The 108,274-nt window shown below is 39.7% G+C and overlaps 2 protein-coding genes, 1 long non-coding RNA gene and 1 other non-coding gene across 6 annotated transcripts; all 4 read left to right on the top strand.

Moving 5' to 3' along the window:
• The first annotated feature begins 14,178 nt into the window (after positions 1 to 14,178).
• FMO2 (flavin containing dimethylaniline monoxygenase 2) lies at positions 14,179 to 64,139 on the top strand. Its single transcript, XM_055419653.2, has 9 exons — positions 14,179 to 14,334; positions 16,077 to 16,214; positions 30,405 to 30,593; positions 33,942 to 34,104; positions 39,547 to 39,689; positions 53,755 to 53,954; positions 55,344 to 55,696; positions 59,173 to 59,245; positions 60,256 to 64,139. Exons 2-9 carry the CDS (start codon positions 16,083 to 16,085, stop codon positions 60,599 to 60,601), a joined length of 1,599 nt encoding a protein of 532 aa, XP_055275628.2. The 5' UTR covers positions 14,179 to 14,334; positions 16,077 to 16,082; the 3' UTR covers positions 60,602 to 64,139.
• Positions 64,140 to 69,380: 5,241 nt separating this feature from the next.
• LOC148775161 (uncharacterized) lies at positions 69,381 to 72,366 on the top strand. The gene is made up of 2 exons (XR_016039630.1): positions 69,381 to 69,443; positions 69,626 to 72,366. It is a non-coding gene; the product is annotated as an uncharacterized LOC148775161 (long non-coding RNA).
• A 1,522-nt stretch (positions 72,367 to 73,888) lies between these two features.
• On the top strand, positions 73,889 to 107,676 carry FMO1 (flavin containing dimethylaniline monoxygenase 1). 3 transcript variants are annotated; one of them, XM_088845474.1, is made up of 9 exons: positions 73,889 to 74,012; positions 81,338 to 81,475; positions 92,909 to 93,097; positions 94,748 to 94,910; positions 98,485 to 98,627; positions 101,787 to 101,986; positions 103,748 to 104,103; positions 104,770 to 104,842; positions 106,913 to 107,676. In XM_088845474.1, the coding sequence occupies exons 1-9, from the start codon at positions 73,950 to 73,952 to the stop codon at positions 107,253 to 107,255; spliced, it is 1,668 nt and encodes a 555-aa protein (XP_088701600.1). In that variant the 5' UTR covers positions 73,889 to 73,949; the 3' UTR covers positions 107,256 to 107,676. The 3 variants fall into 3 exon arrangements, with proteins under 3 accessions (XP_088701600.1, XP_088701601.1, XP_088701602.1); XM_088845475.1 differs by having other exon boundaries at positions 73,935 to 74,076; XM_088845476.1 differs by lacking the exons at positions 73,889 to 74,012; positions 81,338 to 81,475 and adding an exon at positions 92,640 to 92,658.
• LOC129551823 (small nucleolar RNA U13) lies at positions 96,269 to 96,373 on the top strand. Its single transcript, XR_008685140.1, has one exon. It is a non-coding gene; the product is annotated as a small nucleolar RNA U13 (small nucleolar RNA).
• Positions 107,677 to 108,274: the final 598 nt, after the last annotated feature.

Raw genomic sequence — 108,274 nt, 5'->3', positions numbered from 1 at the left:
CCACCTAATTAGAACTGAATCAAATGCGTTCTTTTTTATAGCTGAGTAATAGTTCATTGTGTATATGGACCACAGCTTCCTTGTCCATTCATCTGCCAATGTACATCTAGGTTGCTTCCATGTCCTAGCTAGCGTAAACAGTGATGCAATGAACTTTTGGGTACATATGTCTCTTCCAATTCTGGTTTCCTCAGTGTGAAAGCCCAGCAGTGGGACTGCTGGGTCATATGGCAGTTCTATTTCCAGTTTTTTAAGGAATCTCCACACTGTTCTCCACAGTGTCTGTACTAGGTTGCATTCCCACCAACAGTGTAAGAGGGTTCCCTTTTCTTCACACCATCTCCAGCATTTATTGTTTGTAGACTTTTTGATAGCAGCCATTCTGACCAGCGTGAGATGGTATCTCACTGCGGTTTTGATTTGCATTTCTCTGATAATGAGTGATCAATCACTTCCTCAGTGATCAATGCAAAAAATAGAGGAAAACAATAGAATGGGAAAGACTAGAGATCTCGTCAAGAAAATTAGAGATACCAAAGGAACATTTCATGCAAAGATGAGCACAATAAAGGACAGAAATGGTATGGACCTAACAGAAGAAGAAGATATTAAGAAGAGGTGGCAGGAATATACAGAAGAACTGTACAAAAGAGATCGTCACGACCCAGATAATCACGATGGTGTGATCACTCACCTAGAGCCAGACATCCTCGAACAGGAAGTCAAGTGGGCCTTAGGAAGCATCACTACGAACAAAGCTAGCGGAGGTGATGGAATTCCAGTTGAGCTATTTCAAATCCTAAAAGAAGATGCTGTGAAAGTGCTGCACTCAATATGCCAGCAAATTTGGAAAACTCAGCAGTGGCCACAGGACTGAAAAGGGTCAGTTTTCATTCCAATCCCAAAGAAAGGCAATGCCAAAGAAACCTCAAACTACTGCACAATAGCACTCATCTCACACACTAGTAAAGTAAAGCTCAAAATTCTCCAACCCAGGCTTCAACATTATGTGAACTGTGAGCTTCCAGATGTTCAAGCTGAATTTAGAAAAGGCAGAGGAACCAGAAATCAAATTGCCAACATCCGCTGAATCACAGAAAAAGCAAGAGAGTTCCAGAAAAACATCTACTTCTCCTTTATCGACTATGCCAAAGCCTTTACAAACTGTGTAAAATTCTTGAAGAGATGGGAATACCAGGCCATCTGACCTGCCTCCTGAGATATCTGTATGCAGGTCAGGAAGTAACACTTAGAACTGGACATGGAACAACAGACTGGTTCCAAATAGGAAAAGGAGTACATCAAGGCTGTATATTGTCACCCTGCTTATTTAACATATATGCAGAGTACATCATGAGAAACACTGGGCTGGAAGAAGCACAAGCTGGCATCAAGATTGCTGGGAGAAATATCAATAACCTCAGATATGCAGATGACACCACCCTTATGGCAGAAAGTGAAGAAGAACTAAAGAGCCTCTTGATGAAAGTGAAAGAGGAAAGTGAAAAGGCTGGCTTAAAACTCAACATTCAGAAAACTAAGATCATGACATCTGGTCCCATCACTTCATGGCAAATAGATGGGGAAACAATTGAAACAGTGACAGACTTTATTTTGGGGGCTCCAAAATCACTGCACATGGTGACTGCAGCCATAAAATTAAAAGACGCTTGCTCCTTGGAAGAAAAGCTATGACCAACCTAGACAGCATATTAAGAAGCAGAGACATTACTTTGCCAACAAATGTGCATTTAGTCAAAGCTATGGTTTTTCCAGTAGTTATGTATGGATGTGAGAGTTGGACTATAAAGAAAGCTGACCGCTGAAGAATTGATGCTTTTGGACTGTGGCATTAAAGAAGACTCTTGAGAGTCCCTTGAACTGCACGGAGATCCAACCAGTCCATCCTAAAGGAAATCAGTCCTGAATATTCATTGGAAGGACTTATACCTAATCTGAAACTCCAATACTTTGGCCACATGATGCAAAGAACTGACTCTTAAAAAGACCCTGATGCTGGGCAAGATTGAAGGCAGGAGGAGAAGAGGATTACAGAGGATGAGATGGTTGGATGGCATCACCAACTCAATGGACATGAGTTTGAGTAAACTCTGGGAGTTGGTATGGACAGGGAGGCCTGGTGTGCTGCAGTCCATGGGGTCACAAAGAGTCAGACACGACTGAGCGACTGAACTTAACTGATAATGAGTGATGTTGAGCATCTTTTCATGTGTTTGTTAGCCATGTATGTCTTCTTTGGAGAAATATCTGTTTAGTTCTTTGGCCCATTTTTTGATTGGGCTGTTTATTTTTCTGGTATTGAGCTGCATGAGCTGCTTGTATATTTTTGAGATTAATTCTTTGTGAGTTGCTTCGTTTGCTATTATTTTCTCCCAAGGTGTCTATCTTTCCACCTTGCTTATAGTTTCCTTTGTTGTACAAAAGCTTTTAAGTTTAATTAGGTCCCATTTGCTTATTTTTAAATGTTTTTATTTCCATTACTCTGGTAGGTGGGTCATAGAGGATCTTGCTGTGATTTATGTCACAGAGTGTTCTGCCTATGTTTTCCTCTAAGAGTTTTATAGTTTCAGGTCTTACATTTAGGTCTTTAATCCATTTTGAGTTTATCTTTGTGTCTGTTGTTAGAAAATGTTCTAGTGTCATTCTTTTACACGTGGTTCACCAGTTTCCCCAGCACCACTTGTCAAAGAGAATATATTTTCTCCATTGTATATTTTTGTCTCCTTCGTCAAAGATGAGGTATCCATAGGTGCATGGATTTATCTCTGGGATTTCTAATTTGTTCCATTGATCTATGTTTCTGTCTTTGTGCCAGTACTATACTGTCTTGTGACTGTAATTTTGTAGTATAGGCTGAAGTCAGGCAGGTTGATTCTTCCAGTTCTATTCTTCTTTCTGAAGATTACTTTGGCTGTTCGAGTTTTTTTGTGTTTCCACACAAATTATGAAATTACTTGTTCTAGTTCTGTGAAGAATACCATTGGTAGCTTGATAGGGAGTGTATTGAATCTATAGATTGCTTTGGGTAGTATACTCATTTTCACTATATCAATTCTCCCAATCCATGGTCTTTTGTTTCTTTAGGTAAATTTATTCCTAAGTATATTATTCTTTTCATCACAATGGTGAATGGGATTGTTTCCTTAACATCTTTTTCTGTTTTTTCATTGTTATTGTACAACAATACAAGGGATTTCTGCATATTAATTTGATATCTTGCAATTTTACTATATTCATTGATTAGCTCTAGTAATTTTCTGGTGGTATCTTCAGGTTTTCTATGCAGAGGATCATGTCATCTGCAAAAATGAGAGTTTTACTTCTTCTTTTCCAATCTGGATTCCTTTTATTTATTTTTCTCCTCTGATTGCTGTGGCTAGGACTTACAAAACTATGTTGAACAGTACTGGTGAGAGTAGGCACCCTTGTCTTGTTCCTGACTTTAGAGGAAATGCGTCAATTTTTTGCCACTGATGGTAATGTTTCCTGTGGGTTTGTCATATACGGCTTTTATTATGTTGAGGTATGTTCCTTCTATTTCTACTTTCTGGAGAGTTTTGATCATAAATGGTTGTTTAATTTTGTCAAGGACTTTCTCTGCATCTATTGAGATAATCATATGGTTTTTGTCTTTCAATTTGTTAATATGGTATATCTCATTGATTGATTTGTGAATATTGAAGAATCATTGCATCCTTGGAATAAAGCTCATTTGGTCATGTATGATCTTTTTAGTATGTTGTTGGAGTCTATTTGTTAGAATTTTATTGAGGATTTTTGCATTTATGTTCTTTTTTTGTGGCATCTTTAAGGTAGGTGCAATTTGAAAGGATAAACTACATATAAAGAAATAGTCTTTGAAATACATAGCTCTGAGAGAGAAAAAAGACAAAAGAAAGGACAATGTGCCCTTTTAAAATTTGGTGGTGATGTGAGAAAGAAGAAAGGGGGGGGGAATCTAGGAACTTGCAAGACAAAAAAAAAAAAAGAACCTCAAGATGAGAGGACTCATAACCCTTCCACCACCATTTAAACAAAAGAAAAATTTGAAATACCAGAATTTTTCTGTTCTTCAGAAGGAATGAATTATTAAATAAGGAATCTAATAAAACATCCCAATATCATAAAAATAAATAAAGAAGATGAAGACTCAGTTCAGTACAGTTCAGTCACTCAGTTGTGTCCGACTCTTTGTGACCCCATGGACCGCAGCATGCCAGGCCTCCCTGTCCATCACCAACTCCTGGAGTTTACTCAAACTTGTCTCCATGGAGTTGGTGATGCCATCCAACCATCTCATCCTCTGTCGTCCCCTTCTCCTCCTGCCCTCAATGTTTCTCAGCATCAGGGTCTTTTCAAATGAGCCAGCTCTTTGCATCAGGTGGCCAAAGTATTGGAGTTTCAACTTCAACATCAGTCCTTCCAAAGAACACTCAGGACTGATCTCCTCTAGAATGGACTGGGTGGATGTCCTTGCAGTCCAAGGGACTCTCAAGAGTCTTCTCCAACACCGCAGTTCAAAAGATGAAGACTATGCTACATCTAAATGGATAGGGGAAGGAGAAAGAAAGAGGGAAGAATATGGGAAGAAGATAACAGAGGGGGAAAAGGAAGGAGGAGGAGTGAGGAGACGTGAGGAAGGGGAGAAGAAGGGTGAAAACAGAGGAAGGAAGAGAGACGGAGGGAAAGAGGGGGAATAAAAGGAGGGAAAGAATGATGGGAGGAGGAAAGGGAAGGAGATCAAATACTTCCCAGAAATCCACTGGAAGCGTTCTGTGTATGTCTCATCGTCAAAATTTAAATTGCATGGTGACTTCCAAGTGGAAGGGCATCTGTAACAATGAAAATCTTTTCCAGCCTATAGTGCAAAGGGAAAACAAACTTGGAAGCTTTTGAAGAGCCAATAAACAGTCTCTGATATATCTTTCCTCATAAACTTAATTAGTAAATATTTCAGTTGGATATAAAACTATAAGCTGAAAATTTTATTTCCTTAGAGTTTTAAGTCATTGCCCCACTGTCTTTTAGCTTCAGTATTATTGTTAAAAGTCCATTGCTATGTCTATTGTCTTTTCGTCTCACACAAAATGTATTTCTTCTTCTGGAAGGTTATGGAAACTTCTTTTTACCCCTGCAATTTTTGTCATAATGAAGCGCCTTGTTTTGGGGTCTTTTTACATCTTCAGGTCTAGATCTTCACCAGTTCAATTTCTATAAAGATCAAACTTTCAGTTCCCTTCCAAGATGGATGAAGGCCAGCCTCATGGTTAAGCCATATGTGAGGGAGAAATATCTGTCCCTTAAACAAATTTTCAACCAATCTTATTGCTTCCTTACCAACATCTTTGCAGTTCCTGATGCCTTCAATGCCTAAGCCATCCTGACATCATCTGGTTTCATTCACCGTTTTTGTGTTACCATTCCTCTTGGAAATACACATGTTAACTTTCTCATTTCTGATGAATCAATTCCCATCTTCAAAAAAAATGTGTTGACACGTCTTCTCTACTGTAATCTCCTCTCCTATTCTGTGTATACTTTGAATTTATGCTTTTTGGAGGGTATTCTTATTAATATTTTCATGGGATTTCAAGGGCAACAGAAGAGAAACATGTGTTCAGTTAACCATACTTAGCCTGAAGTTCTCTTAATTACACCTGTAGTCTAATGAATAAATCTGGGGGTGGGGAGGAGTGGTTAAGGTAGAGGGAAATGATGGGCTAATACTGGGAGTCAGGAGACAATCAGACTTTCAGTAAGAAAGGACAACCATCTGAACTTTGATAGTAGCAGGCATAATGGAGATAAGAGGCCAAATTTCAGACAAGTAGATAGAAACAACTGCAGTTGGTTATTGGTTGTAAAGAAGTCTAATAGACACATTATATGAGAGAAACTTGCTGCTGCTGCTGCTGCTGCTGCTGCTAAGTCACTTCAGTCATGTCCGACTCTGTGTGACCCCATAGATGGAAGCCCACCAGGCTCCCCCATCCCTGGGATTCTCCAGGCAAGAACACTGGAGTGGGTTGCCATTTCCTTCTCCAATGTGTGAAAGTGAAGTCGCTCAGTCGCGTTCAACCCTTAGCGACCCCATGGACTGCAGCCCACCAGGCTCCTCCATCCATGGGATTCTCCAAGCAAGAGTACTGGAGTGGCTTGCCATTGCCTTCTCCCTTGAGCAGGTTACAATTCAATAGTAGCAATGTAAGTTCTAATTTCTGTGTGGGTTGATCAGGAAAGACCCCAAAGATGGGTAAGAGTTTGATAGATGGAGATGGAGGCAGGGTATTATGATTAATCATTACAGTTTATTTGTAACAAGTTCTACAAAGACTAGGATTTAGATGTTTTTGAAAGTGATAAAACTCCTATTTCATCAGATACAGTTAGTTTCTGCCTTCCTGAATGGGGACTGTCATTCACCTCTTTAGGTAGATCCTCCCTTTGTTCCTTAGTTCATTGCTCCATTATTTCAGTAGGGACCATATAAGGCAAGCATCAAGCACTTTCCTTCGGTGAACCCAGGATTCAGTGAATTTATCCAAATGCAGAGGCTTTTTTGATGGCCTAAACAGTAACAATTGTGCTTGTTTTAATAGTTATATATTTTCATTGTTCAAAAAACTTAATAAAAAAATGAAAAACCTTACATACACTCCTGGCCTCTAGCTACCAAGGTCTCATCTCCCTTCTTTTCAGTTCCCATTCTCTGATCCCCTTGAGTATTCACTTTTATTAACTCCCTGAATAGTTTTTCAGTTTATTTATGCAAATATGAGAAAATTAAAATGCATTTTCTTTTTATTCTTTTGGTTTTACACAAAGTATACCATGGTACATATACTGCTCTGTACCTTTCTTTTTTTCATTTAATAACATATCTTGCCAAGCAGTTTCTTGGCAATAACATATCTTGGCAAGAGAAGTTTCTCACTCTTTTCAAGGCTGCATATTATTTGACTGTATGGAAGGACTGTAATTCATTGAACCCAGTCTCCCATTGATGAACACTTTGTTTGTTTCCAATGTTTTGCTATTTCCTTCCATTATAATCTTGTAGGATCAAATATTTTGTTTAGAAATAAAAACTGCATGTTTTAGCAAAGCCATGATCATTCAGATTTAGTAAAATGTTTGGCATTATTTTTGGTTTTGATTTTTCATAAATCTGGAGCTAAACCAATCTATGCTTAAAACCATCCATTGAATGATATATGTAAGCTTGTGTTTGCTTCTAATTTGCCTTCCAGGATGCAAAAGTAGAAATGAGAATACCAAAAGTAGTAATGAGAATATAGGATAAAGGAACATTTGGGCAATCTTTCCCTGAGAGATAAAAAACTGAATAGAAAGATATTGGTCTGGCAGCACAACATGCCCCAATTAGGGGGTCACTCACATAGTGTTGAGGCCTCATAACTGCAACTTTGGGATGTCTTGACTGGAGCTTCCAAGGGGGCACTAGTGGTAAAGAACCAGCTTGCCAATACAGGTAGAAAAGAGACATGGGTTCTATCCCTGGGTTGGGAAGATCCCCTGGAGAGGGAAATGGCAACCCACTCCAGTATTCTTACATGGAGAATCCCATGGACAGAGAAGCCTGGCAGGCTATAGTCCATAGGGTCACAAAGAGTCAGATGCGACTTAGCACACATGTACTGTAATTCTATTACACTCTTTTTTTTGTTTGTTTTTGCTTTTTTTTTTATTCCCAGTTTTTATATATATATATATTTTTTTTAAATTGGAGGCTAATTACTTTACAATAATATATTGGTTGGTTTTGCCATATATTGACATGAATCCGCCCTGGGTGTACATGTGTTCCCCTTCTTGAACCCCCCCCACCTCCCTCCTCCCCATATCCTCCCTCCAGGTCATCCCTGTGCACCAGCCCCGAGCATCCTGTATCATCTTATTCTATTATTATGGTTTGTCCAGATCATAGTAACATGTCTTTCTTTATAGGCATGTATTTTTACCGGAGAGTATGAAGTTCTTATTGTCATTTGTACTGAGTATGGGATTATTCCCAAGAAGCAAACAAGGCAGACTAGGGTGACTGTGCTTTCTGGGCTTTAGAGGTGGTCAGGCCTGGGCTTTAAGGTTTATCTCTACTATCAGTGAAGTCAACCTGGTGAGGGATTCTGAGGTTTGATTCGGGCATATAGATTTTAAGAGAAGACACATCAAGTATCAACTATAACTTACTCTTTAAATTGTACTATTATTACCAAACCTTTGTTAATTCATAGCACTCAGTAATCCATAAAAAGTTAAAAATATGATGAAATATCATTTCACATCTTTAATATTAGTTTAAAAGAACCTCTGAAAATGCCAAGTACCAGACAAAATGAGGATCAAAGAGAATTAGTCATTGTTGGAGGGAGTATAAATTGGTACATACATTTTGGAGGACAATTTATCAATATCTAGCAAAGCTGAAAATATGAATATGCTATAATCAAGTGATTCCGCAGTGAGGCAGGTACCCTGGAGAAACTACTGCACAGGTGCTCAAGTAAACAAAAATAAGAATATATTATTTACATAGAAAAAATATAAATAACCTTTCATTAAATGGAGAACTAAAATATATTTATATCAAGGAATTTGCCACATGATAAAAATAAATGAAATAAAGTTGCATAATTTAGAAAACTTGGATCTCATAAATATAACACTGAGCAAAAAAGCACACAAAAATGTATATGGTGTGATATATTTTTATGACACTATAATGTTTTATTCATTGCATGTAGTAAAAGTATAAAGAAGTGCACAAAAAAATATAAGCAGACTGTTTACCTTTGGCAAGCATAGAAAAGAATAAAATCAGGAAGGATACAAAGAGCGCTTCAGCTGGATAGTGAGTACATGACTATGAGTTATACCTTTGTAACTTTGTAATACATTCATAAATGTTAAAAATAAAATTACATCTTTATCTTTATAGTGCAATAGTGATTTAGGGGGAAGCTGTCTTCATAATAGCCAAAAGGTAGAAACAACCCAAACATTCATCAACTGACGAGTGGATAAATAAATAAAACATGGTTTCCATACAATGGAATATTATTCAACAATAAAAAGGAATGAAATATTTATATTTTCTACAACATGAGTGACCCTTTAAAAATTACTGCTAAGTGAAAGAAGCCATTCACATAAAAGATCATATGATTCCAATTATAGGACATTTCAGAATCAGCAAATCTATAACAATAGAAAGTAAGTAAGTGGTTGCATAGGACTCAGGGTGGGGCTATGTGCAGAGAAATTAGGATGTGATTGCTATTCTGTACAGGAGTTTTTGGAGGGTGATGAGAATATTCTAAAACTGATTGTGGTGATGGTCACACAACTCTGTGAATATACTAAAATCCATTACATTACATGGCTGAATGGCTAAACTATTTAAATAAATGAATTATGTAGCATATGAATTATATCCCAATAAAAGTTTTAAAAATTTGGTCCAAAGAGCATTTCCTTTGCTCAGACCTGTCCTGCATCGATTCCTTCATATTACTTTCCTCCCACTTCAAAGAGATTTTGGGAATGTTTCTCTTGGTTCAAAAACTAAGGAGGATTATTTTAAAAGAGAACTGCCCCAGAAAATATAGAGCACATGGAAATGATGAGACTATATACATCACATAGGAGATATAGATGAGTTCATCCAAACAATAAAACTGGGTCATAGTCAAAGGATACTGAGACTAGTTTGACTTGTCATTTACCTAATGGTCTAAAGCAATGTAATGAGAAAACCTGTCCTTCTGGTTCTGCGCTTCCTGTTCTCAGGGAGTGATGCACGTTTTTAAGTTATCTGTTGAAATATATAATTAAAAGTAAAAATGGAAATAGAAAGATATCAGGGCTGAAATATACACTGTTCTCTTGAGAGCAGCCATAATTAAGAGAGCTTAGAACCTTCCAAGAAAAGCTCAGGAGGTGACTCCAGGACCCCAGCCATGAGAATGGCTAGTGCCAATAACCTCTCAGTCCTTGACAGTAACCAGCATATTTTCCAGTCCAAAGTCTTCTCAGTAACTTTGTGCCTATTTTAGAACTACAATTGATAGTGACAGAATCTAGGATCTAAAATCTTGCAGTTAGGATAACTTTACTTCACTATCGCACCCCGCCTCAATAACCTCTACTGTCCACTAACAAGTGGTTTTCCAACCTCTGTTTTAATAAAGTAACAGGGAATTCATTACCTCACCAAACAGCTCATTGCATTCTTGTACAGCATTGTTAGCCAAAAAGTTCTTCCTTATATTGAAGCAAACAGCTTTTCTGTAACATTCACAAATTTGATCCTGAATAGACTTTTGTGTCTATTCAAAATAGGCTTAAATGACCTTTTCCATATAACAGCTTTTTTGAAGACAAGTACCATATACTTTTCAATATATATCCTCTGGGCTAAACATTAAAAGCTTTTTCAGGGACTCCTTATGATAAGGTTTCCAGAAGCTCATTACCATCTTGGTTATTCTTAAACTTCCTTGTAGCCAAGTTAAGCTCATTTCATACCCATAAAACAAGGATAGGTAAAGATGCCTATGGGCTTCCCAGGTGGCTCAATTGGTAAAGAATCAGTCTACCAATGCAGGAGATGCAAGAGACGCAGGTTTGATCTCTGGTTCAGGAAGATCACTGGAGTAGGAAATGGTAAGCCACTCTAGCATTCTTGCCTGGGAAATACCACATAACAGGGAGCCTGGTAGGCTACAGTCCATGGGTCTCAGAGTCAGACACGACCTGATCACACACACACACAAACACAGTAACGCCTATGGTCTGAATTAACCAGATGAATTAATGTATATAAAAGTACTTTTACACCTTAAAATACTTTGTAAACATAAAATACTATTAGAAAGTATCTGCTTCCCAGAAGACAACTTCTCAAAACATAGTAGAAACTTGCAATACACAATGTGATCTGAGGGTCGGTGGCATTGGAATCACCTGGAATCATGCTAGAAATGAAGAATCTCAGACCCATTCCATATCTATTAAATCCACATCTGCAGTCCCAGGTGGTTCAGTGGTAAAGAATCTGCCCGGCAATGCAGGAGACATGAGAGACGCAAGTTCAATCCCTGGGTCAGGAAGATTCCCTGGAGAAAGGAATGGCAACCCACTCCAGTATTCTTGCCTGGAGAATTCCATGGACAGAGGAGCCTGGTGAGCTACAGTCCATAGGGTCACAAAAATTCAGACATGACTGAGCGACTAACACACACACACAAGTATTTTATACATTAAAGTTTGAGGAACACTGTAGACTTTCAAATGGGCATACACTTAGCAATTTCTCTTTTAGATTTTTATCCTGAGAATATGATGTGGTAAGTGTGGAAGAGAGTCTCATAAATAAAATTCATGACAGCTTTTTCATAATAGCAAAAACTTATAAGGAATCCAAAGGTACACTAATAGAAAATTGGACAGGTAATTGATGGTTCATTTGCAATATACCCATTCTCCCCAGGAGGCCTTGTTGGCCCTTGGCATACCTAATTGCCAGCTAGGGTTATCTGTTGAGCAAGCTTCTCAGTTTGTGCTAATAGCAAGAAGATGCCTTCTCCCAAGCTGATGGCTGATGCCGTGAACATAGCTATATGCTCATTTGAACACAAAAGGGTATTAATATCTCCAGACAGATTATCTACCCGGGTAGAATCAGACCATTTGCCCAAGAGTTCAATCTCCCAAGGGTTCAATCAGTTTTAAAATACTGCTAGCGGCATATCCGGATGTTTTCTCAACTACAATTATTACAGGACTTTTACTGAGATCATAATTAACTAGAAGATATAACTGGAGAACCGCTCACAGGCTACTTAAAAAAATTGTGACCCAATGTCAGTAAAAAGACTTTTTCCCTCTTTAATTGAGAAACATGTTCAGCCTTTCTGTTTCTTAGTTTTGACCATTGCCTTTGAAGTTTCTTTTACTCTTGTTACAGAGTTACTTTACTTATTAGACAGAGAAAAACCTTCCACTGTGACCAAACAGTTTGGGAAATTTTAGGAAAACGATGTTTCCTGAATACCTTATTTTAAAATATCAAACTACACTTCTCCACTTCAAGAGCTTATTTCTCTGCTTTATTTTTCTCCATGGCACCCATCATCAACAACTCTACTTGTTTATTGTTTTATTGATTGCTTGTCTGGCTCCCTCCACTAGAAGGCAAGCTCTATAAAGGAAAGAGGTGTTGCCTCTTTTGTTCATTGCTGTGTGTACAGCACTTAGGAAGTGTCTGACACCTAGGAGGTGTTCAACAAGTGTTTGTTGAATGAATCTGCATTAAAAAAAATTTCAGTATCCTTAGGTCAACTGATTTTGTTAGCTGGAGAACAAAGTCCTTCATTATTTAGACTATATCCAAGGTATACTATGGAGTAGGAAATGGTAACCCACTCTAATATTCTTGCCTGGAAAATTCCATGGACAGGGGAGCCTTGGAGGGCTGCAGTCCATGGGATCACAGAGTCAGACACAACTGAGCACAGCAAGGTACACAAAGACTTTATAGCCTCTTGATTTAGTCTTCCTAATTAACGGTAGTGCTAGCAATTGAGATTGTAAGCAAAGGTAAGTTATCCAGTTCTATATCAAGGCAAAAAGACAGCAATGGACAGGAAGATATTAGAAATCTTACTAGATTCATCCAAGCCAGCAGATATCCAAGCAGAGACATATGACGATATATTGCTTTGGGGAGGGTAAGCAATCTAGGAACAGGTAAGTTAGGATCCAGAACTCATCAAGTCTAAGAAGGCCAGGCCAAAACAAGAATGTAAACTCCAGAATATATGTTTGTGTGTTAGCCACTCAGTCATGTCCGACTCTTTGCAACCCCATGGACTATAGCCTGCCAGGCTCCTCTGTCCATGAAATTCTCCAGGCAAGAGTACTGGAGTGGGTAGCCATTCTCTTCTCCAGGGGATCTTCCCAACAAAGGGATTGAACCCAGGGCTCTGCATTGCAGGCAGATTCTTTACCATCTGATCCAACAGGGAAGCCTGTGTGTGTGTGTATGTGTGTGTGTGCGTGTATTTTAAAAGATTTTTAAAAGAATGTAAATTCCATGAGATCATTTTGTTAAATGGAAAATTAATCCATCAACAAAACAGAATTCATGGAGCCATTTTAAAAATGCTGCTATAACTGGGACGACCCTGAGGGATGGGATGGGGAGGGAGGTGGTGGGGGGGGATTCAGGATGGCAGACACATGTATACCCATGGCTGATTCATGTCAATGTATGGCAAAAACCACTACAATATTGCAAAGTAATTAGCTTTCAATTAAAATAAATAAATTTTTAAAAATAAATAAAAAATAAAAATGCTGCTCTAAGTTTGAGACTGTGTGAAATTTGTAGGTTAATTTTGTTATACTGCCTTCTCATTCATAAGTGTGAATTCTCTGTGTCTTTGCTTAAATCATAAAAAAATTAAAATTTAGTTCTTTTGCACTGTTCTCATTATGACTAACAGTATTTTGGAATGTTTTGAATAACTATGATTTTTTTGCATTATGTCTTCTAATGTATATGTATGACCTATGGAAATCTATTGAATTTTTTTTAGTATTGTTATATTGGGTTTTGCTATTTCCTTTTTTATTCATCCACTTTGCTAAACCTGTGCCATTTTTAAACATTTTATGTGCTTCTGTATTACATTAACCAATTAATGGTTGTTGTTAAGGTGTACTTGGGAGTTATTATTTTAAAAAAATAAATACACGTGTTCAGTATTTTATTTAAAAAATGCTGCTATAGATATAAAGGTATTGCTATATTGTAGAGTGAAAAATCAAGTTGTAAATTATATGTAGAGTGCGATTCCATTTTTGTTTGTGTGTATGTATTATCTACATAGATAGATACGAAAGATAAACAAAAATGTCATAGTGGGTAAAGGGATAATTTGGACTTCTTTTTATTGGTCCATATTTGCTAACTTGTTAATGAGCATTGGTTATATCCATTATATCAATAAAGAGGATTTTTAAGCTCTCTGTATATGGATACCTGTACGATGTTGTTACCGTAACCTTTACCCTGGGTCTCAGGATATAAGCCTCTTGCTTCATTTCAGGACTGCCGACAAAGACCTTGGCGTTTCAGCTGGCAGAATGCAAGAGGGAGGAGGAGGAGGACTGCAAGCTCCTCCCATTCCCACAGGTTCCTCTGACTCTTAAAACGCTTCAGATTACCTCCCAGCACACAATCTACACAGAAAACTACTGTCAGCGCGCTCAAAGGCAAAAACAGAGGTAAGGATGAGAGCTGGGGAAAGAGACTCAAAAGCAAAAGCTGGGCACTTTGAAGAACTTAACTGAACGGGAGGCGGGGAGCCGGCCCAGCGTAGCCGCGTGGGACTTAGGTCTCCTGGTTGTGCAGGAAGCTATTTCTCGCTCACGTTCTAACAGGGCGAGGAGGGGGCGCCTTTATCAGAGGCCTCCGCTTCCCGCGCTCCCGCCCTCCCGCCCGGCCGCATTATCTCGCCCAGCACCTTTCCTTCCCTCTTGGTTATGGCTTAACGAACCCTTAAGGACTCGTCGGCCAACGCTGTGGCACATTCTGGAGGAGGAAGAGGACTCTTTACTCTAGGGGAGTTAAGACAGTACTTGGAGGATGACTACGGGTCTAGTCATCCTTGCGCAAGGAAAGCCTTCTGCGCGCTTTGGGGACTCTAAATGTTGGGACTCCTCAGGCACTGAAGTACTGAAGTCTAGCTTATTCTCAGTCTCTTGAAAGCTGTGTTCACTGTTTGACAGTACAGGCACAGGTGAGAAAGACTGCAGGTTCATTTCCAGACCCTCCAAATAACGTGTCACACATATTCTTTTCTTTCCCAATGTTAGGTTTATATTATACTGCACTCTATTTAAAGTGTGCAATACCATCATGTCTCGGGCTTCCCTGATACCTCAGTTGGTTAAGAATCTGCCCGCAATGTGGGAGACCTGGGTTCGATCCCTTGGTTGGGAAAATCCCCTGGAGAAGGGAAAGGTCACCCACCCTAGTATTCTGGCTTGGAGAATTCTATGGATAGTCCGTGGGTTCTCAAAGAGTTGGACATGACTGAGCCACTTTCACTTTCACCATTATGTCTAAGAAAGGCATAGTCTTTAATTAAAAAATACTTTATTGGAAAAAGTGCTAACTCTCATTTGAGGCTTCAACAAGTCCTAGTAGTAACATCAGAGATCACCATACAAAACAGACTAATAACGATCAAGTTTGAAATATTCTAAGAATTACCAAAATGTGACAGAGGATCGCAAAGGAATCAAATGCCGTTGGGAAAATGGTGCTGACAGACTCGCTCCATGCAGGGTTGCCACAAACTTTTGATTTGTGTTTAAAGAAAAGCTGGATCTGTAAAGGACGATAAACTGAAATACAAAAAAAAAAAAAAAGGAGATATGGCTGTAATTCCTTCACTTTGTGCTAGTTATGTTATTATGTTAAACTGTTTTACTTTTTAAATTCTTTTCCTGTATCTTGCTTGTTCTTCTGGTGGCTCTTCCATCAAAGAACCACTAAGTCAGAGGAGTGTGAATTGCTGTAGGGGTGTCCCCTGGGCATGGGACAAAGGAGGACATTTCTTGAAGCCTCATTTTCTCTTTAACTATATGACTCTTTGCATATCTTTATTTAGGGGAAAGTGGTAGTCTCTCACGCAAAAAGAAAAAAGAAACATTGAATAAACTTATTTCAAAAAAAAAGAACTCAACTGAAGACTGGTTCATATCCCTGGTACCATGTTATTGAACCAGTTGGTTTTGTTAAATAGGTTGCTTTTAAACATTAAACCAAGACATGACACAACTTGGCTTCTTTCAAGGGGAAGAGGAGACTGGGATTTGACTGGTGAGGCATTTTATTCAAATAGTGCTGCTTATTAAATGACCACTGCTACAGCATTTAAAGCCAGTTACTGTCCACACCATAAAGACTGTCTTACCTGTTGCCTCAGTGAAGCAGCATTAATTGATCAACTCCTTGACAGGATACCATGGCAAAGAAGGTGGCAGTGATTGGAGCTGGGGTCAGCGGCCTGATCTCTCTCAAGTGCTGTGTGGATGAGGGACTTGAACCCACTTGCTTTGAGAGGACTGAAGATATTGGAGGACTGTGGAGGTTCAAAGTAAGTGAGAACTTCTTGTTTCTTGAACAGGTTGTGCTGCTATTGTAGGAAGATTCATACTACTGATCCACCTTGGCTTTTCCTTAGCAGTTTTGATAAGATTTACTTCAAGCAGGAACTAAAGAAATAGGCTGGTGCCCAGGTGGCCAACCCGGCCTGTAAAAGAATCTTTTCCTCTGGATGCAACGGTTGTCTTGCAGCCCACATTTTTGTTATTCTCAAAGCAATATAATGATATTAGAGAACATTTTACAAAATAGAAGTGACAGGCATTCTGTTCAAGACATGACTTATATTCTAACCATTGAGCACTTGCTTTTTCAAAGAGGAAGCTCTTATTACTGCTGACTTTTTTCTGACAGTAAAATAAACAATGTTTGCTCAGCTTTTGTATAACACTCTAGTGTAACTATGGGCACTCTTTAAGTATCTATTTTTATTGTTCAGTTGCTCAGTCGTCTCCAACTCTGCAACCCCATGGACTGTAGCACACAAGGCTTCCCTATCCTTTAAGTATACTGTACTTATTATAAAAGTATATATTTTTATACTTTTATATGTATCCGTTCGGTTCCGTCGCTCAGTCGTGTCCGACTCTTTGCGACCCCGTGGACTGTAGCCTACAAGGCTTCTCCGTCCATGGGATTCTCCAGGCAAGAATACTGGAGTGGGTTACCATTTCCTTCTCCAGGGGATCTTCCCGACCCAGGGATCTAACCCGGGTCTCCTGCATTGGAGGCAGACACTTTAACCTCTGAACCACCAGGGAAGCCCTTTATATGTATAAAAGTATATATTTTTATACTTTTATATGTATAAAAGTATGCTTATAAAAGTATATACTTTTATACTATACTATACTTTTTAACTATATTTTACTCATTAAATTTATTCCATTAGCCAAACTCAAATACTAGTAATACTAGCTGTCCCTCAGAGTTTGTATAAAAATTAAAGATAGATACAAAGATAGATAGCTATAAAGATTTATAATTATTTCTTCCCATAATTTTTTAAGTAAATAATTAGCTGACCATCTACTAGGTGTGAGACCTTGGGCGAGTTATTTACATTCCTGTGTCTTAGTTTTCTCAGCTATATAATGAGCTATATAATGAGGAACAACAGAAAAGTATGATTATCTCAGAGTGCTGTTTTAAAGATAAAGGGAGATAAATTATGCAAAGAACTTCAAATATGGCAAACATTAGCTATGATACCTATATTCATATTTTATAGACAAGCAAACAGAAGCTGAGGGAGGTTAAATGATTGGTCACTCAGCTGTAGGAACCAACATTCAAACCTTAGTCTCTATGATACCTAAGCAGGAGCCCCTACTTATAACCATAATTTGCGTTCCTGCTCAGAAAGGTTAAACAAACTTTTATCTCAGAACTCTCCAAGACAGGCTTCAGCAATGCGTGAACCAAGAAATTCCAGATGTTCAAGCTGGTTTTAGAAAAGGCAGAGGAACCAGAGATCAAATTGCCAACATCCACTGGATCATCAAAAAAACAAGAGAGTTCCAGAAAAATATCTATTTCTGCTTTATTGACTGTGCCAAAGCCTTTGACTGTGTGGATCACAATAAACTGTGGAAAATTCTGAAGGAGATGGGAATACCAGACCACTGACCTGCCTCTTGAGAAACCTGTATGCGGGTCAAGAAGCAACAGTTAGAGCTGGACATGGAACAACAGACTGGTTCCAAATAGGAAAAGGAGTACATCAAGGCTGTATATTGTCACCCTGCTTATTTAACTTATATGCAGAGTACATCATGAGAAACACTGTGCTGGATGAAACACAAACTGGAATCAAAATTGCGGACGAAATATCAATAACCTCAGATATGCAGATGACACCACCCTTATGGCAGAAAACAAAGAAGAACTAAAAAGCCTCTTGATGAAAGTGAAAGAGGAGCGTGAAAAAGTTGGCTTAAAGCTCAACATTCAGAAAACTAAGATCATGGCATCTGGTCCCATCACTTCACAGCAAATAGATGGGGAAACAATGGAAACAGTGACAGACTTTACTTTTTTGGGCTCCAAAATCACTGTAGATGGTGACTGCAGCCGTCAAATTAAAAGACGGTTTCTCCTTGGAAGAAAAGTTATGACCTACCAGAAAGCATGTTAAAAAGCAGCGATATTACCTTGCCAACAAATATCTGTCTAGTCAAAGCTTTGATTTTTCCAGTAGTCATGTATGGATGTAAGAGCTGGATTCTAAAGAAAGCTGAGTGCCGAAGAATTGATGCTTTTGAACTGTGGTGTTGGAGAAGACTCTTGAGAGTCCCTTGGACAGCAAGGAGATCCAACCAGTCTATCCTAAAGGAAATCAGTCCTGAATGTCCATCAGAAGGACTGATGTTGAAGCTGAAACTCCAATACTTTGGCCACCTGATGCAAGGAACTGACTCATTTGAAAAGACCCTGATGCTGCGAAAGATTGAAGGTGGGAGGAGAAGGGGACAACAGAAGATGAGATGGTTGGATAACATCACCGACTCGATGGACATTAGTTTGTATAAGCTCTGGGAGTTGGTGATGGACAAGGAAGCCTGGCGTACTGCAATCCACGGGTGGCAAAGAGTCGGACATGACTGAGTGACTGAACTGAACTGATAAAAAGATCCTGAATAGTGAAAGCAATCTTGAGAAAGAAGAGCAAAGCTGGAGGCATCACACTCTCTTGATTTCAAACTATTACAAAGCTTTAGTAGTCAAGAAATAGTATTGTACTCTCATTAAAAAAAAATAGCATATAAGTCAATGGAAATGAATAGAGAGTCCAGAAATAAAGCCACATATATAGGGTCAATTAATTTACAACTCAAGGATACACATGGGGGAAGAATAGTCTTTCCAATAAATAGTGTGGGGAAAACTGAATAGCCACTGTGAAAGAATGAAACTGGATCGCTATCTTACACAACACACAAAACTGACTCAGGATGGATCAAAGACTTAAACATAAGATCAGAAACCATAAAACTCCTAGAAGAAAATGGAAGCAGTAAGCTTCTTGACATCAGTCTTGGTAATGATCTTTTTACATCTGACTTGAAAACAATTGCAACAAAAGCAAAAATGAACAAATGGGACTCCATCAAACTAAATAGCTTCTGCACAATAAAGGAAATCGTTAGCAAAATAAAAGCACAACCTACTGAATGAGATAAGATATTTGAAAATCATATATCTTACAAGGTGTTAATATTCAAAATATATAAACACTCCTATAACTCAATAATAAAAACAAACAATCCAGTTATAAAATGGGCAGAGAATCTGAATAGACAGTTTTCCAAAGAAGACACACAGATGGACAATAGGTATATGAAAATATGCTTTACATCACTAATCATCAGGGAAATGCAAACTAAAAACACAACAAGAAATCACCTCCCATGGGTCAGAATGGCTATTATCAAAAGGACAATAAATAACAAGTGTTGGTGAGGATGCTGAGAAAAGAAAATCCTTGTGCATTACCAGTGGAAATGTAAAATGGTGCAGTCACTATGGAAAACAGTATGGAGGTTCCTCAAAATATTAAAAATAGAACTACCAATAATAATCAAGGAATTCTAGTTCTGAGTATTTATCTGAAGAAAACAAAAACACTAATTGGAAATGATATAATGCACCCCTGTATTCACTGCAGCATTATTTACAACAGCCAAGATAGGGGAAAAACCTAAGTGTCCATCAATAGATAAATGGATATGGTATACATTGGAATACTATTCAGCCATAAAAAAGAATGCAATGTTGCAATTTGCAACATTATGAATAGACCTTGGGTATTATGCTAAGTAAAAATAATTAAGACAGAGAAAGACAAATACCATATCATTTCACTTATATGTGGAATCTAAAACGTAAGCAAAATGAAACTCACAAATACAGAGAACATATTGGTTGCCAGAGGGTAGGGGACTGGGGAATGGGTGAACAAGATCAAGAGGTACAAAATCCCATTTATAAAATAAGTGTCATGCATATATAGCATAGGAACTATAGTTCAAAATATTGTATTACAAATTTAAAAGTTGCTAAGAGGACTTCCCTGGTAGTCTAGTGGCATGGGTTCAATCCCTGGTAGGAGAACTAAGATCTCACATGTCATGAGATGTGGCCAAAAATAAATAAATAAAGATTGCTAAGAAAGTAAATCTTAGAAGTTCTCAAGGAAAAAAAACTCCATAACTTTTTATCTTGACAAATGAGAAATAAGACTTACTGTGGTGATCATTTCACAATGCATACAAATGTCAACCATTATGTCCTACATCTGAAACTAATACGATTTTGTATGCCAATTATGCTTCAATTTATATATATATATGATTTGATTAATTCCAGGAAGATGCTTTCTGCCCCCAAAATATTTCTCCTGCTATCACATTCCTGATGTCTAAAATTTCAGAATTAGAGATATCATCCTGTGGGATAGAAGAGTTAGGTTAAAATTTGAATTAATTCAGTTCAGTTCAGTCACTCAGTTGTATCCAACTCTTTGCAACCCCATGGACTGAAGTATGACAAGCTTTCCTGTCCATCACCAACTCCCAGAGTTTACTCAAACTCATGTCCATCAAGTCAGTGATGCCATCCAACCATCTCATCTTTTGTTGTCCCCTTCTCCTCCCACCTTCAATCTTTCACTGCATCAGGGTCTTTGCAAATGAATCAGTTCTTCGCATCAGGTGGCCAAAGTATTGGAGTATCAGATTCAGCATCAGTCCTTCCAGTGAATATTCAGGATCGATTTCCTTTAGGATGGACCAGCTGGATCTCCTTGCTGTCCAAGGGACTCTCAAGGGTCTTCTCCAGCACCACAGTTCAAAAGCATCAGTTCTTCGGCACTCAGCTTTATAGTCCAAGCCTTATTAGATATAAAATGGTTAAGTATATAGCTCCCTGGCACTTGCAACAATATCACATTTCAAACCTCCCTTAAAACTATATCCAAGAGATAAATATAAACAATTTCTCTACCCAAAGAAGACAAAGTCTTCACTGAAGAGTGAAACATACAATAAGCAAAATTTCACAGGCCTCTAATTGGACCATGTGAGGGTCTGGATTTCCAGGAGACAGTAGTTCCAAGGAAGGAGCTGCTGAAAATGCTGCTGGGAGCCTCCACACCCACTTCCATTAAAATTTGCCTCTCCACAACTCTACCAATCAGAATCAGTGTTAAAATATGTTACTCTTTAACGTCTATATTTACACACAATTCTTCTAAGATCACTTAATACATTTAGTGGTGACAAGTTAAAACAAAATTTTAAAATTCCTGCCCCATGCCCAACTCAGATGGTGCTGAATTCTTCCAAAAGATTCTCCAGCACTTCCTAGTGGCCATTTTGGAACATGGGAAAGGTGGGTAATTAACATATATTTTAGCACTTCTCTCCAGCAACAGGAAGCATTTGCCATGCACCATCTCATTTTTCTTCACAGTACTCCTAGGACATAGGTGTTATGATTATCCTCACTTAACATATGAAGAGTTTAGGATAAATAACTTCCCCAAGGGAATATAGGTAGTGGGAAAATAATAAAAATGAAAGTCTGAATGAATCAGATAAAAATCATTCCCCTCAAAAAATTTACGGTCAATTCATTTTACACTTTCCAACTATAGCTTGTGCTTCACTAGGTTTGAATTCTGCACCTCTACTAAAGGTTTAATGTGCACAAGCTTTTTCAGTATTTGCAAAGCTAATGCTATCATTTATATAATTATTTGTATATGAATTATCTCATTCTATACTCACAATACTCCCCTACGTTAGTTTTTATTAATTCCAACTTAAAAGTGAGAAAGCCAAAGTAGGTGATTTGCCTAGAGTAACTAATAAGTGGTAGATAATAACATAATAAGATGCCTTAGAACCAGCCATGATATTTAGATTATATATGTTTACCCTCATGCTTCATCTCACATAATTCTAAAGATGAATACTAAACTTAGGATCAATTAAAACCCCTGTGTGTTTTTCATCTCAATTATTGATGACTTGGGTCACTATTATCCTATCTTTGTAAAAACTCATTTTTTAATCCAAATTACAGGATTTCACATTTTTGCATGTTAGACTTCATTTAGTTGGTTTTAAAGAGTGTTTATATGAAATTTCAACTTCTGTTAAGTTTTCTATGTTGAATAATATTAGAATATTTACTCACATCATATAAAAAATTAAACTCAAAATGGATTAAAGACCTAAATATAAGACCTGAAACCATAAAACTCCTAATAAAGAACATAGGCAGACACTCTTTGATATAAATTACAGCATAGTTTTTGTCTAAGGCAAAGAAAACAAAAGCAAAAATAAACAAATGAGACCTAATAAAACTTAAAAGCTTTTGCACAGCAAAGGAAACCACCAGCAAAATGAAAAGACGACCTACTGAATGGGAGAAAATACTTGCAAATTATATGGCTGATAAGGGGTTAATCTTCAAAATATATAAACAGCTCATACAACTCAGTATCAAAAAAAGAAGCAACCCAATTTAAAAATGGGCATAAGACTTGAATAAATATTTCTCTAAAGAAGACACACAAATGGCCAACAGGCATGTGAAAAGATGTTTAACATTGCTAATCAGAGAAATGCAAATTAAAACCATAATGAGATATTACCTCACATCAGGGTGGCTATTATCAAAAAGACCACAAATAAGAAATGTTGGCAAGAATGTAGAACAAAGCTAACTCTTGTATACTGTTGGGGGGAATGTGTATTAGTACAATCACTATGGAAAACAGTATGGAATTTCCTCAAAAAATTAAAAATAGAATTACTGTGCAATGCAGTAATTTCACTGCTGCGTATATATCCAAAAACAAAAATTCAGAAAGATACATGCACCCCAGTGTTTATAACTTCCAAAATATGGAAGCAAACTAAATGTCCATGAACAGATGAATGGATAAAATGTGGCAGTATACATAATGGAATACTACTCAGGCATAGAAAAGAATGAAATTCTGGCACTTGCAACAACCTGGATGAACCTAGATAGTATTAAGCTTAGTGAAACAAGTCAGAGAAGGACAAATACTCTGTTACTGGTTATGTGTATAACCTGAAAAATAAGACAAATGAATGTATATAACAAAACAGAAATAGACAAGGATATAGAGAACAAACTAATGGTCACCAGCCGGGAGAGGGAAGAGAGGAGGGTCAAGTTAGGAGTATGGGACTAAGATACAAGCTTCCATGTATAAAATAAATAAGCTAAGCAACAAGGATCTATTGTATAGCACTGGGAAATATAGCCATTATTTTGTAGTAAGTTCTAATGGAGTACAATCTACAAAAATATTGAATCACTATCTGTACACCTGAAAGTGATATAATATTGTAAATCACCTATACCTCACTTTCTTAAGTGTTTATTTGAAGTTTCAATCCTCTGTCAAGTTTCTATGCCTCCATACTTTGGGTATATACAAATTTGATCATCGGTATTTGTCTCCATCAAATTTGCTAATTTAAAAGTTGATAATAGATGAGATTGTGAAGTAGACACCTGCTGCTGCTGCTGCTGCTGCTAAGTCACTTCAGTCGTGTCCGACTCTGTGTGACCCCATAGACGGAAGCCCACCAGGTTCCCCCATCCCTGGGATTCTCCAGGCAAGAACACTGGAATGGGTTGCCATTTCCTTCTCCAATGTGTGAAAGTGAAAGTGAAGTCGCTCAGTCGTGTCCGACCCTTAGCGACCCCACGGACTGCAGCCTACCAGGCTCCTCCATCCATGGGATTTTCTAGGCAAGAGTACTGGAGTGGCTTGCCATTGCCTTCTCCGAGTAGACAGCTGGGATATCACCAAATGGAATTTCCCATATGGTGCCGTTTTCACACTGACCAAAACATGTACTTTCTTTATTCCATGCCTCACAGCCTCCCTTCTGTTTCAATTGGCATGTTTTTGTTTTGTTTTTTCTAACAGCACATTATGTTCAGTTTAACATTAGACAGAACTAGCTTAGAACAAAGAGCCATTTCCTTCCCTGAAAAGATAACCTTTGTTTTACTTTCGGAAGGTCTCTGTGATGAATGTATCACAGCATGATTCAATATGTTTTTGCACACTGTTGTCCATTTAATAGAACCAAATTTAACATGTTAGATATTTGTAATTCTCCAGGAAAGCAAATATAAAATACTGTGGTTCTTAAGCCTCTTTACCAGCAGTTTCAGATATATTTCAATTGGTGGTTTAGTCGCTGAGTCCAGTCCGGCTCCTGTGACCTCATGGACTGTAGCCTGCCAGGTTCCTCTGTCTGTGGGATTCTCCAGGCAAGAATATTGGAGTGGGTTGCCATTTGCTTCTCCAGGGGATCTTCCCGACCCAGGAATCAAACCCAGGTCTCCTGCACTGCAGGCAGATTCTTTACCAATTGAGCTACGGAGGAAAGTCCTAATTTTGGTTAGTTTTCCATAATTTTTTTTAAAGAAGTAATGTTTACATGTATAGAATAGAATAAAGTTTGTAACATAATATTAGCAAAATCATAACATTTGCATGCATAAAACAAAACAAAGTTTATAGCATAATATCAGCAAAACCATTTACTTATTCCCATTATGCTACTATTTTAATGTATCATTTAGTAGTATCTTAGTATCATTAAGCCCTATTTACAATGAGGGGAAAATGCTTCTGGTTAACATTACTTCTTTCACTCATTCAACAAACATATTTCCTGGTTGCATAATATGCACCAGGCATATACTAGGTACTAAAAAGACACAATTGTACAGTCCCTGCCATCAAAGGGCTTATTTTTTGGGAGGGGGGTGTGGTGGGAACTAAAGAAAATCCAGAGTACAGATTTATAAGAGCTGAAACACTGAGTGTTATGGAAAACACAGAATCTCACTCAGCAGAAGGGTATGATACGTTTGTCTTGACAATAAGCAGAGATCAGATGTGTGAAAATCCATCTAGGCCGAGCAAATGGCACGTGCAAAGGTGTGGAGGTTTGTGAAACTTGATACACTTAGAGAATAGAAAGTCATGTAATGTGGCTGGAAAGAAGGATGCAGGTGGCTGAGAGATAACTGATGAGGCTAGAGAAAAGAGCCAGGGTCTCACCATGAGGACCTTGTGTCCCATGCCAACCAGTGTACCATTTACCCTGAAATCAGTGAAGACCGTGGGCAATATCTGAGTCAACGAGTTTAATTAGGGGGCTCTTTCAGTGATCAGGGGCAGAAATTAGGGAAGTACTAGCCCAAAGGAGAGAGGGCAGAATGCAATGATACTCTAATAAAGGGTGTGTCTCCCAGTGTTCATTGTGCATAAGAGTCAGCTGGGGAGAACTTCTAAAATACAGACGTCTGGGCCCAAACCAGACCTACTCACACTTTTTATACTTTTCAAAGCTCCCTGAATTCTTGCACTGGAACTAGCCCATGGAGTAGCATTTGAGAATGACAGTTTTGCCTCTAACTGTAGGACAAGGACCAACATGAGAAAATAATCTAAAAAAAGAGTAGATATAAGTATAACTGATTCACTTTGCTGTACAGGAGAAACTAACACAACATTGTAAATCAACTATACGCCAATAAAAAAATAAAAATTTTTTAGATAAAAATAAGATGCTAAAATAATTAAAACGCTAAAATAATTAAAATAAAAATATTCTAATTGGTAAGAATTTAAAGTTTCAATTATACTTATTACAAGTAACAGAGCAGATAAAATCCACCTTTTGAAAGAGTTAAAATATGGAATGTTAGGATATTTTCAAAGAAATAAATTTTATTTCCAAACTGCTTAGAATAACTAGCCATGAGAATAAACTATTGATTGTTAGAGATCAATATAATTATATTTCATGATAAAAAACAATTTATAAGATTTTGTATTTACATTTGTAATAAGTGAATCTATTTTTGGTTTGTAAGCTTGTTCCTTCTAGTAGATTAAATTTTAGCTTTATAATCTTTCTTAAACTTAATTTAATTTTTATATCCTTTTTATCTTTAAGGAGTCAAAGATAAACTTCAGTCCAGCCTATAATAAAAGATCATAAATTTTAAATTTTTGTCTGAACTAACTTGGTTTTGCTACATAATCTTCTGACTTGCAAAAAAATTTATATTAAGAAAAATGCTTACCATATGATCATTATCTTAAACAAGTAAATTGTCACTAATTCTATTTGTTAGGAAATTCAGGCTATTAATCTGTATTTGTGCTTAGCTCATTTTTAGGCAGTGCTTGTATTTTAAGTAAATATATGAGTTAAATTTATCTGTTTTGAAAGTCATGTCGCCTGTCCTTGCCTTGGTTGAGAGCAAAGCCTCACATCTTATTCTTTCTCTACTTTCCATCCCCAAAGCCCAAACTGATTTTAATTCAATGTGATAGTAAGCTCCATGAAGACAGAAAACTGTGTGTCCTGGTTACACTTTACCCCTAACTCCAAGCTCAGGGCCTATACAGGAGATATAGTTGATATACATTTATTTATTTACTTACTTATTAATAAGAATCATCTTCCTTTTATAATGCCAGAAAAACTCAATTTTACCCAGATTTATCTAAACGTATAGAAATCTACTTCAGGCAATATAGGAAGAAGCACACATGGACAGAAACCATTTTTTAATAGTTGTCTACCAATCAACCTAAGTATAAAGATTATTAGTTGATGTTCAGTAAAAGAATTTTGAGGTCATCATCAGTTGTGTCAAATTACACAAGTAAAACCCTCAAAGGAGAGCCTTGCCCTGGCTCTGAAACTACTATAGGGGCTCAGACACCAGAACCAGTTCTCATCACTCAAAATTCCCTTAAAATGACCTGAGAGAGGAGCCAACCACATGTTAAAGCCAATTTAAAGCACTTGTAAAAACTAACATGTTAGCTCTACTGTAACAGTCCATTTTATTCTGTCTCAAAACTATGACTGGTTCAGTAAGACTAACTCTAATGGCCGGTAGTAATTGCAAGAGAGGCAAACGTGGATGGAGCACTTATTTAGAGTCAGGCATTGTGCTAATCATTTTATCTAATCTCATCAAAGCCTCATGACACCTGTCTAACAAACAACTGATGAACTCCATTTTATAGGAGAAGAGGAGGAATCTGACTTCCATAACTTGTGTATACTCTGTGCATATACTACACCATTTTATATAATGGACTCGAGTATCTTTGGATGTGGGTATCCACAGAGGGTCCTGGAACTAATCCCCTACGAATACTAAGGGATGACTGTATTATTCAATTTGAAGCTAGTGTTTGAAAAGAAAAATACCATGACTTATTCATCCAAAATTCAGATTATATCCTTGTATATGAGACAGAAAGCACTTCGTATTTGAATACAAACTCCCTTTGCCCTCTGTACATACATACAGTTAATAAGACCACACCAAATTAAATCACCTGGAAAGCTGACATACCCTAACATGACTAGTTTTTACCAAGCCACTTAATACTGTAACACAGCTATCAACTGCACCTCGATTACGGACTAGGAAAGATAAACCATCTGCTCATGGGAAAAAAGGCATCCTGGCCTATGGTAGGCATGAGTGAAAGAATGAATGGGGAAGAGAGTCCAGTGTATGAGGGAGGAGGATCGTTACAAATTCGGACTTTTTATTGGTCTTAAACAGCATGATCTGAGAGCAAACATTGCTTTAGCCTTGGAAAGTCATCTTAGTACTGATAATCTCTGAAATTTGGACACAGTGAAGACCAACACATATAAAGTGCTTTGCTGATGAAAGAGGAAAGATCCCACAGTTTAATCTTTAACTCTGAAATCAAGTATAGCCTCTTGTAAAGGAAATGTCAGAAAATTCAGATGTGATAGATGATAGTGAGTATGTTTGTATCAGTTCCTGTGATGTCAGAGCAGCTGTCTGGATACCTCTGTGGTGAACAGTGAGGTGTCACTGACAACTTTGCTGAAGCTTATAGCTTCCTCTGTAACAACAGACAATAACAATACTATTGAGCATCTAGCACATCCCTAGTTTACAAATGACAGGACCAAAGCTCAGAGGCATTGACTGGTCCAGGCTCACACAGCCTGAAAGAGATGAACTCAAACCTGTGTCTAACTCAAAGCCCAGGTTCCTTCTGCTAGTTCAGGCTGCCTCTTTCCGTGTTCCAAAAATCTAAAGAGGCTTGATCTAAAGATCTGGCAGGAAAGTAATAATTTTCTATAAGTAATGGTAAGAAAGCAACATATACAACTGATTTATTACAATGGTGGAATTAGAGTTGGATATTTACTGTCCTTTATATACTATTCTGTAGAGATTATAATGCCATTTATATAAGATGAGGTAATTTATTACAATTAATTCATGAGTTCCTATAATCTTTCTTTTTTTTTTTTACACCCCATGCTGGTGCTGAGTCATAATAGCAACTGCTATATGCTGGATTTTACTTAGTCTCTGCCTGTGCAGAAGCATCTGTTAAGGAGTTCTTGGGTGGCATTATTTACATTTTCTTATAAAGCCTGTTTGATAATATGCTGACTTCACAAACACTGAATTGCCATACTTAGCTCTTGCATGATTTAATGTTAAGTCATTACGCAGAGCACTTCTTGTAGAGGAAATTATAAACTCAGCCACAGTGTGTGCTATCTCCTGAATTATCAAAGCATATTCAGCAACACTCAGAATCAAACTTAAGGTTTGATTGGGGAATCTAAAAAAAAATGATACAAATGAACTTACTTATAAAAGAGACTCACAAACTTAGAGAACAAACTTATGGTTGCCAGGGGCCAGTGGGGAAAGGATAGTTAGGGAGTTTGGGATGGTCATGTACACACTTAAAATGAATAACCAACAAGGATTGATAGTGTAGCACATGGAACTCAATGGTATGTGGCAGACTGGATGGGAGGGGGCTTTAAGGGAGAATGGGTACTTTTGTATGTATGACTGAGCCCCTGCACTGTTCACCTGAAACTACCACAACATGGTTAATCAGCTATACCCCAATACAAAATAAAAAGTTCAAAAGGAAAAAAATATACTTGATTAGCATTAATACTACTTACTTGGGACTTCCCTGGTGGTCTAGGGGTTAAGAATCCACCTTCCAATGCAGGGGATGTAGGTCGATCCCAGTGGGGGAACTAAGATCCCACATGCTACAGGGCAACTAAGCCCCCAACACAACTAGAGAAAGCCCAAACACTACAACAAAACCCCGTGCAGCCAGAAAAAAAAAGTACTACTTACTATTATCACTTGAGGAAGGTTGATTCACATAAAGCCTAAGATAAAGGCGGGGGGATTCAAATTAAGATGTGAAAACTTCCTGCTCCCCAAAGTACTCATTTTAACTGAAATTCTCCATTATAGTCTCTGACCAGTAACACAGAGTTTATTGGTTCCTAAAGATGTGGAAGACAGGTATAGCCTCCCCAGGGAAAAGTTTGGAAGGGGGCTGATTGTCACAATCAGTTCAGTTCAGTTCAGTCCCTCAGTCGTGTCTGACTCTTTGCGACCCCATGGACTGCAGCACACCAGGCCTCCCTGTCCATTGCCAACTCCCGAAGTTTACTCAAAGTCATGTCCATCAAGTCGGTGATGCCATCCAATCATCTCATCCTCCATCATCCCCTTCTCCTCCTGCCTTTCCCAGCATCAGGGTCTTTTCCAGTGAGTCAGTTCTTCACATAAGGTGGCCAAAGTATTGGAGTTTCAGCTTCAGCATCAGTTATCACAGTGATTGACACTAAACAGGTAGAGATCTGGGAAGCTAATTATTGATGCATTCTTTAGCAACGTAAGAATGGCAAATACACAGCTCCTCATCCACCAGACATTTCAGTCATACTGCAGCAATGAAAGGGGCTTCCCAGTTGGCTCCGTGGTAAAGAATCCACCTGCCAAGTAGGAGAGGTAGGTTCAATCCCTGGGTTGTGAAGGTCCCCTGAAGAAGAAAATGGCAACCATTCCAGTGTTCTCGCCTGGGAAATCCCATAGACAGAGGAGCCTCGCTGGTTACAGTCCATGGGGTCACAAAAGAGTTGAACATGACTAAACAACAGCAACAATGAAAGAGCTTCACATCACGCATGGGTTAGATGTGGAAGGTGAGTAGGAAATCAACGCATTTCTTTAATACCTTATTACCACTCCTTTATTTCATTAGGAAAACGTTGAAGATGGCCGAGCAAGTATCTATCAATCTGTCATCTCCAACACCAGCAAAGAAATGTCCTGTTTCAGTGACTTTCCAATGCCTGAAGACTTTCCAAACTTCCTGCACAATGCTAAAGTCCTGGAATATTTCAGAATCTTTGCCAAGAAGTTTGATCTACTAAAGTATATTCAGTTCCAGGTATTGTATTTTGGGTAGGGGGGAGGGAAACAGCATGACAGAAAACTCAAAAAGTAATGTCATTACCTGTGATATTATATGCTATATGCATAAACAGAAGAAAAACATTTGTCAAAATTAAGGCTTGAATGATATTGACAGTGAAACTGTATTTAAATTAGTATCTATAACCACTGAAGACTACTAGCCTCATTTGCTTTGAAAGGGTATATGAAAACAAAATTATGTTGTTTTATTTTCTTACCTTCTCCATAGAAATGGATTATCTTAGAAAATGGATTAGGTAAACCCACAGCTCCCCATTTATCTCAGAACCCTATAGAAACCATTTTTGTTAATTTTTGATGCATTCTTTAGCAAATAAGAATAGCTAGATAATTCTGAAATGCAGTTATAACTACCTTTCCCTTATTTCCTCAAAAACAAATAATCAACAAGAAAAAAAAATCCTCATTAAACATCCTAAATTTGTATCAATAACCTTCACTCTGAAAACTAGTAACTGTGTCTAGAAATAAATTATAGCTCTAAATAAATATTGGTAGAACTTATTTTTTAACACATTTCATTTTCTCAGTAATTTTTGTTTCACTATAGATTTGTATTACATTAATTTGTAATAATTGATTTGGAGGACATAAACATATGCAAATGCCATGAAAATGTTTCGGTCTATCTAATATAGAGTTCTCCCAGTTGCTTCTTCTCTTGTTTATCTTTTTACTGATGTTATTTTCTGGAGGCTGGAGAAGGGTTAAGAAAACTCACTCCCATTTATTGGTCTCTGAATTGGTATAAGCCATAAGATGCAAGAACTCAATTCAAACTATAAAAGGATATGTCCAGACTAAGTGACCTCCCAGGAATGGGAAACCATCAGGTTGCCTAAGGAGGAGTGAACTGGCTCAGGTCAGTTACATTTCTAATAACATCCCCAGTGACAGTGAAGATTGGTCCTCGAACCACATTTTGAATAGCCAAGAATCTGGAGTACTTTAGTGAATATACTATGCTTAACTTCAAATTAGAAATCTTTCAACTGAAAATACCCAGACATTTTGTAGCCTTTTCACAACATTCCACATACATTTTTTAAAACTGTAAAAGCTTCAAAATTACCAACACAGCATTTTGAAAAATATCTGAAATTTTGTGTTTTTTTAGCTTTTTTTTTTTTTGGAGGCTAATTATTTTACAATATTTTATTGGTTGGTATTGCCATACATTGACATGAATCCGCCCCGGGTGCACATGAGTTCCCCCTCCTGAACCCCCCTCCCACCTCCCTCCTCCCCTTATCCTCCCTCTGGGTCATCCCCTCACACCAGCCCTGAGCATCCTGTAACATGCATTGACCCTGAACTGGCGATTCGTTTCACATATGATAATATTCATGTTTCAATGCCATTCTCCCAAACCATCCCACCCTCACCCTCTCCCACAGAGTCCCAAAGACTGTTTTATATATCTGTGTCTCTTTTGCTGTCTCGTATACAGGGTTATCATTTGCATCTTTCTAAATTCCATATATATGCATTAGTATATTGTATTGGTGTTTTTCTTTCTGGCTTACTTCACTCTGTATAATAGGCTCTAGTTTCATCCACCTCATTAGAACTGGTTCAAATGCATTCTTTTTAATGGCTGAGTAATACTCCATTGTGTCTATGTACCAAAGCTTTCTTATCCATTAGTCTGCAGATGGACATCTAGGTTGCTTCCATGTCCTGGCTATTATAAACAGTGCTGCCATGAACATTGGAGTACATGTGTCTCTTTCAATTCTGGTTTCCTTGGTGTGTATGCCCAGGAGTGCAATTGCTGGATCATATGGCAGTTCTATTTCCAGTTTTTTAAGGAATCTCCACACTCTTCTCCATATAAACTGTACTAGTTTGCATTCCCACCAACAGTGTAAGAGGGTTCCCTTCTCTCCACACCCTCTCCAGCATTTATTGCATGTAGACTTTTGGATAGCAGCCATTCTGACTGGTGTGAAAGGGTACCTCATTGTGGTTTTGATTTGCATTTCTCTGATTATGAGGGATGTTGAGCATTTTTTCATGTGTTTGTTAGCCATCTTTATGTCTTCTTTGGAAAGCATGTATATGGGGCTCAAACACTTGCCAGCAAGAGGGATGCATGCCATTCATCTGGGAGAAACTCTTCATTTCCTTTGACATTGCTTCTTAAATACAGCAAACACAACATTTATGTACACTTTTAAAAATTCATAAACCTCCACACAGCAAACAACATTTACAAAAAATCAATAAACCAGTAAATTATTTAATCCAAATGAGAGTATGAAATGTATTGCTAGCAAGACATTTTAAAAATAATAAATATGACAAGCCACAACTACTGAGTCCACGCTCCTAGAGCCTGTGGTCTGCAAGAGAAGTCCACACACTACATCTTAAAAAAAAAAAAATGAGTGGATATGAACAGACAAGTCACAAAGCAAGAAATGTTGCGCAAACGTAACAATAAATATTACCAAAAAAATATTCGCACTCACTAGTAAAAAACAATATGCAAAACAAAGGATATGATGCAGACTTCCTTGGTGGCACGGTGGATAAGAATCCCACTGCCAATGCAGGGACACAGGTTTGATCCCTGGTCTGAGATGATTCCATATGCCACGGAGTAACTAAGCCTATCCACCACAATTACTGAGCCTGTGTGCCGCAACTACTGAAGCTCTCATGCCCTAGAGACCATCCTCAGCAACAAGAGAAGCCACCTCAGCATGAAGCCCCTGCACTGCAAAAAAGAGTAACCCCCACTCTCTGCAATGAGAGAAAGCCCGCAAGTAGCAATGAAGACCCAGCACAACCAAACATAATTTAAAAAAAAAAAAAGCACATGATGCCTTTAATAAAATAAATAGGAACAACTCACCATTCATGGAGTGCTGTCATTGTGCCAGGTGCTATGCATGGAATATCTTCTCTAACACAGAGCCTGCACAGAGGTCAACACAAAAGTTTTGTGATAAATGCTAATTGTGTGATCACTTGAATGATGAAGACATATTTTGTATCTTGCTCAGAGTTTTGCCTTGATTTTCTAGGTCTCTCTTCTTATTCAGTCCTTAACGCTGGTTCCCACTGCTGAGTCAGGCCTCTCACACAAAGCAGTACATCCGTGGTAGCATGTGCCAAGGAAGAAGCAGCAGGGCGCACTTAGCAGTCTTTGCCTTAAGTGGCTTGAAATGGCTTCAGATGGAATCTCAATGGAGCCAGACATTGCACTCTACCCTTACCCACTCCCAGGCACAGGACAAGGCCCCTTTTATGCCAGAGTAATTCTCAATGATGCCTTCTCTGTGTTTGATTCCAGACAACCGTCCTCAGTGTGAAAAAACACCCGGATTTTGCATCCTCTGGCCAGTGGGTGGTTGTTACCGAGAACAACGGCAAGGAGCAAAGCGCTGTCTTTGACGGAGTCTTGGTCTGCACTGGCCATCACATCGTTCCTAATCTCCCACTGGAGTCATTTCCAGGTGAGGCCTGTGCAGAGCCCCAGCTTTTGGGAGTAGGTGTCCAGGTACTTAAAGTTCAGGCTGGATTGACAGCAAAACTGATTAGCTACTGCAACTCAGCATAATGTTAAAATCAGGATAGAGCCAGAAAGATGAAAGACTCCAAATACCATCTTTGTTTCTTTTGAGCCCTCCGGGTCTTCATTATCAGAGTTCAGCCAAAGTTCAGCCTCCCCCAAAGTGACTAAATGTTACTCAGAATTTCAGAGAATTTTCACCCAGGTTGGTTTTCTGTTGGAGAGATCCTTTCAGTCATGTACCTTACCTTACAACAGGGAAGCCTGGCATGCTGCAGTCCATGGGGTTGCAAAGAGTCGGACAGGACTGAGACACTGAACAATAACAAAAGTTTACCCTGACCTTTTTCTCTCCTACCAAACACTTGTGACTTTGTTTCATTTTGGAGACTTCCACAGAGCCATGCCCACAGCCAGGGTTCCTGGGGGTAGTTTCTGGACATCAGTGCTCCTATACAATAGTGATGGATGCCGGGAGTGCAGGGTAAGATGGTCCCTCCCTAAGAGAGCACACTTCCTTCCCAAGGCCTTTCAGTTCAGTTCAGTTCAGTCAGTCAGTTGTGTCCGACTCTGAGACCCCATGAATCACAGCATGCCAGGCCTCCCTGTCCATCACCAACTCCTGGAGTTCACTCAAACTCATGTCCATTGAGTTGGTGATGCCATCCAGCCATCTCATTCTCTGTCGTCCCCTTCTCCTCCCGCCCCCAATCCCTCCCAGCATCAGAGTCTTTTCCAGTGAGTCAACTCGTCCCATGAGGTGGCCAAAGTATTGGAGTTTCAGCTTTAGCATCAGTCCTTCCAATGAACACCCAGGACTGATCTCCTTTAGAATGGACTGGTTGGATCTCCTTGCAGTCCAAGGGACTCTCAAGAGTCTTCTCCAAGGCATTTAGGAAAACATTTAATAGGGTGGTTCAGTCCAAGCCCCACAGTATTCAAACCACCTGAGGAGCTTTTAAAGTTCAAATGACCTTCAAAGTTTTAATTGGTCTAGGGTAGGCCTAGGTCCGGAGAAGGCAATGGCACCCCACTCCAGTACTCTTGCCTGGAAAATCCCATGAATGGAGGAGCCTGGTAGGCTGCAGTCCGTGGGGTCGCTAAGAGTCGGACACGACTGAGCGACTTCACTTTCACTTTTCCCTTTCATGCATTGGAGAAGGAAATGGCAACCCACTCCAGTGTTCTTGCCTGGAGAATCCCAGGGATGGCAGAGCATGGTGGGCTGCCATCTATGGGGTCGCACAGAGTCGGACACGACTGAAGTGACTTAGCAGCAGCAGCAGGCCTAGGTCCGGAGAAGGCAATGGCAACCCACTCCAGTACTCTTGCCTGGAAAATCCCATGGACAGAGGAGCCTGGTAGGCCACAGTCCATGGGGTCGCTAGGAGACTGAGTGACTTCACTTTCACTTTTCACTTTCATGCATTGGAGAAGGAAATGGCAACCCACTCCAGTGTTCTTGCCTGGAGAATCCCTGGGACGGGGGAGCCTGGTGGGCTGCCGTCTACGGGGTCACACAGAGTCGGACACAACTGAAGCGACACAGCAGCAGCAACAGCAACAGGCCTAGGTCAATTACTTATTCAAGTGATTTCAATATGCAACTTGGACTGAGGCTTCCTGATCTGAAGCAATGGAACTTTCCAACAGAATCACCTGGAGGACTTTTGAAACCACAACTTTCTAGGCTCCACCCCTGGCATTTCCAGCTTTGTAAATCTAGGCTGAAAATCTGCATCTCTAACAAGTTCTCCGGTGATGCTAATACTGCTGGCCAAGGGACCAACACTGAGAACTCATATGATCTCAAGGAGAAGGAAATAGCAAACACTCCAGTATTCTTACCTGGAAAATTCCATGGACAGAGGAGACTGGCAGACTACAGTCCATGGAGCTGCAAAGAGTCATATGTGACTGAAGCAACTGAGCACATGATCTAAAGGCTCTTTCAAGCAACCCATCATCAAACACAAATACTTTCATAAGGTCATGTTTTCCTGGGAAAAGACACAGATGTTTATCTTCAAAAAGGCCTGTCCATGGAAGCAATCTAGATGTCCATCGACAGATGAATGGATAAAGAAGCTGTGGCACATTCATACGATGGAATATTACTCAGCCATAAACATGAACACATTTGAGTCGGTTCTAATGAGGTGGATGAACTTAGAGCCTATTATACAGAGTGAAGTCAGAAAGAGAAAAACATATAGTGTATTAATACATATGCATGGAATCTAGAAAGATGGTACTGATGAACTCTATTTTCAGGGCAGCAGTGGAGACATAGACATAGAGAACAGACTTGTTGATATGGGTTAGGGTGGGGGAAGGAGAGGGTGGAACGAATGGAGAGAGGAACATGGAAGCATATATGCTACCATATGTAAAATAGATAGCCAGTGGGAATTTACTGTATGACTCAGGGAACTCACACTGGGGCTCTGTGACAACCTAGAGGGGTGAAATTGGGTGGGAGATAGGAGGGAGGTTCAAGAGAGAGAGAACAAATGTATATCTATGGCTGATTCATATTGATGTATGGAAGAAATCAACACAATATTGCAAAGCAATTATCCTGCTGCTGCTGCTGCTAAGTTGCTTCAGTAGTGTCCAACTCTGTACAACCCCATAGACGGCAGCCCACCAGGCTCGCCCATCCCTGGGATTTTCCAGGCAAGAGTACTGGAGTGGGTTGTCATTGCCTTCTCTGAATTATCCTCCAGTTAAAAACAAATAAAATTTTTTTAAAGGCTCTCCAAAGAAGTTATACAGATGGCTAACAAACACATGAAAGTATGCTCAACATCACTCATTATTAGAGAAATGCAAATCAAAACCACAATGAGATATCACCTCACACTGTTCAGAATCAGTTCAGTTCAGTCGCTCAGTCATGTCCAACTCTTTGTAACCCGATGAATCCCAGCACACCAGGCCTCCCTGTCCATCACCAACTCCCGGAGTTTACTCAGACTCATGTCGATCAAGTCAGCGATGCCATCCAGCTATCTCATTCTCTGTCGTCCCCTTCTCCTCCTGCCCCCTAACCCCTCCCAGCATCAGAGTCTTTTCCAATAAGTCAACTCTTTGCATGAGGTGGCCAAAGTATTGGAGTTTCAGCTTTAACATCTGTCCTTCCAATGAACACACAGGACTGATCTCCTTTAGAATGGACTGGTTGGATCTCTTTGCAGTCCAAGGGATTCGCAAGAATCTCCAACACCACAGTTCAAAAGCATCAATTCTTCGGTGCTCAGCTTTCTTCACAGTCCAACTCTTACTTCCATACATGACCACTGGAAAAACCATAGCCTTGACTAGACGGACCTTGGTTGGCAAAGTAATGTCTCTGCTTTTTAATATGCTATCTAGGTTGGTCATAACTTTCCTTCCAAGGAGTTCAGTTCAGTTCAGTCGCTCAGTCTTGTCCGACTCTCCGCGACCCCATGAATCACAGCACGCCAGGCCTCCCTGTCCATCACCAACTCCCAGAGTTCACCCAAGGAGTAAGCGTCTTTTAATGTCATGGCTTCAATCACCATCTGCAGTGATTTTGGAGCCCAAAAAAGTAAAGTCTGACACTGTTTCCACTGTTTCCCCATCTATTTCCCATGAAGTGATGGGACCAGATGCCATGATCTTAGTTTTCTGAATGTTGAGCTTTAAGCCAACTCTTTCACTCTCCTCTTTCACTTTCATCAAGAGGCTTTTTAGTTCCTCTTCACTTTCTGCCATAAGGGTGGTGTCATCTACATATCTGAGGTTATTGATATTTCTCCCGGCAATCTTGATTCTAGCTTGTGCTTCTTCCAGCCCAGCATTCCTCATGATGTACTCTGCATATAAGTTAAATGGCTATCATCAAAAAGTCTACAACAAATGCTGGAGAGGGTGTGAAGAAAATGAAATGGTCTTGCACTGTTTGTTGGAGGGAATATAAATTGATACAGCCAGTATGGAAGACAGTACGGAGATTCCTTAAAAAACTAGGAATTAAATCACCCTATACCCAGCAATCCCACTCCTAGGCAAACACCCTGAGGAAACCAGGGTTGAAAAATACAAATGTATCCTATTGTTCATTGCAGCACTATTTACAACAGCTAGAACATGGAAGCAACCTAGATGCCCATCAACAGATGAATGGACAAAGAAATTGTGGTACATATACACAATGGAATGTTACTCAGCCATAAAAAGGAATGCATTTGAATCAGTTCTGATGAGGTGGATGAACCTAGAACCTATTATATACAGAGTGAAGTGAGTCGGAAAGAGAAAAAGAAATATCGTATTCTAACGCACATATATGGAATCTAGAAAAATGCCTTTGAAGAATTCATTTACAGGGCAGGAATGGAGAAACAGACATAGAGAATAGACTTATGGACATGGGGAGAGGGGAGGAGAGGGTGAGATGTAAGGAAACAGTAACGTGGAAACTTACATTACCATACGTAAAATAGGTAGCCAATGGGAATTTGCTGTATGGCTCAGGAAACTCAAACAGGGGCTCTGTGTCAACCTAGAGGGGTGAGATGGGGAGGGAGATGGGAAGGAGGTTCAAAAGGAAGAGGATATATGTATACTTGTGGCTGATTCATGTTGAGGTTTGACAGAAAACAAAATTCTGTAATCCTTCGATAAAAAAATTTAAAAAAAAGGCTCATCCAGTAAGTTGCTGACTTACTACAATGTGGAAACTATCCTTTACCTTAAATGTGCCTTGTTTTTAGTCTATTTTAGCTTTTATTTGCTTTTTCAAAATAAGAAAGATGAATGTTATTCTAATTATTACACAATTACGAGAAACATTTAAAAGAATATATGCTATGTGATATTGAAGTATCATTGTATAGTCCAAAACAGGATAATGGATGGCTGAAAATCAATACCTGACTCTTCTCTATTTATCAGATCCATCTGTCCTCTAGTAAATACCTAGGCTGCAACCTCTGAAATGAACTTTTTTGGTGCTGAACTATAGACTTGAGCTTCCCTGGTGGTTCAGATGGTAAAGAATCCACCTGCAACACGAGAGACCTGGGTTCAATCCCTGGGTTGGGAAGATCCCTTGGAGAAGGAAATGGCTACCTACTCCAGTATTCTGACCTGGAGAATTCCATGGACTGTATAGTCCAGAGGTCGCAAAGAGCCGGACATGACTGAGCGACTTTCACTTCACTTCACCATATGCTTAACCTAACATTTCTTACATGCTTCATACTTTGAGTTTGCCAGTTGACCTTAATATTGTAACTTCCCTAAGAGGGGAAATAACAAAACAAATGATTGATCCCAGAAAGGAAAAGCTGACAGTACAGTTTTATTGAAATTAACTTGACATAGTTCATGGATTTCTCTTTTCTTCACCCCAAAGGTATCCAGAAGTTCAAAGGCCAGTATTTCCATAGCCGCCAATACAAGCACCCAGAGGGATTTGAAAAGAAACGCATTTTGGTGATTGGAATAGGAAACTCAGCCTCAGATATTGCAGTCGAGTTGTGTAAGAAGGCTGCTCAGGTAATTTGCTCCCTGATTACCTTGTCTGCTGGCTGGGGGCGGGGGAGGAGAGGAAAAGGGAGGGGCATAGTAGAAAATCACAGCCATATAGCCAAGGCTCCATTACTTAATAACTGGTTGATTAGTTGGTTGGTTGCCCAGTGTGGTATCATAGGAAATCTAGAAATCAGGAAGCCAGTCTATCTCCCAGCTTTGCCATTAATCAGCTGTATAACCTAGAGCAAGTCATTTTACTTCTCTGGACTTTTTCCTCACTTAAGTTTGGATCAGACAACATTCAGCACAGGAGGCCTTGTTTCTACCCAGGGGCCTCTATGAGTTGACCTGCTCATCTTTGGAGGAGTGTCTTTTAGATATTTAAATTATATTTAAATTTAGATATTTAAATTATATTTAAATTCTATTTGAAATGTAAACAATCCATAGTTCCCAAGAATCATTTTTTAAAAAGAGAGATTAAATAGACAGATGGAGGCCTGGCATGCTGTGATTCATGGGGTCGCAAAGAGTCGGACACGACTGAGCAACTGAACTGAACTGAACTGAAGACTCCCAAACAAGATCATAAATATTTAGGTGCTTCCTGAGGCCTTCTGACTACTGTTATCTTTGCACCTGTTCAGAAATGACACAGCTTAGCTGCCAGTGTCAAACATTATAAGATGCAAATGATGCTGACAGAGATGGTTGGGAATGGCAGAAACTAAATCCCTTTTAGAAGGACAGGCCTAGGCAAAGACGGGAAAATAGCTTAGGTTCCTCTCCCCACAGAAAGCCATTTCAACACGGTCTGGATCCAGGGTCTCTATAACTCTTACACTGGACTCCTTAGCCTGGCATCTTCTGGCTACTCAGGACTTACTATGGCCATGTCTACCACTGCCAAAAGTGCCCTGTCCTAAGACCCACACTGTCAGGACTCAGATGTTGTTGTTGTTCTTGGGTCGCTCAGTCGTATTCGACTCTGTGACCCCACGGACTGTAGTCCTCCAGGCTCCTCTGTCCATGGGATTTCCCAGGCAAGAATACTGGAGTGGGTTGCCATTTCCTTATCCAGGGGATCTGACTGGACCAGGAATCTAACATGCATCTCCTGCACTGGCAGGCACTGGTTCATACCATTGAGCCACCAAGGAAGCCCCAAGGCCCAGTAGCAAATGTGATAAACATACATGGTGCTTCCCCAGCAGGTTAATGAAGGGGTTCTACTGGGACCTGTCAGAGTTACCACCCTGAGGACAGAGCAGGTCACTAACACCAGAAAGAGTTGTACTAGACACAGGAGGTCCTCACCTTATTTATAAAAAGAAACCACTTTTCATTTTTCAAAGTTTTAAGGCCTTCATGGGAAGAACAAGTGAAGAAGCAGTAACTGTAAAGGCTCGGAGAAGAGCTAGCTCAGGTTGGGGAGGTGCCAAGTTCAGTCCACTTACTGTTTGGAAAACCTGACGAGCTTGAGGAAGGGAGTACGATGAAAGGAGCTGACCTAGCCATCAACTAAGTGAAGCTCCATACTAGACCATTACATGTTGCAGGTCAGTGATTTAGACTTTCAACAGTTGATCCAAAGATCCTAGATTGCAAGAGTCTATTTCCTCATATGGGCTTAGCCATGTAAAAGCCTATCTATCATGCTAGATTCAATATTAAGTAAGCACCTTGGCTGTATTCATGTGCCTTCCAGCTCATTAATCTTTAAACAGTGTCTTGCCAACATTTATTAGATTAATAACATAATTGATCATTATGATAAAATAGCTTACACAGAGTAATGCACTCTCAATCCTTCTTTGACAAGACTTATGAGAAATTTTCTAGGAGCTATGTAGGTAAGAGTTAGAACCAGGTGCACCTGCAAAGCTTAAAATTACAGTCTAAACTCACCTTAGTCCTGAGTGTGCCCTGCTTCTGTTAAAGGAAGTTCATGTTCATAATTATATGAGTTTTTGTACCACAGTCCAACCACCCATTCAAAATACTGTGTGATGGTGCTGAGTCATCCACACACTTGCCCACCAAAGCCCAAATCTCTGGTCCTTTGCCTGAAGTATGCATCTCAGGCAAAGTAGCCTGATCCTAAATCCTCAGACATATCACACTGCTACAGCTACTGGAGCTAACCAGATTCGACTCCCCTGCTGCAGGTATGATGGCAGAGAAAGAGAGGAAATAAAATAGGCAGAGCTTCCAGTGTGAACATGCATTGATCCTAAGTGTGTTAGTCGCTCAGTCATGTCCAACTCTTTGAGACCCCATGGACTATATCCTACCAGGCTCCTCTATCCATGGAATTCTCTGGGCAAGAATACTGAAGTGGGTAGCCATTCTCTTCTCCAATGGATCTTCCCAATCCAGGGGTCAAACCCAAGTCTCCTATATTACAGGCAGATTCTTTGCCAACTGAGCCACCATGGAAGCCCTAAAGAAGAAGGGCAGACAATAAGTAATGGAAAAAGACTTCATAGAAATATTTAAGTACCTAATGCCTAGCCAAAGTATTGCCAAGCCAACAAAAGGATAGCAGCAGAAACAGTCAGGATGTTAAGTATATTACTACACACAGACCAACAATTCAACACCATTTTATATCAGTGCTACTTCACAAGTTGTTTTTTTTTTTTTGTAATTAATTTATTTTTTACTGGAGGCAAATTATTTTACAATATTATATTGGTTGGTTTTGCCATACATTGACATGAATTCGCCCCGGGTTTACATAAGTTCCCCCTCCTGAACCCCCCTCCCACCTCCTTCCTCCCTTTATCCTCCCTCTGGGTCATCCCCGCATGCCAGCCCCGAGCATCCTATAACATGCATTGACCCTGAACTAGTGATTCATTTCACATATGACAACATACGTGTTTCAATGCCATTCTCCCAAATCATCCCACCCTCACCCTCTCCCACAGAGTCCCAAAGACTGATCTATACATCTGTGTCTCTTTCGCTGTCTCGTATACAGGGTTATCATTTGCATCTTTCTAAATTCCATATATATGCGTTAGTATGCTGTATTGGTGTTTTTCTTTCTGGCTTACTTCACTCTGTATAATAGGCTCCAGTTTCATCCACCTCATTAGAACTGATTCAAATGTATTCTTTTTAATGGCTGAATAATACTCCATTGTGTACATGTACCAAAGCTTTCTTATCCATTCGTCTGCAGATGGACATCTAGGTTGCTTCCATGTCCTGGCTATTATAAACAGTGCTGCAATGAACATTGGAGTACACGTGTCTCTTTCAATTCTGGTTTCCTTGGTGTGTATGCCCAGGAGTGCAATTGCTGGATCATATGGCAGTTCTATTTCCAGTTTTTTGAGGAATCTCCACACTGTTCTCCATAGTGACTGTACTAGTTTGCATTCCCACCAACAGTGTAAGAGGGTTCCTTTCTCTCCACATCCTCTCCAGCATTTATTGCATGTGGATTTTTGGATAGCAGCCATTCTGACTGGTGTGAAATGGTATCTCATTGTGGTTTTGATTTGCATCTCTCTGATTATGAGGGATGTTGAGCATTTTTTCATGTGTTTGTTAGCCATCTTTATGTCTTCTTTGGAGAAATGTCTGTTTAGTTCTTTGGCCCATTTTTTGATTGGGTCATTTATTTCTCTGGAATTGAGCTGCAGGAGCTGCTTGTATATTTTGGAGATTAATCCTTTATCAGTTGCTTCATTTGCTATTATTTTCTCCCATTCTGAAGGCTGTCTTTTCACCTTGCTTATAGTTTCCTTTGCTGTGCAGAAGCTTTTGATTTTAATTAGGTCCCATTTGTTTATTTTTGCTTTTATTTCCAATATTCTGGGAGGTGGGTCATGGAGGATCCTGCTGTGATTTATGTCGGAGAGTGTTTTGCCTACGTTCTCCTCTAGGAGTTCTATAGTTTCTGGTCTTACATTTAGCTCTCTAATCCATTTTGAGTTTATTTTTGTGTATGGTGTTAGGAAGTGTTCTAGTTTCATTCTTTTACAGGTGGCTGACCAGTTTTCCCAGCACCACTTGTTAAAGAGACTGTCTTTTCTCCATTTTATATTCTTGCCTCCTTTGTCAAAGATGATGTGTCCATAGGTGCGTGGATTTATCTCTGGGCTTTCTATTTTGTTCCATTGATCTATATTTCTGTCTTTATGCCAGTACCATACTGTGTTGATGACTGTGGCTTTGTAGTAGAGCCTGAAGTCCGGCAGGTTAATTCCCCCAGTTCCATTTTTCTTCCTCAAGATTGCTTTGGCTATTCGAGGTTTTTTGTATTTTCATACAAATTGTGAGATTATTTGTTCTAGTTCTGTGAAAAATATCATTGGTAGCTTGATAGGGATTGCATTGAATGTATAAATTACTTTGGGTAGTATACTCATTTTTACAATATTTATTCTTCCAATCCATGAGCATGGTATATTTCTCCATCTATTAGTGTCCTCTTTGATTGCTTTCAGTAGTGTTTTATAGTTTTCTATGTACAAGTCTTTTGTTTCCTTAGGTAGATATATTCCTAAGTATTTAATTCTTTTCGTTGCAACAGTGAATGGAATAGTTTCCTTAATTTCTCTTTCTATTTTCTCATTATTAGTGTATAGGAATGCAAGGGATTTCTGTGTGTTGATTTTATATCCTGCAACGTTACTCTAATCATTGATTAGCTCTAGTAGTTTTCTGGTAGAGTCTCTAGGGTTTTCTGTGTAGAGGATCATGTCATCAGCGAACAGTGAAAGTTTTACTTCTTCTTTTCCAATTTGTATTCCTTTTATGTCTTTTTCTGCTCTGACTGCTGTGGCCAAAACTTCCAGAACTATGCTGAATAGTAGTGGTGAGAGTGGGCACCCTTGTCTTGTTCCTGACTTTAGGGGAAATGCTTTCAGTTTTTCACCATTGAGGATAATGTTTGCTGTGGGTTTGTCATATATAGCTTTTATTATGTTGAGGTATGTCCCTTCTATTCCCACTTTCTGGAGGGTTTTTATCATAAATGGATGTTGAATTTTGTCAAAGGCTTTCTCTGCATCTATTGAGATAATCATATGATTTTTATTTTTCAGTTTGTTAATGTGGTGTATTACGTTGATTGATTTGTGGATATTGAAGAATCCTTGCATTCCTGGGGTAAAGCCCACTTGGTCATGATGTATGATCTTCTTAATATGTTGTTGGATTCTGATTGCTAGAATTCTGTTAAGGATTTTTGCATCTATGTTCATCAGTGATATTGGCCTGAAGTTTTCTTTTTTTGTGGGGTCTTTACCAGGTTTTGGGATTAGGGTGATGGTGGCCTCATAGAATGAGTTTGGAAGTTTCCCCTCCTCACCAATTTTCTGGAAGAGTTTGAGTAGAATAGGTGTTAGCTCTTCTCTAAATTTTTGGTAGAATTCGGCTGTGAAGCCGTCTGGACCTGAGCTTTTGTTTGCTGGAAGATTCCTGATTACAGCCTCTAGTTCCATGCTTGTGATGGGTCTGTTCAGATTTTCTATTTCTTCCTGGTTCAGTTTTGGAAAGTTGTACTTTTCTAGGAATTTGTCCATTTCTTCCAGGTTATTCATTTTATTGCCATATAATTGCTGATAGTATTCTCTAATAATCCTTTGTATTTCTGTGTTGTCAGTTGTGATCTCTCCATTTTCATTTCTAATTTTATTGATTTGGTTCTTCTCCCTTTGTTTCTTGATAAGTCTGGCTAGCGGTTTGTCAATTTTATTTATCTTCTCAAAGAACCAGCTTTTGGCTTTGTTGATTTTTGCTATGGTCTCTTTTGTTTCTTTTGCATTTATCTCTGCCCTAATTTTTACACTTTCTTTCCTTCTACTGACCCTGGGGTTCTTCATTTCTTCCTTTTCTAGTTGCTTTAGATGTAGAGTTAGGTTACTGAGTTGACTTTTTTCTTGTTTCTTGATGTGTGCCTGTATTGCTATGAACTTCCCCCTTAGCACTGCTTTTACAGTGTCCCAGAGGTTTTGGGTTGTTGTGTTTTCATTTTCACTCATTTCTATGCATATTTTGATTTCTCTTTTGATTTCTTCTATGATTTGTTCATTATTCAGCAGTGTGTTGTTCAGCCTCCATATGTTGGCATTTTTAATAGTTTTTCTCTTATAATTGAGATCTAATCTTACTGCATTGTGGTCAGAAAAGATGCATGGAATGATTTCAACTTTTTTGAATTTACCAAGGCTAGATTTATGGCCCAGGATGTGATCTATCCTGGAAAAGGTTCCATGTGTGCTTGAGAAAAAGGTGAAATTCATTGTTTTGGGGTGAAATGTCCTATAGATATCTATTAGGTCTAACTGGTCTATTGTATCTATTAAAGTTTGTGTTTCCTTGTTAATTTTCTGTTTAGTTGATCTATCCATAGATGTAACTGGGGTATTAAAATCTCCCAATATTATTGCATTATTGTTAATTTCCCCTTTCATACTTGATAGTAATTGTCTTACATATTGCGGTGCTCCTATGTTGGGTGCATAAATATTTACAATTGTTATATCTTCTTCTTGGATTGATCCTATGATCATTATGTAGTTTCCTTCTTTGTCTCTTTTCACAGCCTTTGTTTTAAAGTCTATTTTATCTGATATGAGTATTGCTACTCCTGCTTTCTTTTGGTCTCTATTTGCATGGAATATCTTTTTCCAGCCCTTCACTTTCAGTCTGTGTGTGTCCCTCGTTTTGAGGTGGGTCTCTTGCAGACAACATATATGGGGGTCTTGTTTTTGTATCCATTCAGCCAGCCTTTGTCTTTTGGTTGGGGCATTTAACCCATTTACGTTTAAGGTAATTATTGATAAGTACGATCCCGTAGCCATTTTCTTTATTGCTTTGGGTTCAAGTTTATACACCCTTTCTGTGTTTCCTGTCTAGAAAAGATCCTTTAGCATTTGTTGGAGAGCTGGTTTGGTAATGCTTAATTCTCTCAGCTTTTGCTTGTCTGTAAAGCTTTTTATTTCTCCTTCATATTTGAATGAGATCCTTGCTGGGTACAGTAGTCTGGGCTGTAGGTTATTTTTCTTTCATCACTTTAAGTATGTCTTGCCATTCCCTCCTGGCCTGAAGAGTTTCTGTTGAAAGATCGGCTCTTATCCTTATGGGAATCCCCTTGTGTGTTATTTGCTGTTTTTCTCTTGCTGCTTTTAATATTTGTTCTTTGTGTTTGATCTTTGTTAATTTGATTAATATGTGTCTTGGAGTATTTCGCCTTGGGTTTATCCTGTTGGGGACTCTCTGGGTTGCTTGGACTTGGGTGATTATTTCTTTCCCTATTTTAGGGAAGTTTTCAACTATTATCTCCTCAAGTATTCTTTCATGGTCTTCCTTTTTGTCTTCTTCTGGGATTCCTATGATTCGAATGTTGGAGCGTTTAACATTGTTCCAGAGGTCTCTAATATTGTTCTCATTTCTTTTAATTTGTTTTTCTTTTTTCTTCTCTGTTTCATTTATTTCTACAATTCTATCTTCTAACTCGCTTATCCTGTCTTCTGCCTCTGTTATTCTACTGTTTGTTCCTTCCAGAGTGTTTCTGATCTCATCTATTGCATTATTCATTGTATATTGACTCTTTTTTATTTCCTCTAAGTCCTTATTAAACCTTTCTTCCATCTTCTCAATCTTTTTCTCCAGGTTATTTATCTGTAACTCCATTTTGCTTTCAAGATTTTGAATCATTTTCACCATCAAAATTCGAAATTCTTTATCAGGTAGATTCCCTATATCTTCCTCTTTTGTTTGTGTTGATGGGCATTTATCTTGTTCCTTTACTTGCTGGGTATTTCTCTGCCTCTTCATCTTGCTTATAATGCTTTGCTTGGGGTGGCCTTTCCCTCTTCTGGCCGTTTGTGGAGTTCTCTTTATTATGTAGTTCCCTCGTTGTGTGTGGGGTTGGACAGGTGACTTGTCAAGGTTCCCTGGTTACGGAAGCTTGTGTCGGTGTTCTGGTGGGTGGAGCTGGATTTCTTCTCTCTGGAGTGCAATGAAGTGTCCAGTAATGAGTTATGAGATGTCAGTGGGTTTGGAGTGACTTTGGGCAGCCTGTATATTGAAGCTCAGGGCTAGTTTCCTGTGTTACTGGAGAATTTGCGTGGTATGTCTTGCTCTGGAACTTGTTGACCCTTGGGTGGTGCTTGGTTTTAGTGTAGGTATGGAGACGTTTGATGAGCTCCTATCGATTAATGTTCCCTGGAGTCGGGAGTTCTCTGGTGTTCTCAGGATTCGGGCTTAAGCCTCTTGCCTCTGGTTTTTGGTCTTATTCTTGGAGTAGCCTCTAGATGTCTCTATCTGTCATTTCCAAGGTGGTTCCCTCTGTTTTAGCTTCAGTTTGCTGGTCTCTTCAGTGTCTAATTTCCTCCCTGATACTAGGGGGTGGGTGGACACTTTTTAAGGCTCAGTTGTTCAGTCCTGTTCTGGGAAGGGAGGAACGCTGCAGACGAATATCTCTGGCGTCTGTGGGGAGTGCTCGCAGCATCTCGGCCACACTGGGTTTGCTCCCGCTCACAGCACGTATGCTGTCCCAGTCTACACTGCACAGGCTCTAAGGTTGCTCTGCCGGGAACTGTCCGAGGCCGGCGCCGGGTTGTATGCACTTCCCAGGTCTGAGCGGCTCAAGTTCAGGTTCTCAGGTACTCCATAAAGGCGCAGACTTGGTTGGGCCTGCGTTTTGTGCCTTCCCTGGTCCGAGCAGTTCAGGGGACCAGGTGTTTGGTGAGCGCTGTCTCTGCGACTTATCGCCTCCCCAGTCCCCGCCACTCAGTTTTCTGGGTGTACAACTGGCGCACCTTCTCAGGGGGATATCGACCGGCCCGAGCCCAAGAAGTCCTGATTAGCAACAAGCCTGTCTGCAGTTTGTATCAGATGCCTTTCTGGGGCCGCGGTTGCCCGCTCCGGCTCTGGCTGCGCTCCCTGCCTGTCTCGGCGGGGGATGGGTTATGGGCCGACTGCAGCCGGCTCGCTCTGCTCAGTCCTTTATTCTGTGAGCGGGGCTGGCCGAGTCTTAGGTTAGAGCTTTCCGCCTTTTCGTGGGGAAGCTATCCCACAGTCTGCTTTGCTCTCCCCAGTTCTCTCAAATTGTTCTCGCAGCATTCAAGCCCAGTCCTCTCTCTAAGCAGTTCAGCCGGCTCCTTCCTGCCCAGCCCCCGCTTGCTAATGGCGTATGCAGGCATCTGCACTGCTTCTCCGCTGGGAGTTACCGTTTGGCGGGTAGTCTGTGGGTTTTAAAAAAATCTTAAAAAAAAAGAGGGTTATGTGACCCTCTGATCTTCCAAGGCTCACCACAGATTCGCCAGTGAGAGTGTTTCCTGGTGTTTGGAAACTTCTCTCTTTTTAAAGCCTCCCTTCCTGGGACGGAGCTCCGTCCTTACTTCTTTTGTCTCGCTTTTTATCTTTTATGTTTTTTCCTACCTCCTTTAGAAGAAAATGGGCTGCTTTTCTGGGTGCCTGACATCCTCTGCCAGCATTCAGAAGTTGTTTTGTGGACTTTACTCCGCGTTCAAATGTTCTTTTGATGAATTTGTGGAGGAGAGAGTGGTCTCACCGTCCTATTCCTCCGCCATCTTGTTCCTTCTCTCACTACTTCACAAGTTAAGGAGTTGAGACCCAGAAAAATTTGTCTCCAAATTCTGGCTTACTGCAGATACGTGGCACTACATGAAACTCCTCCAGCTTAAATTTACAAAATAATAATAGCTAACAACACCTATCATTGGCCAAGCAACAATTTCAGTCCTTTACATGTATCATCTCCTTTAATGGGTACAATAATTCTATGAAGCAGGTACTGCTACTATCTCTATTTTATGGAGATAGAAACAGAGACACAGAGAGGTTGAAGTAACTCACTCAAGGTGACACAGCTTGTATGTAGTGAGGCTGGGAGTCAAACCCAGGTAGTCTGAATCCAGAGTCCTCGATCTAGAATTCACAATCTTCAACTCTTAAGTCAGTCAGTTCCTTACAAGGAAATATAAAGTCCTTGTACAATAGAACTCACAGAGTTCTGGCATGTATAAGTACTGACACGCAAAATTTTAAAAAGCAAATCAAATATACATTTGGTCAATGGAGAAGTAACAGTAAACAAGGTAAAATACACATTTGAAAATAGATTTAAATGTACATCTTGAAAACTAGGGAAATATGAGTATACAAGGTAAAGAATACATCTGACATATACACAAAAACACTACTGGGTATAACATAAAAGCCCATGTGTAAAATATATAATCCATACCATTTCTGTCCTTTATCGAGCCCATCTTTGCATGAAATGTTCCCTTGGAATCTCTAATTTTCATGAAGAGGTCTGTTGTTTTTCCTATTCTGTTGTTTTTCTCTATTTCTTTGCATTGATCACTGAGGAAGGCTTTCTTATCTCTCCTTGCTATTCTTTGGAACTCTGCATTCAGATGCTTATATCTTTCCTTTTCTCCTTTGCTTTTCGCCTCTCTTCTTTTCACAGCTATTTATAAGGCCTCCTCAGACAGCCATTTCGCTCTTTTGCATTTCTTTTCCATGGGGATGGTCTTGGTCCCTGTCTCCTGTACAATGTCACGAACCTCCGTTTCATCAGGCACTCTATCAATCAGATCTAGTCCCTTAAATCTATTTCTCACTTCCACTGTATAATCATAAGGGATTTGATTGAGGTCATATCTGAATGGTCTAGTGGTTTTCCCTACTTTCTTCAATTTAAGTCTGAATTTCGCAATAAGGAGTTCATGATCTGAGCCACAGTCAGCTCCTGGTCTTGTTTTCGCTAACTGTATACAGCTTCTCCATCTTTGGTTGCAAAGAATATAATCAATCTGATTTCGGTGTTGTCCATCTGGTGATGTCCATGTGTAGAGTCTTCTCTTGTGTTGTTGGAAGAGGGTGTTTGCTATGACCAGTGCATTCTCTTGACAAAACTCCATTAGCCTTTGCCCTGCTTCATTACGTGCTCCAAGGCCAAATTTGCCAGTTTTTCCAGGTGTTTCTTGACTTCCTACTTTTGCATTCCAGTCCCTTATAATGAAAAGGACATCTTTTTTGGGTGTTAGTTCTAAAAGGTCTTGTAGGTCTTCATAGAACCAATTAACTTCGGCTTCTTCAGCATTACTGGTTGGGGCATAGGCCTGGATTACTGTAAGAAGAGGTGGCAGGAATACACAGAAGAACTGCACAAAAAAGATCTTCATGACCAAGATAGTCACGATAACGTGATCACTGACCTAGAGCCAGACATCTTGGAATGTGAAGTCAAGTGGGCCTTAGAAAGCATCACTACGAACAAAGCTAGTGGAGGTGATGGAATTCCAGTTGAGCTATTTCAAGTCTTGAAAGATGATGCTGTGAAAGTGCTGCACTCAATATGCCAGCAGATTTGGAAAACTCAGCAGTGGCCACAGGACTGGAAAAGGTCAGTCTTCATTCCAATCCCAAAGAAAGGCAATGCCAAAGAATGCTCAAACTACCGCACAATTGCACTCATCTCACACGCTAGTAAAGTCATGCTCAAAATTCTCCAAGCCAGGCTTCAGCAGTATGTAAACCGTGAACTCCCAGATGTTCAAGCAGGTTTTAGAAAAGACAGAGGCACCAGAGATCAAATTGCCAAAATCCCCTGGATCATGGAGAAAGCAAGAGAGTTCCAGAAAAACATCTATTTCTGCTTCATTGACTATGCCAAAGCCTTTGACTGTGTGGATCACAATAAACTGTGGAACATTCTGAAAGAGACGGGAATCCAAGACCACCTGACCTGCCTCTTGAGAAACCTGTATGCAGGTCAGGAAGCAACAGTTAGAACTGGACATGGAACAACAGACTGTTCCAAATAGGAAAAGGAGTACGTCAAGGTTGTATATTGTCACCTTGCTTATTTAACTTATATGCAGAGTACATCATGAGGAACGCTGGGCTGGAAGAAGCACAAGCTGGAATCAAGATTGCTGGGAGAAATATCAATAACCTCAGATATGCAGATGACACTACCCTTATGGCAGAAAGTGAAGAGGAACTCAAAAGCCTCTTGATGAAAGCGAAAGAGGAGAGTGAAAATGTTGGCTTGAAGTTCAACATTCAGAAAACAAAGATCATGGCATCTGGTCCCATCACTTCATGGGAAATAGATGGAAAAACAGTGGAAACAGTGTCAGACTTTATTTTTTTGGGCTCCAGGAAATTAAAAGATGCTTGCTCCTTGGAAGGAAAGTTATGACCAACCTTGATAGTATATTAAAAAGCAGAGACATTACTTTGCCAACCAAGGTTCGTCTAGTCAAGGCAATGGTTTTTCCCGTGGTCATGTATGGATGTGAGAGTTGGACTGTGAAGAAAGCTGATTGCAGAAGAATTGATGCTTTTGAACTGTGGTGTTGGAGAAGACTCTTGAGAGTCCCTTATACTGCAAGGAGATCCAACCAGTCCATTCTAAAGGAGATCAATCCTGGATGTTCATTGGAAGGACTGATGCTAAAGCTGAAACTACAATACTTTGGCCACCTCATGCGATGAGTTGACTCACTGGAAAAGACTCTGATGCTGGGAAAGGTTGGGGGCGGGAGGAGAAGGGGACGACAGAGAATGAGATGGCTGGATGGCATCACCGACTCTGTGGACATGAGTTTGAGTGTACTCCGGGAGTTGGTGATGGACAGGGAGGCCTGGCGTGCTGTGATTCATGGGGTCGCGGAGAGTCGGACACGACTGAGCGACTGAACTGAACTGAACTGAAAATATATACTCAACAAGGAACTACTGTATAGCACAGGGAAATATACTCAGTACTCTCTAAAAATCTATATGGGAAAAGAATCTGAAAAAGAATAAATATATGTATATATATTAGTATAACTGATTCAGTTCAGTTCAGTTCAGTTCAGTCGCTCAGACGTGTCCGACTCTTTGCGTCCCCATGAATCACAGCGTCCCCTGTCCATCACCAACTCCCGGAGTTCACTCAAACTCATGTCCATTGAGTTGGTGATGCCATCCAGCCATCTCATTCTCTGTTGTCCCCGTCTCCTCCCACCCCCAATTCTTCCCAGCATCAGACTCTTTTCCAGTGAGTCAACTCATCGCATCAGGTGGCAAAAGTATTGGAGTTTCAGCTTTAGCATCAGTCCTTCCAATGAGCACCCAGGACTGATCTCCTTTAGAATGGACTGGTTGGATCTCCTTGCAGTCCAAGGGACTCTCAAGAGTCTTCTCCAGCACCACAGTTCAAAAGCATCAATTCTTCGGCAATCAGCTTTCTTCACAGTCCAACTCTCACATCCATACATGACCACGGGAAAAACCATAGCCTTGACTAGACAGACCTTTGTTGGCAAAGTAATGTCTCTGCTTTTTAATATGCTATCTAGATTGGTCATAACTTTCCTTCCAAGGAGTAAGCGTCTTTTAATTTCCTGGCTGCAATCAGCATCCGCAGTGATTTTGGAGCCCCCAAAAATAAAGTTTGACACTGTTTCCACTGTTTCCCCATCTATTTCCCATGAAGTGATGGGACCAGATGCCAGGATCTTTGTTTTCTGAATGTTGAGCTTCAAGCCAAACTTTTCACTCTCTTCTATATAACTGATTACCTCCTATATTAACTTCCATATAAAGTAATATCTATGAATAGTAAAGGTTAGCTTTTTAAACTCTGAGTTTTTAAATAAATTCAAAGTTAAAAATCTGACTTTTAGGCTGCAATCATACATTTCCTTGGATTATAATTGTATACCTTTGCTATAAAAACAACTTGGGTTGGATAGAAAAAGTGAGAGGAGGGAAGAAGTATTGAGCCACAATGCAAACATAGATTTGTGGGTTTTATGGCTGATTTAGCCCAAAGATTTTCTCAGGTCTCCATGAAGTTCTCAAGACTACGGTAGTCTTCCTCTATCAGCGTAAATATCCCTGGGCACCACTTGTACAATAAAGCTGACCAGAGCAGTGAAAACTAGAAGATCCTTCACTTTTAAGTCAATCATCCTTAAGACAAAGCATTTCAGCCAGTTCTGGGGCCATACATGTGATATATTATCTACACAGTGGGTTCTTCCAAAAAAAGATGATGCCTTAAAGTGAACTGCATTCCTTTTTTGCTCACCAGGTGTTTATCAGCACCAGACATGGTTCCTGGGTCATGAGTCGTATGTCTGAAGATGGCTATCCCTGGGACGTGGTGTTCCACACCCGCTTTAAAATCATGCTCCGAAAAGTCGTGCCACGAACAGTTGTAAGATGGATGATGGGGAAAGGGATGAATCACTGGTTCAACCATGAAAATTATGGCCTTATCCCTAAAAACAGGTAGAGTATTTTCCCTTTTTGTGGTATACTCATTGATAATCAGGGTTGTCAGAAGGGTTTCTTTTTGAAAAGAGCCAGATTGCTAACATAGTAGTTCAAACTACAACCTAACAATATGGGTATCATATAGCTGCTAGATTTTGAATCCCAGATTCATTCCGTATGCCTTTTAAAAAGTAAATATTTGAGAAGATGAAGTATAAATATTATGAATTGCTCCAGAGAGTAGAACCAGGATTGGGGGAGGACTTCCTAATACCCAAAGCTATCCAACAATGGAAAAGGCTGTTTTAAGAGATTGTGATCTTCCTTTCAGAGGGTGGGGTGGGAAAACTGATCCAAATTCTACAGGAGCCTGTTATCAAATAAAGAAAAATAAACATCCATATTGTTTGCTTGTGTTCATAAGATCGGTGATGTATAACTTGGAGATTAACAGGCAATGAATATGTTCTCGAAAGCTAGCCATGGGAAGAACTCTTATGGTGTAGACTTAGCAAAGTATAACAGGCTCCTTCCCTCCTCCTCCCTTCAAAAAAAAGAACAGGAGAGCTTTGCAGTCTTTCAACAAATGCAATGTGGCTGCTATATTCTGAGATCTGATACCTATGCCATGCAGCCATTTTGTTTTTTTTTTTAAGTGGTTCTCCAATCTAAAAATAAAAGGAAATTCCAGACATATAACCACACTTTGCTCCACTATTCATGCTGTCATGCTATCCGTGGATATTTGAGATCAAGAGATATCCCCAAACTTAATTCTGTGCATTAATTTTCACACTAATCTCTTAATAGGAGAAGGAAATGGCAACCCACTCCAGTGTTCTTGCCTGGAGAATCCCAGGGATGGGGGATCCTGGTGGGCTTCCTTCTATGGGGTCACACAGAGTCGGACACGACTGAAGTGACTTAGCAATCTCTTAATAAACTTCAAAACTGATGGGAATTTAGTAAATTTTTCTTCCTTATGATCAGATAGAGATTAAATGAAACAGCAAGATAATTAAAGGTAGATAACATAAAGCAACAGTGGAAATATCAGCAGGATAATGACAACTGGAGTACTCAGGAGTTGATCATAGGCGTTGGCATTTTGTCTAAACGCTTAGGATGTCTCTTTTTTTGCAATGTGTTTTGCCCACATCACTTACAGGCATGTTTTCCTTATTTGTTGAAGGAAGAGATATGTGACATGTGAGTGAAGTCTCATGTGACATGAGAATAAAGTCTGAGAGTAAAGCTTGGGGTAGGCCAACTAGTCAAGTTAGAAAGTTTTACAGATACTTGAGAAACCACTTTATTCTCAGAGCCAACCCCATAAAATACTAACAGAGTTCAAAACTCCTCATTAAATACTCCTTTCTGAGTGTTTTCTTCTGCGTGTTTCAGAAACCTTGTTAAAGAGCCTGTCGTAAATGATGACCTTCCAAGTCGTATACTCTATGGAGCCATCAAGGTGAAATCAACAGTGAAAGAGCTCACAGAAACATCTGCCATCTTTGAAGATGGAACAGTGGAAGAGAACATTGACATCATTGTCTTTGCAACAGGATATACTATCTCTTTTCCCTTCCTTGAAGATCTTGTTAAAATAGAGAATAATATGGTCTCGCTGTACAAATTCATGTTCCCTCCTCAACTGGAGAAGTCAACTCTTGCATGCATTGGTCTCATCCAGCCCCTAGGTTCCATTTTCCCAGCTGCTGAACTTCAAGCTCGTTGGGCAACCAGAGTTTTCAAAGGTAAGTGAGTGAGTGAGCAGGCAGGTGAATGGCTGAGGGTTTCACACTTGGTAGACTTTGCTCAAAAACAAGTTTATAAAAGGAGGTTGCCAAAAAGAAGGTTTCCAACCTTGGCTGCTCTCACAAAACTGGCATCCTAAAAATTAGCAGAGAATTCAACAAATAACCAATACTTGGATACAAGAATAAATAGCCATAATCATTCCTTTAAAATATTAGAAAATTCAGAGAATTTCAATTGGCATAGTGTTCAGTTCAGTTCAGTTGCTCAGTCGTGTCCGACTCTTTGCGACCCCATGAATCACAGCACGCCAGGCCTCCCTGTGCATCACCAACTCCTGGAGTTTACTCAGACTATGTCCATCAAGTCAGCGATGCCATCCAGCCATCTCATTCTCTGTCGTCCCCTTCTCCTTCTGCCCCCAATCCCTCCCAGCATCAGAGTCTTTTCCAATGAGTCAACTCGTCACATGAGGTGGCCAAAGTATTGGAGTTTCAGCTTTAGCATCAGTCCTTCCAATGAAAACCCAGGACCAATCTCCTTTAGAATGGACTGGTTGGATCTCCTTGCAGTCCAAGTACATATTACTTTTTGTTGGACTGATGAGAGAACAGTGAAGAAGGAAGACATATGTGACTCCAAGCTTTGCCTATAAAATGTTTATAAATTCCTCGGGATATGTGCAAATCAAGAGACCTAGGGCCTACTCCATACTTAACTCCAAATTAACTCTTAATATCTAATCACCTCAACCTCACAGATCCCTACAAAGCTATAAAATTATTGAAATATTTCTCTCTGAGCATTGTGTAGCACTTTGCACTTCTCAGAAGACTGTTACTATCTCCCTGATCCCAGGGTTCAATTCAGCTAAACAAAAATTTATTGAAAATTCAGCCCTGTGCTGGAACTTGGTGGCACAGAGACAAATTTAAATGGATCATTTCAAGATAGTAAGACAAATGCTTTGTCAGAGGAATGCATGGAGTGTGTAGAAAGAGGAGAAAGGGTGCTGAGCAACAGCAGAGTGGGGTTGAGGAAGGGCATGTGGTCAAGGAAGACTCCTAGATAGCTGGGTTTCCCAGGTGCAGAAAAAGGAACCCTTGAGTGAGAGCACAGAGATGTGATATAGATGGAGATTTACATGCTATCCGATATTCCTAGAACATGGGGTGTGAGGCACAGAGGGGTGAAAGATTCTTCTTAGAGAGCAAGGGACCAGAACAGAGGAACCTTTTAAGGCACACCAAAATCACTGAAGATGCTGATTGCAGCCATGAAATTAAAAGACGCTTATTCCTTGGAAGGAAAGTTATGACCAACCTAGATAGTATATTAAAAAGCAGAGACATTACTTTGCCAACCAAGGTCCATCTAGTCAAGGCTATGATTTTCATATGGTCATGTATGGATGTGAGAGTTGGACTGTGAAGAAAGCTGAGCGCCAAAGAATTGATGCTTTTGAACGGTGGTGCTGGAGAAGACTCTTGAGAGTACCTTGGACTGCTAGGAGATCCGACCAGTCCATTCTAAAGGAGATCAGTCCTGGGTGTTCATTGGAAGGACTGATGCTAAAGCTGAAACTCCAATACTTTGGCCACCTCATGGGACGAGTTGAATCACTGGAAAAGACTCTGATACTGGGAGGGATTGGGGGCGGGAGGAGAAGGGGATGACAGAGAATGAGATGGATGGATGGCATCACCGACTCGATGGACATGAGTTTGAGTGAACTCCAGGAGTTGGTGATGGACAGGGAGGGCTGGCGTGCTGTGATTCATGGGGTCTCAAAGAGTCGGTCACGATTGAGTGACTGAACTGAACTGAACAAGTTGAATATTATATATAGATCAGCTCTTTCCTAAATTCTTGTTGATGTTTATTCTCTAGTCATGTTCAACTCTTTTGTGACTCTATAGACTGTACCCTGCCAGGCTTCTCTGTCCATGGGATTTCCCAGACAAGAATACTGGAGTGGGTTGCCATTTCCTTCTCCAAAAGATCTTTCCAATCCAGGGATTGAACCTGCGTCTCCTGCATTGCGGGCAAATTCTTTGCTGCTGAGCCACCTGAAACCCCTTCCCAAATTTAGCTGGTAGACCCAAAACCATCCAGTGGACCCTTGGGAACCCTGATTAAGTCTAGCCTGAGGACCTAGAGTCTCCACTTAAGAAAGCTCTTCTGCCAGAGGACCCAATGAAAGATTCTAAGCAAAGACCAGACATTATCAGATTTACATTTTTGGTAGATTATTTCAGCATTAGTGTGAAAGATTTGAAAGGCGAAAAGAGTCTCTGAGACCAGTGAGAAGGCTATGTAATCATCTATACTAAAACATGATACAACCTCAGCCAGGCAAAGAGACAACGTGGAGAAGAGAAATAGTTAAGGATAAAACCAGCAGGACATAATGATCAGCTCCAAGAAGAAAAATTAGAGGAAGAGAGCAGAATCACAGGTGACTTGCAGCTCTCAGGCAGTGGAAACTGGATTGAGAGCAATGCTGGGATGAGGGGAGGCGTGTGGAAGAGTATGCAAGCCTGAGCAGGAGGACTTCAGTGATAAGCTCAATTTTGGACTCACTGAATCTGAGATGTCTGATGACTAGCCGTTTCCAGGGAGTTTTAGTTCTTCAGTCATGTCCGACTCTTTGCAACCCCGTGGACTATAGCCACCAGGTTCCTCTGTGCATGGAATTCTCCAGGCAAGAATACTGGAGCGGAGAGTCATTCCCTTATCCAAGGGATATTCCTGACCCATGGATCAAACCTGGGTCTCCCACACTGCAGGCAAATTCTTTACTGTCTGAGCCCCTAGGGAGCCAAAAAAAGTGAAAGTGTTAGTTGCTCAGTCATGTCCAATTCTATGCAACCCCATGGACTGTAGCCTGCCAGAGAAACTGACCATTTTTCAGCATGTCTGAAGCTCCAGGGACACTTGTGACACAGATGGACTCCCAAGCACACAATGATAGCTCACATCAATCTTTCTCCATCCCCACTGCCCTACCCTAGCTTGTGCCACTATCTCCCTCACCTGGTTTACTTCACAGCCTCTTAACTGGTCTTGCTGCCTTTAAACTCACCTCCCTGGAACCCATTTTCCAAAATCAACACCTAGGAGAATCTTTCCAAAAGGCAAATCTGATCAGGTCACTTCCCACAGCTTCCCACCACCTTCAGAATGGAGCTCAAGCCACCTGGCACAGCTCCCTGGCTTCTTAGGCCCACTTTCCCTCTCCAGCTTCCTCTCTTACCACGACCACCCCACTTCAGAGTCCATGGCGTAGTCTTGTGAATCCTGGGCAACATCACACAGAACTCAATGTGAGTGCACACCCTGGAGTTCAAAAGCACAGCCTCACTGACTGGTTTAACATGGCTCAGTGGCCAAAATTTACATGTAAAAATCAATTACTAGATAAAGCAATGATACTGATTCAAACCAACCACTCAACCAACCTTTTATTTTCTAGGCTTATGCACCTTGCCTTCAGAGAGAACTATGATGGAAGACATTATCAAGAGGAATAAAAAAAGAATTGAATTGTAAGAATTTTTTTTTAATTCTTTACATAGAACACTATTGAATGACCCACAAGAATCACCTAGCTGCTGCTTAAAATGCAGATTCCTGGGACATAACCCAGACCAATTGAATCGAAATCTCTGGATGAGACTGGAAATTCGTATTTTTTTGTTCTTCCAAGGTGATTCTTACATATGCTAGTTTAAGATTCAACCACTTAAAAATAGTCATTTCACCAAATGAGAACACTTTTCCTTGACATATTTTTATTTGTTTTGTATGATGCCTGTGTTAGATTCTATATCTTCTCACACTCTGTGGTAAAGAGGAAATGGGATGGGGCAATCGTGGTGACAGTAGCCTGAGTATCTCTGGGAAGTTAGCTGGGGGAACTCCCATCAAAGCAAATTAGAAAGGAGTTGGTATGGAATGAAGGTCAAGGATTTATACTTTGTGACACAATAGAATCCATAAGTGATCTTAAGGATCCGTAAGAATCCATTCCATAAGGAATCCACAAAGTTCCATAAGTGATCAAGTACATTGGAAGGTTTACTCGGGGGCCTTACATCACATGTAGGGATTATCTCACTTTCAAATTCTAATTCATCTATTATATGCCAGCCAGAGTACCAGACACTTTAATAATTTAACAAAAAAATGTTAAGCATCTCTTCTGTGCAAGACACTGAGCTACACTTTCCTCTGTAATCTGATGTATCTTTGCAACAATCCTGACTAGTTTTACTTGCCAGAAGATTTGTAGCTGCTTGCTAAATACCAAATAATAATAATGGCTATAAACCCCATCACATTCGTAGAATTTCCATGAATTCAGACTTATTTATTTTATATCCTACTCTCAATCTGAAGTGTGGGTCTCCTGATGAAATAAACTAACACTTGCCACCAGAGTCATTCAAAACTCATTCATTCCTTCATCTCTCCATTCTTTCAGCAGCTATTGAATACCTAATGTTCTTATATAACTTAGAATATTTTGTGACTCTGTCCTTTTTTCTACATTAAGGTTTGGAGAGAGCAATAGCCAATTACTGCAGACCAATCACATCGACTACTTGGACGAGCTTGCTGTAGAGATAGGTGTGAAGCCAGACATCCTTTCTTTCTTGCTAAAAGATCCTAAACTGGCTGTGAAACTCTGTTTTGGGCCATGCAACTCCTTTCAGTATCGCCTGGTTGGGCCTGGGCAGTGGAATGGAGCCAGGAATGCCATCTTCACCCAGAAACAAAGGATACTGAAGCCTTTAAAGACACGGGCTATCAAAACCTCATCTACTTTCCCATTTTCCTTCCTGTTGAAAATCCTGGGGCTTCTTGCTGTTGTGGTGGCCTTTTTTTCCCAACTTCAGTGATTTTAATCTGTCAGCATAATGCTTTAAGTTGTAATGGCAGTCAGTACCTCTTAAAGAAAAAAAAAACTAAAAGAAAAAAAATTAAATCTAAAGTCTAAATTTTAGAGTTGGAAAGAACAGAGAGAGAGAAAGAGTTAGAAGAATTAGGTACAAAATGTATAAAACCAAAATTGTGTCATGAAATTTCTTTGCCATCCATCCTTCCCTCAAACTCACCAGACTCTCCAAAAAAAAAAAAAAAATCAATATAGTAACACTGGCTGAATAGTGCTGCCAAGCCTGAATAAAGGAGAGCCATATGGGAAAATAGTAGAATTACACAGATTGAAAAGCACCCATGGTTTAAATTATTGGAAAATTTAAATTGTGGGTAAATATTTAAATTTCTGCATGTTGTTCTTGATAGTCCTCTTAGCCAAACTTTATTTGGTCACAAAGTTCTCAGATGTTAAGTCAGGCTCCATTTGCTTCATGGAGAATCACTCAGAAATACTGGAGGGAAAAAAAAAGAGAGAGAGAGAGAGGATAGACTTAGAAAACAGCAACATTCGTACAGGTTTTTAGGGCCTCTCATTAAAACCTGAGCAAATAGCCGCTTTTCTTATATTTGTCTTATATTTTTGAAGGGCTTTCCTGGTGGCTCAGGCAGTAAAAAATTTGCCTGAAATGCAGGAGACCTGGGTTTGATCCCTGGGTAGGAAGATCTCCTGAAGGGAATGACTACCCACCCCAGTATTCTTGCCTGGAGAATTCCATGGACAGAGGAGCCTGGCGGGCTACAGTCCATGGAGTCACAAAGAGTTGGACGCAAGTGAAGGAGCAACTAACACTTTCACTTCACTATATTCTGATAGAGACACTGCTGTAAAATTAAAAATAAGCATACCATAATAGACAGATAGATGTATTTACAATATTCAGTTCAGTTCAGTTCAGTCGCTCGGTCGTGTCCGACTCTTTGCGACCCCATGAATCACAGCACGCCAGGCCTCCCTGTCCATCACCAACTCCTGGAGTTCACTCAAACTCATGTCCATCGAGTCAGTGATGCCATCCAGCCATCTCATTCTCTGTCGTCCCCTTCTCCTCCCGCCCCCAATCCTTCCCAGCATCAGAGTGTTTTCCAGTGAGTACTATACATATAATATGTATTTACCATATATATATTGAGAGAGAGTACTTATCATATACCAGTGTGCACATTGTGTGTGTTTCATTTAATTCTCATGACAATTCTGTGAGATGGGTGCAGCTCTTGTACCCATTTTACAGGCTATGAAACTGAGACTCAAGTTAGGTAACATGCCCAGGACCATCCATCTTGTGATGGAGCTGTAATTAGAACTCAGGTTTGCCTGACTCCAGAACTGAATATCATAACCTTGCCCCATAATACTTACTTACAAAAACCTCTACTATTAACAAAATACTTACTAAAGTTCTATTTATAATCACATATGTATTACTTTTGTAGGTCCTTTACAAAGAAAACAATACTCTTCTCACAAATAAGATCTGATTAATTTTATTTATAATATTTGGATTATATTTTAGCTAGGTCTAAAATTTGTTTGAAGGAATTTACAACAAAATAAATGCTTATATAATAGCATTAAAGATAATCATTGACATCTTCAAAAAACAAGTGTTAAGGGAAAAAGAGTATATTTCCCAAGTAGATGAAAAGTATTGTAATGACTGGGCCTTGTATTTAGCTCTAACCAACAAATAACCAAGGCAAAAAGCAAAACAGTAATCTTTGTCATCTGATAAAAGCAAACATACCAGCTTGTTAGGAGAGACAGACATTTGCTTAGAAATGAACTTTAAAAATGTCACAAGCAATTCAATGTCAATAGATGTTGAGCAACATAATAGATAAACATCTGGTTATAAAACATTCATCACAGCTGTTATTTCTCACATTGGGCTTTGGGAGATTAAACCATGCCACAAGCCCAGAACAAGACCTTCAAAGATAGTGGAAAAGTCAGAGATTCAAGATTTAGACAAATTTCTCCTTTTATTCCTCCAAAGCCTTTGGTGTCATCACTCTTCACTTGGCCTAGATTTCTCTCTACATTGCCCAGAACAATGTTCTCTCACATTGTTCTCTCACAATGTTCTCTCACAATGTTCACAATGTTCTCTCACATTGTTCTCTCACAATGTTCTCTCTACATTGCCCAGAACAATGTTCTCTCACATTGCCCAGAACAATGTGATGGCAATCCTGTCAGTGGAAACTCTTTAAAGGCTATTGAAATGATACCAGCCTTTAAATACAGGTGGTGTTTTTTTTTCATTGCTCCTACAAGCAGCTTCCTTTGAAAAAGTGTATATGGTATATATACTTAGTTATCAATTAAAAACCAGTTACCTTGCTAATTATTAAAAATCATATACAAGCCATTATATTAGTAATAATAATAGAATAGAATTTATCAAGGCTTTATAGCAAAAGTAGACAAAACCAGCCCACTACTTATATCTATAAATGAAGTTTCACCGGAACACAGTCATTCCTTTTCACTGATTGTCTGTGGCTGCTTTGAAGCTGTAATGACAGCATTGAGTAGTTGCTAACAAAAACAGTATGGCTCACAAAGCCTAAAATATTTACAGAAAGTTTGTAAATACAGAAAGCTTGCCAGTCCCTGCTTTGTAATGTGCAAAGCTTTGCCCTAATTGTTTTTTCATAACTCAATCATCATTACCACTACCCAGTGAAATGACTATGGTTTTTATTCTATTTCTATAGTGGAAGATCGAGAATCAATTGTCAGGTCGATGCTGAATCAGTTGCGGGGGAGAGGGGGAGGGAATAATGCCATTAGGACAAAATTGTTATTCAATTTACATTCTTGAAAATATTTAGAAAGAAGATGATCACTTGAAATCATCCCAAGTATTCTGGTATATTTTTTAAACATAAATAGTTCATATCCAGAGCCTGAGATTGATTAAGGAAGACTCATTCAAGTCTGTTCCTTTGCCTCCATACATCCTGAAACATGAAAGTATCCTAGATAAGCAAACCATCTAGGATAGTTTGTTCCAAACTGTGGTCCACAGAGACATTTTCTGCATCAGAATATCTTAGAGAGATTTTAGAAGTGCAGATTCCTGAATAAAAGGCAACTATAATTCAGACCTGCTGGATTAGAATCTCCACTGCAATCTACAGTCTTGATAAATTCTCTGGAGGATTCTTGTGCACATTAAATCTCAGAAACATTGGTTTGAGGCTTCTCAAAAAAAACACTGCTTTCAGAGATTAGTCCAGGAATTTTTCCACTCCTAAGGCCCCAATTCCTCCTTAGGTTCAGTCTGACAATTTCTTGCTGTACAACGTTTGTTCTCCTGAGAAGGCTGTTAACTAGCTACCATCTTCTTACAAAATCTCTCCCTGTGAAGGTTCCCTTTTACTAACTTCTGATTTTAACTATTCTTCTCCAGATGATTGGTCCTTGATTTTCCACCCTCAAAGCCAAATGTGTCATATTTGCAGAAAAATAAAGATATTTTAAAAATAAAACTATTGGACCATGATATGTAACAAAATTTCAAGTAATAAAGATTTTCAAAGCTTAACTGAAATGTAATCCAGAAGTCAAATTATAATGAGGATGACAAAAGAAGATTCTTCGTCATAACAGGTCTTTCATACTGGAAGATGTTGCTACTGGCCTGCAATGCCTTGTACAGAGCTTTTGGCTATTTCCCAAGAGGGAGAATATGTTTACACTCAACATACCTCACTTTCTGGTCCAGTCTGCCTTATGACCAGATCATGGATCAATGAGGCTAAAACAAAGGCTCCTGATGTTGTTCAGTCACCAAGTCATGTCCAACTCTTCAAGACCCCATGGACTTCAGCATGCCAGGCTTCCCTGTCCCTCACCATCTCCCAAAGTTTGCCCAAGTTCATGTCCATCGCATAGTTGATGCCTTCCAGCCATCTCATCCTCCATTGCCCACTTCTCCTTCTGCCTTCAATCTTTCCCAGCATCAGGGTCTTTTCCAATGGGTCAGCTGTTTGCATCAGGTGGCCAAAGTATTGGAACTTCAGCTTCAGCATCAGTCCTTCCAATGAGTACTCAGGGTTGATTTCCTTTAAGATTGATTTTAAGACTCTAACCTCTAATCCTGATATTAGATTCTACTTAATTCAGGTTGGGTGCTAGAATGAGATTAAATATGCAAGGGTTATATTAAGGAAAATGGCTGCATGAGAGGAAAGAGAGGGCTGTGCAAGAAAAGCCTGAAAGAGTCCCTGAATAGCAATGCAAATCTGACCCTGAATGAAGGAGAGAGGGAAAAATGGGTGGATGGAAACATCATAGACTGTTGTGCAGTCTAAAGAAGAATCAGCAGAGCCTCTGGGGACACCTAAAGCCATCAGAGAAGCCCTGACTCTCCTGTGAATGAAATGCTTCCGTCTCTGTGCTATGTCATCACTGACTTAAAGCAGCTCATGGGAAAAGTGACCTGAGCATGAGTGCAGCAATGTATCTCAAGTACAGCAGCTAACGCCCTTGGTTAATTACACTCCCTATTGTGAAATATCTATAAAACACATTCTCATGGTTACCATAGGTTCATAACGTTATTTTTATATTCTTTACTTAGTTGAATCATCGCTTTTAGATTAATTTACCTAGTTAGTCATCAGTTTCTTCCACAACCAGTTCTGAGATATTAGTGTCCTTTCCCTTTGCCCCAAAACTTCCAGTCCCTAAAAGCCCAGACTCAAAGGTGTTTGTGAGAGTACCAACAAGAAGATGCTATGCCTTACTCCTTTCCTCAGAAACCTTCAGAGGCTCTCCATCATTTATTATTCAAAACTCTCCACACAGGCTGTCACCTCCCTCCCCAGCATTCTTCCCACTGTGATGCCTTCACACCTTCCCTCCAACGTTCTCCACACTGCCTCACTAGCTGTCCTTTCTTCATGCTATCTACTCTTGCCTTCCCAATACTCTAGTAAGATCCCATCCTTCCTACAGTGGCAAGTCAAATGCTTTTCCCCAGTCCCTCCAGCCAAAATATATCTCCTCCCCCTCTGTATTACCAAACCACTTTGTTTCAGTCTTGCAATAGTGTTTACACTCCTGCCTTCTATTAGGTTACTTCTGTAGTTCCTAAAGAAGTCACCTCAGTTTTCTGAGACTGAGTTTTCTCAACCGAGCATAGAAAAGGGGTCAGATGATCACTAATTCCCATTAAATATAATATCCTATGGTTCTATCATAATTCATTGTCAATTTTTAAATAACAGTTAAATAGAATGTCATTTGTAGTTCACTAGCACTAACAGCAAAGGTGACAATTTTGTGCCAAGGAGCTACCAAACCCAACTTCCAGAAAATACACAGAAAAGGCTGCTTTGGCACTCCTCAGGGTAAAGCAGTAATAGGAATCATATTTTGGAACCAAAGGATCACTGCAAGTCACTGGGTCATTTTAAGGATGGAAAAGACTAAAGAGAATGCTCTCAGATATGAAAACAGAGATTCGAAGAACTCAGGTCACCATCCAGGGCCACATGAATAGTCGTGTCTCCTGAATGCCAGCTGGTATTGCTTCCTCTATCAGTTCAAACAAACTGCAATGAAGACTGGCTGCTTTATCTTGTGGGTGAGAAGTATACACCTAATACTTGTGTTTTCACACCCAGATATCCATCTATATCTGTCACATATTCTGGGAGAGGAATTTTAATTCTAACTATTAAACAGAGCTTTAGTTGTTAGATATTCTTATACTTTGGGCTACTAGCCAGTAGAAAGTAATTGATTCTATAGGATCATTATGGAACTATTTCAAGCTTAGCAACCTAAAGAAACTGGAAAAAATAATAAATAGTCATTTACCAATCACTTATTATGTTCTAAATATTTTGAAGAATTCAATTTAATTTCATCATATTTAATCCTCATAACCTATTTTATATACCAGGAAATTGAGACATAGTGGCAAAAAGGCTTTTCCAAGTTATGTGGGTTATAAGCAATTCCATCTGGGTTGGACAATGAAAGGAGGATGAATCAACAAAAAAATCATTTATTTCTTCATTTTCCAATGTCCATCTTATATCCAAGGTAAAATATCATGTTAATGAATTTTATCCCCTCTCTACACACCAAGAATGGGGCTGATCCACAAGAGAACTAAGAAGCTGATGAAATGAAAGTTGTCAAAGAAGCTTAAAAATTAGTTTTAATATATTTGTGTGCCTAATACAATCACATAAAATTGTATGAATATCTACAGTAATAAGTATGTTAACTTAGGTATTAAGGTATCTAAATAAGAATGGGGACAACATTTGTTTGAAAAAAAAAATTCTTACAAGTGCCTGGGGGCAAAAAAGAGAGACTTGAGTTTGGAGCAAAATGAAATTCTTCAGGAGAAGAGAGAAAGGTTCGGGTTTTTTAAAAGAGGATGGAAGGAAAGAAAATAAGAACAAAAAGAAAGAAAAGAACCAGCAGGATAGCAGAATGTTGAGTAGGAGGCCATGCAACCTCTCCTTGTGATTCTTCAGCTAGTCAGTAAAGCTATTAAATACACACACACACACACAAATACTGAGTGGAGCTGGACATTTTGTGGAATAGAGAAGGAGCTAAGCCCTGCACTTAAATTAGGTTTTGGACAAAAGAGTCCAATGCAGACATAGAGAGACCATGCTATGGCTGGGAATGCCATGATGAGCAAGAAAAGCCAGATGCACACTTTAAAGATTTAGATAATTGAATTCTGTAGTACTTACAAAGCACTTCCACAATTCTTTTCTAACCTAATCCCACCACAGCCTCATGTGTTAGGCAAAACAAGGATGACTGTTCTACTCTGCACAGAATACTAACGAACCCTGATTTCTCAACAGTGTTCTTTCTGCTTCACCCCTCGCTGCTATTCTAAATACAGTAAGTCCACTAGGTACAAATAAGTTCCACTAACAATGCACTCTGGTAATGGAAATTATTTGTACCTAGTGGACTTACTGTATTTAAGTTACAGTAAATAAGCTAAGTTAGCTTATTTCCTAAGTTAGCTTAGGAACCCACCAATACAATCGGCTATATAGTACCATACTATAATAGGTTTATTATACTTTTCACACAAATAATACATAAATAAACACAAAAAAATAAGAAAAAAAGTTTAATCTTATGCTATAGTACCTTGAAAAGCACAGTAGAACCAGTTATATCACCACTGCTTTTATGCTTGCTTCCAGATATCCTGAGCTTGAAGTAAAAACACTGTACTCTGTACTTTGTACAGTAAAGTACACAAAAGCAAAACCACTTGTAGAGGATGCACACATGACAATGTACACCAGACACGTGAACTAACTTACATAACTGGACACACAAATGCTCATTTGTGTCTTTGAAAGCTCACAACTTGAAGGTTCCCACCTATGTCACCATGTAAACATTCCCCATTAATTACAAACTTCTGAGGCAGTTACAAAATATAATAGCACCTTAAGTGTTATAACAGTTTCTAACTCACTGTTGCAAACTTTCCCACAAAATTTCATCAAGCTGCAAAGACGTCTAAGGGAACTTAGAGTGGCTGCTATTTGCTCTAATCCTTAGATGGCAGAGGTGTGAATCACTGATTCACCACTGTTGACAGAGAAAAGACCCATTTCAAGCAAAATAATTAGCCTTAAGTAGGCATAGTACTATTTCCACCTCCCCTTTAAATGCTACTGTTCTGCAGGTGTATTCTCACAAAAAGAAAAACAACTTCAACATGAAAGGCACTTAGGGAATTAACTCCACTTAAGAACACGTGTATTAAAAGAAAAAAAAAAAAAACTGTTGACAATGGCACAGGGAGCTTCTTGATGCTTTTTGTGTGGGGGAGTTGAAGAGTAAGGAGTTGTGACTGTTTTTACTTTTTCAGAGGGAGAAAGAAAAAAATTGCAATAGGTAGGTCCAATTTACAACTGGGACTAAAACTGAGTAAATTCTATGCTCTCTTTTAACTTTGAAATTCTGTGGCTTTAAATATGAACAGAACAGGGGAAGAAAGGAAGGGAAGTGAGACTTCAGAAGATTATTTTAAAATGCAATGAAGGAGCAAACAAACATCCCTCTAGTGCATCAGTCATTACAAACAAGGTGTGATGCATTAACAACAGATCTTTAAATCTCAAAACTTTGAAATAAAACGAAGACTGTTTCTCATTCATGCTATATATCCATTGGGAATTAAGGTCTGCTCATCATAGTTACTCAAGGCATCCAGGCTAATGGAACAGCCATGTTGAAAGTTTCTCCTTACCATACTGAAGGAAATGAAAGTTCTATGAGATCTCATACCAGCAATTAAATCCTCTGAGCCCAGAAAAGACACTTGCTACTTTGGTTCACAGTTCACTGACCAGAACTAGTCACATGTTCCCAACCAACCACTAAGGGGCCAAGAAGTTCAATCTTACCATGTACACAAGGGGCAGAAATTCCAAGTTACACCCTAAAGAGCATCATCATCCGCCAGTTCAGTTTCTTAGGGTCTAGGTTTGTTTCAAAAAGGGGCCTGGATAGATTTCACCATTCCAAGGCCTCAAGTACAACTAATTGACAATAAACCCTAAAATTAAAAGAAAAAAAAAGTGAAGGTGCTGTTGAAGGCCAGTGTTTTTATTTTTAATTATTTTAAGTTTCTTGATAATTATGGAAAATGAGATGCTATGATCAATGGCTAGGTTTATACACAGCCAACACTATAAAATTTTTGTTTCCATTTATGTTAGCAGCTTGCCTGGTAAGGCCCTGAGATCTCCTTGGTGGGCACCAAGGGTGCATGTACAATCAAGGTAAGTACCTAGGTATGGGTTTTGGGACACTAATTGTGGCCCTGGCTCTCAAGGTATCCATGACTCAATATCAAACATATTTTGATTTTTAAAAACACACTTGAACTAATAGTAGTCTTGAAGCCTTAATTTCGGGGTAAAAATTAAGCTTTGAAATCATCCAAATACTATCATCTTCATAGCTACAGGAAGGCAGCTGAGCTCAACAAAGCCAACAATGCTGTTTTGGTGCCAAGTCTTCAATAAGCCAGAAACAATACAAAGGGAGAGTGTTGTCAGCCAGCAACAGACCCAATGATACAGAAGACCCTCTGAATGCAGGGCTAAAGGGCGTAGTGAAACTAAGTTGAAAATCAAGGGGAAAAAAATAAGATTTGTCTTTCCAGAACTTTCTCCATGCTTCAGTCTTACCAATCAGTCTTGGAGTTTAGTCTCTGTACCTGTGGAAGTCATTTCAAAATTGTAAATCAAAAATCAAGACACCTTATCTTGTCTAGCAATAGCATCATCATCATCACCATCACAGCCATCCTTAATGTGTGTACTGTGTACAAAACTCTATACAGATTGTCTCATCCAGTCCCCACCACAACTATGTGAGGCAAGTATTATTATGCTTACCTTAAACTGAGGAAATTAAAGGTTTAAAAAGTTAAATAATTTTCTCAAGATTACCCTAATAGTGCCCAGAGAAACTTTACTTAAACTCAGGACTTCTGATGCCAAAGACTGTGCTCCTTCCAAACATTTGTTATATTTCTCAAGTGCCTTGGCAATCATCTGCATTCAAGTCTTAAGATAGGAAGCTGGGATGGACATATACATACTACTACATATAAAACAGATAACTAATGGGGACTTACTGTATAACCAAGGGGACTCTACTCAATACTCTGTACTGACCTATATGGAAAAAGAATCTAAAAAACAGTGGATATATGTAAATGTATAACTGATTCACTTTGCTGTACACCTGAAACTGATACAATATTGTATATCAACTGTACTCCAATAGAAACTAATTTTTTAAAAATAATAAAAATATATAAATAATTAACATAAAAAACTGAATACTAATATGGGTGATGTATGATTTGGAAACAATAAGCATTTTCTCTAAATAAGAAATGGATCCAAATGTTTAAAAGTGACTCTTTGACCCCATGGACTGTAGCCCTCCAGGCTCCCCAGTCCATGGGGTCAAAGAGTTAGACACAACGGAAGCGACTTAGCACACATGTATGCATATATACATATAGCTGATTCACTTCACTTACAGCAGAAACTAACACAACATTGTAAAGCAGTTATACTCCAATAAAAAACAGAGATATATATCTGTATTTCTCTATCATTATAAGCAATGCTGTCTAATCTGCCTTCTTTAACTGTTCAAGTTTTTGTTAATTTGGAATTTTAGATGTGGATTTTAATCATTAATTTCATGGATTTTAATCATTAATCTCATTTTGAGATTTGCAGTGCCCTATAACTGATGAATGGACCTCCATATAGATATGCATTATATTAACACTGGTTAGTTAAACATTTTGTGGTTCCATTGCTTAGGACTATTTTTTTAAACTAACTCTTCCCCATTTTGGGGTTCATTGTTATAACTTATTACACAGTCTTTTAAAGTTTTCCTCAGATCATTTTTTTAATTGAGAGTAATATATTTTTGTTTGTTACTGTCCCGTTTGAGAATGTTTCTATTGCTTTTTCATATAAGTGAAAAATGAATGGGATATAGAATTTTTCCTGGTGTCTCCTTCCATCAAAATTCTGGGAAGTTTCTTCCAAATACTTCTGGTTAATTTAGTGCAAGGCAAAAGCCCAATCCCAAGGGGAATTGTTTTACTTTTTCAGGAAATATATTTTAAATATCCTTCTATATTTTCCTTGCCTAAATGTGCATAGATGTGTTTTTCTTTATCTTTTAAATGCAAACATCCCACCAGCTTAAACACAAATAGTTATAGAACTTTTTCTTTGGTTTTCTCTAATCTTCAGTGAGCACTTTGAATAGAATTATTTATTCATCAAAAAAATATTCATTGAGTACTTTTTTGTGTACCAGTCACTGTTCTAAACTCTCAGGACACAATAATGAAAAGAAGAGACAAAAATCCCTGTCTTTGGGGAACTTACATTCCAGGAGGAGAGAAATAAAACTAAACAAGTATTAACTTTTGTTACACAAAATTTCTATTTTTAAGTCAAAAAGTGGACTAATGTCAGCTATTTCATATGGCTCAACTCATTAAACTTATAGTAGATAAGATGGTGGTAAGGGCTGAGGAGAATAGTAAAGCCAGGTAAGGGGACTGGAGGTTCCCCTGCAGAAAGGGTGGTTATAATTTTCTCCATCATCCATGGCGCTCTGTATTTTAATGATGCACATCAAACACATAACGTGGAAGACAGACTCTCACCTGCCCTAATCCTGCCTACTTTTTTCAATCTCATCTCAATTCATTTTCTACCTCTGATCCAGTCATACCGTTCATCTTACTCTCCCCCTGAATACACCTCTTCTTCCTGTCCTAATCAGATGTCTCCAACTATTTTAAAGTTTATTCTTCCACTTGCATCTTTCTCTATTCCAAATCCTGCTCTGGTGATGTCCCTAATTCCACTTAAATCAGTTTCATATACTACCCCCTTGCCTGAATCGTATTTTGAAAATCGGTTGAGATCCCATTTCCTTCAGTTCTGAGAACTGTTCTGAAAGGGGTTTGTCTCTCTGGTAGTTAACGTCATGCTCTAGTGGTTATCAGTCCAGATTTTATTCATTTAGAAGCTCTAAAAACTTTCAGTCCTTGGCCACATCCCAGAGGAATTAAGTCAGAGTTTCCAGAAGAGTCCTAGTATCATGACTGCTTAAAAACCATCCCAAGTGATGCTAAGTTCTAAAACTTATTATCTGAAGAACTGAAGAAGCCCTGAAGAACTTTATAACATCCCAAGACCTTGTGTGGAATCTAAAAAAAGTATAACAAACCAGTAAATATAACAACAACAAAAAGAAAGACTCACAGATATATGCAGTAGAACAAATGAATGGTTACCAGTGAGGAGGGTGAAGGAGACACATAGTGGCTGGGAAGCAGGAGATCAAATACTGACTATAGGGGGAGATGCATTAGACAAAACAGGGGAAACTGCCGATATTATATAATAACTGTAGTTGGAAAGTAAACTTTTAAAATTGTGTAAAAACTTAGTTTTGGACTTCCCTGGTTGTCCAGTGATTAAGACTCCATGCTTCCACTACAGGGGACCAGAGTTCCAGCCCTGGTCAGCAAAGATCTACATGCCGTATAGCAAGGCAAAAAAAAAAAAAAGCTTTTTAAAAAGAAAAAAATTTTAGAAAAATTCTATATTCTTAAAGAATATTTGAAAAAGTGGATATGCTTTTCTTTAATTTTTACCTTAATTCATGGACGTTAAAGATGTGACAAAGTAAAAATGTGGAAGGGGGCTTGGGGAGAACAAACAGTGGCACCATGTTTATAACACACACACACACACAATAAACAAATAATTCTGATCTGCTGATTTAGTAAAAAAGAAGAAAAATCCTAATGCCTGAGGCTCACCCCATAGAGATCTGATTTCATCAGTTCTGGGGGTTCTGTGTTAGTTGTTCAGTCGCGTCCAACTCTTTGCAGCCCCGTGGACTGTAGCCCTCCAGGCTCCTCTGTCCATGGGATTTCCCAGGCGAGAATATGGGTGTGGGTTGCCGTTCCCTTCTCCAGGGGATTTTCCTGACCCAGGGATCAAACCCAGGTCTCCTGTATGGCAGGCAGATTCTTTATGTTCTGAGCCAAGAGTTAAGATGTAAATCCAGCCCAGGTCCAGACTCTACCCTCTCAGGCATGAGTCTAGGCTACCTTGCCTCTAAGTAGCCTGGAATAGCCCCAGGGCAGGTTTTACATAGCATTAAAAATACTTTTTAAATGGAACTTGACTCAAATTTAAATAAAACTACATTTATAATTGCAAAAAAATAAATAAAAATAAAAGTGACTCTTTAGTGTAGCAGCTGTTGTCCTTATTTTATTTACTCCCACCTCTTTTAAGAATGAAATCTAGGAGCAATGAATATGCTGCTGTGACTCCCTAAAATAATTTCTCTTTTGCAGGGAAAAGAGTAAGACTAAAGTACATATCACCAGTATTTATCTTAGCATTTCATGGTTGCAATTAATCAAGTTAAACTATAAATAATGGCTAAACTTAGATTGCAAATTTTGCATAACATTCCTTATCTCCTAAACAGGGTTCATCCGGTATACCCGGGACACCTAGGACAACACTGGCTCTGGATCACACAGTTTAATTTCTGCAAACTCTTAACTGTGGCCAGGACTTGGCATCAGGAATTTCAAGTCCATAAAGTAAATAACCTGATATAACCTCTGATTCTTTTGATTTAGGGAGGTGGGGCCCAAATTTTTCCTGTTTTGTTATTGTGCTTCAGCACAGATTCACCTCACCAGAATGCCACTCCCTTGGTTTATGGAGAGCTATAAAGTCACTCCCCATCCCAAAGGACAAAGAGGGGTAAGTGATTGAGTACTTGTAACGGGACGGTAAAGTCATAGTATCAAGTCTTCTGTGTACACTGGTAAGTACATTGCTGGGTAGACTACTAAATGGTTAATTAAGGGGAAAATGTGTATTCCTAATGCAAAGGGAGATCAGTCCTTTTTCTTAAGAGCTTCCATTAATAGCTTCTAACTTGGTGTCAGACAATGCTTTGGGGGTTTGTCTACCAAATGTTGGAATGAACTCAGAGACAGAGGCAATGACCCCTCCCTTTTGAATCTGACCAATTTATGTTATATATTGTCTTTTTTTCACTCAGTTAAATTCACAGGAGTATAAATTTTAAGAGTTTCAAAACTCTCTTGTAGATATCCGGTTGAATGCCATCTGATTTACAGATGGAGAGACTGTCTGTCCTTTGTTATTTGCTAGTTTCCCCTCCAGTCGAGGGAATATCTGTGGCCTTGTAACCGTTATGGTGAATTTAGAACCTGGGAGAACTTTTCTTATCAGGTGGTTGTGTTTCGGAAGAGTCTGGAGGAGGGGGGAACAGCTGCTGGAGATTAGAAATCCCAGAGGATGACCCTGCTCTAAGCCAAGTTTCTCACAAGTTTGTGTTTGGTTGTTCCCAAGGGCTAAGTGTACCCCCTCACTCACCACCCAACTGCCATTCAACTAAATCTACTATCTCTGATTACTCCTGAAATGAACAGCCCCCTAAGGATATTGTACCATTGTAGAGTCTGTGCCAATATTCATTGCTAACAGAATGTATAAGTGTGTATATGTCCATGTGAGAGAGACAGGGGAAGAGAGACACAACACAGGACAGAGAGACAGAAAGAGAGAAAAGGGAAGGGGCAAGTGGATACAAGTATGTACAAGTAAAGGACTGGATACAAGCCTGTCTGGCTTCCCTGGCAGCTCAGAGGTAAAGAATCTGCCTGCCAGCGCAGGAGATGAGAGTTTGATCCCTGGGTTGGGAAGATCCCCTGGAGAAGGCAATGGCAACCCTCTCCAGTATTCTTGCCTGGGAAATCCCATGGACAGAGGAGCCTGGCAGGCTACAGTCCATGGGGTCGCAAAAGAGTCACGACTTAGTGACTAAATACGACTTAGCGACTAAACAAGAAGCCTGTCAGCACCAGTGAAGATGGCTTCCTTTGAAATACATAGATGAATCGCACCAGAAACCTTTAACACTGGTTAACTGCTAGACTAGGTATAGAATAGTTTGCATTTTTTGACACCAGTAGATAAGGTCTCCTGATCAATTAAAATATATTCAGAAGGAAAGACTGTAACCCAGAGATTCCTAAACCTCCTAGGTTCAAGGGGCTCTGTAGTGTGCAAGTAATTTTGTCAAGCTATTAAATAGCCTTATTAAATAGTCACATTAAATAGTCACATCCAAACAACTTGAGTATTTCTGTTCTTTGTATTTTTATTCTGTTCTCTGTATTTATACTTTTGTTCTTTTACAATCAACCTTGTAGTTATTTGAAATAATAATACACAAATATAAAGGAAAATGGTATTTTTATTTTATTATTGAATAATCACAATTACTTAATGATGAAGTGCACATAGCACTGCTCAACTCTTGGATCAGCTCAAATATTATCCCTTTATTTCCTGTTCTACCTTAACTGTTCACTTTTTAACATTGCAACAGTCAGAAACCTAGCTTTGCAGAGATGTCACATCATGGAATAGAACACATTCCTATCTGATATAAAAACTGTGAACTACCTCCAGCTAATACTTTGGTATTCAACAAACATGGAGTATTACTACGTTTTCCTCAAATTTTTAAAATAACTCAGTACCTCTGCACACAATTCTGGGAATGACAGCCCTAGCATCATGTTCTAACCCCCTATATCATCCTGATAAACCAACAGAGGCACTCAATCTGACTACAGTACATTATATTTTTGCATCTTACTTCTTTGAAGTAGAGGCAGTGATGTAAAATGCTTAGGAAAAGAACAGTTGTTTGTTTGTAACCCCCATGGTTAAAAATCGGTGACTGTGATGCAACCAACAGTAATTTCTCAACTCATTTAGCAATTTTGTGTTGCTTAAGTTATTTTGCTTGATGTTTTTTATAAACTCACTTTCATCCAGTGGATACTTCACAAATTTGGTCATACTTTTTATTTTTATTACTTTCATATTTAGTCAGCTTTAAGGAGGCTTTCTTCACGGAAATAATAATGATGATGGTGATGATACACTGCTTTTAAAACCTCCGGCAAAGGAATGGCCAAATTTTTATTGTATATTCACATTAGAAGCAATAGCATTTTTAATATTCACTTTGCATTAGCATGTGAAATAACACTAATCAGTGGCATTAGAGTATTTTTCACCTTAATAAAATTTCCTACTCTGTTATCACTTTGTCTAACCTACAGCAGTCACTGACTAGAAATGATTTTTAGTTAAAAGAAATAATAAAAGCAGACAATACTTTTTCTAAAAAGCACTTATTAATTTTTTAGAAGTATCAATACTTGAAGAAATGGGTGGAAGCATTAATTTTCATTAGCCTGTGAATGCGGTATTCACCGTGAGCGCATATGTGCTCATGCAGTCTCGTGTTCGCTTTTCCAAACATGAGAACAACTCATGTGAGACTATGGAAACACACCAAGTAGATCTGAAATTAAAAAGAAAAGAAAGAAAAAGTCCTGAAGGGTGATTTGAAACCTATTTTTTCTCCTTTTATCATTTTCCCTCTTTCCCTTTCTCTCAGCATCAGTTCTTTCATTTCCCTACTCATTTCCTTCACTTGCTAGAACACAACTTTAGCTATATATTTCTAGTTGTCCCAATACTCTCTTATTCCAAATAAATAAACCCAAAATTGTCAAGGCAGATATCTACAAAAATACCAGATTCAGGAAAATGCTCCTGCATATGTAAAAATAACATAGCAACTTCTATTCTGAGATAAGAATATCCCAAGTACTGTGCTAAAGTGTTTTACACATCTGTTGATTCATTCCTACAACAGGTTCAACTTCTAGCTATATTTTTTATTTGTTTTTATTGGAATATAAGTGCTTTGCAATGTTGTGTTAGTCTCTGCTATACAATGAGATGAATCAGCTATCTGGATACATATATCACTTCTCTCCAGGGCTTCCCTGCCTGCTTTCCCCCACATCACACCCATCTAGGCCACCACAAAGCACCAAACTGAGTTCCCTGTGCTATACAGCAAGTTGTCGCTAGTTATCTATTTTACATATATCTAGTCCATTCTAAAGGAGATCAATCCTGGGTCTGTTGGAAGGACTGATGCTAAAGTCAAAACTTCAATACTTTGGCCACCTCATGCAAAGAGTTGACTCATTGGAAAAGACTCTGATGCTGGGAAGGATTGGGGGCAGGAGGAGAAGGGGACAACAGAGAATGAGATGGCTGGATGGCATCACCGACTCGATGGACATGAGTTTGAGTGAACTCCAGGAGTTGGTGATGCACAGAGAGGCCTGGTGTGCTGTGATTCATGGGGTCACAAAGAGTCGGACATGACTGAGCAACTGAACTGAACTGAACTGAGTGTATTTTAACATATCTAGTGTGTATATCAAAGAAGGCAATGGCACCCCACTCCAGTTCTCTTGCCTGGAGAATCTCATGGATGGAAGAGCCTGGTGGGCTGCAGTCCATGGGGTCACTAAGAGTTGGACACGACTGAGCAACTTCACTTTCACTTTTCACTTTCATGCATTGGAGAAGGAAATGGCAACCCACTCCAGTGTTCTTGCCTGGAGAATCCCAGGTACGGGGGAGCCTGGTGAGCTGCCGTCTATGGGGTCGCACAGAGTCAGACACGACTGAAGTGACTTAGCAGCAGCAGCAGTGTATATATGTTCTTGTGGGAAAATCCCATGGACAGAGGAGCCTGGCAGGCTACAATCCATGGGGTCACAAAGAGTCAGAAAAAATCACACACGCACACAGCAACATGCCAACCAAGTGTATATATGTCAATCACAAATAGCTTCATTTTAGAGAGAAGGAAACTGAGACACAGAAACAAATTACTTGTATAACATCACACTGCTGGCAATTAGCCAACACTAAACTTCCAGTTCAGGTCTGACTCCCAACTACCCTACTTTCCCACAAAAAATCCACAGGGATATTTACTTCTCCAAAAAGGCTGGCTGCATCTGGCCCACACTGAGTAGCAGTAATGACCTGGGGAGGGAATTTTTATGGATTGTACGTTTGATAGAAAGTCATTTTGAGGACAGACTGTCTGACCTAGAATATTAGCTCCCAGAAGATATTTACTCAATTATTTTTTAATTAAAAAGATATAAGGTGATTAATTAATTAATTGTACCTATCAGTAAATCAACGCATTGCCAAATATTTATGCAACGACTAGTCCAGGCCAAGAACGCAGCTAGATGCTATGAGAAAATAAGAAAAAAGTCAAAGAAAATGGCCTTCTGTGAAGGAACACATAGGCTTATGCAGAAAGAAGACCAAACACATACAATCCAGTGAATCAACACAGTAATGTAGTCCCCTCATGTGGGGAACATGCTATTTCTTACAGGAGTCAAAAGAATAGCCCTACTTAGAGTCAAGCCTCCATAGAGTCAAGCGGTCTTGATGCCTCTGTGGCCAATCTCTGGCCCGTACTCTCACTGCTGCCTCTCTCTGGAGGGCACTTCCTCCACTCCTCTGCCCACTGGAATTCTTTTCATCATTCAAAGCCTGGAGCAAACAGTACACTTCTCTGTTGCTTTCCTACCTCTCCAAAGTCAGTATTAGCACCTCTTCCATCATGCTCATATTGCAAAACACACGTGAAACATATCTCTGTGTTAGCACTTGACACAGAACATGGTATTTATTTTCAAATCTTACTTTCCCACTGAATGACAGCTAAAGAAGGCATCATGCCTTATAAGTTATTTTGTACCCCTGAATACCTTGCCTAGGGCTTAGCAGCATAGAAGCCCCTCATTGAGTATTTGAAGGGTAATTAATCAGAAGATGAATCATAGAATCTGGCTTGATAAGACCCTATAGGGCATCAGATTCCACCCTCCACATTACCTACTAATTTCCTACTTATGAAATCTCCCCCCAAAACCATCATACAGACTCTGTCTGAACAAAATAAATATCAGAGCTTGAAATGCTAAAAAGTGCTTATATTGACCTAAAATTGGCCTCCCTATAACATCCTCAAATCCATAATTGGCCATAATTCTAATCTGTCCATGATGATTCTTCAAATGTTTAAAGGAAAATATTTAAAGTACTGTGTCAGGCCCTTGGAATAAGAGTCAGTACAGATACTCTCTTTTATAAAGTGAGTTCAAGGCAATTCCATCAGCAGCTAGAGCATAACTTCTCCCAAAGGGAATCTCCTAACTTTCCCCAGTAAATCAAATCCAGCTGAAGCAAATTGGCTCTATAACACTTTCACGTGATACCTCAACAAATGGACCTTTTCATTTCATTCAAGAAATATTTGTGGGGACTTCTTGGCAGTCCAGTGGTTAAGACTGCACTTCCACTGCACAGGGGCAAGGATTCGATCCCTGGTTGGAGAACTAAGATCCCACATGCACACGGAGTAACCAAAAAAATAAAAATTTTAAAAACACATATATAAAAAAAAATATTTGGGGGTACTAAGCATCAATTATGTTATGTTCCAAGTGCAACCCTATACCCTGGGGTCACAGCAGAGTACAAATCAGATGAAGTCTTTGTACTTGAACTACTACTCTGTGTCTTAATCCTGAAAAACAAAAGAGGTATATTCAGTTTTGTGGAACAAGCTCATCTGTGAGACAAGGAAATGCAAATGTTCAGGAAGATAGTATCTTTGAGGTAATTTTGCATCTAATCTTTGATCCTTCTGATTTAAAAATTTACTAACTTGGGGAGAGAAAAATGTCACAAAAAAATTGGGGGGAACAACAACTAAAATCACATGATAAAGAGTTAAGCTTGTGTGTAGGACCAAAATGCTATAGGAATTTAAAGAACAGAGGCTCAGTGATGGGAAATGCAAAGAGGAAGCTCATTTAGGGAAATGTTTTTATACTTAGAATAGTTTCTTTTTTTTTTTTTTTTATCATTTTCTATGTCCCAGGAACACTTCTAAGCCAACTGTCATGTGTTGTTGACTCACTTGATTCTAACAAAACCCTGCAAAGAAAACACTACTATCTTCTTCACTTTTTATGATACACAGAGGAGTAGAATAATTTTCCAAGGTCACAGACAACATGGTCCAGAGTCTGGCTGTGTAACCCAGGGGTTCCCAACCCCCTGTGGCCTGTTAAGAACCTGGCCACACAGCAGGAGGTGAGCGGAGGGTGGGTGGGCAAGCCGGGGCGGCGACACTTCATCTGGCCCTGGCCATCGCTCCCCATTGCTTGCATTACCACCTGAACCATCCACACCTCCACCCTAATCCCTGGAAAAACTGTCTTCCACAAAATCACTCCCTGGTGTCATAAAAGTTGGGGACCACTGGCTTAACCAATACATTATATTGCCTCTCATCATTCTCACGAGTTCATGTTAACTCATGGCCAAGGTCAGACACCCCTCCATCAGTACAATGGTGACACGATGGTTTCCTAGAGGTGAATCAGGACCCTGTGGAGACAGGAGGAGAATTTTCCCTGCCTACCTTTCCACCCCACACCTTCTCTTCCCCACTGGTGACCATCCACTGGCAGCGGGTAAGAGAAGGATGACAGCGCAGCTGGGACGCCGGCAGTTTGCCAGGGTCGGGGCCAGCCCAGGGCGGTGTTGTAGCAGCACCTGTGGTGGCCACAGTGTCTTGGCTCTGCATCTCAACCCCACCCCACCAGCTTCTGGATGACCTCGTGTCATATCACACCAATCTGAGATTCGATTTCATGTGTTTATAAAAAACTCAGTTTGCCGAGGTGATCCTTTCCTGGTCTGCTGCTCTATTATTTCACTCGAGAGTTTGTGGAGGAAGGCTGGAGGCAGCAGCACAGTGCAGAACACAAAACACCGCGTACTAAAGGATCCGATTTCAGCCATTCTGCCAAAAGCTACAGTCTTGACAACTGTACTGTTATTTAGCACCAGTTCTGAGTGAGGGGGTGGGAACATACGAAGCACAGGGTTAAACCAGTAACCTGAACATTTCCCTCCTCACATTCACAACACCAGAAACCAGCTACAGAGGATTCAAAAGGAGCAAATCCCTTAATCTTTCCAATTCTTTTTCCTGGTTTGCTAGAGCATCCAAGGATGGGGTGGGGCTTTCACTTATGAATAAATGGTTCTGCTTCATTGTCCCCACACAGGACAACATGGTCAAACGAGTTGCGATTGTGGGCGCTGGGGTCACTGGCCTGGCTTCCATCAAGTGCTGTCTGGAGGAAGGGCTAAAGCCCACCTGCTTCGAGAGGAGTGATGACCTTGGCGGGCTGTGGAGATTCACTGTAAGTAGGGTTTCCGTGACTTTGTTGTATGTCTGTTGGAAAAGGCTTGACTGGTGCAAAAAGAGACTGAATTTCTTCCACAAGGGCTGGCGCCCATGAGGAGGAGCTAGAAACATCTGCTGAACAGGGAGACAGAAAGGGCCATTGAAAATTATTTTTTTAAAAAAGAAGCAGGGCACAGCCTGATTTGGGTAGGAAGTGCATCAGCTGCCTTATAAACTACACCCAAAGCCAAGAGGAAGAAAGATGCCCACGAAGGGTAGAAGAGGATGAAGTGGCTGAGACAAGCCACGAAAGCTCAGGACAGGGGAGGATAAGAGCAGAACTCTGGGAGTCTGAAGCAAGAAACTGCAGTGTGGGGGCAACGGTCTGAATACAGTGCAGGAATTTCTGCCTCTGCCTGCAAGACTGAGCTGCTTATACCAACTTCTTTTTCCAGCCCTGCTCTATCTGAAGTAAAGCAGCATAAGACTCCGTGTAGGGGGAGTTCTGTACTCAAGGTCTGGTGGTCCAGGCAGTTCCAACCCATGACAAGGACAATCACAAGTAAAGGATGTGAGTTTGGAGACTTTTTTGTTGCTGGAGGAAAATAAAAGTAATATTCTCGGGACTACAGTATGGATTGGAGAGGGGAGGAGGGAGGAGAGGCAAATATAAAGCCCACCCTTGACTGGCCTGCGACCCAGGAGAATCACAGGGACCCTGCTGGAGGTCACTGAAACCCTGTGAACGCCACAGCTCAGCCAGAGAGATTTTTGCATCAGATTTCCCCAAAACCTCCTATTTTTCCTTCTTCTCAGGAGAACAAGAACATTTCCCATGAGTTTTAAATGTGCTAAGGAGAAAGATGTCAGAAAGAATGAAAAGGAGCAAGGTGTCAAATATCCTGGCCTCAGAGCCCCTCAGAGACAAAGAGAAAGACCTAGCATTCTCTTATTGAAGGATAGAACTTGGAACAGGAATAAAGCATTCATTTTCTAATTCAGTGAGCAAAGCTCCAGAGAGGCCAAGGGTGCTAGTTTAGTCCCAGCATAAACCAGCTTGGCTCACATAAAGAAAAACTGCATATCTTGAAATGTGTCCAACCACATAATGTGACCATCGATGCACAGAGACCTCCCCAAGGGGCCTAGGGAAAAGAGAACTTCTGTTCCTATGATTCAAACCACATACATTCCAATAGACAAGCAGAACCTGACATGTATGCCATTATTTCTAGCCTCTCGTGGCCATTGAAGACACTACTAATCAAACACTATTAGGACTCAGGGACTCATACTCAAACATTTGCGATTCTTTAGACTGTAACCTGCCAAGCTCCTCTGTTCATGGGATTTTTCAGGCAAGAATACTGGAGTGGGTTGCTATTTCCTCCTCGAGAGGATCTTCCCAACTCAGGGATCAAAACCGTGTCTTCCATGTCTCCTGCATTGCAGGAGATTCTTTATCTCTGAGACATCAGGGAAACCCAATCAAACATTATGTCCTTTCCCTAATGAACCTCAGAATCCTTCTTAACACAATACCCCAGATTACCACTAATTAATCTGATGGATTAGAATCGATCCATCAGAGTTGAGAGCTGGCTTGCAGAAAAAAACTGCCAGAATAGAGGGACAATTAGCAGAGTTGTTTGGTTAAAGTAATCTCAGTCATAGCAAAATGTAAGCCCAGAGTCCTTGGGATACCAGAGAAAAATGCCCCCTTATGTCAATCACATATACCCAATTATTAACACACTAAAAAAAAAAAAAAACCATTGATGAAGAATCAAGAGAAATGTGTTCTAGATCCATCTGTGCCCAACTGGCACCTGTGCACAAAGCACTGTGAGGGACACAAAAATGAGAGAGTCATCCTGCCCTGCGGAGCTACTAAAAGACTGATAGAAAGAGGACAAGATCTTGAAAGTCGGGAGCAGTACTATGGGCATTTAAATGAGGTCAGGATTATATCCACTTGAGGCAAGCCAAGGAAGGCTTCATGGAGGAGACAGTGTGTGATGGACTCTGAAAGATTTCAAAAGGCAAATGAGATTGAGTGGGAAATACCAGGAAGGAGATTGTAAAGAAAAAGTACTATGCTTGATGGAAAATAAAAATAGCTTATTGGTACGAGGGGTATGTGTAAGAGAAAACATGGGAGAAGAGCACAGTGGTGGAATGTTTGAGGATTCACGCTCCATTTAGAAGGAGCTTCCCTGGTGGCTCAGCTGGTAAAGAATCTGCCTGCAATGCAGGAGATGAAGGAGATGCTGGTTCGATCCCCCGGTGGGGAAGATACCCTGGTGGAAGGCATGGCAACCCACCCAATATTCTTACCTGGAGAATCCCATAGAGAGAGGAGGCTGGTGGGCTACAGTCCTTAGGGTCACAAAGGGTTGGACACAACTGAAGCAACTGAGCACACACACACGCATTCCATTTAGAAAGCAATGGATAATAAGCAGAATTAATGTCTTTCTTCAATCCTGGGTGTTCATTGAAAGGACTGATGGTGAAGCTGAAACTCCAATACTTTGGCCACCTCATGCGTTGAGTTGACTCACTGGAAAAGACTCTGATGCTGGGAAGAATTGGGGGTGGGAGGAGATGGGGACGACAGAGAATGAGATGGCTGGATGGCATCACCGACTCGATGGACATGAGTTTGAGTGAACTCCGGGAGTTGGTGATGGACAGGGAGGCCTGGCGTGCTGTGATTCATGGGGTCGCAAAGAGTCGGACACGACTGAGCGACTGAACTGAACTGAACTGAATGTCTTTCTTGGTTGCTATTGTATTTGTTTTGTTTGCATGATAGGAAGACCCATATATGTTTCTCTTAGGTAAAGAGAAAATACCCGGATAACAGGAAATGAATACATTAGCCCAAATTGAGACAAAATCCTAGCAGTAAACGGAAGAAGTAGAATTGCAGATCCAAGTGGAAGGATTTGCCTTGGGAAAGTGCAGAGGCACTCTTTCCTCAGAGACAGGAAAGGAAGGAAAAAGGGACATGGACGAGAGATGTTGAAGTAGGGGAAAGAAGACACAGGAGCAAACACAATGGAGGCCTCAATTCTTTCAGGAAAACATGGCATCTGTGGAGGCTGAAGAAGTCAGGGTGGAGAATGAAGGAAAAAAGAGGTCACTGTGAGGCAAGTGATGATAGCACATCTAAAGGATGAGAAAGAGGGCGACCCAGCAGTAGACTAAATAAAATGGTACCCGATTAACAACTCCTTTCAGTCCCTGTTACCTCATCTGTAAAATGAGAACATGGAGTCAGTTTAAAAAAATAGATAAAAGCTAAATTACTAGGATCTTGGGAGGCAGGAAAAATCATCTCCACCTTCATTCAGCAGCTCTCTCTTGATACAGAAGCGTCTTTAAGGCACCTCTGTACTACCTGGCAGTTTCTCTAAAGCCTGATTGAAAATCTCTAAACTAAGTGACCTTGAAGGGGACTAACATGCTATGAGTCTCCTGAGTCTTTCTAGAGATATCCCTTCCAGCTCCTACCCCAGCAGATACACACACACACGCACACGCACACACACACACACACACACACACACACACAAAAGATGGTTAGAGATGTCTTGGCAATCAAAGCAAGTGGCACATTCAAAACCTGTAGAATTAGAGAGTCTGCCTAGGCAAGGGCTGTCCTTGCCACAAAATGTACAAGGGTTATCTTTAGGACCTGTTCTGGGTGGAAGGGGCCACAAAGCAAAAATAAACAGGCAAACTGCAGAAACCTAATAAAACAAATATGGAGGTTTCCATTTACAAATGGAGAGACGCCCTCAACATTATAGAGATTATGAACTGCTGCAGTTTAATTCAATATTCATGTGGGCATAACTCTGGCCTCTTCTAGACCACAGTCTTAAAGAGGAAGCAGAGAAAGGTTGCAGCGGAAAAGAAAGCCCATCATTCGTTGGGGCGGGGGAGGGGGTGGCAACGTTTCAAAAGAAAAGAACCCACTTGTGAGCACCAACTCCAGTGGCAGCAGGAGGTAAGTGTGCAACATCTGTTCTACAACCAATTCTCTCAGGCTCTTGAGAGGGAAAGGAGGCTTACAACAGTAATGCTAAAGGCTGATATTCAACTCTAGAGGAATAATTGAAGAAAAACATGCCAGGAATTATCCTGTCGCTCATAACTAATATTACTCTTAGTGTTTTAGGTTAGGAAGGAGCCTTGAGAAACAGCCTTCGTATAGAACCACACTGACATCATCTAGAGGTAATTATACTATGCTGACAGAAACACATTCTGCTTCACCCTTCACATCTCTGTAACAATAATCCTCCCCTGGAATGACATTCTTCCTTCTGTGCATCAAGGTCTTTCCCTCCACACATGTATCCTTTTGCTTATTCCAGTTATTGAGCACCCACTATGTGCTTTGTGCTGTGCTGTACTTAGTCGCTCAGTTGTATCAGACTCTTTGCAATTCCATGGACTGTAGTCTGCCAGGCTCCTCTGTTCATGGGGATTCTCCAAGCAAGAACACTGGAGTGGGTTGCCATGCCCTCCTCCAGGGGATCTTCCCAACCCAGGGATCGAATCCAGGTCTCCTGCATTGTAGGCAGATTCTTTACCAGCTGAGCCAGCAGCGAAGCCCAAGAATACTGGAGTGGGTAGCCCATCCCTTCTCCAGGAGAACTTCCTGACCCAGGAATTGAACTGAGATCTCCTGCATTGCTGGCGGATTCTTTACCCAGCAAACCCACAAGGCACCTTACGTACCACATATTTTTTGATTCAGTGAGGGCAATGATTAAGTATAATACTTCACCCCTTAAATCATTGAAGGTTTCTTTAGGTGTAGAGTTGAACACGACTGAAGTGACTTAGCAGCAGCAGCAGCAGCCTAATTCTTACAGGGGCTGAAATGATTTGTTAAATGGGTACCTTTTTACTTCTTAAAAACTTTATTTTTTAAGTACAGTAATCTTAGTAGGTTTCATTTTATTCATATATTAAACGAACATTTATTGAATTCATATCATCTTGGAAGAGATCCACCTGAGAGGCCCCTGCCCTCTCATGGGGTTCCTCAAGCCTTCCCTGAGGTTTCCACAGCCCGCCTGTGCTGTAGATCTGAAGACAGATCTATAGACTGTGGACAGACTATATATAGGCAGTCTGACTATAGGGAAAAGAAGTGACAAAGTAAAATGGGCTCTGACTGTTCAAAGGAGAGGAAAAGAAGGAAATAATTGTTCTTGAGAACAAGAGCTGTGAACAACCTAGCTCAGGGTTCCCCATACTCAGCGCTGAGAGAAAGTCTCTATGTGTCTATATAGTAATCACTTTAATTATCATTTTATGTCCATTTTTAAATGAGAAAGGAGAGACCCCTGACCTGACAAAGCTTTCTTCCCATTGCCAACAATCTTCTCTGGAGGACACAGAACTTGAGAAAGTAAATCTCCATGGTAATTGTAGAAGAATAAGACAAAACAGTTAATATTTTTTGAGAGCTTATCAGGCACTGTTCTAAATGCATTAGAGCTATCATTTCATTTTATCCTAGGGTTATATGTACTATTGCTATTCCTATTTCGAGAGGAGAAAACTGAGACACAGAGAACTTAAGAAAATTCCCAAGGTCACCCAGCAAAAAATGTTCTGCTTAAATATGAACACAGGCTGTCTGACGCCAGGACCTGTGCTGTCAAGAACTATACTCCATTCTGTTCCAGAGTCTGTGCCATAGCTCAGGAATAAGGACATGCAAATCCTGGACTGTTCATGAAATCCCATGAAGTGTTCGACTGAATATAATGTCCTTACTATTGTTTTGCAGCACCAAGTGGACCAAGAAGCCAAAAACCCCTCCATTCTTGCCCTTATTATTTCCCCTTTTCCCTCCTCTCATTTGGGCTTCCCTGGTGGCTCAGACAGTAAATAATACACCCGCAATGCAGGAGACCTGAGTTAGATCCCTGGGTTGGGAAGAGCCCCTGGAAAAGGGGATGGCTGGCTACCCACTCCAGTATTCTGGCCTAGAGAATTCCATGGACAGCGGAGCCTGGCAGGCTACAGTCCATGGGCTCACAAAGAGTTGGACGTGATTGAACGACTTTCACATACACACACCTCTCATTTAGTTGCCCCTTCAAGACAAAAATGTTTCCCCTAAGTGCCCTCATCAATTCTCAGGAAAAACATGCGTCAACACACAGCATACCATGGCAACTGGCAGACTAACACAGAGAGAATGCCAAGAGTGCCTGCAGCCAGGGGTCCCAGCGGGGCCTAGGAATCACTGGGACATTTTTTCACCGAGGCAAACCCTGGAGGGGAGGGCTCAGGACTTGCAAACCTCATTCAGAAGTGCCATGGACCTATAATCTCTGTATATACGTTAAACACACCAGACCGTTTGTTTTTACCAAGAGAAACAAGCAGAGGAGGAAAGAGACAGAGCATATTGGATTCCACCCTAAAGGCTGACATCTGTGATACATTCTTTCACAATAGGCTTCAGTGTTTCCTGTAAAGTTTTCTTCTTCCTGCCTTTACAATTATCTTCCAAAATTTTGCAAAACAAAGTTGGTTTTGATTTCTTTATTTTCTATTTTTGTTTGTGGGTTCAATTGTTTTAAGGCCTCCATGGTTTCATGACTTATCCAATTTCAGTGAGTCTCCACAGTTCTTTGATTTTTAAACATGCCATTCAGTTCAGTTCAGTTTAGTCACTCAGTCGTGTCCGACTCTTTGCAACCCCATGAATCACAGCACGCCAGGCCTCCCTGTCCATCACCAACTCCCAGAGTTCACTCAAACTCATGTCCACAGAGTCGGTGATGCCATCCAGCCATCTCATTCTCTGTCGACTCCGTCTTCTCCCACCCCCAATCACTCCCAGCATCAGAGTCTTTTCCAGTGAGTCAACTCATCACATGAGGTGGCCAAAATATTGGAGTTTCAGCTTGAGCATCAGTCCTTCCAATGAACATCCAGGATTGATCTCCTTTAGAATGGACTGGTTGGATCTCCTTGCAGTATAAGGGACTCTCAAGAGTCTTCTCCAGCACCACAGTTCAAAAACATCAATTCTTCAGTGATCAGCTTTCTTCACAGTCCAACTTTCACATCCATACATGACCACGGGAAAAACCATTGCCTTGACTAGACGGACCTTTGCTGGCAAAGTAATGTCTCTGCTTTTTAATATGCTATCTAGGTTGGTCATAACATTCCTTCCAAGGAGTAAGCGTCTTTTAATTTCCTGGCTGCAATCAGCATCTGCAGTGATTTTGGAGCCCAAAAAAATAAAGTCTGATACTGTTTCCACTGTTTTTCCATCTATTTCCCATGAAGTGATGGGACCAGATGCCATGATCTTTGTTTTCTGAATGTTGAGCTTCAAGCCAACCTTTTCACTCTCCTCTTTCACTTTCATCAAGAGGCTTTTGAGTTCCTCTTCACTTTCTGCCATAAGGGTGGTGTCATCTGCATATCTGAGGTTATTGATATTTCTCCCAGCAATCTTGATTCCAGCTTGTGCTTCTTCCAGCCCAGCATTCCTCATGATGTACTCTGCATATAAGTTAAACATGCCATTACTAAATGTTTTAAAGTTTCTTGAACTATTTTTATGAAAATCTTTACAACAAGATATTATACATATCTCTACCCTTCTTTAACAGTGTATATTCCAAATTTAGCCTTTTATTATTGCTAACTAGAAATCGGCAGTATTAACAAAGTATTATTTACAATATGATGCTCTCAGATGCCAGAGAAAAGTGAATGAGCTTTGGTCACACACTAACTGATCCCAAAATGTTTATAACTGACATTCTAGTTGTTTCCCTTGCTGTTTGCTCTCACTTCTCAATATTACAGCTCTTTAGAGCTATTCACATTCTCTTCATCCCTATAACTCAGAAGAAATTTGATCATGTTTAACTACATCAAAACAACACTAAATTTAGTTCTAATACCTGGCTTCAAGTTTAAGGATGGTCTAAAGCTGTGCTGTTCAGTAAGGTAGCCACCAGCCACATGTAACTGTGGAATGTAGTCGATTTGACTAAGGAACTAAATTTTTTATTTCATTTAATTTCGATTAATTTTAATTTTAAAGCCAAAACTCAATGCAGTTATTGGAGAATTTTTACGTGTTTGTTAACAATTTGGGTATGCAAATCCTCTTTTTACTTAGCATTTGGATTCAGACTTGTAAAATATACACTAGACTTAAAAGACTTAATAGGAAAAAAGCTCATACTTCATTAATAATTTTGATTGATTACATATTGAAATTATAAAATTTTGGCATCATTGAGTATCCTCTTTACCTTTTTTAATGTGGCTATTGGAAATTTTTAAAGTGCATGTGTGGCCTACATCCGACTCCTATCAGGTTCAGTTCAGTTCAGTTCAGTTGCTCAGTCGTGTCCGACTCTCCGCGACCCCATGAATCACAGCACGCCAGGCCTCCCTGTCCATCACCAACTCCCGGAGTTCACTCAAACTCATGTCCACAGAGTCGGTGATGCCATCCAGCCATCTCATTCTCGGTCGTCCCCTTCTCCTCCCGTCCCCAACCTTTCCCAGCATCAGAGTCTTTTCCAGTGAGTCAACTCGTCGCATGAGGTGGCCAAAGTATTGCAGTTTCAGCTTTAGCATCAGCCCTTCCAATGAACACCCAGGATCGATCTCCCTTAGAATGGACTGGTTGGATCTCCTTGCAGTATAAGGGACTCTCAAGAGTCTTCTCCAACACCACAGTTCAAAAGAATCGATTCTTCAGCAATCAGCTTTCTTCACAGTCCAACTCTCACATCCATACATGACCACGGGAAAAACCACAGTCTTGACTAGACGGACCTTGGTTGGCAAAGTAATGTCTCTGCTTTTTAATATATTATCAAGGTTGGTCATAACTTTCCTTCCAAGGAGTAAGCGTCTTTTAATTTCCTGGCTACAATCAGCATCTGCAGTGATTTTGGAGCCCAAAAAAATAAAGTCTGACACTGTTTCCACTGTTTTTCCATCTATTTCCCATGAAGTGATGGGACCAGATGCCATGATCTTTGTTTTCTGAATGTTGAGCTTCAAGCCAACCTTTTCACTCTCCTCTTTCACTTTCATCAAGAGGCTTTTGAGTTCCTCTTCACTTTCTGCCATAAGGGTAGTGTCATCTGCATATCTGAGGTTATTGATATTTCTCCCAGCAATCTTGATTCCAGCTTGTGCTTCTTCCAGCCCAGCGTTCCTCATGATGTACTCTGCATATAAGTTAAATAAGCAAGGTGACAATATACAGCCTTGACGCACTCCTTTTCCTATTTGGAACCAGTCGGTTGTTCCATGTACAGTTCTGACTGTTGCTTCCTGACCTGCATACAGGTTTCTCAAGAGGCAGGTCAGGTGGTCTGGGATTCCCATCTCTTTCAGAATGTTCCACAGTTTATTGTGATCCACACAGTCAAAGGCTTTGGCATAGTCAATGAAGCAGAAATAGATTCTCTTCTGGAACTCTCTTGCTTTCTCCATGATCCAGCGGATGTTGGCAATTTGATCTCTGGTGCCTCTGCCTTTCCTAAAACTTGCTTGAACATCTGGGAGTTCACGGTTCACATATTGCTGAAGCCTGGCTTGGAGAATTTTGAGCATGACTTTACTAGCGTGTGAGATGAGTGCAATTGTGCAGTAGTTTGAGCATTCTTTGGCATTGCCTTTCTTTGGGATTGGAATGAAGACTGACCTTTTCCAGTCCTGTGGCCACTACTGAGTTTTCCAAACTTGCTGGCATATTGAGTGCAGCACTTTCACAGCATCATCTTTCAGCATTTGAAATAGCTCAACTGGAATTCCATCACCACCACTAGCTTTATAGATAATTATACTTTTGAAATACAATAAAAAGAGCTATAATAAGGTGAAAATGAAACAAAAGATAAATTCAAATTTCTTTGAAAGTATGTACAAGGCAATTACTGTAGAGAATCACTATTATACTTGTAACTTTTTGCCTAACAAAACATTATGTGTGAAATACCAGTTCTCCATTAAACACCTATAGGCACACTTTCTCTACACATTGAACATATTAATACTTAAGGCTTATAATGTGGTAATTAAGCTTGCTTCTTGTTTGTCATTTTATCTAATCTGGATTGGATGGGCAACAACACTCCTCCCAAGACATAACATATATCTAAACCATTTCTAAGTTTTGTTTAACAGCACACATAGAGAGATGAAGCTCACAGAATATAAGAACGGAATGGAAGAAAAAAATTCAAAGCAACCTCAGCAAGCTCAGGATATTCATTTTTTTTTAACTGCTATCCAAAATGAAGCAAGTGGCACTGTATTTTTAAAACTTATCTTCAGTCCTTTATCAGTAGTAGTCAGTTCTGACCATTTATTCTGTAAAGTTATAATCAAATATCAATTATCTTCCAAACAAAGAAAATAGCTCATAGCTTTTATGCACTTTTGGGTAACAGTTTTCAGTTTCTGTACTTACATTGTCATAAACTGGTAGCAAAGAGTTCATACCAGTCTGGCTCTTTGAACAGCACTGCTTTAGATCTTCCTACAGAATAAAAGGTCAGGATTTAAACAGTCATCTTTCTCAGAAGCCATTTAGATTCTAGTTTTCTAGATGTGTTCTGGATAAATGAGACTGTCAGATGTGGAGCCACAAATAAGCAGGATAAGGTGATCTCATCAGTTGATGAGATCTGTATCATTAATTCAAACTACAAAGAGATGTTATAATTTTATTTTCTGTTATCACAACACAAGTCACTTTTAATACAGCTCTAGATTCACACTTTTTGAAGGAACAAAGTACGTCCTCTCCGTATGTGAGGTCTATGTTCATGTTTCTATTTGATCATAAAAATGACTTTTATTTCACAGGGAAAAGGAACTATACATATCCAAGATGGCGAATAATATTAAAATGCTAAGAACTTTCCCACTGAAATTTGAACAATCCTTTATAATACATCCAAAAACAGAGGCAATGTATATACCTAAATGAATAACTAAAACTGCCCACTATTCAGCCTTGTAGTATTAGTTGCCTGAAATGTTGCTATTTGGTAGTTATTTAAGTTCAAACTGGGACGGGAAATTCTTTAACATATTGCCATGCTCGCAGTTGTCCAGTCTGGAAACACTTGACCTGCTTCTTCTCCCAAACCTTAATCTAGACAGGTAAGTTTATCCTATGTTTGTTAGCTCATAATGATGAAATTGTAAATCTGATCATGATATTCATCATTTTTGAAGTTAAGTTCAGGATACCAAATCCCATTAGAAAATAGAAGATCGCATACATAAATTGTCTGGGTCACCTTAATCTTAGTCAATGTTTCAAATGTCTAAAAATTAGTATTCATTTCATGTGTGTGTACACAATATGCACACATGCATACACACTCATGTGCATACACTGCTTATACAGGAACATGTTGAAGAAGGCAGAGCCAGCCTCTACAAGTCTGTGGTTTCCAACAGCTGCAAAGAGATGTCTTGTTACCCGGACTTTCCATTCCCAGATGATTATCCAAACTATTTGCCAAATTCTCACTTCCTGGATTATCTCAAAATGTATGCAAACCGGTTCAACCTCCTGGAATGCATTAAATTCAAGGTAAGAAAGACACAAAACGTCAGTTAGCAGTCAGGAAATATTTCCTACTTATTTTGTGTTATATCTCTCTACCTTGGGCTCTATAAATGAGAGAATGAACTGGCAAGACCAACAACACCTGGTTGGATTCTTTTTCCCCTTTTACTTACAATCGCCCTAAACGTATACAGTGTTATATGTCTATTATATCTCAATGAAACTGGAGAAAATTAAAAGTACTCAAGTTGTCCAAAGAATATTTCATCCCACTTCCTTATTTTCCATGGGATAGAGAAAAAGTAAAACAGTACCATAATTGATGGATATAATCCACAAAAATATTTTTAATGTATTGGAATTTATGAACCTGAAGCGTTTCCTTTGCTACATGCTTTCCAAGCCTGTTTTAAAATAACTTAAAAAAATATAAAACTGGATGTTTACCAAAGTTTTAAGAAAGTACACACAAGCAGCTATCTGTGAGAGGTTTTGTTTTTCCTTCCTCTCTATACATTCCAAACTTTCAATGATAAATTCAGTATTTTCAAGATAAAAATAAATTTTATTTTGAATGATTTTTTAATTAGCTGAAAATTTATGTTTTAAAAAGATCATTGCTAATACAAATGTAGACCCCCAACGAGCACTTCAAGTATGATAAACCAGACAGTGAACCATTAAGTGGGACTTGAAAAGTCTGTCTTCTTTGAAACCTGAAAAGGAAAATGAGGCAGCAAATTCTCTTTTAAGCTTTTAAATTTGACTTGTAAATTTATTTTATATAATTTCTGAATCAGAACCTAGTACCCATGGACATACATGTACTCGAAGAGAACAAAAATAGACTACATGGGTGATTAGAGGTGCCAATTCTGCACAATGGAAATCTCCCATTTCCTCCATTTCTGTGCTGTCTCTGTATCCACAGTTCCACATCATGGATTTAAACACTTATGATTCCTGTTTACTGTAATATTTACTGTTTTTTAAAAATCCAGATATAAGTAGACCTGCACAGTTCAAACCCATATTGTTCAAAAATCAACTGTATTTGAAATTCAGACAACTCCACAGAAATTCACCCATAAAATGAGCACTTTTCCATAGTTCTCTCAGTCTGGGCAAACTTCAGTACCATAGCCTATAAGGCCTTTCATAAGCTAAGATACTTGTGACCAGATTTATATTTTCAATTATATACTATCCATGTCTCTATTAAAGGAACTGTTGAAAAGAATTGTCTCTTAAGTCCCTTCGCTGTTCACTTGAAACCACCACACCATTTTTAATTGGCTATACTCCAAAATAAAAGGTTTGAAGTTAAAAAAAAAAAAGTTGTTTCTATAAGAACTAGACATGGCAGAAGAATTTTAAAAACACAGAAAGACCTAGGTTATAATCTTGGTTCTATCACTCATTGTGAGACTTGGAGCAAATCACTTAAAATTTTTGGACCTTACTACCTCTCTTCAATACCCCTCTACAACTCTAAGTTTAGAATACTTCCATCCAGAAAATTGTGATTAACCTGAGAGCCAAATTCAATGTCTAGGGTTATGCTTATTATATTTAGTCTGTGCTTGAGAACATTTGAAATAATTGGCATGTCAGCCAGCAAGCCCTTTCTGGAATCTTGAAAACTATCAACCATGTCTCTGATTCTTTTTTCAGACAAAAGTCTGCAGTGTAAGAAAATGCCCAGATTTTACTGCCACAGGCCAATGGGAGGTAGTCACTCTGTGCGAAGGGAAGCAAGAGTCAGCCATCTTTGATGCTGTCATGGTCTGCACTGGTTTTCTTACTGATCCATATTTACCACTGGACTGCTTTCCAGGTATAGCCCTTTCTAAGCTGACTATAATTTGTCTTATGTAAGCCACCCTGATACTGGATTGTTCTGGAAATAAATTCCTATTGATTTCCCCCATTAAATAGTTAAAGTAGTGAGGTAAGAGGGTTTTTTCCCCTGACCAGTGCTATTTGGCCAGATTTTGGCTTTCACCAGTTTCAAACAAGTTATGAGTACCAAAGAGTAGAATGAATAACTATGAAGCAGTTTTATGCTTCACTGAAGTCCAATGTCCATCTCTAAGTGACTGGCATCACCAGAAAGCCTTCTAAGACGTGAGAGGCCTAGAAAGTTTGCTAGCCTCAGCAGTAGTGCATTGACAGAGGTGAAAATAGAGGTCACAAGCGTCAACCTGTGAATAAAGGAAAAAAATAACTTTTGTTTGTTTGTGTCTATGGGTCATGGCAGTTACCTAGATCAAAGGTTTATGGCACTGGTTAATAGTCACCAGGGGCATGAGTGTTGGGAGGCAAATTAAGACATCTTTGGACCTCAGTTTCTTCCTCTGGCTTTTGCAACTATGATTCATTTATGTCAAATTTCAATTGGATTACAACTCAGAAGGAATAGAAAATCCAGTGGCTTGGTTTATTTAATCTGCAGCAAAGGATTCAAAAGATTCAAAATGTAGCAAATTTTTCTCTGAATCATCTAAATATGACTTGTAGTGATCACAAGGTTCAGTTCACAATTAACTCATCTACCTCTAATAATACTTGATTTGCCCCCAGCTGTTACTGAAGTCAGGCCATGTTAAGATAAAACACATCCTGAAAACTGTCATAGACTATAATTGTTGAATTGGAAAGCAGTTCAGCCTTCTTCCTGGTGCAGGAAACTCTTTAGCATCCCTGAGAAGACTCAACAGCCTCTGCTTGAATGCATTCATCTATGAATTCTTTCCACCTCTCCCATTTCTTGCCTACAGAGAAAACCCCCGAGTAGGCAAGTTACTCCAACTCCCAGGTAGGAGTGCCTGGTACAGGATCACTCCAAGAATCCAGAAAATTTCATGACATAGAGAGTACACTGTGTTTATTGCTAAGAATAAAGAAGTGGATAAGACAACACATAACCTTCCTGAAAGGAATGAAAAGAGTTTTATAGGGGTCTAATGGAGGAATCGCAGTCTACGTATGACCTGGAGTGACAGCAATACTCACTTTACAACAAATGCATGTACTTGAAATGGTCCTGGACCTGCCCTGAAGATGTTACTCTAGTCAAGTCAGATTAGGATAAAGCATAGCTTGAAAGCAATGCAGCCAATGTGCTCAATTTAAATAAGACGAGCTTGGGACCCAGGAGGTATAGACTCCAGGCTATACAATTAAGAAACTATGATCTTTTTGTAGTTCATGAGCGTGATGACTGGGTGTTCACGTTGTTGTGTGACATGTGCTCCCTCCTAAACCTTGTTAGGACACCGGCACATTACCCATCAGACTTTAAAAAAAAACAAAACTATATAATCTTGGGCTTTCCACTTAACCTTTCTAAGCCTCTGTTTTCCTTCCTAGAAACTGAGGGGTTTGACCTACCCAACAGCATATATCACAAATCAAGCAAACAGAACTCTACAGTATTTGCCATCCTTTTCAATATCCATATTACCAGCCACTACCAATTGGTTACTTCAAATCCATGGCTAAATTATTGTTAAGGAGCCTTTGAGCACTAAAATTTCATGACTTTAGACTTGAAATGGAGTCCTCCAAACCTCATCATCTCTCTCTCTGCCCCACAGTAGACTTACATACACCCCGGAGTAGTTGTTAATCATCACAAAAATTAAATTCGTTGAAGTTATTCAAAAAACATGTCATGAGTTCTGGAGGCAATTCCAGAAGAAAGTGTTCCAAAAAGTCTTAGTAAATATAATAGGTATTACAGCTGGAATAAGTCCATAACTTCCCAAGGTAACTAATTTTATTAATTCAGAAACCATATACATTCAGCTATGTTTACTAACACAGCCACTTCACCTAATAAAAGTTCTTGCTCTGTTCTCCTGTAATATAGGTGTGGAAAGTATTAGTCTGATAGAGGAATCAGTCACAGAGTCTCATATCTGTCCACTTGTGATCCAATAAAGCCTGATCCGGAGAGAATCTAAGACAATCTAACATTCATAGATAATTCTAATATTTTCATTAAACTTGTCCAGCTCTCTGTTCCTGGCAGTTCTTGGATCCATATTGGGTCAAATATTGAGCTAAGTCAATATTTGAATTTGATTGCATCATTGCTAAATTCAAAATTATCTAGATTGTGGTTGGGTTTTAACTGAGATTCATGTTAGATTTCTACAGATTTAAGGTGAAATAAAGAGTTACTGGGCCTTCGTTAAGGCCCAGTAATGTGCCACTAATGTGCCACAGCATCCATATCTTGAGAATTCACTGAGAATCTAGATGTACTATCATATTTTCTTTAAAAAAAAAAAGTTATTTGCACAGGATGTGTTCCTTTCAATTGTTTTATGCAACCTAAGAGTATTTTGCAAAACCCTCCGCAAGCATTTGATGTTTCAATGAGATTTGGCATCAACTGAGATGTCTTATCTAGTTCAAACAGCTCTGATCCCAGTATAACTAACATAACCCCTTTTTCTCTGAGCCAACTCTGGCTGACTCAGCAAACCTAGCCTGAGTTACCGTCAGTCACCAAGGTGAACACACAAGGATCTTTCAAATAGGGACCATACTTTTATTTCCTTTTAAAATAATTTTGGTTACACTGGATCTTTGCTGTGGCACTCAAGCTGCTCTTGTTATGTCACACGGGCTTAGTAACCCTGCAGCATATGGGATCTTAGTTCCCTGACCAGGGATCGAACCTGCATCCCCTGCATTGGAAGGCAGATTCTTAACCACTGGATCCCCAGGAAAGTCCCATATTTTTATTTCTTATTTCCCATATCATCTAGCACGGTGTCTGGCACATAAGAGGTGTCCAAAAAGTTTGCTGAATATAGTGGAAGCACTGACTCATAGTTCACTTTAACTTCTCTGCTTTCTCCTTGCTTATGAAAAGTTCTAAATAATCAAATATTAGTAAATAGAGTATTTCTGTCCCATTCATTTCTATCAAATTTTTAAAAGTAATGACTTCTTGTACTTTCGCTTAATAAGTCTTAATGCCATAATTTTTTGTTTTCTTTCTTTCCTTCCTTTTTTTGTTTTTGTTTTTAGCAGAAAATGGTTTACTGCAGGGCAAAGCAAGGATGGGTGGCTCATGCTCAAAAACTGAAATCCCCAGTGTTTGGGTGGGGACTTTTTTACAGTGCCATGATATTTTAACTTTGTAATCATCTAGTAAGTAAAACTAGAGGGCCATCTAATGAGACGGAGTAAGTATCTCCATTAAATAAATAATCACTCACCAATTTCTGTATCTTGCATAATTATGTATCCATGTTTCAGATTTTCTTAAAATTGAGTATGCTATTAAAACAACCTAAATCACCCATGAAAAGGATGTTATTAGCTGAATAATATGTGTGTTTCATTCACAGATCTTGTAAACTTTCTATTTGACTTCCTTTTTTTTTGCATAGGTATAAATACTTTTAAAGGCCAGTATTTCCACAGCCGAGAGTATAAACATCCAGATATATTTAGGGACAAGAGAGTTCTTGTTATTGGAATGGGAAATTCCGGCACAGACATTGCTGTGGAGGCCAGCCACCTGGCAAAAAAGGTATTGTTCTTGGTATTACCTAATGAGGAGCTTTATCTTAAGATGCATGCCTCAAGCGGACTGTGTTTGACACCATGATAAATGATGAAAGGAAAAAAGAATTCCTAAAACACATACACACAAACAGATTTTTTTAGGTACTTTTTTCTTGAATGTTCATAAATGTTACTATAAATTCCAGGTGTCATATTGTGTCATTTTTCCTCAAAAATTTGGGTTCTCTGACTTCCTATTTTTGCTATTTTCCTAGCCAACGTGAGTTACAGGAAGCATCTGTTTCTTACTCAGTCCCATAGGTCAGAAAATTCTGGCTAATTTTTTCTCACTAAGATCTCGCCTTTGCTCCTTCCTTTCCTTGTTGATTGCCACCATCCCCATCAGGTCCATACCACCTCACATGGAGTCTGTTACACTGTCCTCCTCGAAACAGTTATGGAAAGAGTTACTATTACTGGGGCTTGCTTACTCTGTACCAAGAACAGCACTAAGGGCTTTACTGCATGACCTCCGCCAATCATCAAAATAAGCCATGAAGTAGGTACAAGACTCCTTAACCACAAGTGAAGAAACTGAAACCTAGAGTTAAACAAGCTGCCTAAAGGTACACCACCAGCAGCTGGTAGAGCCAGTCCTCAAACCCAAGTCTTTTCCATTCAAAGCCCCTGCTCCTAATTCTACCTTAAGTGCCCATACTCCTATCCCAGTCCAGCCCCCAACACACGACAATCCATCCAGACCCCCAACCACCAACAAACAAATCCCCTAAAAAGCCTGCTCTCCTTATGACACTCATGTTAAAAAAAAAAACTAACTCCTCCTTACCTAAAAAAAAAAAAAATCATGAATTATAGGGCTCTCCATCACCTGGTCCAGATCTGCCATTTTAACTTTATCTGCACTGCTTTCCCACATGATCATCAACCGCATGCTGACTGGTCTACTCTGTGACCTTTCCCACCCCCAAGCCTCTATTTTCCCCTTCATTTACACCATAGCCCTCCCTTCTGCAGTGCCATTTTCTCTTTTATTACAATTTACATTTTCGTTCCCAGACACCTCTACCCAACACAAAATCATCTCTCCAGTACGAATTTATGTAAAAATTGAAATTTACACTCCTCAGATGGCACTTTTAATTCTTGGCATTGCTCGTTATCTTTTATGAGGTTTCTCAGTTGGCCCTAGTGGTAAAGAACCTGCCTGCCAAATGCAAAAGACATGAAATGCAGGTTCAATCCTTGAGTCGGGACAATCCCCTGGAGGAGGGCATGGCAACCCACTCCAGTATTCTTCCCTGGAGAATCCCCATGGATGGAGGAGCCTGGCAGGCTACAGTCCACAGGGTCACACAGAGTCAGACATGATTGAAGCAACTTAGCACGGCACGGCAATTACCTTTTATATATAGGTAAAATATATAGTATGTATTTTCTTTCCAACTATGCTATAAACTCATTGAAAGCCATTCAGGCAACAAATAAATAGTTGTTGAATTCTGCTATACCAAATGTTGTGCCAGACATGGAGGATACCCAGGAAAACAGAATAATCAAACAGGATTCCTGCTGTCATAGATGGTATAGTCATGGGGAAAACATATATCAAGTAAGTAAGTGTAAATAATTAGATCAATAATTGCAAGAATGAAAATAGGTATGAGGAAAAAGAATTGGGAGTGTGTTCCTTTCTGAAACTTTAAGGAAGGAACTCGATGATTGACTGACTGATTTGGAGAAACTTAGTAATTTGGTAGAGTTATCCCAAAGGAAGGGAAAGGAGGGTCTGAAGCAAAAATCAGCACAGGCCCACTCACAATGACCACCACATGTGAGTCATACATTACTACTTCTATTTCTCTAACCACTGGAAATTTCTTCAATCTGAAAACATGCTTTGGCACACACCATTTCTATATTGACAAAGAAACTCCTGTTTCAGAATATAATTCATTTCTACCAAAATATCATATCTGATTCTTCATCATGATGAAGAAAGGCAGGTGCAAATATGTCTAATGTCAGAATTACTGATGTGCTCGTAATTCTTGCCACCATAAGGCTCCACCATATTATTAGGCTTCCCTGGTGGCTCAGATGGTAAATAATCTGCCTGCAATGCAGGAGATCCAGGTTCTATCTCTGGATGGGGAAGATCCCCTGGAGAAGGGAATGGCTACCCACTCCAGTAGTATAAGGTCAAACAAAATGTATCATAAAAACACTAACACTGCAGCTATGGCCACCATGCCCCAGTTTATTAGAAGAAAAACCAGGCATTAAACCAGTTGTTTTGTATTTGCAAAGCAACAGATCAGTTGACTAAATTTTTCAACTTTTAAAAAGTTATACAGACAACTCCTTGTTGTATAGATCCCAAAGCAACTATTAGCTTAACAAACTAGGTCAGCTGGTAAACTCAAATAGTCAAATAATCTGTTTATAAAAAATCCCGAGGCAGATTCATGTCAATATATGGCAAAACCAATACAATAATGTAAAGTAAAAAAATAAAATAAAAATAAAAAAATAAAAGTATAAAGAAAAAAATCCACCAAAACTAGTTGTATTACTGAATTTTACTATCAGTTCTAACAATGCTTTATGTTGAAACCCTTTGCAGACATCTTCTTTTTCTTTTTTTTTTTTTTAAGCTGTACCGCGCAGCATGTGGTATCTTAGTTCCCTGGAAAAAACCCGTGCTTCCTGCATGGGTTTGATCCAGGAAGGCAGAGTCTTAACCACTGGACCACCAGGGAAGTCCCTGCAGGCAACTTTCAGTTGCATCCCTGCCCTGCTCTTGTTTATAGTCACTAGCATACAAAGTTGTTATCACCTGTTCACTATCTTCTCACATGAGATTCTAAGTTCCTATGGCCAACCACAATATATAATTCACCATGGTGTCTAGCACTGAGCCTGGCAGATAAAAAGTGCTCAATAATATGTGCTAAGGCATTTTAATACTCTAGATACTCAAACCATTATCTCAAAAGAATAACTTTAAAGTGGGAGTTAGAGAAACCATAACTGTTTTGTCAGGGAGGTATTTTGGGGGTGGCGGGCTATTTGGTGCCTTTCAATTCATGAAACTTCTCTAATCTCTGACAGAACCAGCCCTGTTCACTGTATCAAACTGAGTGACCTCTTTGATTACTCCTAGGTGTTCCTCAGCACCACCGGAGGGGCATGGGTGATCAGCCGTGTCTTTGACTCAGGGTACCCATGGGACATGGTTTTCATGACACGATTTCAGAACACATTCAGAAATTCTCTTCCAACTCCAATTGTGAATTGGTTGATAGCAAGAAGGATGAACAGCTGGTTCAATCATGCAAATTACGGCTTAATACCAGAAGACAGGTAAATACGGTGGGTCTGCGGAAGGCTGTTAGGTAGAAGGGGCATTGATCCTTCCAGCAACCATAATACAGCAACAAGACAGAGTATGAAGGAAACCTTCATATGAATTCCTTAGTCATAATGGCTAACTGTTTTTAGTGCTTGGTAAGTAGAATTATGTGATACATAACTGTCAACAACCCTTTAAAGTAAGCCATATAACCTCCCTTTCAGAGTGGGTATATTAAGACTTCGGGAAGTTCAGTCACTTGCCAAAGTTAATCTAGTGCCAAACAAACTCTGTGACTTTGGCAAGTTACATAAACCTTAGTTGTAGCAATCTAAAGAGAATAATTTGTCTATAACTCTTCCAACAAAAGTAACACATTTGCCTATGTCACACTGTGGGAAAAATTTAATCCTTCACCGTCTTTCAGAGGACAGTGCCTTCTTCCCCTTGTCAAGATGACCTTGATTTCAGTCTTGTCCTTTCAGTTACAACCCATTGCTTAGCCCATTAATGAGAACCAGTGGTTTTATTTTACTTCCTCATTCATTGACTCTGAACAATGATATTCCATTGCCAGGGTAGCACCACAGCCTGGAGACCCTGTCTGATCTTCCCCCAGATTCCACTCTGGACCAGGGTGGATCAGGTGGCACCCAAGCCACCAGAGTTGCCAGGCAGCCCCCTTCCTACTGCATGTACTTCATTCCTCTGGGTCTCTTCATCCTTTTCTCTTAAACCTTCCTCTCTCCCTGCTCTTCTAGTCCTGCTGTTGTCTCCATTTTTTTTCCTTTCTTACCTACCCTTTTCTGTTGCCTAACTCCAGGTCCCCTCGGAGTTTTAAACTTTTCACCAGAGCCTTTCCTACCATAAGCCTGATTTAGCCTAAATGGCCACTCAAAAGACTTTATTTAATCCCACAAAGCCTAGAAAATATAAAAGAAGCCTGAGGAATTATAATATCTTCCCTGTTAGATTTAGCTAATCCTTTTTCATTTCCAAAGTTCTTAGAAATACACTATTTCATATGTTCTTCATCCTACCCAATCAACTAACAAGGATGGCAAGTATTAGCATCCCTATTTTACAGGTGAATAAAAGAAAGCCTACAAAGACGAAATGGTTTTTCCAAGCTCTGTTAAGTATAAACATTTGGACACAAAGCCACCCTTACTACCTCCTGCTCCAGAGCTCCCTCCATTTTATCACATTGTCTGTTTCTGGGCATTCACCACAAGCCCAAAATGACTCAGCTTACTTAAAATCATCTTGCAAAGCGTTTGCTTTGTGATTCCAGAGACACAGCCAGAAAAGGGTGATTCCAAAGGCATAGCCAGAAAAAGCTAATTCTGCCCTGGTTCCTTTTAAATACATGCATGTTTTCCTTGTACAGTTGCTTCCGAGGAGGAAAGAGTTTCTAGCATTTCTCAGCAGACAGAGAAGTCCCTGGTTTCCTTTGTGGTCCTTCAGCATTCAGCTATCTCTAAAATGACAGGGATAGCTGAATGCTAGAATTCAGCAGGAGAAGCAGAGCTAGAGAAAACTCTCACCTCCTTCTCCTCAGGCTTCTAAATTCTTGTAAATGGTAAGCATGGTTCCATCATCCTTCTTGGTCGTTCATGAATCTACTCCCACAGAGGTAACTTCCCACAGTACTGTGACCTCCTGCCTAGCTGAGGGGCAAGGCGCAGAATGAAGTGGAGAAGCGGAGGAGGAGGGAGGGCTGGCTGCATCGGTCACTGGCAGATCTCTTCCTTATCCATGTTAATGTCCAGGGTACAGCTAAGAGAGCCTGTGCTAAATGACGAGCTCCCAGGCCGTATCATCACTGGGAAAGTACTCATCAAGCCAAGCGTTAAGGAAGTGAAGGAAAACTCTGTTGTATTTAGCAACACCCCAAAGGAAGAGCCCATCGATATCATTGTTTTTGCCACTGGATACACTTTTGCTTTCCCCTTCCTTGACGAGACTGTAGTGAAAGTCGAAGATGGCCAGGCATCGCTATACAAGTACATCTTTCCTGCACATCTACCAAAGCCAACGCTGGCTATCATTGGTATCATCAAACCCTTGGGCTCCTTACTACCCACAGGGGATATACAAGCTCGATGGGCTATTCAGGTCCTGAAAGGTAAGTGTATAAGAAATAGGAGAACATGGGAATTCCCTAGCAGTCCAGGGGATACGACCCCTCATTTCAGAGTAGAGGGCTCAGGTTCAATCCCTGGTTGGGGAACTAACATCTCACAAGCCACATGGTGTGGCCAAATTAAAATTAATTAATTAATTTAAAAAAAAGAAATAATAGGATACATATGTTCAGTTTACCATGTCATTTTAGATACCGGAAATTTTGAGACTTTTCCCACCTTCCATCTAAAATAATAGAATTTTTTTTAAAGCAAATCCATCTATTGTTCACTGAATTACAATATCATAATGAATTTGTGCCAGTACAAGCACAGAAGATAAATAAATCATGAATCAAAAAATATCAGCTGCTATTGTGACTGAATCAACTGGTTCAATTAACATTTTAAAAACTCAATCAATTGAATGACAAATTCAGTCAAGCCAGTTGTGAGGTTCTGCAACATCAAATAAGTAGTGAGGGAATTTCTTATCTCTTCAACTGGTGGCATAATCACCAGGAATTAACATTACTCTGCTAACATTTCTGCCAAAAGAACAGATGACTAGCTGGGTACTAGAAATAAAAGATATGCAGTAGTAAAGCATCTTTGCCTGCTAAGCACAGAAGTTACATTGCATTTTTGTTTATTTGTTTGCTTTATAGGTATGATTAAGCTACCACCATCAAGCATAATGATGGAGGAAGTTAATGAAAGGAAAAAAAACAAGCCCAGTGGGTAAGTTAAGTGCTATGCATTCTTTTTGAATCATAACTAAAACTGGTAAAGCAAGAGCAAAGAATGGTACGAGTTACACTGGAGAAAAAAGAAGCGACTAAGACTCAAAAGGGGGAAAGAAAAAGACTAAGCTAACCTGTTTAAGGAAAGAAAGGAAAAAGAAACTGAGGTTTTAACGTCCTAAACCATCACTTTAGACCATGGTCATGTAGCACGACATGGAGACGTGAAGTTTATATTCTAAACCAAATGTAATTAATCCTTATCTACCAGATATTACTCTGTAATTCTATCCATAATCAGAAAGCAAACTGTTGTGTTTATCCACTCTGACACCAAAGGGTCTGCTCATTCACTCATTTCAGAAAATATATGTTCAGCTCTCCTGTTTTCATTCAGACGGCCACTCTAGAACAGGAGTCAAAACAGGGCCAATGGACCAAATCTGCCAACCACCTATTTTCCTATTTTAAATCATTGGAAAGAAGAAGATTTTATGATATGTGCAAATTATGTAAACTTCAGATCACTGTGGCTATAAGTAAAGTTTTATTAGCATACAGTCCCCCTCAAGTTTGGGCTTCCCTGGTGGCTCACTGGTAAAGAATCTACCTGCCAATATGGAAGACACAGCTTTGACCCTGGGTGGGGAAGATCCTCTGGAGAAGGAAATGGCCACCCGCTCTAGAATTCTTGTCTGGGAAATCCCACGGACAGAGGAGCCTGGAGGGTTGCAAAGAGTCAGACACGACTGAGCGACTGAGCAGACTCAATTTACGTAGTTTAAGACTGCTTTCGTGTTAGGACAGAAAAGTTGACTAGCTGAGGCAGACTATACCATAACCCTCGTAAAACTTAATCATTTACCATCTAGCCTTCTGCAGAACAAGTTTGTCAGCGCTTCTCCAGAGAGAGGTTTCCACTTGTGCTCTGCTTTTTGGCTACCACGAAGGGCCAGGGACCGTGGAAGACAGACAGACAGCTGGGAGGGACTCTTGCTTTGCCCAACTCCTAATCCTAAAGCACCTCTGATTTTCTCTGTTTTACTGTTTATGTTTCAGACTTTGACATATATTTTTCATGGGAAAAAGAAGGGGTTTGTGACCAAGAAAAAAGTCTTAAAATCACTGCATTTAAGAAACACCACTTTTCTCCTTCATATATATTTCCAAATTTCAAATGTTGTTCTATCCTTGTCAAAGTCCTAAATCCCAAAATGATAAAACCACTTTCAGTGTCTCTTCTTCATCCTCAACCTGGGATATGATTTGATCTCCATTATGCAATTCTGCTGCTGCTGCTGCTGCTAAGTCGCTTCAGTCGTGTCTGACTCTGTCCGACCCCAGAGACGGCAGCCCACCAGGCTCCGCTGTCCCTGGACTTCTCCAGGCAAGAACACTGGAGTGGGTTGCCATTTCCTTCTCCAGTGCATGAAAGTGAAAAGTGAAAGTAAAGTCGCTCAGTCATTTCGTACTCTTCGCGACCCCATGGTCTGCAGCCCATCAGGCTCCTCCGCCCCTGGGATTTTCCAGGCAAGAGTACTGGAGTGGGGTGCCATTGCATTCTCCGTTATGCAATTCTAGTATAACACAAATCACTAATTAGAACTACATGAAACAAAAGCTTTTGTCACTTTGGTCAGTCAAGAGATTAATTAATTAAGGATTAATACCAGCATTACACAGAATTGCACCCTACTGAGTTTTGTGATTTTTCACATTATACAAATCAAGCAATAATTGAGTTTCAGGAAGATGCAGGAATAGTAAAATTATATAAAACCTTTTTTTCTAGAAATTGCTAATCATTTGACAATAGAACTAAAGTAATACTAGATTCATTAGCCGCATTTGACAAACCATGTGTACAGAGTGTTTTTTCAAAGGATCTGTCTTGTATTTAAACAATACCATGAGACCATTAGACAGCTATAGGCGTGGAGGGAAAAATACAGAAACCAGTTCAAATTTTGTAGCCTCATTGTTTACTTCTGGCACTTGTACTTGTTCTAAGGTTACCATGATTTAATCTTTTTGTTTTCTCCTTTATCCCAATCTTGCTTTTATAAAGGTTTGGCTTGCCTTACTGCAGAGCTTTGCAAACCGATTACATCACATATGTAGATGAACTTCTGACCGCTATCAATGCAAAGCCCAACCTGTTCTCTCTGCTTCTGACGGATCCACGCCTGGCTCTGGCCATCTTCTTTGGTCCATGCACACCATACCAGTTCCGTCTGACCGGTCCAGGGAAATGGGAAGGAGCCCGAAATGCCATCATGACCCAGTGGGACCGAACATTCAAGGCCACCAAAACACGAATTGTACAAGAACCCCCGTCTCTCTTTGCAAGCTTACTTAAACTCTTCAGCTTTCTAGCTTTGCTTGTGGCCATTTTCCTGATTTTCCTATAAATAAAAAATTACCTAAATAAACTATCAAATGCACAGAGTAGATGGACAGCAATCTGGTTCCTCCACTGCAACAGCTTTGCCTTCATGCTATAATCTATATCTGAGCAATGAAAGCCACCCCTTCCCCTTCCCTGGCTGGCTCGAGGGCCCACTAATATTCCTGAGTGTCTCCCAGCTCCACCTGCTTCTAATGCTAGAGAAAGCTAACCAAGATTTCAGTGCATTTGAAGGCTGCTGGAAGGTTCAAGGTTCAGTTTAGAAGAGAGAGTTGTCTCAGACACCACTCTGAGCAATTAGACCTCTTTCCTATTTTCATAGATCGCAATTAAAACTCAATATTTCACGAAAGATTTGGTTGTACTAAAATGGCACTCTTATGGTATCAGCTGATTAAAAATAAAAAGAAAGCAAAAGCCTAGGATTATTTTTGAGTGGTCTTTAATTTTCTTTTTAAGAGTTGGGGGAAAGAGAGAAGGGGATGAGAAGTCTATTAATAAAGACCATAAAAGGATGGGCGGTGTCAACGACTTGGTTGGAGTGTTTCTGAAGGAATGTACCTGCCTAGAAGTGCTCATCTCCCTCGAATGCACTCACACTCTTCAACCAAAGAGTCTTAAGCTGACATAAGAACAAACCCAATCAGATCTATTCCACAGAAAGCAACCACCTCCACCCACTCTTGGAAGCGGCCTCCAGCACCCAAAGGAAAAACACCTTCCACTCACATACACCTTTACAACTCTGCTTAAAGAGGCAAATGGCTGCCTCTTCTAAGAGTCAACCAAATCCAGTTGGAAAAGACAGAGCTGAGAAGTCTTTCACAGAGAGATAGTAGGAGAAAGAAAAGATAGGAAAAGAAGAGCAAAGGCAAACGCCATGTCAAAGGCAGTTTTTGACCAAGCTATACCAACCCTAGATCCTCTCTCACAGTTACACATTTGAGAATGTGACTCAGCCAGAAAAGGTGTTGCCTTCACATTATCTCACTGAGGGGCTTGCTTAGATGGCAAACTTCACCT

The sequence above is a fragment of the Moschus berezovskii genome, chromosome 17, assembly GCF_049115385.1.
Source record: "Moschus berezovskii isolate FMDL1 chromosome 17, NW_MosBer_1.0, whole genome shotgun sequence".
Lineage (NCBI taxonomy): Eukaryota > Metazoa > Chordata > Mammalia > Artiodactyla > Moschidae > Moschus > Moschus berezovskii.
This window is presented reverse-complemented; position numbering and strand designations above follow the sequence as displayed.

Coding starts and splice junctions, on each gene's coding strand:
- FMO2 (XM_055419653.2), top strand. CDS start 16,083: ATGGCAAAGAAGGTGGCAGTGATTGGAGCTGGGGTCAGCGGCCTGATC. Junction 34,105..39,546: donor CCCACTGGAGTCATTTCCAG/GTGAGGCCTGTG, acceptor TTCACCCCAAAG/GTATCCAGAAGTTCAAAGGC. Junction 59,246..60,255: donor AATAAAAAAAGAATTGAATT/GTAAGAATTTTT, acceptor TTCTACATTAAG/GTTTGGAGAGAGCAATAGCC.
- FMO1 (XM_088845474.1), top strand. CDS start 73,950: ATGCCACTCCCTTGGTTTATGGAGAGCTATAAAGTCACTCCCCATCCC. Junction 74,013..81,337: donor ATCCCAAAGGACAAAGAGGG/GTAAGTGATTGA, acceptor GTCCCCACACAG/GACAACATGGTCAAACGAGT. Junction 101,987..103,747: donor GGCTTAATACCAGAAGACAG/GTAAATACGGTG, acceptor GTTAATGTCCAG/GGTACAGCTAAGAGAGCCTG.